Source organism: Mercenaria mercenaria, chromosome 4, assembly GCF_021730395.1.
Source record: "Mercenaria mercenaria strain notata chromosome 4, MADL_Memer_1, whole genome shotgun sequence".
NCBI classification, from domain to species: domain Eukaryota; kingdom Metazoa; phylum Mollusca; class Bivalvia; order Venerida; family Veneridae; genus Mercenaria; species Mercenaria mercenaria.
In genome coordinates this window covers 65,768,651-65,903,112 of record NC_069364.1, presented here as the reverse complement: position 1 = coordinate 65,903,112, position 134,462 = coordinate 65,768,651, and the positions used below count along the sequence as shown (strand labels likewise).

Sequence of the window (134,462 nt, the reverse complement as noted above, 5' to 3'; positions counted from 1 at the left end):
CGTTTGTCTGTCCGTCCGTCAAATGTCCGACAGTTTTTGTTGCTATTACAACAAATTGCTTAAGATATTACAAAATTTTGAATCATTTCATTGCAAGCTGATGCTCTGTTAAACAACATGTATACGTAAATCGTCCACTGATACTGATCTTTCCTGCTTGAGAGAGTGAATATGAAAACAACCAATGATTACAAAAAATTCGTGTTGTAATCAAAACATGATTATGATCCAATTTTAGTTCAACTGATACGACATCAAAATTTGTTCGAATTTTATTTGACATCAGTTGTTTATTTGGAAATATCTCGTCTTGTCTGGACTAAGTATATGCTGGTTCTTTGGAATCAAAGAGTCGATACAGTAGAATTCCTTTACAACACAGATGTTTGGTGACACATAGGATCGTTACCTCCCAATAAGAATATCAGAAAAAATATAAGTGCTTTTAGCCAAATTTCCTACTAGTATTCCATCATGTTTAGCATGCCTAAAAATACCTCTTTTCTGATCAGTCTTTTTAATCTCCATGTTTATCCAGGGCTGATATATTTTTCTCTGATACGTTTAATTGGAATTTACATGTTGATCAAAGGAAGAAGATAAACCTGGATCGGCCATGTTAATAGAATGGAAGGTCGCCATACAATGGACACCAGCAGGTAATAGAAGCAGAGGGCTACCAAAAGGAGACCAGGACCTGGAGATATCAGATGAAAAGAAGATGGAAGATCTTGAGATGGACTTGGACGGACTTGGGGTCAGATAAAACAAAATGTCAGCCGACAGACAGAGATGGCTTTCCTCGGCGAATGCCTTAAGTGTTCCCCAGCACGAGGATGAAAAAAGGGGTTTTGTTGGGATAAATTTTGATATACCTTTTTCAAGAAAAAAATTAAAACATACCCGAATTTCTCCACAGTTTTTAAGTCATGATCATAAATGTACTACTTGCACTGAATATGATGCGATATTCATCACAAGAAGGCAAGTACATATACATTTCCTAGCACCGGACACTAACTAGTCTGAAGCACTTGCCTTCTTTGGACACTATTTCCTCAATTAGCCAAGTAATTCACTTTAAGAGGATTTTTTATTCTTATATTCAGTTTACAGCAATACAAAGGGAATTTACAAATTGTCCATCATATGATTATTTTGAAATTATATCGACACATCACTGAAATATAAGAATTTACTAGTATAAGGTACAAGTACGTTTTTATAGTTCATCTGTTAATTCATAAAGCCGGTTACGCTTCTATCGCATTTACATGTATCTGTGCACAAGAGCCCAACCTTTCACCATTCACTTCTTGGCGTCCTACATCTATGTGAACACTGACAGGCAATAAACGTAATACAAGCTTGATGAATGGGGTTTAGAGTAGCATGAACTGTCTTAATTGTGTCATCTGCCACCTTTTGTCCCGTCACGGCAGCTGCAGCAAGTCAGGAATAGGAAGAGAACGGTAGTTTGATTCCAAACCATAGTTTGATAACTGGCTTTTCTGATGTCGAAAGACCAGGCATCTCTGGTTTCGACATGTAATCAGGACCCGTAGACCTGCCAAAAATAACAATTTGAGCTTTGTCAGCAGTAATTATACTTTGACTAGCGTTTTACAAATAAAACATTCACAGTTTTGTTTTAAATATTTCATCATACAGTTGTCAATATGAAATACATTCTCTAAGTTTTTCGTAAAAATGAATATTAAGATTTTTAGAAATCCCACAGACATATGCTATTGTGTCGCTGCCAGTGAGTGCATGAAAGGCAAGTAAATTTCTACGCAGATCTTCAGATATGTTTAATAATCTATCTTACACTGCGCTAACATGACCGTATTTTCATTTTCTTTTTGATCTTTCAGCAATAATCCACTCAGTTGTATTTCTTTCCTGTAAGATAAAAAACTACAGTGTTACAGTTTTTATCGTTTACTGCAGTTAACAGCATGGACAATTATTCTCGTGTTTAGGCTTTTAATGTATCAAAAAATTTTGATGTGTCAATTTTATTTGTAGGAAGTGATCAGAAGTTAAGCAAGTTTTTGCACATCCTTCTGTCAATCAGCAGATGTTAACGAATAGTATGGTTAATAAATTGTATGTCAAAGGAAAACGAGTTTAACATTCATTGTGAAACATGGTCTATTACCTAAATCTATTTTCTTTCAAATATCTGACTGTAAAATTTGTCCCTAGTTATTGTTTGGATTAGAGGTACTGGGCTTAGGCGAATTTGAAGACTTGAACATGTTCAGTATTATGCATTTAAAAGGTTTATGCGTGCCAAACAATAGGCATCAAATTCTGCAATCTTGGATGACTGTGCAAGATATCCATTGTATATAAAACATAAACTTATAGTAAACTAAAAATTTCGAAAATGCCTGACGAAAGACTTGTTATATAAATGTTATAACATGGTGATAAATGATGGCAGGTATTGGTATGTAAATTGGGCTACATCTGTTAAAACATGTTAACAGACCTTCGGGTTTGGTTATATATGGTATGATCAAAATATACAACATGAAAACTCTTTGTAGAATATGTTCGAAAACAGACTTGAAGATGTTAGTACACAGGAGTGGTGTGAAACTGTTAGCGTTAATTCGAAACTTATATGTTATAAATTGTACAAAAGTGATTTTGTTTTTGAAACTTACCTAGATGTTTTAGATCTCAGAAAATGCAGATATATCTATGTCAAGTTTAGAATAGGTAGTCATGATCTTGGAATTGAAAAAGGAAGGTATGCAAATATTCCAAAACAAAACAGACTATGTAAACTGTGTGATACTAATAGTATTGAAGATGAATACCACGTTTTGTTAAAATGTACTTGCTACTCAGATTTACGTGTTTCGTTTTTACGACAAAAGTATTATATTCAACCAAATGTAAACAAATTTAATATGCTAATGTCAGCTAAAATTGTAGAATTGATCAAGTCAATTGTTGTATTCTTATACCATACCTTTCAAAAAAGAAAAAAACTTTGTATGCAGGAGTTATGCGCACATATTATTAACCAGTACTTGAAACATATTGCCTGTTATAGATGTATTTTATCTAATTGATTGAATTTACACATGCTTTAATTTGTACACATTGTAACTGTATATATATATTGATTGAGCCGGAGACCTTAAAGCGAATAAAACTTTGTCATTATCATTGTCATTGCAATCACTCGTTTCACTGTTTAATATGTGCTTGTTTGATATTTTCTGGTGTTTGATTTGATCTAGTGATGTATTTACCTATCAAAAATGACAGCGATTCTTTATATTTCTGTCCTTTAAAACTTTAAAAATGCAACAATTTATTAATTAGCATACTGAACAGAGATTTGTTTCTGCATTATGTTCAGACTTGGTACTAATGCATCATGTACCATCTACAAGAAATTCAGACTTTCAGGTATATCAATTTGATCAATAATCTCAATGACATTGGCAAGTCTAGTTGTAATTATAGGTTATTTGATCAGTATAGTAGAAGTATGCACGAGTTCTGCTGGTTAAATATTCCGCGAAAGAACGATTACATAATTATTTCTCGATGCAAATCTAAGAATATTTTTATGACAAACGCATCTACTTTACAACTATATAAATGATGCAAATTTGTTATTAAGCCTAAGTGAAACTGAAAATACTGTATCGTCTTTAAAGAATTTTTAAACTCGACGACGATGAAAATGACGTCAATAATGACACCCGATATGAAGTTTGAACGTCAATTTGAAACTATATTGACGTTTCAGGTTCTACTGAAACTTTTGTTTTAAATTTTGTTTTATAATTATTATTTATTTTTTCAATATCCTCCATAAGATTGCATATAGATTAAGTATACGGACAAGGCAAAGAAACAGTACAGAATACAAACTTCAAGTCATGTCAACACATATAAGTCAAATACATTATTAAACGATCGTTTGCAAACAAAATGTAGATATAAATATACATATTATAAAAGAGAGTCCGTATAAGAGAATAAAAATGACTTATACTGTCATAAACCTAAACCTAAACATTAACAAATATGCGATTTAGAATGCGAGTATTCCAATAAAAGTATGTTAGGAGCCATCAAAAGACATACAGTCATGTACACCCAAAAGTATATCAAGATAATTATTTTTCCATTATAACTCCTTTCTGATTATCTTACGACACATTTATATGTTACTTAACTGCGAAGCATACTTGAACTTAATTTAAAAGCAATTGTATGTAACACTACAATTTAACCACTTGCCGAAACGAAAAACAAGAGGCCAGAATGCCAAACAAGTTCTTCTCCTATCAATTCTATGGCCTTTATTTGAAATCCTCTAAAACCTTATGCAAGACTTTCAGAATTTTTATACTTTTAGAAGATATCCTGTATTCGTATTCAACGTAAGTATTAATAAAATCAAACAGAATTATTTTAACTTATTTTGACGGGGTTTGTAAGACAAAATATTGGAAAAAGCCCAACCCATAATCGTCTACTATAAAATTCCATAATTTCATAGAATAGAAAAAGTGGAAACTCCACAGGTCGCTCAACACAACAAAAACGAAAATGTTGCAGGCTCGGTTTGATTGAGCCTGTTCATGGACGGTAGTGGAAATGCATGCTACCGTCCACGCCCTCTAGCCCCGGGCTGAGCAGAGCTCAACATTTACACATGCTAAAAGTACAAAAAACAATTGAGAGACATCCGCAGATGTGTTCATACGGCGGTGCACATGGAACCTTCAATGCTACACTAGTGTTTAATTCCATGAAAAGCGGCGTATGGTCCCCAGTTAAAATAATGGGTTTGCCCTAAACGAGAAAACAATGAGCAGAACTAAACAAACTGGTATTTAGAAAGGGGATCTGAGGTTATGGAGCCTGCATATCACAGGAACTGCCAAAAGACAAATTTAAAAAGCAGGCACCATATCCAAGGGGTGATTAAACAATATCCAAAGCTATGAAAGCGGGAGTATTGGAACCACACAGGCCGAAATGTTCATGCTGAGAAACTAAACAGTACCAGTAACACGAAATAAAAATCGTGCTGAACGATCTGAGAAGATCGAAATATAACAGCCGCATAGAGTCGCATGTTTCCCTGACAGTGGCAAAGCAAATCAGTCAAAAGATCATTTACTAAGCAATTGCATTTCAAGCAAGTCTAAGGGAATGTTCGTGAATAGAACCTTCCTATGGCTTTAACAGCGGAAGCACAATAAATATACATACTCGGTATCATTTTCTTTATTTTCCTTAAAGCACATTGCTCGTTCACCTTAAGAAGATAGCCGGCTCGATGCTCTTCTTCTTCGTTACACAATCTGTTTGTAGTCTCAAATCCTGATCGCAGAATAATATTCTGTTTAAGCATTTGTTTCCACTTTAGTTTCGACGGAAATAATCCAAGAGAAACATACTCAAACGTGGAATAGATTATATTTCTGTACAGACTATAAATATCTGGTACATACCCCTGTGTCTGTGTATCATAGTTAAGAAAGCGAATTAGCCTGTTAGTAAACACTACTTTCGCAAGGTAATGTATGGGTAGTCTGTACAGCTGGCAAAAAAACTGCAATTTCTTATTATCAATTTCACTTTGAATTGACGTTGAACCGATAGCGCTTAAAGTAAAGTCTGTGCTGGTGCTGTTTGGTAACCGCTGAATAAACTTTAAGCAAAATCTAATCGAAGTAAATATGCAGACGACAGATTATTCCACAGCTCACATCCATATAAACCTTTTGGTAAAACCACCGCTCTGTAAATTTTATACAATGTGATACAGTTCAATCCCTCAGGGTGCAATCAACTATTAGAAATTCCTTTTAGTGTACCTCTCAAATTTACAGCAGCGTTTAGTGCTTAAATTTCTGTCTGTCTTAATGCCTAAATGAGTATAATCTAGAATTATTTTTATTTCGCTTCCGCTTATGGACCATACTTCCGGTTTCGAGTAGAAACTTTGATTCGCATTGAATACCACAACTGCACATTTACTGGCATTATATTCGTAGCGCAACTGACGGGAATATGTATAACAGATGTTAAACATAATGCTTAATGCCTTACTTGAATAGGATATGAGCGTCTTGTCATCTGCCACGTTTGGTCATGATATATTCATGTCATACATGCACATTCCGCAACTACTTTCTTGCAGCTTTTTGATCAAACCATTTATGAAAAGAAGATAGAGTGATGGCGAACTTTAGCACTAATCCTCCCCCCCCCACCCCACGCAAAGTGTTGATTATTTTATTACACAACTGGTCTTATTTGTGTACAGTTCAGAAAATGCTAAAAATGTTGTAAAGTCTAGTCCACTTCGGGTGAGTTTGTAGAGGAGTGAAGAGTGGCACACACGATCAAATGCTTGTTTTGCGTCTAGAAATCAGATATGAAGTTTGCTAGAATTTTCTTTGATAAACCAAATGGATTCTCTTTACACAAAATATGTCATTAAGCAGCCAAGCTTTTCCTGAAAGCCACCTTGTTGTGGACTTAAGCTTTGTAAGATAAAAGGTTTTGTTCTTTCTACGAGGACCATTTCAAATAATTTAAGAACAGTTGATGTAAGTGTTATTGCACGATAGTTGTTAGGATCGTCCCTGCGCTTATTTCCACCCTTGTGTATTGTCACAATTGTTCCACGTTTCATTACGTCAGGTATATGAATTTACATATCCATTTCGAAGCATACCGGTAAACAAGGAAGCCAGTACAGTTAATACAAACGCACCACCGTATATTAGATGTTCATATGCAATGTCATCAGCTCCAGATGCTTTTTCCCAACTGGCATGTTTGCAAAATAATTCTAATCGATTCAGGCACCACTGTGACATTTTGATCCAGGACTGATCTGTTTAATGTTTCGCGTACCTACTCTTCGACAGTGTTCTTCCAACTGGAGTCGTACATGTAGTCAGCAGTAGGTGTGTATAGATTCTTAAAGTAGTTTGCTCTGTATTTTCCGGTTGGTCCCTAAATATCGTGTTATTAAATTTCATACTCTTTCATTCTTTCATTCCCTGCTTAGTTCTGTCATGTATTGTGCCGTGCAATGCTAAATTCGCGTTTGGCCGATTTGTATTCAATATAATGTTCATTACCTTGTTCATTCGGCATCCATATTGGCACATGTTCTTCCTGTTCTCAATATTGTCATGCAATTCAGTCAATCGGGAATTCCAATAGGATTTTAAAAATGGTCTAAAGCGCTTCTTTGGAAAACTACATCCTGCACATTTATTCAGGGACGAAGATATTAACTCTTATAACTTGTCTATATCTTGATTGTGAAGTTGTTTATGAGCATTATATTTGAGAGAAGAGATATCTTCTAGCCTGCGTTGGTATTCCGTCACTTGGACATCACTTACTCTTTTTCAATTAATTTTCATTGTTTTCATCAATAAGTAACACAATCATACATCTCAACTGGTAAACAAATAAAGTCTATTATACTGTTATCATATATGACAAACGTTGGCATGAACTAAATCTGTACATTGTATAGAATGAAAATACAGGTTTTCACTGATTTCCTGACCTCTGTATCATACGAACCATTGAAATCTCCAATGAACCATGTCATACCATTGTCTGCATACATATTATGAAGATTGTATAGTTTATTAATATAATCATGATAAACAGTGATGGTGTGATTTTTACAGGGTAAATACACTTGAAAAAATGTATACAAATTGCTGTGGTGCTATCTGTAGTTGAATACCAACAATATGGTCATCGTCTATAGTTAATGGCGTAACATATCTATCGAGCTTTTTATGCCAGAATAATGCAATCCCACCTCTTACTTGTTATATCAAGATCATAGTCCGATACAACGTGATAGTTATTATAGGGACTAACAGATTTAAGGAAAAACATGTAATATTCTTACAATCAGTGTTCAGCAATGCCGCAAATCAATATTGTTTTTATGCAAAAACTTAATTAGTTAGCACTTGACATAGTACCTCACGCAGTCCATATAAACAGATTAAGCTCCTTTTTTCCTGGCATTAAAAACCTTTATTATAAACGGTTGAAGTGTTATGTTTTCTTTATTGCATAGTGTAAAAATCTTAAAATAACTAAGGCCCCACTAATTGACTCAATAATACTTTGTTACTGCAGGAAATTAGTTTGTGCATTATATTTTAATATGAAATTGTTAAACGACAGTTCGTTACTATTTCTATCCAAAAAGTCATTAACTAAGATAACTCCATCTGTCACAAATTGACATACGGGCCTTATTTTATCTGTATTGTAAATGCAGGTATTGCATTATCTTTTTGTAAATTTTTGAGTTATTGAGATAAATGTCAGATTTCACGCATGAAATACCTCTCATGTTTTTCTGTATTTCATTACTTAAATTTCCATGTAAATTTCATTGAATTCTGTTCAGTAATAAGAAAGTTGATATTTTATAAACTTCAGTAATTCGTGTTTTTATCCCCAAAACCACTATATTGGGCCTCAAATTGTCAATTTAAATTCGCGCCAAAGTAGTTAGATTCCCCGGCTATATCGTGAATCCCGTGAAAATGACAATAGTCGGAGTCCACGGCTTAGCCGTGAATCCTATGAAATTAAGTATTTGGCGGGACATTACCCTTTAAATAGACTGGACTAGATATGCCTTGCGCACACCACCTTACGACTTTATAGACGAATCTATGTCTGAATTATTTTCTTGCTAGAAATTTATGCTCGATCGAGCTTCTTCCGCCAGACGATTTTTCCTGTTGATGTCATAACCCGGAAGTACAATGCCCGAGGTTCACTTGTCTTCACTCGCCTGGATGTGATATTCCCAGCGCAGAGCTTTCGTCCCATGGTTGTGCCGTAAACCGCAAAGACAATGATTTTTGTTATCCTCTGAAGTCAGCTCAGGGATGCAATCACCTACCACCATAGGGAGCCAACACGGAATCAACGTATTCACGGTTTAAAGGGACTGTATTTCGAATTTAGAAGCTATGTTTTGTTTGTGCTACTTAAAGTTCACAATAACATTAAAGACCTGTGTCACGTCAGATTAGAATGGACTATAAGAACTTTTGTATCTAGAGATACTGAACTTTCTTTTTTTTCTTTCTTATAATCAGTTTTTTTTTTCTTCATATCATCTATTCATTGTAAATAATCATCTTTTGTAAATAAATTTGTAAATATTGTAAAGGGTGTTGATTTGTTCTGATGGTTACTGTCGCCGGTACGGCCTTTCCTGTCACACCATCTTTTAAAAATCTTAGGGAAATAAAATTTTTTCCACCAATTTTAAAGAAATTATGAAGCCACACTGGTGATGCACAAAATTCCACCATCGTTTAAGAGAAACTGATAATTCTCCTGTGTCAAAAACACAATTTATTGACCTGACAAAGAAATGACCTATGTCTGATCATGTCTGAAGTTGAAAAACAGCTGCAATGAAACCACTACTGCCTGGTGAAGAATGATTGGGCACTTTTTTCAAAATTACTAACATCTCTCCATAAGTTAGGTTGCCTTCTAATAATTGTTTTTCTGCATCGTTCAATTTAGGAACTTCATCCTCCTTAAGTATAAATGCTTTTACAATGTTCAACCTATTTGGTTTGTTAATAAATTTCAATGTTGAGAGAATGAAGAGTTCATGAAGTTGGATACATAGTTCCTATTTTTAAGCTGCAGAACTATCTTGATGGTTTTCTTCCCTTCAGTCACCTATTTGGCTCTAGACCCTATAAAAAGCCCTTTCTTATCTTTAGTTCTCAGTTTTGACAGGTCTAACTGTTTTGCTTCTAACTGAGCATAGTCAATATCACACTGTTTTTCAATATACAAAATCTCTTTCAATACGCTGTCCTGTCTTTTTCTTTTTGTTCCTTTTTATTTGGTGAGTACGCTAGTTTTCCCCCGTTTTCCGTTAATAACGTCTCAAAATATAATTGTCATTTATACAAAATTTATAGGTTCGCTATAAAGGCGTTGTTATACTGTATTTCTGAAGAATATTGAAATTTAACCTGTCCTATTTGAGTTTTTATTTGCTCTACCTATTGAACATCCTTTAACAAAGAGTTATTAAATTCGTTTAGAAATTTGCCGAATTCAATACATAATAATATCATTTAAAGATCTGTCCTATAGTCTGCCTCTATTGAAACCTTCTGTACGGTCTTGAAATTAGAACAAAATCGAGCCTAGACATTTCAATGGGGTTTCTCTTAAACCATGTTTATTGATTTTTTCAATATTTTGCTCTTTCTAGCTATCAATTGAATTAAATTATATAAATTTTGATATTATTTGTATAACTATTCCGCGTGCTCTGGGACGATTTAAATTTGTATAATTGAAACATTCTACACAGGATCACTAAAAGATACATGCTATTTAGTATTATCTTGATATTTTGCCCTTTTCAAGCTTTATCGAAGAAGCATACTGATGTAGATGTACTGCTCTTTTTATTGCGTCACGTAGCTGAACTACGCACAGCTGTGGAAACGTAATATTTTTCCGCAAAAGAATGAGTGCATATTTCCCGATGTAGATCTTATAATCTTTTTATAACATACACATACTACACTAAGTCCTGAAATTATTATATATAAATGATATGATTTGTTCATTAGCCTGAGTAAAATTGAAACTATTGCTGTTAAAGAACTTTTGAACGTAATGAACGTAATGACGTCACGCACCCAATGTGGAATTTGAACGTCTATATGGGAAAAAATATTTACGTTCCAGGTTCCACTGTCATTTAACGGAGTTTATAAATAAGTATTTGATAAAAAAAATAGTGCCATTGGCAATGTGATTACTTACTACATTCAACAAACTGACACCTTGCGTATCGACGCCCCAGACTTAGAAGGGCATAAGTGGAAAATCATAGTTTTCAGCAACAGGAAAAAGAACTGTGTATATTTTGTCGATGGGACTACCTAAAAATCAGATCCATCTTGGATCGATTTTAAGGCAAAGACAATTGCCACCTCATGTGTTATATAAAAGAAAATATTTAGATACATATTTAGATACATGTATTCATACATTACGCCCTTTTATTATGAAACACTTTACTGTTGTTAATCTAAGACAGTCGTAACTGTAAAATATGCCCTTTCAGTATAAATTTTATAAGTATTTATAAAGGTTCAGTTTACGAAGGTCAGTTATGCCCTTTCAGTATTTGTAAGTCGTTACATAAGCTAAGTCTATGCAGGTCGTATCTGTCAGTTACGCCCTTTAGAAGAAGTGTTATTCTGTTAGTAAACATGAATAAAGAACAAGTTTGCGACGCTCTGTTTAATAATTCTATATAAAACAATGAAAAGGCCAAAGAATGTTGTACATATATTGTGCATTGTATTTATATGTAGCTTATTATCATTGTTTTTTCGGTGAAATTTCTTAATCAAATTCACCGAGTAATTGCATAATCAAAAGACTTTTGATTAGGAAATATGTTTTAATTAGCATAACATTATTAAAATTATCAATGCATAAGAATTTAAACCATAACAATGAATTCATATAAAACATTTATTATCAACTATAATTACTTTATTATTAACTATTATAACTTGATAACCTGGAACAAGAAAGTATCTTATTATAACAAATGGGTCACATATTTAAAAACTATGGAAGTATAATCTGGCTGAATTGAGCAATGTAAAGGCCCTTACAGTATTGTAAACATCTGTCAGGATTTCGAGAAAATAAATAAAGATTTGTTCCAAGTTTAAAAGTACTTTTACTATAGGTTATAGATCTAGTAAGATTCTCATAAATTATAGTAACCAACAGTGTTCCTTCATACAGTTGGATTACAAATACTACAACAGGAGTTGGTTGAATAAGTTAGATTGAAAGTTGGCGGTTGTTGCACTTTTGATGTGACGCTTTTGAAGGGCAAGACCGAAGTGCTAGCCAGGATTTCTTACGGCTTTTATAAACATTTTGGATCTGAAATCCACCAATCAAAACAGTAAAATCCAGAATCCCAAGATCCACCAATCAAATGATAGAAGGATTTCCGAGGCTGAAATCCAGCATTTCAGCAGCCGCCATATTGAAATGCAGCACGAAAAATAAATAAGAAAATGATCGATAAATTGCATATAACAATGGTAGTTGATGGATTTCTGGTGTTTAACAATCGTAAATTACAATTAAATACAGATCATGAATTGTTCCTAGGTAGAAACTTTGACTATAATGGAAATCTTATAAGAAAATATTGAAGTGGGCGGATTCAAATATTTCCGCAGTGAAACTTTGGTAACAATGAAATCTGAGAAGACTGACAAATTTCTGTCAATAAGGTAATATTTCACAATGTTATTGTGGTTTTTATATATAAAATGTTCATTTCTAACCAGTTCACACAATATGGCAAGTTTATAAAGGGTAAGAAGTAACTATACTTGTAAAGATCAGTTCATGAACACAGGATTTCACAATGTCACCAGGATTTCCAGTAAAGTCCATTGTAAGTAAGTCTTTCCTCAATTATTCATCAAACGTTCATGTATTAAAGGTGTTACAGTAACTTAGAAAAATATAACAGACCCTTACAGTATATATGCTTTTATTGTTATTCTATATTTATAGTCCTTTCCATTGGTCTAAGTGAAGTCACATGATCAATGATAAAAAGTCGTATTGACTCAAAGGCAGAGCCAAAAATACGTATTGACCTCAAGCTGTTACGTCATCACGGTTAACGTCAAAACAATGCGATGTTGTGTGTGTGTGTGTGTGTGTATGTGTTCGGGTTTAACGTCTTTTTCAACAATTTTTCAGTCATATAAACGACGGTGTCTACTTGTAGCAGTGAGCACAATGCCCAACTTTATAGTGCTGCCTCACTGGAATATCACGCCGCAGACACGTGGCATGATACCCCACCCAGTCACATTATACTGACACCGGGATGACCAGTCCTAGCACTATCTTCTTAATGCTGAGCGCCAAGCGAGGAAGCTACTAGTACCATTTTTTACGTCTTTGGTATGACGCGGCCGGGGATCAATTTACTACGAAAAATGACTACAGGCTGCAGATATTTGTATTTAACTTTTATACTTATAAGTAGGCTGGATTTAATAATAAAACAATTTTCGCCTTTTAGGTTCGGTAGGTATGTGAATTGATAGACCTGATAAAAGTGATATCGACCGAAGGCGCATTGCAACTGGTATCTTAGCAAAAGATAAACGGTAAGAGTGGATTACCCGGAAGCACCGAGCACCCCAAACACAACTATAGAGCCACGCAATTTACACTTAGTAATTTTCATTTACGTAATTAGAAACTTTTGATTAGGAAATAATGTTTTAATAAGGACAAAATTGCTAAAACACTCAATACATCACAACAATGAACTCATATAAGACAAACTAACTGTAATAACCTGAAAACCTGGAACAAGAACAGAACAGAACAGATATTTCATTATAGACTTGTACGAAGTACATCGTCTCATTACATAAATACAAGTATAAACATCACGTCGTGAAATACATAAATAAATAGACAATTAGACAAAAACAAGAAAAACAGCTTGGTACAACAGCTTACATATAGGAGGTTAGACAGTTAAACAACGTTGTTAATTATGGAATTTCTTACAGTAAGAGTTTCTTTTACAAACAATGATAGTTTCACAAGAATATTTTTATCAGTTGATCTTAACAATTGTAAATACTTATAAACAGACGGACGGATGGAGTTTAAGTTACTTATATATTTTCTTCTAATATCAGTATATGCAGGACAAATACATACGAAGTGGTATTCATCTTCTATATCAACACTATTGCAAGTTAAACAATATCTCTCTTCACGTGGTACTCTATTTTTTTTATCGAATCTTCCAGTTAGTATTCTAAGCGGATGCACAGATAATCTAAGCCTACAAAAGTATAATCGCAAGAAACACTGTTATTGTAACAAATGGGTCACAAATTTCAAACATAAAGATTGCAGTCTGGCCGAATTGAGAAATGTAAAGACCCTTACAGTATGTATACGCATATTTTATTTTATCAACAATTTTTGCGATGTAATTTAAAGTTTGGTGCACTAGTATTTTAGTACTTTTGTGCTACTTAAAACAATACTTCTGAATCAAAAGTCACAATGTAATTGCAAATTACTTAGTGACTTTATGCAATTAAAATTGCTTAAATACTCAATGCATTTGCTTGAAAATAAAAACCAAAAATAGTCTATAAATTCATATACGCCCACCTCAACATATAACCTTCAATCGTGTATAAATAGTGTTAAAACACCGTTTTGTTATAAATTATTTCTTAAGGTATTAGGCCCATAATAGAGTACCTCCTTTTTGAAGAGTATTCAATTCTTACCATAAACCTACTTTGACTGCAATTTTCAGGGGGCCGTAGGTTCAAGCCCCACTGAGACCAAAATTCTTTTTCGTTGTTTTCCTTTTTTTCTAGTAAGTTTTTACTTCTTTCAAGACTTGTTATTGATTTATTGTACAAAAGTGGGAAAAAAATCATTTGATACGCGATTTGTTGATGTTCAAAGTGAATTTACCTCAGAAGGGGTAGAGTTAGACATCTTTTAAAATAATGAGTGACATGCGGTAAAAGTTCTCTATTTTGGCTTCATTCTTTTTATTAAATATTGTGGAAGAAATGTAGGTAGGTTTTACTTCTGCCCCAAGGTTATTTTTGAATGAAGTAAGCAAAATTCAAAACAGACCCGCAGGATGCGGCCTTAATTTTTCAATATTGGAGTTGGAATTCTGTCTGATTAAATCCGTTTACTCGAGGTACCCTAGAAAAAATGATATAGAAAGTTTTTATTTTAAGTTTTATGATTGTTTACCGATAGTTTGATGTTTCTTACATAAACAATAATGGAATAATGAATTCTCTGCAAACGTTTTGGATAAAGGCCACCACTTCGAAATTTGTCTCTACTTGAGTTTTAGGAACTACCATTAATTACACAAAATTTATAAAAAACGGCACGGTAAAAGTTGTTTAAAATTTGCAACACAGTGCGAAACATAATCAACTTTAAGAATATACCAAACAAATGCCATCTTTAAACATTACTATTAGGGGTCCAATACCTTTATAGATGGTAGGTTATTTGAAGAGCATACATGTTCTTCTATAAGATTTCGATATTAAAATGTGGTTTCTATGGCAGCAAATATGACAAATGACCAACTGCCAGGGGCTTTTATTGCTGGGCAATAGTCTGGTTTTTAAAATTTTGCATATAAGTGCCAAACACGGTCAACTGTAAGAATATACCAAGCAAATGCCAATTTTTAAACATTGCTATTAGGGGCCTAATACCTTAATTACAAGAATATTATTCATCATGTGAACTTATGCACCTGAAGTTTTATTAAGAGACTTTACTGAGCCAGACCAAAGTTCAGGGCCTTGAATTAATAAAACACAAGCATAAAAAGGGCATTAACATTTGTGACGCATGCAGTGTTTGACCTAGGATTACGAAACACTACAGGAATATCATTCAGCATGTGAAGTTGTGTATCTGGGATTATGAAGTCCTGAAATGATGTAGGAATATCAAACAGCCTGTGCATCTGTGCATTTTTTTTTAATTTCACTCTTTATGACTAGAGTTACGGTCCATTGTTTAGTCAAAATATGCATAAAATATTGTTTCCCATGTATATCAAAAAGTGCTTGATCTAGAGTAATAAAACATTAAAGGATTGTTACATAGCAAGTGAAATAGAACACCTGGTGTTCTGTTCTGAATTGTACGCAACCACACAAGAGTTATGGTCCTTGACAAAATTTAATGCTTAGAATTTTGATAACACAGATAAAACAAATGAAATACATTTTCTTTGTGTTAAAATGAATATAACAGTTTCTTACGATGTTGCAAAATTATCACAACTCTGCTCTTAATGTTCATGGTAAGCTCTTTATGAAAATTAACAATCTGATTTTGGAAAAATGAATTGTTTTTTCAAGCATATTGAAAATTATAAATTCATGAGCTGTTCTTTTGTATTTTAACTTTGTTTATTTAACGTACTGTATTCCTTGGTTTCCAGTATAATTCAGTTTCTTTCCATTCTTCGTATTCTTTTGGATTCAGTGGTACATCATTTAAAAAGCTGAAAGGTTCAAAGTTGCGTTTCGTCAACATTTTCACCATCTGATCTATATTTTCTCGTGGACAAGGGGTACCAATGTCATTTTCATACTTCTTCATCACGACCCATTCCATAGATATGAATAAAACATTGAATTTATTAAATATTTCGTTCGACGTCTCTAGTGCTCTGCATTCGTTTCCTTCTGAAATGGAAATCAAAAATTGAAATTCACAAATAGCATACTAGTACGCTATTTCTTCAACAGTTTGCATTCATTTCCATAATTTGGTGCTGATTAGGAAATAAAACATTAAAGTTCACAATTACCACACCCTATTTTTCATACTCTGCATTAATTTCCTTCTGAAACAGAATTCAAGAGTACCGTATCCTATTTCTCTAACTGTTTACATTCACTTCCTGCTGAAATGGAAATAAGACAGTACCACACCCTATTTCTCTAAGAGTTTAAAACATACATTACATCATGTTTGATGAAATTTAAATAGAACATAGAAATTTGTAAGAACTGCGCACTCTTTCTCTCGGTTTGTTTTCATTTTTTTCTACGGAAATGGAAATAAGACATTAAAATTTCACAAATACCACATCCTATTTCAGTACCAGTTTGCATTCATGTCCAGCTGAGAGGAAAAAAACAGAAAATTACAAGTATCACAACCTATAAAACAAGAGCTGTCACTATTAGTGACAAATGCCCCCGACTTGACTGATCCAAAAGACCCGGGTCTTTAATGTGACACACCCTTGGGATAAGAAGAACATATTTGCAAAATTATTTCAAAATCCCTCCATGTGCTTAAAAGATATGGACCGGACACGACAAAATGCAGACATCAAATTGTGACATTGCAGAAAACCGATATGTCAAATTGTAAACTTGTCCTTCAAGAGATCCAGGTCAATGACACGACACACCCTTGGGATTGGATGAACAATTGTGTAAACTTATTTCAAAATCCCTCTTGTGTCAAAAAGATATGGACTGGATGAACACTTGTGTAAACTTATTTCAAAATTCCTCCATGTCCCAAAAAGATATGGACTGGATAAGCTAGGTTTCTCGATTGAACTATGAATTTCGGTCGTTATCCTTAGTTCACAAGCGTAAACCTATGTTTACGGGCGTTAACCTGGGTTCACAAGCGTAAATCATAGTTTATGAACGTAACCTAAGTTAACGACAGCGAACATGGTTTTACTACCGTGAACATGGGTTCACGACCGTAAATATAGGTTCAGGCCGGTGAACAGGCCGGTGAACATTGGATAACAACGAAAAATCATAGTTTTGTTCGAGAAATCGTAGGTTCACGCCCGAATTTCATAGCTGATTTTATAATCCTAATATATCGACCGTAAACCATGTTTTACGTTTGATAAAAACTAGGTTTCACTATTGAACTACGAATTTCGGTCGTTATCTTATCTTTACGGCTGTTATCCTATGTTTACGCTCGTGAACCCCGGTTCACGCTCGTTAACCAAAGTTTACAAGCATGAACTTAGGTTTACGAGCGTGAAATATGGTTTTTGGCGTTAGTCTATGGTTTATATTCGAATAACCTTGCTTTACGTTTGGAAAACATGGTTTAGCGATCGGAATCCTAGTTTGTCGACCGCGAACCTGAGTTCAAATACTTATTGGACAATTTGCGTTCCGTAACCTTCTTTTCTGGACGTCCTAGTGCTTGATATAACCTTCATTTTGTTCAGTTCTGAAACGGAAAAAAGTATAAAGTTCACAATGCCTATAACAATTGTTCTTACCTATGTCTATTTTAATGACGATGTCTTTAGTATGAATGTAGTTCGCTAAATCGTTTACGGTAATTGTTGCAGCTGAGAAAACGTTGGGACCTGTCACTGTCGCATCAGACAACAACCTTGTAGCACCTGGGTTATCTTTATATGGTCTATTAATATGTATCACTCGCCGATCATTTGAAACAGCGTTATTCAAAATAGTAATCTTGTCTTCAAATTTGTTCTTTCGAATGGAATTCCGTAACTTTTCTATATTCTGGTCCCAAGGCTCCACTGATACCACAGCTTTCCCTACTGAGGCAGCAAGTAAACTATAATAACCAATGTTAGCACCGATATCAATAAATGTTATATTTCTATCTTGTTTTAGAACATTGTAAAGTGTTTGTGTCATGAGCGGCTCCCATTGTCCTGTTCTGTGTATTATCCCGGAAATGACATTGTCTTTCTTTAACTCCCACGTACATATGGTATACACAGCTTGAGGACTTGTTCTTGTACAAAGATCCTTAAGTGGCGTTTGCGTCGTTTGCTTAAAATGCATCATCGTATAGGTACCTGAAATTCACTGAAGAAAGTTTAAAATTGCCTCCTGAATAATAGTTATGATGGAATATTTTGACTATACTTTAAAGCGTCAGTTAAAACATCAATGTTCAAAGGTAAGATAGATCGAATTTTTATCTCTTCAGACATGAACAATTACTTCATATGTTTAGTTTAACTTGAAATTAACAGGTTTATGTACGGTGGCTGATTTATGCCATTTCGTTATTTCGTACTGTCACAGCGACAAAATGACGAACCCCGCCGAACGTCGCTCTGCCGAATGTAATTAGATATCTATGGCGACCCGCCAAACGTGGCCCCACCGAATGCCACGCCGTCGAACTCGATAACGTCGCCCCGCCGAACGCGACCCTGTCGAATGCCACCCGATTGAACGTCTCCCCGCCGAACATCGCCCCGCCTGATATTGTCTTTTCGCCTTCCATAATGACATGTTTCTATTAATTGGATTGGAGATAAAAGGTGGTGGTAGTAGTTATGAATGGTTATGATATATTTGTCAGTCCCTCCATCTCGCCCCGCGAAAAAACATACACTTTTATCCAATTAATAAATTATGACTCGCACTCGAAAACTCATTGTAAGGTCCTTTATAAAGGTTAAAGGTCACAGGGTATATATACTGACAAAAAAATCTAACCGCCATTGGCCAATTTTCCAATATCTTTGCAATTTCCTTAAATGCATTTCTGAAATTTATAAAGTTTTGCTATTAACATAATAAGATTTCAAAAATAAAAATGAAGCAAACGTATGATTTTTTTTTTCAATTTACAACCTCACCCCATTTGTAAAAAGTCATAAAAATACACAAAAAGTGGTGTTTTAGATAACGAGCGAATACCATTTGTAAGAATACCAGTGTGTTCATGCTAATATTTTTAATGGTTAAATATGACAAGAATAATAAATACTCTTTTTATAAAAGGCAGCACAACGAAGTAATTCATTCTCATCCAACAATACGTTTTCGTTTTAAGTATGTACATGTAAATTGTAAACATTTTTTGTGACGTTAACAATGGGTTGAAATCGTAAAATGAATGAATTTATCTGAAGCCGCGCTTTGATTTTGTTGAAAGCTCGGCTTGATATTCATCATTCAATACTGTGTTTAACGGTGTTATCATACAGATGCTTCTCAGGTTAAATATCACTATTAGATGTCATAGGTCACAGTAAATGGTATAAAGTATGAATAAACGTTGTCTTATTGCCTATTGAAAAGATACATAATCTTGCATATAAAAGGACATCATTTATTAACTATAACAATGCTTACTGTTATTGATAAACCATTCATGCACGTTCATATTTAAAAAATAAGAAAAACAGAAATGAATTAAATTATTCTTTTCTCTTTTCAGTATGTGTTTTGATATATTATTCCATTCTATGATTAAAATCATTGTGTATCCGAAATAAGGCTTTAACACAACTAAACGCATATTCTTTAAAAAGATTCAGGATATACACGTATTTAGTTATGCAAGCTCACAGGCACCAGTATCGAACCTGGGACAAAATATGGCCAGACTGATAAAAACCCTTATATTCATCCAAAATGAAAAATATGTAGTGAATTATTGGCCCCCTTTAAAAGATGAAGGCCAGAATCCCAAGATTCGAGCCTGCGAGCAATGGGTTCACTTCCCGGACCGTTGTGAAATAAATTCTCCGGACAAATAAATAAACTATGTATCACTATTTCACACGTATATTTAGCTCAAGTCTCTAGCCCTTCCCGTTCATGAAATATCTATCAGGAAACGAGCGCATTCCTGCTGCGAGTCCCAGGTAGACAGAAATGCGGCACAACGAATCTGTACGTAAACATTGACTAACACACGTTTGTCAGCCGAGTTCGGGTCAAATTCACTAGAAATTATTAAGAAATATAACTAAATACATAAAATGGGGACACTCACAACCGTCAGTAGCAACTCCTACACGCCAGATTGGCGTTTCAGTTTTCTCCACGGTCTTTCGATTCAATGCTACGCCATTGAGAACAGATTTCCTTCGGTATTTTTAAACACAAGTTCTGATTGGCCAATAGCAACACACCTCCAACAGAACCGCAAAGTTTCGCACAAAATTTCTTGGATATTATCATATCGCTTTCAGTGGCTGAGAATGCATTTGAAAGACCGACGGAAAATAAAAAAGTAAATATCGCGTGTAGCAGATGCTGCTTACGGTGGTGAGTTGCCATACTTTACATATTTAGTATTATTTGTTATTAATAGCAAGCGAATTTGTCCCGTGCTAGGCTGACAAACATATTTTAGTCCGTGATTTCGTACCGTTTCGTTGTGCCACATTTCTGTCTACCTGGAACTTGAAGCAGAAAGGCACTCGTTTTCTGATAGATATATCATGAATGCGAAGGGCTGGAGACTTGTGGTTGGTCTCATTTTGTATCTAAAGGTACACATAAAAAAGTGATAGAAGGTTTATTTAATTGCCTAGAGAATTTATTCACAAAGACCCGGGAAGTGAACCCATCGCTCGCTGGCTCGAATCTCGAGATTCTGACCTTCAGTAGACATATGTATCTTTCAAAAGGGGCCAATATTTCATTACATATTTTTCATTTTGGACTCATTTAGGATGAAAACAAGGGTTTTTATCAGTCTGGACATATGTTGGCCCAGGTCCGATACTGGTGCCTGTGATGCAAGCTATGTAAACTTGAATACCAGTACCCCGCCGAATAGAAACAGTTCAAATGTACAATTTGTTGTCTAAACGCCATTTGCATTTAACACGAGATTTTATTTTTTGGTTGTCTAAAAGTGGTACGTAACAAAATGTTCATTAAGAGCTTAACAAAAAGGGTATAAACCGATATAGATAGTCGAAAGAGTTATGTTTTCTGTACAGTGCAGCTCCTCTAAATATCTTTTTATTTTTATTTTTTTATATTTTTATTTCTTTTTTTACTTTTATTTATAATTTTCAACAGAAGCCATTTAGTAAATGATATAATTCAGTGTTTGTTGTAGCCGTTTTAGGTATTGCGGACTAACCTAGTTATGAATTAGGAAGTATATATAGAGAATAATTCTCTACTTTAATAATTATTGTATAGATTAGACCAAACTTGGTGTACAAATCAAATGTCTGCTTGGTATGTATAAAAATTGTATAATGTCAATGTCATATAGTTGTTAAAGGTTGATGTACAATTAAATGACTGCTGTCAGATAATAGTAATAATAATAGTTCATTTCTTTCCCTCAGAGACTCTTGCAGATTAATAAAAGTATAATGTATGTGGATATTTTATAATGTAAGAATGGGAACTATTCACGCGCTGATTGATGAATATTTTTTGTAGGTCATATAAAACCATAAAACCATTTGAAATGGTCACCAGTTTGATGTTCGAAGAGATAATCTTGAATACCTATCTTACAGCGCCATCTAACAGGCCCTACGTAAATATTTGATGTTTTAATTTTTGTCCCTGTATGTTTGTTTTATATTATATAGCCTCTCATATTTCTTACAGCGCGGCCCTACGTAAATATTTGATGTTTTATTTTTCTGTCCCTGTATGTTTGTTTTATATTATATAGCCTCTCATATTTCTTTTAGAAAGGTTTTCAGTGTCATGAAAAATGAGACTCAAATGAAATATTGTATTGAAGACGTGTATTGTATTGTATCTTAATGTTCTCTACCATTGTGCGAAATCAAACGTCAACTTGAAAAAAATAATTTTTTAATAATGTGGAGGACAAGTTTTATATGATGAAAGAATAATTAAGGCCTATGGTTCGTTGACGTAGATCCATAATCCCTATGACTGTCTCTTATGAACCAACAGCTTTAATGATTTATTGAAAAATCTTTTAAAATGTAGAATCTATAAAAACTGTAGATGACAAGGTGACTGGGGTTAATCTATATGTGTGTGTGTTGGAGGGAGGAGGCGTGGGGGGGGGCAAGGTCAAATTTTTACTTCATTTGTTGGTGACCAGGTATAGGTTGTATGCTGATTCAGAAATCAATATCAGGGAATCATCCAACTGATTTTGCAGGATAAAAGATAGGAGAGCTTTTTAAAAGATTGTACAAAGTGCTTGCTTGGTTTTCTTATTAAGTTGAAATGTAGGTCTACAGGTAGAGAGGTTGTAAGTTTGATCACATGTTAGACAATGTTCCCTTTGATAGGGATTATGGATCTACGTCAACGAACCATAGGCCTTAATTATTCTTTCATCATATAAAACTTGTCCTCCACATTATTAAAAAATTATTTTTTTCAAGTTGACGTTTGATTTCGCACAATGGTAGAGAACATTAAGATACAATACAATACACGTCTTCAATACAATAATTTATGCTAACTGACGAAATACTGTATTTTATCACTGAGATATAATCCATAGCCTATCACTCACTGCATATCACTCACTGTAAATGCCGATTTACTTGTTGATTGTATATTTTAAATTAATTGCTTAAAACAGGATGAAAACTGTAGTCGCACTTTGTTCTTTATAGATGTAGTATATTTCTTGATTTAAATTATTTTACTTAATGAGAATTTCATAATTTATGCAGCAAAAAATAAAATAAAATGGACTTTTATGTTGTGTGAGTCTTTCTTACGTCACAACACGTCTGACATCATGTCTTCTTACGCGCGTCTGTTTCCAGTGCTGAGATTAAAATTTGTTGCAAAATGCAAATCTGAACGTTATTACGCATAAAATAAAAAGAAAATTTGTTTGTTTTTCGTAAAGATGGAATGCATCTCACCTCGAAGTGAGAAAATATTTGAAATTTTCTCACTTCTCAGTGAGATATAGATCTAGATATAATAATCTATTCCATATTCACTCAAAACAAACAAATATCCCCTATATCACATAATTCAAGAAGAGGTGTGTGATTTAAAAAAGTCTGGAAATTTTATAATTATTTAATGCTTTTGGGCCCATAATGTCGATAGCCGGATCTCAGCATCACACATTATAAAGGGAACCAGATATTTGATAGAGCAAGTACTCGTTCTAAAATACTATGTATAAATTTGGACCAATCAGAACACGTTCTATGAATAGCACCATTCAAAGCTCACGTCTGCTACAGGATAAATAGGTAGATGGATGACAGATAGATCATTCTGTATCCAGCGATCGAAGAAGACACATCGAGGATTCAACTAATAATTTACCCCAGTACCTTGATAAGGAAGTTATTGCAACTACACTGTCAGGGCGGATAAACTATTAAAAAAGAAGACGTTTGGAGTTCATAGACTAAAGAACAGTTGCAGAATTTCAACAAAGTTTCCAGCTATAGGGCCAGCGCATCTATAGGCGCTTTACCTTAACGGTAGTTGAATGCTATAGACGACAGCAAATATAGGCAGAGCATCGGAAAGCTGAGACAGAGACCCAGAGTTTGGTAATCTACTGAGATAGTAGGAGAGTTCCTGCTTTTAGACGGTTCAGCGTTATTGGCGAAGTACAGCCAAAGCATCGGGGATATACATATATGGTAGTTGAATGCTACATGTGATAGCATATAGGCGCTGAGCATTCCAGAATTCAGGGCAATAATAATACAGAGTTGCAACTTCATTTCAGAGGACAGGCCGAGCATCTAGCCTATGCGATAGGACTCGAAAGGCATTTTCTGACGGGAAATTAAACAGACCCCCCCCCCCAAAAAAAAAAAAACAACAAAAAAACATACAGTCAAGCATAGAGTCTCCAGCCTATTGTAGATTGAGCTAATTGTTAATTGAAGATTGTTAGTTTGAAACAATGTGTATATTTGGATTAGGGGTGGGGGGCACTTATATAGAAGTGAATCTAGGCCTTTAAAGGCCTAGATACACTACTATATAAGTGTCCCCCCCCCCACCCTAATCCAATATACAACTCCCATCTTATCTGTTGCTTATCAGCGATTATGTAATAGTAACTGATAAGAGGGCAATAAGCACAGCAGGGACCCCAACTAGACCATGAAGATGTGTGCAATGGAGTTGAAAGAAATTAATTTTTCTTCAGTGAATGTGGAATGATAATAATAATAATTATTATCTTGATATTATATACATGTAGATGATAATAACTATTACTTTAATGTTATGATAATAATAATAATAATGATCATTATCATAATCATTATTATTATTATTATATTACGTATAGGATGATAAAATATACAGTACATGTAATAATATTGAAAATAATAATGATAATAAATCACAAGTATAGTGAAAACTTCATGAGTTCTTTGTGCTGACAAACAATATTTTTCGAATTGGGAACTGATTTTCTTGTACTCATGTAATCAACATTATTTGAATATAAAATTATTGTGTTCCATCTATACTCAATTTTCATTTTCAGTATGTTGCCAAATGTAACATTTTTCATGCTTTGCTTTGTAACTTTGAAATGCACATTCTGTTTTCAATTTTAGACAAATGTTATTTATAGTATTCTTCAAGCTTAAGATGAGTGAAAGTCACATTTTTTCTGAAATATCACAATTCTCCATACAGAATTTGAAAAAATAAAAACTTGCATATTTCTTTAAGTAAGTTTCTCATTATTTCATTATTGTGGAAATAAGTTTCTGATGATTTTATTACTGTGTTTGATCAACAAATATTTTTTTTCTTTACATAGAAATGCCAAAAAAACTAGTATAACTTTATAAGTTATCAATTATTCATTAATTCAAAATAAATTACATTGTTTCCACTTCTCACTAATTAATACACTTGTAAGGTAGACTGACTCTCCAATAAACAATGCCCCTTGTTTATTGGAAACATACGGTGATGGTCATTAGCCCCCAACTGTGCTGGTGAAGACAGAAATCCCTTGGCCCACTGCCAAAATCTAGGCCTGTAAAGGCCTAGATTCACTACTATATAAGTGTCCCTCCCCCAATCCAATATACAACTCCTCTATCTACTGCTTATCAGCGATTATGTAATAGTAACTGATTAGAGGGCAATAAGTACAGCAGGGACCCCAACTAGACCACGAAGATGTGTGCAATGGAGCTGAAAGAAATTAATTTTTCTTCAGTGAATGTGGAATGATGATAATAATAATTATTATTTTGATATTATGTAGATAATAATAACTATTACTTTAATGTTATAATAATAATAATAATAATAATAATAATAATAATAATAATAATAATCGTAATCGTAATCATAATCATAATCATAATCATAATCATAATCATTATCATTATCATTATTGTTATTATTATATTACATATAGGATGATGAAATATACAGTAATAATATTGAAAATAATAATGATAATAAAACACAAGTATAGTGAAAACTTCATGAGTTCTTTGTGCTGACAAACAACATTTTTCGAATTGGAAATTGTTTTTTTGATTTTCTTGTATTCCTGTAACCAAGATTATTTGAATATAAAATTATTGTGTTCCATCTATACTCAATTTTCATTTTCAGTATGTTGTCTAAAGTGACTTTTTTCATGCTTTGCTTTGTAACTTGAAATGCACATTCTGTTTTCAATTTAAACAAATGTTATTTACAGTATTCTTCAAGCTTTAGATGAGTGAAAGTCACATTTTTCAGAAATATCACAATTGTCCAGACAGAATTTGAAAAAAATAAAAACTTGCATGTTTCTTTAAGTAAGTTTCTCATTATTTCATTATTGTGAAAATAAGTTTCTGATTATTTTATTTTGTGTTTGATCAACAAATATTTTTCTTTACATAGAAATGCTAGAAAAAAAACTAGTATAACTTTAAAACTTATCAATTATTCATTGATTTATAAATAAATTACATTGTTTCCCCTTCTCACTAATAGATACACTTGAAAGGTAGACTGACTCTCCAATAAACAATTACCCTTGTTTATTGGAGCCATACTGTGATAGTCATTAGCCCCCAACTGTGCTGGTGAAGACAAAAATCCCCTGGTCCACTGCCAAAATCTAGGCCATAGTCACCCTAACGATTAGATCCATTTCATTGTTCAAGATACTAAAGGCGTAGGCACTTTCCTGGGTCATATAATTCGTATCATGACAAATAGACTATATTTCAAAGCAAACTTTCTGTGCATTCTATAAACGAATTTATAACGTAAAAAGATATCTCTTTGCGTTAAGGAAATATCCGTTATAAATATCTTGTTATGATCGGAAAAGATACTTCCAGTGTGGAAGTCATTATTTGTCTGTCGAAGTCAGACCCCACCCACCCACCTGTCGCAAATCATTGTCAAACAGTGGTAAACTTCCGTTGACAGTTCCCTGTCCAACATATAGATGATCTCGTATTCCTCGCGGAAGTTGTCAGTTTGAGTCTGGACTCGGCAAAAAAGCTCTTGTGAAATTATTTTATAGAAGCTATCCTACAAGCCTGCGATATTTTATGGTTCTTTCCAGTGTGTTTCTCTTCTACAAACAGACGATCTATGACGTTTACCTTAAATTTAACTAAGGCCTCACCAAATTAAAAAGTTGTTCATCGGATTTGCCGCTCGTATATTTTCAGAAACACAAAAAAAATATTTTTTTTTGTTTTTGGCTTGAGCTCGCCTCATTGAAAAAAGTCAATCCAAATTTTTTTGGTGCGCTACTTTTTACGGACGTAAAAGTGTATAAATGCTTATAATTCCAGTCCCAGATTGTTCTCAAATGGATTTTAATCAAAATAAATACATACTACGCACACATCGTCTATAATAAATCATAACACTTATATTTAGTTGCATTAAAGTTATTTCCCCTTTATGCAGTTACGCCATTTTCTTCAAATGTTTACCAAATTACATGCTACAAAATCGATTTATTTCATTGAAAACTGGATGAGGAAAAACTTATTAATTTATTTGATAACATCAATCTACATTATTTTGGTAAGGGTAAATACTTATTGATGCATGTCACTTATCTGTTTTCTGTTTTTTCCTGTCCAAATGATCAGCATTTGCATACGAAAGTTGGTGGGGTAAGGAATTTACATCACGAGTTGTTTTCAACAAATTTAATATGTCATGAAAGTTTAAAGTTAAAAAAAGAGCTGTACATAAGACATCATGCTCGACTTTTTTTAATCAGAGCATTGCCAGTAAAAGGGGCATAATAGTCAGAAGCTATTAAAGTACAGAGCTATTGGTCATTATATAAAACTTAATTAAAAATATTCTATGTTAAAAAGGGGCATAACTCTGTCTAGATTCAGACTTAAGAGTATTGTTTCTCCTGGTGTAGTAAATAACTGTTCTAAGTTTCAAATCAGAAGCTTTAATAGATCTAGTAACACTCGCATAGATATTTGATGTATCAAAAACTTTGTAAAGTCAGCTAAGAATGCTATATTTTCATAGCAGTAAATAATCAAGTTACATCTGTATGTGATAAGTATGGTGTAAGGTTATGCATTGTTGTTAATTACATATTTTCTAACAGCATTTTCAAAAGCATGCATTATTTGATTACAGTGTACTGTATGACAATGTTATTACCTTTTTTTCACGAGTTCGCTTTGTTGTGCGTCTGCAGGTCAGATTTTCTCAATCCCCGGGGACTTACTTTTTAATTTAAAAGGGCTATACATTCTATTTTAAGGTTTTTATTAGTCAGTCGAGAGCCAAATGAAGACAAATATATTTCTTCGCCCTTCGCTCGCTCCTGATTTTCTCAAAAACCAAAAAAAAATATTTAAATTATTTTTTCGCTCGCCGCCTCAAATTTTTCAGAAAAAAATCCGATGAACAACTTATCAATTTGGTGTGGCCTAACCGTTAAAAAATTACTCCACGACCGACTCATCAGTTTTCAAAAACCTTCTAATCAAAATTTAATGTTGAAATGTTGGCGGGGTCAACTCCCAACGTTGAAAAAGGACCCGTAGGATAATTTTTCAGCGGGGTCAATATTCAATGTTACACCGGCCCTAAATGAATGATTTCAAGGGCACTTTTAAAACCACATGACAATTAGTATCATCTTTATAATTTGCAAAGAGGATGACAAATCTTAAATGGTAGCTTTAGTATAAAAGCTGAATGCAAAATATAAAGAACTAACGAAAGTAGGACAAATGTTATAAAGTAAACTTTTGTTTCTAATTTACTAATTATAGGAGAAACTAAGTTAAACAGAAACTATATAAAAATCAAGATGACCGTAGTACACCGAGATTGCCCGCCTTAGGGCATATGTACACCAAACACTTGTATCTCCAAGTCAGAAAGAAAAAAATCATAACGGATTCTATCATAAAAATGCATTCACAATGTTACTGCAGATGGATAGGGTACTTGATAACATCAGTATTTGCTCGAAATTCACATTTTCTCTGAAAATTAAAAGCTAGTGTCTTAGAAATGCATAGATCCGAGTTTTCCGATAAGGATCGGCCCCTTTGGATACTGTTGCTATGTCTCATAAGCTATCTCCTAAACGACGGATACGCATGATATTCTCTTTTATTAAGAATCTAAATCTCGTTAACATTATTGTAATCAAAACCTGTCAGATCATGTGCTAAATAAATCATTAAAAATTAATATGTTGATTTTTAGGCCACAGATAATGATTCAGAATTTCATTCCTTTCTATACTTGCGAATAAGTACCAGTATATAATTTAAATGAGTGTCATTGTATGTTGTATTCATCTGGAGACTCAACTGATACTGTTCGCTACAACATCATTATGTGCGGAAATACCTCAATATTTGTGAAAGCTGCAGCAGAGGCCTATATTGATTGAATGTCCCGCAGTTTGTAAAAGTTATACCAAACTAGACTAGTGTCAGTAGGTATTGTGGTTGTTAGCCGCTTTGAACGACTGACTGTCACACCAGTGCTCATCACAAGTACGGGGTGTCTGTTAAGTTGTAATTGATGATAAATGTTTATATTGAAAAGAAGGAGTAACAAATCGGCAGGTGTTAAGGGTTTTCAATATGAGACATTTATTTATGTCATTAATTAGATTATCTTATAATTTAATCAGTCAGTGCTACTGCATGTTGATTCTATTAACAGCTGAAACATGAAAGACAGTTTAGAAATATTTGTCTATAATGTCTATACACGGAATGTGTCTGCTTATTTCGTTATTGAAACACGCACACATAAATCCAGAATATGTACACAACAGTTTTGAAAAAATATGCATTCTCCTCAATGTCAATCTGACTAAAGTACTTGATCTTCTAAACGAAGATCTGAGAACGACCCATTCACATACGTCTTCTGTATATTTTGGATTTCCAGTATTGCTATTTTTATTTTAACCAATCAGACGACTTGTAAGTAAGTAAGAAAAATGTACAGTCATTCAAGGGCTCGAACCCGGGAGCCCTCGCTTACAAAGCAAGTAGCCTACCGACTGAGCTAACCGGCTGTCTGACACATTACGACATAAGAATTGTAAATATCAAAAGTCAAGGCTACAGGTAGATTTGCAAAATGTTGTAAGTTAAGCTCTGATTGGCTAGCGAAAGGTTCGTCAGAACGAGGTTATGAATAGGTCGTTCTCAGATCCTATGCGTAGCGTAATGGGAGATGTACTTTAGTCAGATTGCCTGAATGTATGCTGATTGTCTTAAAAACAGATATCTATAACTATAAAAATAGATAATTCATGTATCAGAAACAGAACATCAATGAGTTAGGTTAGTTAGGCGTAAAAGAACCGCTACCATAGCACCGCTTGTGGCTGGCTATATTTTTATTTATGTTAACGCGACCGGCATCATTTTCTTCTCTTAAAACATGGCAGCATTTCAGTTGGTTCACCCAATTAAATCTGACGAATGAACATTTTACATGAGACAACAATGAAGGTTGTTCTCTACATGAGTATTCGCAATTATTTTTCACATGTATTCACTTCTTTTCTTATCTTTCAATGTTAAATTTACATTCTATATTTAAAGCATCTCTTTTTAAACATAGGGCCGTGAAGAGAACAAAGTCAAAGTCAAGTCAAAAGTGTATTATTAAGGTAATTCCTCCGTTTAGCCTACACAAAGCGACTGTGAATATAGCCAGCTTCACAAATACATGAAATATAATCCTGAACATATCATTTAGTTCACATAAAAGAAATTTTTACGCATAAGAAACAGCGGCTGTAAATAAACATTATAAACTATTTAGGAAACAACCCATTAACATTTAATGGTATAATCTAAATTCATAGAAGTCAATGATAATAAAAGCTGGTTAATAGATTTTACTGACTCTTCCTAAGATTAATGAAATAAGTTTGTAAAACCCATACAAACTATTGTAGATTGTATTGCGTGAACCAGCTGAAATGCTACCATTTCTTTAAGAGAAGAAAATGATGCCGGTTGCGCTACCATAAAGAAAAATATGTCCAGTCACAAGCGGAGCTAATTAGGTAGCGGTTTTTTCACGCCTAACAAACTAAGTAATTGATTTACTGTTTCTGTTATGTGAATTATCTATTTCTATAGTAATAAATATCTATTTTTTTCATGACAATCAGCATACATTCAGGAGAAGGCATATTTTTTTCAAAACTGTTGTGTATATATTCTGTGTGTGTGTGTGTGTGTGTGTGTGTGTGTGTGTGTGTGTGTGTTTTAATACAGAAATAAGCAGACACATTCCGTGACGATGTATAGGCATTATAGACAAATATTTCTAAACTGTCTTTCTTATTCTTAATCAACTGTTTATAGAATCAACATGCGATATAGCTTTTGCATTTGATAACCACTTACAAGTCCATAAATATCATTTTGTACAGCTTGTTAGAATTATGTTAGTTTGTAGCATGGACTGATTAAATAATAAGATAAATTAATAAATGACGTAAATAAATGTCTCAAATTAAAAACCTTTAACATCTACCGATTTGTTACTCCTCTTTTTCAATATAAACATGTGACAACAATTACAACTTAACAGGCACCCCCCTACTTGTGATCAGCACTGGTGTGACAATGAGTTTATTAATAGTCAGTCTGCTTCTTTTTTGTCGTTCGAAGCGGCTGACAACCATGATACCTACTGACACTAGTATAGAGAGTGAGTGAGTTGGGTTTTACGGCGAATCGACACAAAATGGTCATATATCGCCGAGGACACTAGTATAACCTTTACAAACGGATTACAAACTGCGTGAGATTTCATCAATGTAGGACGCTGTTGCAGCTTTCTTCAGCTGGTACACACAAATATTGCGGTATTTCCACACATAATGATGTTATGTTGTAGCGAACAGTATCAGTTGAGTATCCAGCAGAATACAACATACAATGATACTCATACTTGTACTTATGCGCAAATATAGAAAGGTATGGAATTTTAAACCATAATCGGTGGCCTAAAAACTAACATATCACGCACGAACATACAAAATACAACCCGCAGGTATCATTAAGTTGATTTAAGAGAACAGAAAATGTATTTCAACACGCATCCATCTTTGTCGTGATTTTCTTTGATGAAAGAAATATATCTGATACCATATGACTGTGTACACTGTGCGATCCCTAACTAACGTATCTATAAAGACCTTATTAGCATCGCCACTTAACAGCTTTGTTTCATCAAGTAATATAACTTTTAATATAATGTTTTTATGATTTATTTTGCGCATAATCTAACAGGTTTTGATTTTTTACAATAATGTTAACGAGATTTAGATTCTTTATGAAAGAGAATCTATCATAGCAGCATTATGCGTATCCGCCGTTTTGGAGAAAGTTTGTGAGACATAGCAACAGTATCCAAAGGCAGCGTTTCTTAGCGGAAAAGTCGGATCTATGCATTGTTCTCCCTCAAAAGTGAAACAAATGCAGGTGCAGCAACATCTCTTGCTCCTGTAAAATCGTACGGTCGGAATTAGAAAGGGCGTTCGCTTGGCTTACAGAACTATCACATGGTTTCAGGAAGTCGAGGACCAGAATAAGACCCTTTAAAGAATAACGATACATTTGTCTACAGAAAAAAAATGTTATGTTTGGTCATGGCTTTATCTTACATGCCATGTAAATGATTAAATAAGTTGATATTATGTTTAACTTAACAAAAAATGGAGACTGACAGTTTTAAAATTATACATTTGAGTCGCACGTTACATTTATAAAAACAACTAACCTAGAATTAGAATCAATACCAATATAGCAAAGATATTCCGTTTTTGAAATAATCCACGATTTATTTGAAGATTTGCGAACATTTTACACTAGCGTGTTTAACAACCGTAGAAAATAAAGCCGTACTACTTTATCCCATCCAGTGTCCGTTTGTGCACTCATGCGCATGAAAAAAGTCCACTACCTTACTCTCCCACTCAAGCTTCCAATGAACGTGATCAAGCTTTTCACACTGGATAACCGGCTATCCTGACGCCCGCTGGAAATGTAACCCAGCTGGAAATGTAACCCAGCTGTAAATCGGTAGGTAAAGTTTTTCATTTATTTCTATTAAAACGAAGCCAGTTCTTGCAAATCAACTTGACAGTTTTGTCAAGGAATGATCATGGCTTACATTTACAATTTCTGGGCCAAATACGATCGTTATGTTTTGAGATATTCGCTAACAATTTCTTCAGTTTGAAAAATCGAGCAAAAATCCAAAGTTTTGCGCAAATTGTTTTGCTTATGAACAACCTTTTATCATCTGGTTTAACAGATATGTCCCTTCGGAACACCTGTGTGAAGTTTCCGGGTTCTTCGTTATTCTTGAAAAAGTATATTAGACGTTAAATAGGCATGGTCCAGAAAAAAAGACTGTCAAGTAAGTTAGAATTCATGTGAACAAGTCGATTTTGCCAGAAGGTTAGTATGGACAAGTAATCAATTGGTCTGGTACCAATCATCCGTGACTGTGGAAGAGCCAGTAATCAATGATCATGCTGTAAAGCTGGAACAAAACTTTAATCAATATTCTCACTCATTACTGCAAGAAAGAAATTGTCATTTCATGAAGAACAGCATTCATATACTCATGGCATCATGTAACATTTCATCATTTCTTTTTAGACTAAGTCTAAAGACAAGTTCACAATTATATGCTAAAACATGGTCATAAAGTTCAGTCACACCACTTTAACAAGGCATCACTGCATGCAGACAATTTCTTGAAAAAATACAACAAACCGTTTGTTTTCTACTAGTATTTACTGAAAATGAACCCCACCCATTATAGTCTTTAATAAAACACATTTAAGCGATTTATGAATTTCCCCAAGGCTTTCATCCAACAAAATACAACAAAATAGGTGCAATACTTATCTACAAAAAACTGAATTGTTCAGTTACCGTGCAATTCCTTATTTACCCTCAGATTTCAAACAAACACTTGCCGTGTTGACATTTTTTCTTCCATTCGGATGAATTCTTGCATTATTGTAAGGAATACAAGATTTTTGCGAGATATGGCAAAATACCTCTGAAAAAGAACGTTGTCCAAAATTGTGCTTAATAACATATGTTGTCACCCTATTACTGTTGTATTTTGCATTTCTATCAAATGTTTATGTATTATTGAACTAATTTATCTAGGTTTCATCACCTTAATGTGCGTTAGGCTAATTTTTCTGAAAGTACTTTTCAAACTTTCCTCATTTCTTTCCTGTGAGACCCGGAAACGAAATTCAAACAATTACACATGCGCTAATGTTTCTATTAAACAGTTATGAAGTTTTCCTTGCCCAATGAAATAGTTTTATTTCAGAAAAAAAGTAAAATAAGGAAGGGCAGCACGGCTTTCCTGGGGTTACCGTTTTACACCAGTGCGCATCGCGCTGCACAGCGCTACCCAGCGAGCGCAGCAATAACCACCTTAGGGCCTACTTGTATTCATTTTTTGACACAAATAATTTCCAAAAAGTCTCACTAAATAATAAAATAAAAAAAAAATGTTGGAAACATCTTTGTCGTTGGAGGCAAAAGTGTTTGCCGCTTGTTTACATGTCACCAGTTCACCATTCTCTTCCAAAGTTGTTGAGCCTCTCCATGTGTCTTCAGCGTTTAGCTGTCTCGTCATCGTCCATATTTTTTGAACATCTCGCTCTAGGAGCCTTTTTTCAGCTGTTTCTCTGTGCTTCCAATTTGTGCCTGGGGAATTTGGCATTGGCTTGCTGTAGAGAAAGGTTGCTTTCGTGTGAGGGATTGTTTTTTTTTCTTTTGTCTGTCGTTTGTCTGTCCGTCTGTAAACAACTGCTTTAATAATGTCTCATTTGAAACCCACTAAGCCAATCTTCATTAAATTCCACCATCATCAGCATCGCTATTTGATAATATTATAGTTTCTTTCTATAAATGTATAAACGATTTTGATTTTGCATAAAACGCCACAGGAATACAAAGAGCAGAAGTTTAAACAATCCCGTCACTAAATCCTGTTTTTAATGCAGGAGTTTTGAGTCCGCTCTTTTTAAAAGTCTTCATAATTTTATTGTTCACTTCATTTTAGGAGTCACACACCAGTATAAATCCATACCGAATCACGCCATTCGGTGCACATCTGGATTTTCTAGAACCACATGGAACAGAAACCGTAGGAAAGTTACTAGTGTATGTGACATCACAACTCTAATTGACTCTTACCAACTACAGTGGTTTGTGACATGGCAACTGGAATTGACACTTCATAGCTAGTGAGTGTGTGACATGACAACTGTAACTGACTCTTAGCAACTAGACTATTGTATGTGACATTTCAGCTGTAAACGACATTGTAACTGTAATTGATACTGAGTGACATAAAACTAAAAAGCTATCAAATGACATTTTCGTCTGAATAAAATGATTATTTAACAAGTCTGTTGGTTATCGTTTTAAATTTTCTATAGTAGTACAATGTTACTGACTTAGAACTACGTACAGCTTCAAGCCATTATATTAGTTTGCATCCCCGTATGTAGTTTAAGGTAATAGGAGAAGAATGGAAACAAATTCCAAGCAAGGAGGAAAATAATAAGGCTACATTATTAAGTCATCTAGCCGAAAAAGGAAGTTTGATACAAAACAACAGATGTTGACTCTCCATCCATTAAATATGATGTGATATTCACCAGAAGGAGACAATGTCGAACGAAGTGATGAAGTCTGCAAAATGGGTATCGTGGAGGACTTTTTGCCGCAAATTTATGTAGCGGCTGATCCCATTTGTGTGTAAAGAGATAGTGTTAATTAACATACAAAAATCTTTATACAGCTTGAGCAAAAAAGTTACAAAAAGTTGTATTTTCGGGATATCGTACACATATACTACATTTTCAAGCACCTGACACTCACTAGCCTGAAATTATTGCCTTCTCTGGACTCAACTAGCCAAGCCATTCCCTTTAAGAAGGATGTTTTATTTTGCAGTCAGTTTACAATACAGAAACTTACTCCAAGAACTGTCCATCATATGATTATTTTGAAATTATATCTACACGTCACTAAAATATAAGAACTTATAAGGTACATCTTTATAGTTCCGGTCCATCTGTTTATTTACTGCTTTGTGTTCATACAGCTTTTATCACATTTACAGTAGTACAAGCTTGATGGACGGGGATGTGAGGGAATGAGAGGAATAAAAACGGTCTTATCTGTGTAATCTGCCACATTCCGTTCGTCCCGGTAGCTGCAGCAACTCAGGAATTGATAGGAAACGGTTGTTTATATTCCAAACCAGAGTTTGATATTGAGCTCTTCTAATGTGGAAAGAACAAGCGTCACTGGCTGGGGCAAGTATTCAGGACCCGTAGGCCTGCCAAACATAACATTTCGAGCTCTGTCAGCAGTAATTATATTTTGACCACATATTTTACAAACAAAATATTCAATAGAGATTTTACGGAAATAAGGTCTTGTGTCAATGCCATAGAGTTAATGAAAAACAAGTAAATTTCTAAGCAACTTTTCAGATATTAATGACCTATCTAACACTTGTTAACATGAATGTAACTTCGTTTGTTTTTTTTCGATGTTTAAGCCATTATCCATACTGTTGGTTTTTATTCCCTGCATGTCACACAGTAAGAAAACATTAGTTTTGTTTGTTTTGGGTTTCTTATTTCAGTTATATAACGGTGGGTAGATAACCTAACCATTGTTCCTGGATTTTGTACCACTTCAGAACTATTCTCTACAAATAACTGCAAATTTCTCCACAAATATCAGTTAGAGGACAAATTCTTTCAGACACAATATCTTTTATCAAATCCTCACCGGGCACTTAAGCCCCACCGGAGGTTCGAACTCACGACCCCACGATTCGTAGATCTGCGTTCTCCCTACTGAGCTAGACGGGCGGGATCAGAAACATAAGTGTCTTTTTTAGACACTACAAATGTTTTAGTCTGATCGTTTTCTGCAGTGAACAGTATGGACAATTATTCTCGTGTTTAGCCTTTATTGCATCAAGATTAAGTTGAGTGTTATTACTTTTAAGGATTTCGTCTTCAGTTATGTATAGAAATGCTTCTGTTGTGGTTTCCAGTTATGTAGGATCTAGTATAAAACGTTGACACACGTATGCAAATCTTAATGTTTTCTTCGTATATTACTACAAATGAAAAATCAGCGAATGCTATTCGATGTTATTCTTATACTTTTATACTGTGTCAGTATAATTATTGCACGCACTTAATAATTGTAAAATCACATACAAAAGAACCCCTATGCGCGACTTTGGCGAAAAAGAAAACATTGGCGTGACAAATATTTAAGTAAGTGTGTAGACTAAAGATAATTACAACTTTACTGAAATAGCAATGAGTTCCGTTGTAGCAGTGGAAGCGGTACTACTGCAACAACAGCATCAGGTTATGTTTCAAAATGACAGGAACTACAACAATAGTAGCAATAAGTAATCACAGGTGGGATCAAAGTATGTGTAGCAATGCACACAAGTTTTAGTCTGCAATTTGCAATGACAGGACATGGCTGTACCGACAGCAGCAACACAAATATAAGAAAGGTAGTAGTAGGTCTATCAACTAGCGTGTAGCAATAGCAACATATTTCGCTTAACAACGGCAACACAACAAATACAGCAAAGACAGTGTGGGAATATAGTTGGAGCAGAAAACCCCATCGGCAGTGTTGCTTGGTAGTATTAAATGATTGTACAAAAGGGTAAGTAACTACAGTAATAATGTACATAATCCTTGCTTCGAAAATTTTATTTAGCTTATAGTTTTTCTTTCTGCAATCTAACACATTATTTTAATAATACTGATAACACTAATGTAATACATATTTTTTATGTTAAAATGAATCCAATAGTTTCTTAAGGTTTCATCCAGCTGATAAATTCCTTATGAATTTTACAATCTGATTTTTGAAAATGAAATTGTTTTTATGCATATTTAAAAGTATAAATTATTGAGCTGGGTCTTTCAGAAAGCAGAATATCCAGTTGGCATCGAATATGATTCTATCTTCAATATCGAAAGTCAATTATTTAGGGTTAAATTTGAGTCAATGTTGAAATGCATTCGAGCACTGGCACCAGATCAGAAAGAAAATGCCTCCTTACGTGTTACACCCTACCCCTAGGTATTCTATAAGAACCATGGTCGTGAACGGGAAAATATACTAACCCATTTCAATCGCGTATTTCATATCTAAAACACGCAGTTCAGTAAATGTGTACTATTGATATTAAACAAGTGGTAATTTATCTTCCGTTGTGTACCGGTCACATTTCATCAGTAGTTCTTATCTTAGAAAAACAACGTGTAGTTTATATTTTTTTCACAGGTACTCAAAAAACTTGCTTGAACTTCCCTGGTGAAGTTCCGTTCTAGTTTATAGACACACTCTGATTGGCTGATGTGAAAATGTATGTCAGTCGTCATTTTACTACACGTGTACGCTAAAATGTTTATATGCAGCATAAATGTGCAAAATGAATTAAATAAACAGCATAGATGTATAACTATGTATGATTTCAAATTCAAAACCATATACAAGATGAATTTCATTCATCATTTCGAGTCTTATCGTAAAACTGTGAATATATTGCATTCTGTTTTTGTTTGTTTACATTTCGCTTAACATGTGCACACTGTCGTGACCTCTAGACCGGATGTTCATTAGGGAAGTTCACGCAAGTTTTTTCTGTAACGTTGACTAAAGCATAAAATATACGGAGCATCTCTGCAATATGGAATATTGAGACAAGGTGACTGGTGCACGATTGAAGATAAATTATCGCTTGTTTAATATCAGTAGTACACATTTACTGACCTGCGTGTTTTAGGTATGAAATACGCGATTGAAATGGGTTAGTATATTTTCCCGTTCATGACCATGGTTCTTATAGAATACCTAGGGGTAGGGTATAACATGTACAGAGGCATTTCTTTCTGATCTGGCGCCAGTGCATTCGAGCTTGAATTTAATTTCGAGTATCTTATGTGACCGAAATAGATTTTTTTAAAAAAAAGCTGAATTTTAAGACGACATGAAATTTTTGGCCATTTAGTTGACAAAAAATCAAATGTTCAAAAGGACAAATATGTAGCTGACATTTCGAGCAAACTCGGAGACTGAAATTAAAAGAAAGAATACCGACTTTCGGGCTTGACTTGAAATTAGCGCCAGCTGGAAGATCGAAATTTAAATTTTCAGAAACAGAAATTTCGATTTGGCATCGAAAATGATTCTAGCTTCAATATTGAAAGTAAATTATTCAGCGTTAAATCCAATCTATTAGTGAACCGAATTAGAGCTTGAATTAAATTTCAAGCCTGTTTGAATATCGGAATTGAAAATGTCATAAAAGCTGAATTTCGAGGTTTCACAAACTATTTGGCCTTTTAAATTTTCAAAAGCAATGTATTTCAACTTTGTTTTTCACGTCCTTCGTGTCTTGGTTTCCAGTATACGTCGACTTCTGTCCATTTTTTAATTTCTTTTGGATTTAGTGGTAAATTGTTGGAAAAGCCGTAGGGCACAAAGTTACGTTTTGTCAACATTTCCACCATCTGTTTTATACTTTCCGGTGGACAAGCTGTGCCAATGTCATTTTCAAACTTCTTCATTACGTCCCATTCCATAGATATGAATACAACATTGAATTTATTAAATAGTTCGTCCGACTTCTCTAGTGCTCTGCATTCATTTCCTTCTGAAATGGAAGTAAGAAATTGAAATTAACATATAGTACACCCGATTTCTCCAAATGATTTCGTTCATTTTCAACATTTCTTGCTGAAATGTAACGTTGAAATTCAAAAGTGCAAAACCCTATTTCTCTAACACCTTGCATTTATTTTCTGCTGATACATATATGGAAATATACCATAAATTTATTTAATATAATCTTGCATCATTTTTTTTTGCTGAAATAAACAAGTGAATTTATAGAATATGTCGTATGATATAACTAGTTCTCTACATTCTACAGTCAATTCTCTGAAACGCAGTAATAATTAAAACAATCAATGATTCATGTAGGCTACATGTGCTCTCATTTCCTTTAAAACCGGAAATAGATAGTTCATTTAACTAAACTGTACGTACTATAATTCCCCACTTAGTTGATTTTATCCAGTATCCCCTCGTTTCCTCGAATACTTAAACATTTCCTTTATAACACTGAATATATATCAGCATGCTTTTCATTTCTTCTAATGTTTAATGGTTATATTTAAGCAAAACGAAAACAGCTCTATTAGTCTAAAATGTTATCAAATATTTCGTTTGAATTAATAAATTCTTAAATATAGAACCGTCCTTCTTACCGCCCTCATGTTCAATTTTGAAACCGGAAATGTGTTTACAAAGTTCACAATGCCAGTTCTTACCTATGTCTATCTTAATGATGGTATCTTTAGTATGAATGTAGTTCGCTAAATCGTTTAAGGTAATTGTTGCAGCTGAGAAAACGTTGGAACCAGTCACTTTCGCATCAGATAACAACCTTGTAGCACCTGGGTTATCTTTGTGTGGTGCATGAATATGTATCACTCCCCGATCATTTGAAACAGCGTTATTTAAAATAGTAATTTTGCCTTCAAATTTGTTTTTTCGAATGGAATTCCGTAACTTTTCTATATTCTTGGTCCAGGGCTCCACTGAAACCACTGCCTGCCCGACGGAAGCAGCGAGTAAACTAAAATAGCCAATGTTAGCACCAATATCAATAAATGTTATATTTCTATCTTGTTTTAGAACAGTGTAAAGTTTTCGTGTTATGTGCGGCTCCCATTGTCCTGTTCTATGTATTTCCCCGGAAATTACATTGTCTTTCTTTAACTCCCACGTACATATGGTATACACAGCAGGGAGACTCGTTTTTGTACAAACCTCCTTTAGTGGCGTTTGCGTCGGTGGCGGTTCTTGCGTCGTTTGTAGCGTTTGCGTCGTTTGCTTAAAATGTATCATCGCATAGGTACCTGAAATTCACTGAAAAAAGTTAACAAGAGCTCGACTTTTCTCAGTGCTTGACTCTGAATTAGAGCTTTGCTAGTAAAAAAGATTCCAAGTTAAAAAGGGACATAATTCTGTCAAAATTCAAATCAGAGTTATGGGAATTGTGTCTCCTGGTGTAGACTTTGATAGACAATAACTATTTTGAGTTTCAAGTCAAAGGCTTTAATAGTAACAGAGATATTTGACTTTATCAAAAAAATTAACAAAAAATTCTAAGTTAAAAAGGGGCATAATTCTGCCAAAATTCAAACCAGAGTTATGGGGATTGTTTCTCCTGGTGTAGACTTTGATGGTAAATAAGCATTTTAAGTTTCAAGTCAAAAGCTTTAATAGTAACAGAGATATTTGACTTTATCAAAAAAAAAAAAATTAAAAAGTTAAAAAGGGGCATAATTCTGTCAAAATTCAATCAGAGTTGTGGGGATTGTTTCTTCTGGTGTAGAGTTTGATGGTAAATAAGTATTTTAAGTTTCAAGTCAATAGCTTTAACAGTAACAGAGATATTTGACTTTATCAAAAACTTTAACCAAAAATTCTAAGTTAAAAAGGGGCATAATTCTGTCAAAATTCAATCAGAGTTATGGGGATTGTTTCTCCTGGTGTAGACTTTGATAGTAAATACCTATTTTAAGTTTCAAGTCGATAGCTTTGATAGTAACAGAGATATTTGACTTTATCAAAAACATTAACCAACGGCGACGCCGACGCCGACGCCGACACCGACGCCGATGCCGGGGCGAGTGTAATAGCTCTACATTTTCTTCGAAAAGTCGAGCTAAAAATGGCCTCCTGAATATTACTTATGATGGAGTATTTTGACCATACTTTGAAGCGTCGGTTAAAATATCAATGCTTAAATGTATGCTAGACCCAGATTTCATATTTAAATAAAAAACCTGAATAATTACTTCATATAGTTTATGTTAACATAAAATTAACAAGTTTATATGTATAACAGTATTATGCAATGGGTTGTAAATATTAAGCCTTCACACTTCATGTGTATAGATAAACAATAAAAAAGGTATACTACCACTAAAAATCTGGCTTTTTAAAAAAGTTATATGTTACTACATAACATTTAATTATGAAAATTGAAATTTTGTACGCTTGTTCAATTTTATTAAAAATGTATCTGACAGTTTTTAAAACGTGGGCGTCTTTACGCAAAATGTTGGGTGAAGCTCGACGTCATTTTGCGCTCTGCTCATGTTTGAAGATTTACAGCTTCAAAATGGAGAATAGCAGAACACTGAAAAAATACCACTCTGTCGAAAATATTGTCAACTATAAATAGTGAAAATGTTATATCAGTCCGTTGAAAATAAGTAACTGGCCAATATAACGACAGGAATACCAACGCTCCAAGAACATGGTCTCCACAGTACGGTCGGTGCAAAAAAGAAAAACAACACTAGGAAGCAGCTTAAAACGATGTACTACTCTCTTAGTATCCATACTATGCTCCAGAGCTACAGGACAGTGCAGATGAAACTTATTCCAGTTAGGTGAATCCCTTATATGCGTTTTGTCAACTGAAGGCACACTATGTAAAACAAAAACTTGCTCGTGAACTGGTTTACCTCAGATTCCGGCTATCTCGAAGACATTTCAAGTCTTATCTCGAAAATGCGTGCACAAAATATATTTTTGAGTCGAATTTCGGTTGTCGCGAAGTAAAACGCTCCATCCCTTGGAATTCGAGAAACAGTGTTTAATTTGTGCCATATTTTTCACGAGCAGGTTTTTGTTTTACATATTATTCCGTTGAGCTTCGTTTAATGAAGGCTGTATTTGATCCAGTAAGATACGACTACAAATGCGTCCACCTCGTGGTATAAGGACATATTGAAAGAAACTTAAAATAAACTTATATATACATATTTCTAAAACAAACTCGCCGGCACGGAAGTTAAAAGTGATTGATTACCAAACATGTGTATCTCAAAGTCAGAAACATATAACAAAGCATTCATAGCGGATTCTTAAACAAAATATATCTACTAGTTACTGCAGATGGGTGGGGTACTTGATAAGGGGGCTAGGGGCAGTAAATTTGAAAATTCCACAAATCTGCGCCGATACTAGTACGAAAAAAAATAATAAAAACTCCAATTTTGAGACATTCCAGGGAAGTGTTGAGCGGCTGAATTGCATATACTTAGTATTTCATCATGTGACATTTTTAGCTTGCTGATTCCGTTGTTTCTATGATAAAAAACGAGAAAATTTCAGGACACTAAATTTTGAGGCAAACAATGGCCAAAAAACACACTTTGCGCGACCTGTACCGTATTATCTGCAAATTACTGACATAAAGCATATGTATATTTTTAAAGCATGTGACCAGACGAAAATAATGGTGGGAAGAAAAGTGTTCCGTAATTGTTCACTTTTTCCGCAAATAAGCTAAATCTGGATAGATGGATAACGTTTCTATTTCGTCTGACTTCCGTTACCTCAGGTAAGATTTTAGACATAAACATAATAAATAACCATTTTAATATATATGCCTTTAAAATACATCTACCTATTTAATTAATAAAACGTACCCGAGCCAAATACGAAACTGTCCCCTGCCACTTAACATCAATATTTGCTCGCAATTCATATTTTCTCTGAAAATTAAAGGCTAGTGCCTTAGACATAGCACGGTAGTCTTTTTAAACGTTTTTGAAGCAGAGGTCTTAGTTTTATATAGGCCTGCTTTCTTTCTTCATATTTAGATTCAACCAGTAATGGCACTGTCCGTGGCTTGCCAGTAGCGGCTTGCTGGCACAGTTTTACAGGGAACATTATTCCGTCTATAATGATCAGCTGTTTATTTGTTACCATTGTTGAATAACAAATTATAACGAATGTCATCGAACCGCATTAGACTGAAAAGGTACCACATCATTTTCTAAAGTGACAATCATGTTAACACTTACGACGGACAAGGTAGAACTGCCGAATGACAATAAATTATCGAAGTTGTGCTTGGCGTTCCACAGGTATTGTACTTTCTTTTTTTCCTTTGCTCTAGAAATAGCCAATAAGAAAATACTAGTTATTAAATTTTGATAGTGAATAAAAGCCGTTTCAGTTACTATAATTCTTTCTATTAAACAAATGCCAAAATAAAATATTCACAAAAGTTGGATGTTCTCGGCACGAATCAGTAAAAATTGTTTTCTCTCAACAGTGAAAAAAATGTACATTCTTGCTCCTGTAAAATCGTACGGTCGGACTTTGGGAAGGGCGTTCGCTTGACTCGAAGAAAAGAATAAGACCCTTTAAAGAATAACGATAAATGTGTCAACAGCAAAAATGTTATATATCTAGCAAGTGATAAAAATAATTTAATAAGTTGGTATTGCGTTAAACTTATCAAAAATGACGTCTGATGGCTTCAAATTTATACACTTTAGTAGCACGTATCATTTATAGAAATAACTAACCTATTACAATCAATACGAATATAGCAAAGATATTCCATTTTTGAAATCCACGATTTATTTGAAGATTTGCGAACATTTTACACGTTCAAGTTCAACAACAGGAAGATAACATACTTGAAACTGAGTAGATCATCTCTTGTAAACATGCGCATGCGCAATAGGAGTGTGGTGGTTTATAAAAATAGAAAACCTATTTCACATTTATTTTCGAATGATATTTATGTGATATAAGAGTGTATATTTCAGATTTATTTTTGACCATTTGTATGTCTGTAATAGAAATTTGATGCATAATAAAATATACATTAATGGTATCTGACTATCCGTCCGTCTTTACACCCGCGACTTAGATATTATCAATGATTTTGTCAGACAATTTTTCTTAACACAAGCTGATTGGTTTCAGTAGCAATATATAGTTGTAAATCATGTAAAAACCTCAATCATGCGTATAAGTCACTTCACTTAAGTGCATGTCTTCATAAAAGGGGATATCAAGTATTTGGATTTTTGTGTGCCATAAATCTAAGCTATTTCAAGCTCGTTAATTGCATTGTGAAGGCCGTAAAAGTTGCACCATAGTTGGACTCATCGTGCGTTTTAGGGTTGTTGTTTGTCCGTCGTCCGTCCGTCATTCACAGGAATATATTCCCCTAAATTACTAAGCCAACTTCAACAAAACTGCACAGAAATGTTTCTTAAATTGTCCCTTTTCAGTTTCCTTCAAATACAGGTCATCTATGGCAACCAAAGCAACATTCTCCTCAGAAACTGCTGATGCGATTTCAAATTAATTTCACAGAAAACCATCTACCAAATTCATTCTAATCATCCTGTTTCGTTAAAATACACAACCACAATGGGGCGGGACTATTTTTCCTTGACTTAATGAAAATGTTTGAAAAATGAACTTTAAATGTTCTCCTCTACAAAAACTGGCCCGATTTTAAAATAATTTACCATATTACTGGAAATAAAGTCAGAACCTTAAACCAATTCAAACATAAAATTTTATTGATGATTTATAATCTTTAGGTATACAAGAAAAAAGCAAGCCAATTTATGAAAAATTGGGTGATATTTAACCTTTACTGTGCTCAAATTCTAAAATGCACTGGTTTCAATTTGGGCATTCAAAGGAGTGTTTACTGAAAAATTACAGACTGAGTACCGAATAGTGCAGACCATGATCAACTTGCACGGACGTGTAAGCTGATCTTGGTCTTTATTTACATGCATGCTTTACATTAAACAGCAGTTCAAGAAGCATTTTATAAATGATTGCCATAACTATTTATGAATTTCGAGCAAATATTGATGCTATCAAGTACCCCACCCATCTGCAGGAACATTGTGATACAATTTTGTTGAATGTTTTGTTTCTTATTTCCGACTTTGAGAAACACATGTTTAGTGTTCAATCCCTTTTAACTTCTAACTACAATGCCGGCGAGTTTGTTTAAGAAATATGTAAAATATAAATTTGGTTAGAAATTCTGTGTTCTGAATTTTGACATCTATGTTCTGACAAGTTGATAAGTGCGGGAGGTCGTGGGTTCGATCCCCGGCCGCGTCATACCGTGAAAAAGGTACCAGTAGCTCTCTTGCTTGGCGCTCAGCATTAAAAGGGAAACTGGTCTCTTCTCTCATACCCTCGTGGCGATGGATTCCATTAGGAATGAGGTGTCGAGAGTGATTAATATAAGTTGTAGAACTTCCTTCGACCTAAAATTTATTATGTATAAACTAAAAACAAAAACAAAAAGATTGCTATCTGTTCTATTAAATCTTCTTAATCCAGGACTGAAATAGTGCGTACATTTTTTTTAGTATTTCAAACTGTATGAAGTTATTCAACGTTGTGTCTAAATAAATCTTACTTGAATGATTCTTATATCAATTTCAAAAAGATTCAAAGCAATGCATGACGTGAGAAAAATTAACTTTGATTAGCTAGCATTTTTTTCAAGAAAGTCATGACATCATTTTCCGATATAAAATTTCTTTGCTTTTCAAACAACTTTAGTCCTCAACGTATGACTGATGGTAAAATAGTTCAGTGCTATTGGACCAAACTCGACAGTTCATTTTTTTTTTGTTGGATTTAACGTCGCACCGACACATGATAGGTCATATGGCGCCTTTCCAGCTTTTTAATGGTGGAGGAAGACCCCAGGTGGCCCTCTGTGCATTATATCATCACGAGCGGGCACCTGAGTAGAACCACCGACCTTCCGTAAGCCAACTGGATGGCTTCCTCATATGAAGAATTCAACGCCCTGAGTGAGGCTTGAACCCACATCGATGAGGGGCAAGTGATTTGAAGTCAGCGACCTTAACCACTCGGTCACGGATGCCCCCTCGACAGTTCATATGATAAAAATATCTACTTTATGTAGTTTAACTTTAAATCTTCCAAACGGACAAAGAAACTGAGTAAGACCATGTGCCATACATGTTAATACACGTTGTACAATATCGACATCTTGGAAACGTTTTGTAATTTCACTGAAATTATTTGTCAAGTACTATCTTCTAAATAAAATACGCAGACTTTAATTAATTATGAACGGCTTTAATAATTTTAAAAGTATAAATGTACATTAAAATCAAGATTCGGGTCAAATTTAGATCTCCTGCATCATGTTTGCAGGGGTTTTCTAAGAAAAAACATGAAGCTAGTATAAACACATTCCAAGAATTAGGACCAGCAAATGTAATTTTGTCACTACCTTCACTTCTAAATAACTTCTATAAATCACTTTGAAACAAAACCATTTGTCAGGCATACCAGATTCGCATTTCCGTTGATTTTACTCATGCATTAAAATTCATTGGTTACCCCATGCCAGATAGCTATCGTGCGTTATCGAAGACAAAGATTCTTGCATTGATTATACATATATTGTTTTAAGTAAATATCTGCCCAATAAAAATCAAATTCCTTCTTGATTCAGAAGTTATTTTACGGAATATACATAATGTGCATTAAAGTGTAGATATGTGGAAAAAAAACTGCATTTAGACTTTAAAGCAATGATTGCATTATATGTTTCATGACCCTCCTTGAAAATTAATGTTAGCCCCTTTCTAATTACTATTTCATCCTAATATTTTTTTTATAAAATTAGAAAAGTTTTAACTGCTGGTGAATTTATCTAGTCTAGTGATACAAATGCTACACCAGGTTACAGATTGTCGTGGAAAACTATTTATATATTTACAAGCTTGGAACATATATACAAGTTTTATATGAAACGTACAACAGTTGTTTAAATTTGAGCAAAGTTTTACACAAACCACCAAGACACTATTCAATAAATAAACTTGAACCTCTGTTGAATCTATTTAGTATACAGGTAAATTAAAGGTAATTTATTAAATTCAAAAATGTCTTTTATATCTTAAAGGAAGCCAAAATATTAAACACGTTAGTGGCTTTGTTTCATAAATTTACAAAACATTACCGAATGCTAAAAACGAAGAGTCATGCAGTTGCTTTCTTAATTACTGTTATTCCTTATAACAATAGCTGCCACAGCAGGACAAAAATAAATAGAATGTATGGTACAACGCTATTTACACGTGCTTAAGAAGTTTGCTTATAAATGTCAAAAATAAAAAAATGCATATCACAGTTAAAAGCGTTAAAAGTGGAATTTAACCTTGAAACTTCATGGTATCACAAAATGTCGTGCACCGCTACTGTTCAATTACCAAGTACTGTAGTACATGAAAACCTATCAAAAGACAACGTAAAAAATGCGTGTTGCATCGGTACTGGTCCCATGACAAACATACCGAGAATGAAATTAATAAACTTTGCAATAACGAAACTAGAACTGAATATACAACTAAGTATCCTCTCGCACTAGTGAATAATATTATATGAGATTAAAGCAAAAGGAAAAAATCACGAAAATTAATAAAAAATAAACCACTTCAAGAATATTAAAAATCATCAGTTTGGCTTTGAATAAAAACGAATTTGAAAGCAGTTCTAGCCACCTTCAATTTTACAACAGATTCTGAGATCTTTAGAGTTTTATGACTCGTAAAAATATGGAAAAGTTTATGGCATAAACTTTGTGTTATTTGAAGTATAACACCAAGTATTTCTGAACTATTGTGAGACAGATTCAAATGAATAAAACTTTTGGACGCACAGAAGTTGAATTGTTTATCCGCCAGTCAGACGCACCAACTCTTATACACTGGCACAATTTATTACATAATTATAGTGTACAACATGAGTCCCTGTTACAGCTTCAGGAGTATAGATCCCTTTATTTCATTTCCGTATGTAAGATACACTACTCATCACATCAACTGAACCGCCTGGTAGAGTCAGTGTCGTACATTACAAAATCTGACCAATTCAACGACATACAATCTAAACATCGTCCGTTTGCATGGTAATATCTTGAGCTTTCATGATTGTCTCCAACATATCCTCTAGCCTGGAGATATCATTCTTCAGTGACTTCACCGTATTTTTTACTTTGTCTACCTTCTTCAACACCTTCTGCTGACTCTTGTGCATTTGATCTTCAAACTGTGGTAAAGAATTAAAGATATCCATGCCTTTCATACATTCATATATGTGCGTAAGTATTTACACTTGTATTAAGGTTAATGTTTGCATACTGTATCCGGAAACTTCAATGTTCCTGTCCCTTTTTTTGAATAAGCAGTAAATGATATGGGGTAAATAAATTCGATATGGTGCAATAGTTTCCTTAAACCTTTACTTCACATTCTTTTACATGTATTATCAAAATAAAAATATGCCTTTTAACCTTTAGCCTGCTAAATTTCTATAATGGACTGGTCCATCATTCAATTTGGGCAGTACCATTTATCATTTGAAGGGGTGTTTACTGCAATTTACTGACTGAATAGCGAACAGTGCAGACCATGATCAGACTGCACGAATATGCAGGCTGATCCTGGTCTGCACTGGTCGCAAAGGCAGAATCACTTGCCGACAGCAGGCTAAAGGTTAAAGTTATTTGTGAATCTCGGATAATAACTCTTAAAAGCTGTTATTCATTTATGCATTCCTCTTACAGTAAATCAAAACACAACTGAATCCCGTTATGTTTACAGATTACATTGCTATTTCTGGTGGTTCTGCCGAGGTATCCCCGTGTCTGAAATCATGCCTCGAGAGTCATCTGAGGCTTCCCACCAGACCACCACCAATAACATCTGGAAAGTTGCCATAATGACACGGATTGTTGCTTCACGGCTTAAAACTCAAAAAAGTAAACAAACCCATTTTAATTACTTCTTTTAAAACTTAATTTTTTTACCAATACTACCGATATTAAATTTGTGTTTCAGATGTATATACCTCTTTAGAATGGCGGATCGCTGTCTGCATTTCCTCGGAATCGTCGTAGTACTCCATCAAACAACGTTCGTAATACCGGCTTGTAAACTTCAGGTTAATCCTCTCTATGTCCAGTACCAGTTTTACCTAGAAGACAGGACACACCAGGTAAACCTTAACTGCGCAGACAAAATGTTTGGGCATATTACGGTCTCGACCCACGACAATTAAATATTTAATTTCTCCTATCATAGTTCTTTTTGTATACATGGTTTAGACCAAGGTTGCAGTCATCGTGTACATGTGATCAAGTATGGGGAATAGTTTTAAGAACTACATGAACACAACAAGCAAACAATTTCAGGATCAGATATTCTATTTTACGTATCGTTATTTCAACAAATATCGCTGCAAATAAATTAGCAATAAAACATTGTAATATCTCTAAAATGAGGAAGTCATCCAGCTGGCTTACAGAAGGTCGGTGGTTCTACACAGGTGCCCGCCAAAGCTGGAGATCCACCATATGACCTATAATTGTGTCGGTGCGCCGTTAAACCCAGCAAACTAAAATTACAAACATCAAAAAAGTTTTAAAAATGCCAACTGTGATTAACATTAAGCAAATGTATATTGAATAATAGTTATAAGAAACTATATACCTTCATTGCTATTCTTTTTAATGCTGCCTGATCTTGAACGCCTTTGATATCGTCAACTGCTAGACCAACCTACACAATAACACAAACAGCTGTTTTATTTTCAAATGAAACCAGACTAATGCCCAGCGATAAAAGTTCCCTGATCGTTTGCCATTTGTCATATTTGCTGCCATAGGAACCTCATTTTAATATAGAAATCTTATAGAAGAACATGCATGCTCTTCAAATAACCTACCATCTATTAAGTCAGGTTTCATGAAATAATTTCTTGTAATTTTTGATGTTAACACAGAATCTACTTTTTCCTTAAGAGTTTTTTTTTGGACTATTCCACAACAACATTTGTTGTCGAAGCAAGAAAGTAAAAGAATGTGCATATCCTCCATATTGCCATGTATCTATGTATAAAGTTTCCTTAAAGATATCTTGTACTTTTAAAGTCACAAATTGTTGGACTATATTTGCATAGCAACAGCATATGTATACTGGCGCCTATCCATGTATTAAGTTTCATGAAAAAAATATCTTGCACTTTTTAAGTTATAACAGGATCCCACTTTGCCTCTTTTTGTCATATTTTGGAGTATTTGTTGCTGCAGAAAGCATACTTTTTTACCATATCAAAAAGTAAAAGAACATACATATTCTCCATATTGCCACCAATCCATGTACCAAGTTTCATGTAAAAATATCTTATACTTTTAAAATCATCGCGGAATCCCACTTTGTGTGGCAGATGGAGAGATGGGAGCAAACAGGAAGTCCCATCCGATGATACGACGGTTAGGGTCTAACAAAGGTAACTGACAAATCTGTAAGAACTCGATTCTCCGATAGGAATAATGTTATACATGTGTTAAGGGAGAAATCAGCAGTCTCAGAAAAACACAAATTTGTCAAATTCATAAAAGTTCAAGATTCTGGTCAATTTACTCAACTCAAGTTGCTAGTTCTGAAAACATGACACGTTAAGAATATTTACCAACAAGTTCATGATGATGATGGTCATGACAATGAGGAAAGCACAGAACAACACGTATGTCAGCCAATAATGCATGTCATCCTCGCCATGAAATATATCGTTATAATCAAACTCTCCTATCATCATAACAGAGGTCCGTATAATTGCATTCCAGGCCGTGGAATAGGGAGTCTGCAACAAAATAACACCCGGTATACACTTTTGTCACATATCTAATAATGTTGTGGGTATTTTCCTGTCAAATAAAATCTAGAAGATTGTTTGGAACCACAGAACCCAACCAAGCAAAAACAGAGTAGACTCGGTTTGTCTGTTCATGATAGGCACTGAAATGTGCAGCACCCCTCACACCATCTTCACCAAGCTTAAATGGAATTCTATTTCAGTAAAGATTAATGTGCTCAACAATGCAATTTATAGAAATTGTAACATCACTTCAATTCAACATTTCATGTCTCTTACAAGGTAGTTATTTAAAAAATGGACATTTCTTCAAGCTACCATGTCAGTGTACTATACACGCTGACCGTATAAAATACACGTTACGCGCATGAATTTACACGCTCAACGCGCAAATTTACACGCTCGGCGTGCGTAAATTTACACAGTAAGCGAGTATTTTTGTTGACCCGTTTCCAAAATTAGAAGTTGAGCAGAAGGACCAATTAAAATTGAGGTTACAATCTAAAACAAGAGGGTCATTAACCCTAAAGCGCCCACCTGTGTACAAGGCTTCATGTGTGTTTGTGTAAGTACAGAGTTAGGTTTCTTCTATGTTAGCCTATATAATATACATGTCACACACACTTTTGAACCTAGGGCAATAATTTGAACAATTATGGACATTACAAATCTGATATCACACGCCAAATATCAAGGCTCTAGCTATTATTGATTAAGAGAAGAAAAGTGACAACGCCCCTTGGCAGCCATGTTTTTGAGGAATCGGAATAATTTAAACAATCTTGGTAGAGGGTCACACAAGAACCATTTGTGTAAAATTATTGTAAAATTGGGCTTGCAGTTTCTAGCAAGTAGATTTTTAAAGTTTCCACTATACAGATATAGAGAAAAGTGACCACGCCCTCTGGTGGCCATGCTTTTTGACAAATCAAAATAATTTAAACATTCTTGGTAGAGGTCATACAAGGACGATTTGTGTAAAATTATTCTAAAATCGGGCTAGCCGTTTCACACAAGATTTTTTTTTAAGTTTCCACCATACATATAGGGAAAAGTGACCATGCCCTCTGGCGGCCATGTTTTTTGACGAATCAAAATAATTTGAACAATCTTCGCAGAGGGTCACACCTTGACCATTTGTTTAAAATCATTTTAAAATCGGGCCAGCAGTTTCACACAAGAAGATTTTTAAATTTTCCACTATATACATATTGGGAAAAGTGACCACGCCATCTAGTGGATGAATCAAAATAATTTGAACAATCTTGGTAGAGGGTCACACAAGGACCATTTATGTAAAATTATTCTAAAATCTTGCCAGCAGTTTCACACAAGAAGATTTTTATATTTTCCACTATATACATAAAGGGAAAAGTGACCACGCCCTCTGGCTGCCATGTTTTTTGACAAATCAAAATAATTTGAACAGTCTTGGTAGAGGGCCACACAAGGACCTTTTGTGTAAAATTATTCTAAAATCGGGCAAGCAGTTTCATACAAGATTTTTAAAATTTCCACTATATACATATAGGCAAAAGTGACCACGCCCTCTGGCTGCCATGTTTTTTGACAGGTCGGTATGATTTGAATAATCTTTGTAGAGGGTGACATAAGGACCATTTGTGTGAAATTATTTTAAAATCGGACCATCGGTTTAGAAGGAAATGTCGTTTGAAGTTGTTTTTTTTCTATTTTTAGCTCTGGCAGCTCCTATGTGCAACCAAGTGAAACCGTTTGAACAACTTTGGTAGAGGACCACCCAAAGTACATCATGGCCAAGTTTCATCAAAATCCATTCATTGGTTTTGGAGGAGATGTCGTTTAAACACAAATGTTGACGACGGACGGACGACTTGACGCACGCACGCACGACGGACGCCGGACACAGCGTGATCACAATAGCTCACCATAAGCAATGCTCAGGTGAGCTTAAAAGATATTATATTTTTTTCACAGACGCTCTTGTTAGCCGTGCCACACAAGCTGTGATCGATAAGAAATAATCATATTTGAAATATAAAGAGGAATTTGCCTTTAATTCAAACAAATGTAAAATGATTGCTAAAGTTACAGACGTTCTGTGCTGTTAACAAAGAATGGGCAATTTCTCGTTGAATATTTTTTAAAGATCACACGTCTTTCCCAGTCTTTAAATAGCGTTTACCTACCTGATTTTGTATAAGACAGAAAAATCCCAAACCAAATGCAATAATGAACAACAGAAAGACGAGGAAGAATTTGAAGAATGTGTACAGAATGTATCTGAACATGACGACATAAATTCCAAGTTTAGGGAACTTCTGAATAAACAGCACAAGCATTATCCACGCCAATACAATAGATATACTGCCGAAATTCCATTGCCAGTCCTGAAAGAAAAGAAAAACGTTTAGGTTATTTCATTGAACTATAAGTAGTTATGCAGTATATAAAAGTGAATCATATCAGCCATGCATTGTCTTGGATTACTTTAGGCTTTCCTTTTTCAACCTACAGTCACTATATATTGCATAAATGTTTAAATCTGTAAATTACAGTGCTATGTACGTACAAATACCGTCTTTTACAATTAAATTAATTTCTTTAATTGGTTTTATGACTCCTGCTTTTTTATAATTTTATATCATATACATGTATTCATTACAGTCACTGTTGAAAGTAGGTTGTATGACCATCTGCAAATACATTTAAATGTAAAGATTAAAAAGTTATATAGGTGAGTTACCATTCTATATCCCGTTTCGGCTTGACATGATTCGATGTCAAGGACCAGCAGAAAACTTGAAATGAACACTGACAATTCTAAAATATTTTCTATGTTTATATAACTCAGTCTTCCGTGGAATGCTTGAATACACTGAAATAGAAATTAGTGTTATGGTTTAGTCACGTTTTTGAAATTAAGTACTTTTATTTTTGTCTTTAACATACCTGACACTATCTAAAATTACTTTGGTTTCTAAGTTATATTGTCAAGATCTAGGAGTAACACGAGAGATAAAGATGGTTAACTGGATGTTAGTTAGTTTTCGGATAACTTTAAGACTAAAGTTAAAGATATTTCATCAATAGTTCTAGCATAGTAGATGCACGACTGCATAATTTAAGTCGTAAATAAATTGAAACAACTAAACGCATGATATACCATTTCAGAGGCCAATTTTGCAACAAAAACATAATCCGTATTAACATCTGACTCATTCAAACACAATCCATGAAATATGAACTGAAAATCTCAAAATTTCTTAAACAAGTTTTAGTAGCAATATTTACCTCCTTTATGATATAGATGACATCAAGTACAAGTATGACATATTTTGCAATGCTTGCAAACAGATTTTGTTTTACTCCACTGTTTTGATACTTTTCACAATCTGTATCTCCAGCAACATTCGCAAAGTTGCTCTTGTCGCTGTCAATATGAAATTTAATTTATATAAAACAATTTAGTATGCTGTTATATATGAAATATAAATATCTTGGTGTTATTATTGTTAAGCTTTTTCTACCTAAGGTATTTACAGGTGAATTTCAACATTAAATTACATAGCTCTAGTTGTCAGTTCGCTATATTAATAAGTACTATGGCACCACAACCTGTTCCGTTAAGAACATGAGATATACTTAATTGATAGGTATAAATTGAAAAACAACAATTATAAATCTTACATAGCATATGGTGGTTTCGTCACCAGAATGTATCCTGTCAGGAACGCGAGGAAAATGAGGTATGAAACAAAGCTGACATAATAGAACACACGTCCAAAACTGACCCACTTGTGACGTCGTAATGCAGTCACCAAAGGATGGTCTAGAAGCTCTTCACGTGAAGATTCAACCTGTATTGGAAAAGAACGTCTGATAACTTCAGTACTTCTAGGCGAGATAAACACGTACTACAGTATACTCTTTCAACATAACAGTAAGTCCAAATGTTAAACGGTCATTTTCTTTTGACCTAAATCATCTTTTCCGTATTTGACAATCAAATATATATTTTATGAAAAGTACATTTTTCTTTTGGTAAAAGCATGTGAATGTTATGTGTGTTGTTCTTATTCACACTGGCCAAAGCATTATCAGATCAAGTGGTCCCAACGTTGTTTGAGCGGTGAATTTTACGCAGATCAGATGGTGAAATTTTGCCGATACTATAAATTTCCTGTCCTGTAAGTATGATTTAAAGGAATTTCTACTCGTTAAATAACGAATCAAATGAAAACGATGGGTGCAACTGAAGCGCAAATGTGTCCATTTTTAGCACATGTGTCCATTTAGCTGAACTTTGTGCCGTTTATTCAAACACTTCTGTACAGTCCGGCGGGAGGAGGAAATTTTGTTACAGTTTTTCACAATATCGAATCAAATATAGTGTTTATAGGGAACAAATAGTTATTAAAACACTTTTTATGTAAAGGGTTACCTCTTAAAACAAAGCTTGTGTATTTTCAAGGAAATATTAGGGTTTGTTTCTGAAAAATCGGCCGAAAACCTAATGCAACGCAGTTTCGAGTGGGTCGCCATGCAACGCAATCAAGTGGATACCGTTCTGTGTCTTACTTGCGAAGTCTTATCCGTCTTAAAAAGTCAGTAGAGCCTCACAATGATAAACTTAGACCGTTCTATATCATTAAAATGATCCCGCCATTTCTAATATATTGTACTTTTACACTGTTATTGCCGCTAACATTTAACATATTTTTGCGGACAACAACATAAAAACATAAAGCGAGGATGCAGTTCTGTGTCTTACTTTTCGGGCTCTATTTCTCATACAAGAAGTCGTCCATGATGTACGTTAACACCATCTTTACCAGTAATACACGCTTAATTTCCTGTAAATGCAATAATAGTTGTTTTTCCTTCTTAAATCAAGTTTTCCGTTCAACTAGCATAGAGTATCGAATTATCTGGAACATTTCCGTGTTTCTGGCTGTTGCTTTCTTTCTGATGTTAATGCACTGTCTTTCCCGAAAGTGAGAAATTTTAGCCCAGGACACGATGAAGATTGTTCGATTTATATTTACTGAGTTGAGCTATCAAAGAAAGGTCAAATGTATACTATACAGCCGTCTGCAAAAACGATGTATGTACTGAACACATGTTACTTTTATATTTACCTTTTTGTTCTTAACCTGAGGTAAACATATATTAAACAAAGGAATATCTGAAGTGATTGTTCTTTTATATATACGGTAAATGTTTTATGGAAGACAATGATAAAATGACACGTTTGATTAATAAAACAAGACTTTACCAAATGAATAAAGGTCGGCAATAAATCTATCTCCCGCATTCAGTCTACGCACGAATTGAATGTATGCTATTAAACCTGTGTAACACCTAACCATAACCTTTATATCCAATAGGGACGATTCAATGTTGGCGCTAAATAACAAGGCAGACAATTAAAGAGCGAAGTACTGTGAATGCCTAACAGTGGTTGCTAACATCCAGGAGCTCAAGGAGGCCTCGAATCGCCTCCAGGACCTTCAGGCCCACCGGGGAAGAACCCAGCAGCCCCAGGCCTCCTGCCTGAAAAGTTTGATCCTACGCCTGTTCTGTTCGCATGACCTATAATGACGTTGCCAATTTGATATATAATATGACGTAATTATTTCAACCTGTTCGTTCTGAAATCATTTCTCTATGAAATTAATTCAAGATATATTTCCTGTCGAGATGCAGTAATGGCCGCACCACATTTCCTGAAGCAAATTTCACATAGACACTTAACATCATCAACTCTGAGGAAATATACCCAAGTTCATGAAGAGAAAAGGAAGTGCGACAGATGTTCCAAAAGATAATAGGTAAGGGTAGAATTCTCGGAAGCATAGAGCATCAAAAACACAACTTCAGAGCCACGCATTTGCAAAGTAGGCCCACAAAAAAGATGTAATGGAAAAATATTACAGACGGGTTGCTTCAAGACTCTAACAAGTACATATAATTTTGTGCCAAATATAGATAGAAGGGGGAGTGGTAAGTGGTAAATGGGGGTCGGGGGTTGAAGGGGAAAGTAGAACAATGATGAATATACACAGTGTATTAACTGTATACATCTTTAGAAACGAACACATCAAGTCATGCAGACTGTACATTCATTGTGAATGTGAAGTTCGTGGTAAAGATTCAAACAGAAACGATATTTGAATGAACACATGCGGTGTGTGCACAACTTGAACATTATGAGTGCAAAAATGTGGAAATAAATATAACCACAGAGCATCACTTCATTATCACAAGAAAAAACTGTTCTTGAGCCAGTCATCTCCATTAGGAAGGTATCTACTTACTTACGTTTCCAATCTTGTTCATTCTGAATGATGTTAAAACTAGATATCAATTCTTTAATCGTTGTTAGGAAGATAAGCTATAGTGCACATGATTATCCATAACTTTTTACTGCTTTTACTGTTATTTAAACTGCTATACATCAATAGTTTGAGTATAGAGTTAAATCAACGTTACGGATAAATACCTGGTGCGTTTAAATAACGTAATACAGGCATTAGCTTTTTATCTTTAGGCTCTAATGACTTTTTAAGACGGATAAAACTTCGAAAGTAAGACACAGAACGGTATCCATTTGATTGCGTTGCATTAGGGTTTCAGCCGATCTTTCAGAAACAAACCCGAATAATTCTGTGAAAATACACATGCTTTGTTTTAAGAGGTAGCCCTTTACATAAAAAGTGTTTTAAATATTACTTGTTCCCTATAAACACTATATTTGTTTCCATATTGTCAAAAACTGTAAAACATTTCCTTTCCCCACCGGACTGTACAGAAGTGTTTGAATAAACGGCACAAATATCAGCTAATTGGACACATGTGCTAAAAATGGACACATTTGCGCTTCAGGTGCACCAATCGCTTTTATTTGATTCGTTATTTAACGGGTAGAAATTCCTTTAAATCATACTTACACGACCGGAAAATTATAGTATCGGCCATATTTCGCCAACTGATCTGCGTAAAATTCACCGCTCAAACAACGTTGGAACCACGTGATCTGATAAAACTATGGCCAGTGTGTTATTGGCTTTAACATCATCCCGACACACCTGTGGCTCGTGACTTTTCAGCTTTTTATGGTGGAGGAAGATTCTAGGTGTCCTTCAGAGTTTTATTTCTACCATGAGTATGCACCCGGCTAGAAGCATCGACCGTCTAGTTGGATGACTTCCTCACATGAAGAAAGTCTTTATCCTAAGCGAGTTTCAAACTCAAGATCGTGAGAGGCTAGTGTTTGTTACAGCAACGAATATTTAACGTATCAGCTGACAATGTGTCTGCATTTACTGGCAATTAATTTTGTTATTATATTCGTTTGTTCATTCTAATTCTGTTAGAAATAAAACGCGCGACGCGTAATTTGATTAACACAACAATTACAGTTTCGGCTGAAATAGTTAAAGATGACAAGGCATTATAACATTACGCATGGCGGACTATTTTACACATGCTATTATTCAGTTCTTTATACTTACCATTATGTTCATAGGATGGTTTTGCAGAAAGACATTTGATTCAGTAGTGTATGGGACAAGTTCTTTATCTGAAGACATATGTAACATTTTGTCATTAAACGAAATATTCTGTAATTATAGCCAAATACTGACAAACTTCGCTTACTTTGCAGCGCAGTGTATGCGAGCCATATTACTCTAATATGGTATCGGTTCTGTTCTAACTTGAAAAGACTATTTTTTGTCTTCTTAAATAAATTGATAAAATATGTATGAAGATGTTTGCCTGACAAACAATGTTATAAATAAATGATGACTAAGACATCTAATAAACAGTAAACAAGAGGGCCATGATGACTACATATATAAAACGAAACATTATATACTGCTCACCACAGGTTTACAGTTTATACATATATAAAAGTCAAATAACTTTTTCCATAGTGTCATAAAAAGAATAAAAGACCCAACCCATATAGCAATGTTTTTGTTAAATCAAGAGGACAATTAACTTTAGCAGAAGGCCACCCAGGGAACTATGTCTGTGAAATATTGAAATAGGAACTGTAGTTAAGGAGGTGTCATTTGATTTTTTTTTCTATTTTTGACTTGGGTGGCCTCTATGTGTATCCAAGTGGAACCATTTCAAAACCTTTACAAGAAGACCGTCTAAAGAATATCCAGGGATAGTTTCATCGATTTCCAACAATTTGCTTAAACGGAGATGACGTTCGAAGAGAATATTCATTGACAGACGGACGGCAGACGACAGACGGCGATTGATCACAATAGCTCACCTTGAACACGTTGTCATCTGGTGAGCTGATAAAGGGGCGACATTAATTAGTCAATATACCGCCAAAATGAAATGCACAAGAAAAACTTATACAATATTAAACATGTGCTAAAAATAAAATAACAAGACTGCATAACGTGGTTGGTGCATTTTAAACGTGTTAAATAAACAGTGAGGTTAAAGTGTGTGTTAAATTAAACTTTTACTAATATATTCATTGATCTTAGCATACCTCCTACATTATTAAACAGTTTAAAAAAGTTTTTATAAAGTATTTAACATATGAAAGGATTGTATTTTGTTTCAATTGCAGAAATCACCTTCTGCTTCTTTAGTTGCATATTTTTTTCTACTAATTTTACGAGTGGACTATATACTTTAATACAAAACGTATAAAATTCACTGCATCGCATTTCTTTTACAATTACTAACACATGAGCATTCTGCTTGAAGCATGTTGCTGAAAGTTACCTTTACAATTCTTTGTTTACAATGGTATGAAAACCTTAAAACGCTGCATTTCCACAGTATCTGATGTAAACACAAGTTAAACAACATTGAAATATACGCATGTATTAAATATCTGTAAAAGCACACATGGGATATTAGAAGAAATAAATGAATTTATACCAAAGATAACATCTGTCACTTTTGATAAAGACTCCATTACTAAAACAAAAAATGTGAACATCGCTTTTACAAGAAATATGTTTTTGCTGATGTACCGACCCATGTCATTCAAGTGAGGTAACAAACGATGGATTAATGGACGGATTGATTGGTGGGTGGATGAATGGATAAGTAGATCAATGGATTGGAAGATTGATAGATGGGTCGGTACTTCCTGTTTGGATGGACATATTGGTTTTGAACATAACATCGTACTGAAAGCGATCATAATAAGCACAACATACATGCAGAACAGATAAAAATATAACTGGTAAATAACAGATTACCATGCTTACTTGCTGTAAAATGTAAGTAAATACATGTACATTAACATTTATAGTGTCAAATTAAAGAATGTTTTAAGTTTTGAAACAATGAATGGAAACCAATTTCGCTCTAAAATATAGGTAGTTTGAATTCAACACAATTTTATAATAGTTTTTCAGAATGTGTAAATATCCTATTCACAAGAAGACGTAAACACTTAAAAAGATTTATAAGACCAGATTCTTTTTGTTTAGTTACCTCTAGGTTTGAAAGGTTTTAGCTTATCCCAGTCAAAGCCGTCAACTGGAGCTTTCTCAGGTTCGACAATAGATTCTGTAAGGTAATGTGCATATAAACATGAAACAATAAGTTTGTATTAATCCTGTATGTGCATCAGATTGCCACAAGTTTGAGCAATATGCCAGCTGCCAGTTAGAAGTTACTGCATTCTAATCAAAAGCCAAGCAAGCGATATCATGCATGTGATACCATGCGGACTAATACAGAATTTACATCAATAGCTCAAACTAATATAATAGCAATTTGACTTTAACATAATGAAAAAGAATGATAAAAATGATGTTTTCAGACCACACGAAGAGATATTGTGTTTGAATTTTAAGGTAGTGGACCTGGAAAGACAATCAGTATTTTCCATGTTAAGGTAGTGGACCTGGAAAGACAATCAGTATTTTCCACTGGATTACGTATTCTCGGTATACGATTTCGGCATTCTTCGGTTGTTGAGAAAAACAATTGAGCTGCGCCATGAGAAAACCAACATAGCGCATTTGCGACCTGCATGGATCCAGACCAGCCTGCATATCCGTGCAGTCTGGTCAGGATTCATGCTGTTCGCTAACGGTTTCTCTAATTGCAATAGGCTTTGAAAGTGAACAGCATGGATCCTGACCAGACTGCGCGGATGCGCAAGCTGGTCTGGGTCGATGCTGGTCGAAAATGCACTATGTTGGTTTTCTCAGGGTGCGGCTCAATTTTCTGTTATGTCCGAAGGATGCCGAAATAGCAAACGAAATCACGTAATCGCACGGATATTGCCGATTGTCAGTACGGATCCATTTCCTTAATGATTTGAGGTACGGCCCCATACAGACTTTACAACTACAATCGTATGATAAAGCAATAATGTTTACCATATATGTTGATTCGCAAAAGGCATATGCAAGCATGTAAGGTATAATCCCTGAACCTTCATTATAGCAGTAGGAACTTTTAAAGGAATAGCTTTGTGTATTCCTGATTATATATATTTGCCATGCGTAAAATACGTTGGAATATCTTACTATCTTTCAATTTCATCTTTTCCCTTCGTCTGGTTGTTCTTTTTTCTCTCCATTCATGCATACTGTACAGATCGTCTAGGAATTCGAAGTTAAACTTCACCTGGTGTTTGTGGTTAAGTTTTGTCTGGCTGCCTTCCTCGGGTTTAGTAACTTGGATGCACTTATCAAATACCATTTCTGCGACCTCTGAAATACATAACACACTGCACCTGTTACAATGCACTAATACCACTTTGCAGGTAAATAATCAGAAGGCCGTCGGATAGACAGATACAGAGAGGACCATGTTTACCAAGAAATTATTCAAATTCAATACGTTATAACAGTGTTGAGAATAGCAAAAAATCTCTAAACCAAAGTGATATTTTGAAGAACATAAATAAAGTTCCTACCAGTCAAATAAAAATTGAAATATAGCCTAACATATGGCTAATGAAAGTTGTTAAATGATTATGTAGTTTTAACTGACGATAGATTTCTGGTTATTACGAACACTAACGAAAATAAGAAGTCACAGTTCCTTGAAGTGTTCCAAATAATCGGAAGGTGATTGCAATTAAATCTATGTAGTTTTAGAATACATCGATGTTCCCATAAGCTATATTTTAGATTTAGAGAAAACCTTGCTTCAATATTGTCCCACATTATTCGTAAATTTACTTTGGTTTAGAGATTTTTTGATCATGTGAATCCCCACAGTGTTATAAATGCTGTTGGCATACAGACACTAAATAGCCTGAGCACCTATGAAAAAATGGTAGTCGCATAATGGCGGATTCAAATAGTTCTCAGTTCTTTTTGCTGTAAGAAGGATTTTTCCTTGAAATCATTGCTATATATTGGTTGAAATCATATTGCAAGGGGCATCCGTGGCCGAGTGGTTAAAGTCGCTGACTTCAAATCACTTGCCCCTCATCGATGTGGGTTCGAGCCTCACTCGGGGCGTTGAATTCTTCATGTGAGGAAGCCATTCAGCTGGCTTACGGAAGGTCGGTGGTTCTACCCAGGTGCCCGCTAGTGATGAAATAATGCACGGAGGGGCACCTGGGGTCTTCCTCCACCATCAAAGCTGGAAAGTCGCCATATGACCTATAATTGTGTCGGTGCGACGTTAAACCCAACAAAATAAATAAACATATTGCATGCCTATACTTGACATACTGGTAGCATTTGCATGTTGAAAAAAGACTCCAAACTAATTTAAGATGTGAAATTTATTCATACACCCCTACCCTAAATTGTGTAAAAATTACGGTGTGTCCGTTTGACCAGAAATATTTTTCTTGCATCAAACATGACCCCTACTTTTCTTTGGATATTTTTACAGTATAAATGTTGCTCTACAAGAAACTGTAAGTTAAAGAAATTTAAAATGGGTCTAGGTGTGTATTGCAGCATTGTGAAAACTTGTCATTTTATATAGAATATATAGTGCTGGCTATTTAGTGTGTTATAACCTATAAGAATTGTTACCCGGTAGAATTACTAAAATTTTCTGTCGTCTGCAAATAAAAAAAATTGTAAACATAGCACATCAACCCAGACAATTGATTTTTGAAAGAATTAAGCAAAAAATAAATGATAATTCTATACCTGTGGGGGAAAAAGGGTGTCGGAAATGGCTTAGTTGTACGACAGTAAATAAAAATCCTAGCTATGGAAAAATAACCACAAAACTGCCTGGAGAAACTGTCAGAAAACAATATTATGTGCACAGACTTATGTGTCAGGTCACTAGAAATATTTTTAAGATACCCGAAGGCCTACACGTGTCGCATATATGCCACTTTTCTCTATGTGTGAACCCGGAACATTTGAGCATTGAACCCCAGTTCATAAATAATGAAAGGCAGAAATGTGGGGACCAATGCTTAGGCCATAAGTTTAGGGAGTTTTCTTTCAAGGACTGTATTCTATGGTATACAGTAGTTTACTATTTTTGTATAATATTTTTGATAAATATAGCACTATTATATACACAACTTATACAAGGCTTATTTACATTTGTGCAGTTAATATAACTTGTTATATGTGTGCAGTGCCAACTCAGCTGGCCACAAGGCAGCACAATAATTTTACTTATAACCATCTTTATTTCATCCTAATATCACACTCTCCAGTATGCATAAGCATGATCTTTTAGGTGTGGGGTGCTAGAAAAGTCAGGCTTGGGGTCAGTGAGACCATTTGAATAGTGTAAATCTGTATGTAATTTGTACCTATACTGGCGTGATGCAAAACGACTGCGTCTTGCTCGCGATATGTACCTAGTAGTTTTACGCAACTTGTCGTAGTACTCTGTTCTTAAAAGGTGTCTGATAACAGAAGAGCCATGTGACAGTTTTACACCATTTACCCTAGCTTTAAGGATAACAGTGTCAGCAAGCCCATGATTTAGTCTTAGAATCTGGCCATGGATACGGCCATGGCAGTTGCGGAGAAATGTAACATTTTTGGGCAAGCATGCATTATAGGATCTGTTCACTGCTTCACATTTCTGTGTAGATGTTAAAAATTTAGTTTTTTCTATGCTTTCTGGACCAAGGAGAATTTCAATACATTTCCTGAGTAAAGTCTCATCATCATCAGTCATTTTAAAGCCGACATTGTCTGGCATATAGTTTTTTGCTTTTCTGTAGTTGCCAGAACAAACCAAACTGTATTTAGAACATGAGGTACCACAGTAACCTTTGAAACATAGTACTATTGCTGAAATTATATTAGGCATTTTGTGTTTTATTACTTTCAAATTGCTTTTTTACTTCTTATGTGCACTTGATAGCTCTGAAACACATCTAGATTTAATAGATAGAGCAAATCTGTTTTTTAAATTAGACTTCTGTTTACCATGGAACATTTTGTCACTAAATGGTGCCCGGTTAATTTGCCTTTTTAGAGAATTTGCTAGGTGCCTCACATCTTTCAAGTGCACAGTTTTAGTTCCTTGATCTTTGTCTACACCAGAATGACCTTTAGAATCTCCATCACCTGTGTGGTGTGAAATCTGAAGATCTTTAGTAATATCCTTAGATACCATTTCATTCCATTTGAGCAGAGACCAGGTGTGCAGTATCAACACTTTTTTAGTTACATTTTGACATGAATAGTTGGAGAGAACTTGAATACCATGGCCATGAGATATGACTTTAGCTATAGAATGCAAAAATATGCAGTATTGTTGCATTTGAGATGAAAAAAAAAGACAATTTTCCCATTTTTACTGAAAAATAAGCTTTTTTTAACAAAAAAAAATTCACTAAACACTAATTTTGTTCTATATTTTATCACAGTTGCATAATTATAAATTTTTTTCAGTGTGGTTGTCTATTCCGCACTTGCTGGTGGTATATTTGATGTAATATCTTACGTTTTTTTTGAAAAAAAAACAGCGTTTAATGACTATATGTGATTCAGCCAAATTTAACGGCTTAAACCGCAGTCTTTGGACAAAATGATAGCTGTACAAAAATAGTGATTTTGAGAAAACTACTGGTTTGTTTGGGCTGAAACTTGTTTTATAAGCTGAAACTTCACATAGACAGCAAAAAAGCTGAAAAAAAAATTCCTTATAGGCATACAGACACTAAATAGCCTGAGCACCTATGAATAAATGGTAGTCGCATAATGGATTCAAATAGTTCTCAGTTCTTTTTGCTGTAAGAAGGATTTTTCCGTGAAATCATTGCTATATATTGGTTGAAATCATATTGCATGCCTATACTTGACATACTGGTAGCATTTGCATGTTGAAAAAAGACTCCAAACTAATTTAACATGTGAAATTTATTCATACACTCCTACCCTAAATTGTGATTGTCATTTCAGTGTAAAAATTACGGTGTGTCCGTTTGACCAGAAATATTTTTCTTGCATCAAACATGACCCCTACTTTTCTTTGGATATTTTTACAGTATAAATGTTGCTCTACAAGAAAATGTAAGTTAAAGAAATTTAAAATGGGTCTAGGTGTGTATTGCAGCATTGTGAAAACTTGTCATTTTATATAGAATATATAGTGCTGGCTATTTAGTGTGTTATAACCTATTGCTCTTTCTTATATGTTGTCGCTTATATTCATAAAAAAGATCATTTTACCTGGCATTTTTCTGATAAGCCTTCTTAAAGGGGTGTTCATCATTCCCTTCTCTCTCACAGTATTCCTTAGCGCATACTTCCACGAACAAGATTTAATTATTTCTGTCGCCACATCCCTTTAAAACAAATGGTAAAACCTGTCAAATACTTAATCTGAACACAGATTTTTGGTGTTATCGTCTTAGTGCTGATTTACGTTCAACACAAGAGTGTGTTATCGAATATCAACTATTTTTGACATAAAAATCCCACAAACTAGTCTATCACTGAACAGCCCATTTTCTTGTTTCCTTAATAATCGAAGGACTACTTTCTCAAAGTTTGAAAAATAACCAACACATTTTCAGTAAAGTGTACGAAATTAGTTGGGAGTTGGAATACGTACTGATGATCCTCGATTACTGACAGATCGAGACAATTATGGCCGTCATTATTACGTAACGTGACGTCAGCATTCATGTCCTCAATAAGATAATCGACAACATTAGCATGGCCATTGTTTGCAGCCAACAACAGTGGCGTCATCTGAAAACAAGTAATTTTATATAGCTTTTGCATTGCCAATGCTCATCTGTAAGTGCTTGACATAAGAATGCAAGAAAAGAGTTAAGGCTTTTGGCCTTCTTACTCATCTACAGAAAATGAAAAATGTATAAAGTTTTCAAAGCTACAGTTACCAAGAAACAAAACAATAAGCAAGAAATACCAAGTTCCTACGTTACAATTTGCCATGACACAACGCAAGAGATAGTATTACTCCTTTGTCTACTTCTTAATCTGATTTACTCAGTTTAAAAGCTATAGCTCATATAGTGTTCAAGGCCAGTGGACCTAAAACATCTGACCAGTAACTTCCAACTTTCTAAGTACATGAAAAACCGTAATTCTGAATGAAATAATGCAAGCGTGCAAAGTTTCAAAGCTACAGCTCTAAGTTTTTGCAAAATAATGGATACCCAAGGTTAACGCAGACGATCAAGTGACGACAATGTCTCATAAACTGTTTCCAAAAAATAAGATGAGCTAAAAAGGTAAATGTCCCTACACCGTGACCACGCCGGTACAGGTCGTTTGAATTCAGCTGACCACCAGAATGTAGGAACGGCTTGATTGGACTACTACCATGTGAGCATGGATGTAAAGAAAGATGTCCCTCTTTCAAATGCGAATCATATACGTGTTAGACAAAGCACAGTTACTAATTTCTGTGCGTACGGAATATCTACTAGTCGAAGAAATACTGCTTTATTTTTTCATACCACATCGCATACTTAATTAAGACACCTTCTTGCCTCATTTCACACGTACAGAAATGTTTATTTCTCTAGAATAATAATACTTGTTATGTGCTTACGAATCAGAGGGAAATATCGGTCCCGACGGCACATGCACATTGGGCGGTGACAAGGCAGGGTGGGTGCCAGATGGGTTTTGCCGGCATGGGTAAAGTCACCGGAAACGCCAGTCCAGTGTGCAAGAAAAAGTTAACCATCACCAAACTTAACTAAAATAATGTCATCAAAATCTCAACACTTATGATACCTACATTTAGTTTGTCTGTGGCATCAATACTTGCATCCGATTCTGCCAAAATCTTTACTGTTTTCAAATGCCCTTGAGCGGCTGCACAGCCCAGTGGTGTCCTTAAGGCGCTGTTTCTGTAAGTACAGAATTCCAGTGAAAATGTATCTCTTTATCCGAAGCGGCCAACATCACAAAATAAACACAATGCTTTCATCTGCAGTTTTCCTATTTGATATGAATAACACACCTAGCCTAACATTATCTAAATCAATTAAACAGCTGCAATGATGTAGGTGTTTTGAGGTAATTCCGCGACGTATAAGTACACACATCAAACTTTGGTATCTATTTCAGATTTGTTGAAACGAAACTCCGACTAGAATGAATTTATTAAGACTTCAATCGAACAATTATTACTTTTTTAGTTACTTTTGCGTAAATTGACAGTTTATATGACTCTACCTGACTTCCGCTTCAGCGCCTAGATTGAGCAATGCTTCAACAAGTTTGATATGACCTCCCATGGCGGCAAGGTGTAGTGCAGTGTTTGAATCCTCGTCCCCGTCACTCATTGTGTTCTTTTCCTTGTTCACAATCGCACGGACAACACTGAGGAGTTTATATCAAAATAAGATGTGATGCTGTTTTTAGATTAAAAGTATGCATATGTATACATTACAATGTTCTCAATCTAAATGAATTACCAGGAGATAAAACAGAAGATACTGATGTGCAGAAGCTCATTATCATAAAAAATGAAACTTCCGTTAAGTAGTAGTTTGAATGTACGTCTGAATACAAATGACATTTTTTGTATCGAGTAAATAGCGTCTTTACATATGGCGTTTTCAGAGAAAATAAAGCCTAATGCAGAACAGTTTTATACTTTGTCCATCCGTTTACAGCTGCCATATGTATAGGTGTCTGCTCCATATCATTTTTGCAAAACAAATCCGCGCCATTGTTTAGCAAACACTGAAATGAACAAATGTAAATTTAAGTTCTCAGTGTCGTACATTCTGTCAAAAAACGTTCGATTTAACAGCTGTCATTATAAAAAAAACAGCATATGATCGTATGCGGGTTGAGCGTCTATTATAAATACCTTCTAAAATCAAATGGCTCTTTGAACACCAATAATATTATTTCCTATCACAGTTAATATTATTACATGGACATGACAGTCTTATATTTTTGCCAAGAAGTAGTTCTGATAACAGACAGATTATGTTTCTGAAAATCTCTATTTGAGCCGTACCATGACAAAACCAACATAGTGGGTGTGCGACCAGCATGGATCCAGACCAGCCTGCGCATCCGCGCAGTCCGGTCAGGATCCATGCTGTTCGCTAATAGTTTCTTCAATTCCAATAGGCTTCAAAAGCGAACAGCATGGAGCCTGACCAGACTGCGCGGATGCGCAGGCTGGTCTGGATCCATGCTGGTCGCATACCCACTATGTTGGTTTTCTCATGGCACGGCTCATTTGTCTTATTCCGGGACCAATCATTACATCACGAAAACAATGCATACTATATATTTCTTTTCCATTTTAAACACCAGCTTGTATTATAGTAAATCAGAAAAAGCACCGTATGGGTGTCACTAACTTTAACAATCCTGAGATGGCCAAGCTTTGCTGCTATATGTAGGGGGTTATTACTGCATTCGTCTCTGTGATTTACCATGTACTTCTCACGGTTATGCCTTAACAAAACCTGTAATATAAAACAGTGTAATTCAAAGATATGCAAAAAAAGGTTTATACGAGACAGTTAACAATCTTGAAAATACAATTTTGAAAAATGTCGAATCAGGATAAATGGACGAATTAATACTGGTAATATGCCTACCCCGTTGAAGCAATTCAATTATTCAGACGGTTTGTGATTTTCAAGTCTTTGGTTTCAGATTAGATTTTCAGGAAATGAAAAAAATCATTTTCTCCTACCACAACACTTGGAAGTACAAAGTGCAAATGATTTTCCAAAAGAAATATAAAAGGTTTTTGTTGTCAAAAGAAAACTTAAGTATGCTCAGCATAATGTATAAAACTTATTTTCATTACTGTTACGTGTTTACTTTTGAAAGAAGAGAATATTCTAATTGCGAAAAGTTTGTTTTCTAAAGAACAAAAATGTTCTGGTTGACGAAAAAGAAATCAATGAATATAATTCAAGCTGAAAATCGCCATACTTCTAAAACTTCTAGCTGATTTTCCTCTGCTGCCAAATATACTGCAGTCCTGTCGTTTTTGTCCTCTACAGACAGATCAGCACCTCTGTCTATCAACAGCTGTACTGATTTTGCATGACCGTAACATGCCGCCAGCAACAACGCCGTGAAATTGTCTTTGTCTTTTGCTTCTAACGTCGCGCCACTAAAACGTTGAAATATAAACAGTTGTAATGGAACGTTATAAAAAATACTTCTATTTTGAAAGACGCGCCATTTAAAAGGGATTTTATCGACATTTCATGACATATACACGTAATTAGATATCAAATAAAAGCAAAAAAGTAATAAAACCTGACAATAAAAGTAATATCAGCCATTTGTTTGGTATGCTGGCCGTCGAGATCGTTACTTTATAAAGTAAATTTATAACACTGTATTTAGAATCAACTCTTTTTTCATGAAAGTGTATTTCATAGATATAGATATATAACTATTAAAGTAAACCTACTTATCTAGAAGGCAGGTGATACATTCGATGTTGTTGAACAATGCTGCTTTATGTAATGGTGTTTGATGTTCGTGATTTAAAGCATTTATTTTGGCACCCTTCTCTATCAACAACTGGGCAATCCGGAGGTCGCCTTTGATAGCTGCAAGATGTAGCGGGGTCATGTGCCATTTGTTTATCGTATTTATGGCTGCACCTGGAAACAGTGAAAAATAAACCATCTGTGGGAGTTTTCAGATCAGATTTGTTTTCGTAAATGTTGTTTTGAAACATTTTTTTGAATAAGCAAAATTCATGTAAAGAACTAAAAACATGCAGTCGCTGATCAATGGCACATGGTAACTGTAAGACGCTCTTTTTGACAAGATACGATACTTTTATCTATGAATTTACACCTAATATAATAAAAAGCTATAGACAGATACTGATTGGTAGACATCTGAAATTACATATTTTTCATTCAAGTAAGTTTAGAAAACCTTATTTCGTTGTGTAAGGCTACTAACATAATATTCAAAATTAAAGTGTGTGGTGATTACTAAGAATATAGGAAATTGGTCGCATTTTATGTTTAAAATGTGGAGACCACCTTCATGAGAACTTTTTAAAACCCATTCAATGCATTTCATACCCAAACGAAAACGTTCAGCTTCCCGCCCGAATCAGGTTTTAATTGACGCATTGCTGCACAAAATTTGACAATCTGTCGTGTTTAAAACAGAGTACGTTCAATACATGCTTTCCGGTGATTATATTACACACGTCTTCGATTTTGTTAAATGTGTTTGTTTTCCTTAAGGCCAGTCACATGATATATGTTTTCATTTTATGATGACACATCTATTTAATCTATTGAAATACTAATACCTTTATTGATACAGTTAATTGCAAATTTGTATCTCCCTGACTCTACAGCCAACATTAACGGCGCGTTTCCGTCCTCGTCTTTGTCCGATAATAACTCCGACTGAAATGTAAATAAAAAGGTCCTAGTTAGAATTTTAATTACGTTGGTTTTTTTCTCTTGATGAGCACCATTTATGGATTTCTTCATCAATGGAATCGGTCGATCCAGTTGTTTTTTTTTTCCTTTCACGCACCAGAATTCTACTTCGTCTGTTGAAAACCAGACCCTGGTATCTGACTTTTTTGAAATTTTTCAGGAACTTGAAAAAACTTCCTCAAACGTATAAAAATGTTTATTTTTGTACCATTTCTAGTACTTTGGTGACAAATCACATTCTTTAGAAATTAGGAAATGTTTCTACTCATTTGCTCTTAAACTGAGGACAAATTTGGACAATTTTGTTTTGGCATTATAACTTTGGAGTTTTATCAGCATTTTCTTACAGGCAAAACACCTCATTTTCAGATAATATGTTTTGGCTTTAAGCAGATATAACTTTCCTTCTGCGCCTCTCCAGCCAAAACATTTCAGCTAAAGATGCGTGTTTTTGGCATTCATGATTTCTGAAAATCTGATAAAGAATAATATGCCAGAACCTAGTATATGGCCATAACATACTATAGCTTTACATTTTTTGGGAATATTGTTTGCAAACTGCGGGCCAGCCTATTGCATATACCAAAGCCATAGTTTGGTTTTAATAAAAAGATTACATAACACGCATTTCCATTGTGCTATATTATAGTATTTATGTATACACTGATATGGCAATGCAGTTTGTTTTAAAAAATCACAGATTATCGGACAGAACAGAGTAACTTGGCGTGCGGTATTTTGGTTGTAATACATATTTATTTTGATTCAAAAAAGTTTGATCTAAAACATAGTAACTTGAAAAAAAAAGACTTTGATGATACTTTATTTTGATCCTTCAAACAAATCTGTAAATATTTCACGATTGATTTCAGACCATTATACTTGAAATCATCATATTAGGTAAATATGCATTTTTACATTTTATTACGTGTCACAGAACTTAAATCTAACATAAAGTAACATACACGAGTAGTTTACGCCTATGGTATATACTGAAAATCTTATGGTATTCACCCAGTAAGTAGTAATTTAAAAGATATTATCGCATTAGTACATGATGCAGTCAGTAGTCATTATAAATTTCATTTATATCATACTTCTTGCACTCTGTAGTCATTACACAGAAATATCTTTTATCATATTTGGTGCCATTACTAGTAATAATAAACACGTAGGTCTCGTCAAAAAGTAATATGAGTTACATAATAAATGGTAAGTAATATGATTTACATAATAAATGGCATATATTGAATACCTTATTATTCACCCAGTATGTAGTCATTTAAAAGACACTATTGCATTCGTACATTATGCAGTCAGTAGTCATTATAAATTTATATTATATCATACTTCTTGCAAATCGTAGTCATTACACAAAAATATCTTTTATCATACTTGTTGCTATCGCCCGTTATTAAAAATGTAGAAAAACTGTAACATATACATCTCCTCAAAAGTAATACATGCTTCCTTTTCATAGTTCATTAAAACACGGATGGCTCTGCACCCACAAAAATACTTCTGCTATAAAATATTTCTGTTATAAAAAGAGTTTGTAGCCGTTAATAGAACAAGGTAATTATCTACAACACAAGAGCTATTGCTGTTTTGTAAATATTTTAAGACTGCACTGACATGAAGTACTGTGAAGTACCTTAGTGTATAAAGGTACTTGTGAAAGTATATTGTACTTGGTTCCAGTCATAGTATAAGCATATACTGTTCTTAATCCATGTCAGTATCATCATCCGTTTCCTGTCTATCTGGTTCATGCAGACGTTCCTTAACACCCTGGCTAGCAGATAATCCTTTGTAGTAATCATGGAATTCCATAGGAATTACACTTTGCTTGCACAAAGACATTAAGTCCTTTTTCTTTGCACTTGATATTGGGAGCTTCCCTTTATATAAAGGTTGAATGGTCTCATTTGGACGCTTCCTTCCAAGAAGATTTACTTTCTCGAATTCTTCAGCTTCATCAAAATGGTACTTGAAATAGTATTTAACTGGATATATATTCTTCACCACTGAGTCTAAGTCTTTTCCTAACATTTTTCTTCCAGTTCTCCGGTGTCGATTTTCTCTTTCTGAACAGTTTCTTTTTCATTGGGGATACAAATTTTGCAGCCTTTTTCGGGATTTGATGCACAGACGCACTGCTAACGCTAGAATCAGGTATGTCAGTACTTGCACTTGGTAATGGTGTGGCTACAAACTGTTCAGAGTCACCATGAGCAAGACTTATGCAGGCATCATAATGTTTTAGAATGTCTGGGATTGAAATATATGCTAATTTTATTTCATTATGATCGTCATTTGCCTTTAAAGTTGGTTCAACAATAATCTTTTGTTCATCTGGTTTGCCTGTGTATATCTTTGCTTGACCAATATCCATCATTCTTAATATTTTCTATTTCAGAGAGATATTCAGCAACAAATTCCTCCTCTTTTTCGGGACCATACGTGTCTATTAAGGACGTATGCTAGAATTTGGTGCGAAAATTTTCCCAATAACAGAATTTCTTCAAACTTTGGATATTGAAGGACAATCATCTAAGAAACAAAAAAAATGCAATAAAAATCATAGGTCACCGGTATCAAAAAAGAGTTATCTGCCCTTGAAAACGGCATTTCCCCAAAAATGACGTTTTCAAGGGCATATAACTCTTTTTCGAATCCGGTGACCTATGATTTTTATTGCATTTTTTTTTGTTTCTTAGATGATTGTCCTTCAATATCCAAAGTTTAAAGAAATTCTGTTATTGGGAAAATTTTCGCCCATCTCATATACAGGGAATTCTAGCATACGCCTTTAAGAACCCCATATATTCCACTGCATTTTCTTCTAAGTGGGTACACACTGAGTTTCTTAGTTGAAAATGTGATTCTGATATAAGGTCTGAATAGCATGCTGCTTGGAAAAAACAGTTCCCATCGGCAGGAACCTTATCCCGTTTAAGTCCTTCATCATTTAAGAATCGGTCTAAATGCCCTTCGTTTGCTGCTAATAACGTCTGTCTCATTATTTCTTCATTATAGCTCAATGTCTTCAAGCGCTCTACATCTGCCTCTCTATCAGAATGAGCATGAATGCTTGATACTGCCTTGCGCTGTTTTCTGGTTGTGTGTGGCATTTTCTTTGAAGTTAATTTCTGAACAGTTTCATTCCATGATTTCTTCAACAGTTTTTCCTTTTTGTAACGTTTTTTGCTTGAATCTTACAACTCGGAATAATTTTGTTCCCTTATTAATCACAAAATGACTAAAAAATGTCATTCTTGAAAACAAAACATACACTCCTGAAATCTGATATACCATGTTATCAACACCAATTAGCCCTTTTAGAGTTCAAAAGAGAGCTGTTAAAATGTATCATTGATAACTGAGACAATCTGGCATTTGAAAATTGCAGATACTGTCCTTAATCTCCCAAAACCAAAAACAATTAGCCGTATGTATCACAGTCTGGCAGATAAAATATGGCAATATTTGACTAGTAAACATTTCGCATTTCCAGATGCTAGGTTGTGGCATATTGAGAAAATAATTATAATTCATTCTGATGAATGCCATAGGATACTACTACCAAATGATATGTTCTGGTTTAAATGTATGTTTCATATACTCATATGTTAATGAAAACCAAACCCTTGTATGGGTGAATGATACAATCTGGCATGATAGTTTGCCACATAAGTTGAAAAAAATCATAGTATCTATGTATGCTTGGTTCTGGCTGAAGAAAAGATCGATATTATGAGATACGACATTTGATCTCTGATCAATAACTCGAAAACGAATAAAGATCTAGAGCTCAAATTTTCACACAATACGTATTTTCGATGTAAAAAAAAGAAAATACGAAAACCCAAATTTCAGAAAATTTGCTAGATACCACCCTCTGGTTTTTAACGGACGACTTGTATTTGACCGTTGACAGCGGTAAGATTGTAACTCATCCAAAAAGTCAACCCAATGACATCTTTTCTTACTCTTTTCCGGGAATATTAGATTATAACAAATTAATAGCACAATAACAATGATTTACACCGAGACAGACTTTTTTTTGAAACTTGAAAAGTTGTTATATACCAATTTATCAGTGTCCCACTTGTTCCCGTTTTTGCAAGAGTCAAAAATAACTCTTAATATCTTGGTGTCTCCGACTGTTGCGGCTTCATGCAGCGGGGTAGACTGTTCGTCATCCACACACCTGACGTCAGCTCCAGCCAAGATAAGCTGCCTTGCTATATCAGACTCGCATTGACAGGCTGCCGTGTGCAATGGGGTCATCTTCTGGATGTCTTTGGCCTTTTGATAACAAAATGAAAGTTTTTCTTCAAATCTATGATTTAGCAATAAAGAAAATAATCTTAATAGGCCAAGTTACAGTTTTACTCTCTCTTTTTTTTTGTAACCAAGCAGCAGTAAAAAAGAAATAATGGATGCTGTTGCATTTTCATTCATGAAACTGTTTCACGTGATAAAACGTAAAACTTGGCAAATGAAATTGCAGAAAGCAACTGTTTAGACCCCAACAAAGACGTCATTGTAACAGACGCATTTATGGTGCTTCTATTATGCTATTTCGTTGTTCTGTTTGGTATTTAATTCCGGACACTAATCCATAGTATATATGCATTTAACACAATCAAGATAGATTTTTGGATACATAACAATGACCAACATGTATTTTCACTATTGTACTTTCATTATTATTAATTAAAATGAAACAAACAAAAAAAAACTGTAAATCAGCACTCACATTTACAAGTGGCATTTCTTCTGTAGCATACATGAGAAGCTGTTGGCATGCAACTTCGTCACCACGTAGAGCAGCATGGTGGAGCGCTGTAAGACCATAGTCATCCTGATGTGTGACGTCAGCACCGTGATCTATCAGATAATGTATCGCGGTGGCGTCTGGATCTATTTGCCTTCCCCCAAGTAATGCCTGTAAAAAATATATAGGGAGATTACTTTTATGTTTAGGAATGTTCATTAGTTTGTGGAAAGTAGAATGCCAGCATTATAATGAAATATATAATGGCCACTGCAGGCAAATAAACAAGTAGGCCTGCAATATTACGTGTAATTTTCGTTAGACCTCGTGAGGTATTCACATGTGCATTTTTTTTACTTCAATACAGTCACAGCGGAAGTTTAAGCAAGTAACACCATATACACTTGCTTCATGTTCATACAAATGGCGGAGGGTATGTCGTTCGGCGAACAGTGCTGATCTATATCGTGTAATAAAGAAAGAAGAAGGCTTACCCGGTTCTACACCAGGTACGTATGGTTTTTATTTTTGGAAAGGATATAATTTCGTGACAGAAAGAGTACAAGGATTATATATGTACTATTTTTAAGCAGAAAGATCATAATATCAATGCGATTTCCGCATCCTCCGTGTTTTACGGATAATCATTGGCGCGTTAACCTATACGTCCGAAGGATGCCAAACTGCCTAACGGAAATACGTAACAAGAGCTGTCCGTAAGACAGCCAATGCTCGACTATTCAAAATATTGTCCCAGAAGCAGAAAAATATTACCGAAAATGTTAAAATATCAAGAGTTTCAAGTTCAAAAGGGGGCATAATTTGACCAAAATGCATGTCAGAGTTGTGGAACTTGATGCTATCAACTAGTTTTATAACCCCGAAGGCACATATGAAGTTTCAACTTAATATCTGTATTTGTTCTGCAGATAGTAACTTGCATGCAAAACTTTAACCAGAATTTTCTTAGTTCAAAACGGGGCATAATTTGCCCAAAATACATGTCAGAGTTATGGGACTTGATCCAGTGAGGTTGGTAATTGATCTAGAAAACAAAAAAATAAGTTTCAAATCTATATGCCTTTAAGTAATAGCTGTATGTACTTACACGCAAAACTTTAACCAGGATTTTCTAAGTCCAAAGGGGCATAATTTGGCCAAAATGCAGGTCAGAGTTATGGGACTTGATGCTATCAACTAGTTTTATAACCCCGAACACACATGTGAAGTTTCAATTCAATATCTGCAACAGTTTTGGAAATAGTAACTTGCACGTAAAACTTTAACCAGAATTTTCTATTTGCAAAAGTGGGCATAATTTGCCCAAAATACATGTCAGAGTTATGGGACTTGACCCAGTGATGTTGGTAATTGATATAGAAAACGAAAAAATAAGTTTCAAATCTATAATTATGCCTTTTAGTAATAGCTGTTTGTACTTGCACGCAAAACTTTAACCAGGATTTTCTAAGTGCAAAAGGGGGCATAATTTGGCCAAAATGCAAGTCAGAGTTATGGGACTTGATGCTATCAACTAGTTTTATAACTCCGAAGACACATGTGAAGTTTCAATTCAATATCTGCATTAGTTTTGGAGATAGTAACTTGCATGTAAAACTTTAACAAGGATTTTCTAAGTTCAAAAGGGGGCATAATTTGCTCAAAATACATGTCAGAGTTATGGAAAAAGACCTAGAAAAAGATAGTTATATGCCTTTAAATGATAGCTGTATGTACTTGCATGCAAAACTTTAACCAAGGTGTGACACCGACGCCGACGCCAGGTTGAGTAGAATATGTTCTTCGAATAGTCGAGCTAATTAAATGATAATTGCCCAGTGTCATTATACGTCTACTACCTTAAGAAATGAACTGAACAACAACAGGACGACTGATAGGTTAATGTAACAGGATAATGTTACAGTGTGGATTATGATAATAAATATATGCTATAAAGAAAGACAATACTAGTTATTGTCCGCAGTAATATGTAGATACTGCACGCCAAATCCTTTACAGTATACATTTCACAATATACGAGAATAAATATATCACACAATAGGCAGTCACATTTCACAATATTTATGTATTACCACTTGTCCATCTTCTGACTGCTGATCCTGATGCATAAAAAAGATGTAAAAAGAACATTTTGTAAAAAGGATCTTTTTTTAGTGTTTTCTAAATGTCTCAGCTGTATGACGTACAGTGCCCTACATTTGGAACTCAAGCTAAACCAATCTTACATGCATTATATCTACGGTAAATCTCAGACTATATTAAGTCCGTATAAGTCTGCTTCGATAAATAACTGCATTTGTTAAAAAATGTTATTCTTATGTGATAAATTAATATGTGAGTACGTGTTTAAATACAAGCATAACAGCAATAATTTTAATGAAAATGATATCGCCTGATTTTACTATTAGCATATCAAAACTACTGCTATGAAGCGTTACCAAAAAAAAACAATACGTAAAAGAGACCACGAGAAACTCATGCTAATGATACTGAAGAATTACTACCAAAAACGCAGTAAGATAAAAAAAAATATTTATCAGTTATGACAAAACAAATATATTTCATCTATAAATAACTGTAAGATTTAAGAAAATTGTTGAAAAATACATTAAATAGCACGCGCCGGCAATGAAGTATCTATTAACATATAGACTAAGAAACTAAAAACGCGCAAAGAAGCTTAAATAGAAGTGTGTGGCAACGTTAAATGTCGCAACGCCGCTAAATGTCGCAACCACCGTTAAATGTCGCAAGGTTGACGTTAAATGTCGCAACCACCGCTAAATGTCGCAAAATCGTCTGCCGTTAAATGTCGCACCTTTAACGTTAAATGTCGCAAAAATTTGCCCACCTTTATATGTCGCAACACCAACGCTAAATGTCGCACAGCATAATAAGGTAAGTTAAACAGTCTTCACAATTTAGAGATAAGACTGGGTAATGCATGCTTGATTTGGGAAGGGCTGAATTGACCTTTCACTCTAATCTGCACGTTTGCTTTTCAGTGGTTCCGCACCATACATACGTTATATATTTCATATCTAAAGGTTTAAGCACTAACGTGGTACTTGCCACAGTACTAGTCTATTTCAGGTCTAAACTATGTAATTCTATGGAGTCCTGTTTAGCTCATGAGACATTCAGCTCGCGCTCCGTATTGTCGCGCGTTGTATGGCATGTCTTTAGTCGACCTGAATTTCGTTACACAACAGGCAGGGGGCCAGAAATTGTTGATGGAGGATGGGAGTGGGGGTGGGGGATGGGGGGGGGGGGGCACCAGTTTTAAACAAAAGCGTCAACGGCGACGTGCGGTAGGTATGGGGTTCCTCTGTCCGTATTTGTGGGAAAGTTTTTATAATTATACAGGTATGAAATGTTTGCCTGTGGTGCATTTTTGTCTATTTTTTAGGTACGTACTAGAGGGGCACTCCCCTTATTTTAGGTGGTTAGGGTCTTTTCCCATTGACAATTTTGAAAAACAAGTATGGAATGCTGGACTTTAATTGCTGTTTTTGTTCAAAATTTCGATGTATGGGAGGGGTTATCCCTGTCATTTTCGAGGGTTCGGGGTCTCTCCCCGGGAAAGTTTGAAAAATATGTATAAAATGGTTGCCTCTGGTGCATTTTTCTTCTTCTTAATTTTAAGGTACTGGAGGGGTATTCACCTTCCCCCCCCCCACCCCCACACAAGGGGGTCAACGGTTCTTCCCCCTGGTGAATTTTGAAATATAAGTATAAACGCCTCAGATGAATATAAGTCAATAGTAAGCCAACAAGGGTGGGGTTTGGGTGGGGGGGGGGGATCGGCTCGGGCAACAATCCAGGCCTGTTACACAACAGGATGTTCAACTACGCGACACGAAGTCTGTGTTTTGTACCAGCTATAGAAAACGAAGATTTTCTATTAATCAGCCATGGGTTCTATTTCTTTGTTTGGAGGTTTACATTTAAAGTCATAAGGTAACTATCAAGCTTCAATGGCCGAGAAAGATCCTATGTGGCCCTCTGTACATTCTTTCAGGTAAAGCGGGAATTTTGATATTATTTTACTTTAGTCTCTTAAAATTGTTTGGTTTAGTCTCATTCCCCTCATTATCTTACTTTTCCGCCTACCCACACATACAACCCCACCCCCACCCACCCCCACCCCTTCAAAAATGTAAATATTTATATTTTCTATTAATTATCTTGGTGATGTGTGTCACACACAACTTTTTATTCTTAGGCGTCTTATCAAGCCATCCGCAGCGGGGTGCGAGAACAGCCGCCGCAAGGACAGACCTATGATTTACATTGAAATATAGAAGGATAAAATTTTGTTTCGACCATTCTTATTTTCAGTTTATATATCTAATTTTATCACTGTTCCCACCATAAAATTCATTTTCTTATCTTTCCACTGGTGTATTTTTATTAATGTAACACTATTTCTTCTTGCTTCCAATTTCATTTGAAATCAGCCATAGTATTTCCCTATGTAACCTAGTATATGAAATGCAAGCAAAAAACGTTTTTCGCTAAACTTTAAAGGACATTTAATACTGTTTCTCCTCTGAAACAAATTTTATCACTGTTACCACGTGAAATTATAACAACAAAAAAATGATGATACAAAAATATTTAAAGTAATTCAATGGCATCTTGCTTCCATTTGCATTTAAAAACGGCAAAAACTGCATTTTAGCCATTCTGTCCATAATGTTGTGTCTTCGATTTCTGTGTCGTTATTCACCCCGTTCCCCACCCATACCCAACCCCCACAAACAAACAACACTATATTTGTATTACATGAACCTGTTAATTTTTCTTCCCTCAAAAAAGTAAATATACACAAAGAATTGATAATCATAGTGTCAAATTGGAAGTGCGACATTTAGAGTTGGTGTTGCGACATATAACGGTGGGCAAATTTTTGCGACATTTAACGTTAAAGGTGCGACATTTAGCGGCAAACGATTTTGCGACATTTAGCGGTGGTTGCGACATTTAACGTCAACCCTGCGACATTTAACGGTGGTTGCGACATTTAGCGGCGTTGCGACATTTAACGTTGCCACAAAGTGAATTACCGACACATCCCCGTCAAATGGGCTCTGCTTTTTGGAAAAAAAAGTACAAAGAAAAGTGATTTTTATTATTTTGAAACAAAATTTAATTATTAACTGCCATTGCATATTTTATGTTGAAATAGATATATATCTTGTACCACAGAAGGTAAAGGTAGATCAGTGATATGTCTTTGGCTAAGATCTGTCTGGGTAACACTGTAAATGTTAGCACGGACATCGACAAGGTTATAGGAAGATCTAAACATTTGTCTTAAATCTAAATCTTACAATGCAATACAATGATTGTATTGTTAAAACGTTTTCCAGTCAATCCTAAGGCCAGTTGTTTAAAGTAGTACAGATTTGTTCCGGATTTGTCAGTGCGACTGACGTATTTCACATTGATTTTATTTCCGGTATACGAGTTAGTGGCCTCCGCGGCCAAGTGGTTAATGTTGATGACTTCGAATCAACTTTGAAACGAAAAAGAAAAAGAAAACAAAGGTACATTAGCTTCAAAATACTAAACTTCATATCTGCTAATCTAGCTCTCGCTTCCACTGTTACACCGATTTTGATTATGTTACCACAGTTCACTTCCAACACAGATAAAAAAAAATCAGAGAAATATACGAGTACAAACGTATGTAACTAAGAAATTCTAAGAATGTTATACCATTCCTCTCGCCGGCGAGTTTTCTATAGTTTCTGTTAAGGATAGATTCAGCATTGTCTGTTTAGACTTCTTCCGCTTCCGTTTGATTCTGCATGCATAATGTAACGGTGTTAATCCCTCGCGGTCCTCGCTGTTCACATCTGTATAATATGGACAAATAAAAAATTACAATTTATTAAAATGAAAATAATGGTAAATTCGGGACGAAGACAGTTTCGAAAGAAAACCCATCGCTAACATCTTTTATCTGCAAGAAGTCGGTTAATTTTGACACAGTCATTTTACAACTTGTCATATTATCCCTGAAGCTCTTGATTTTTTTCAGTCTAGTTCCATGTCAAAGATGGATATTATGTCTGATATAAAGTAGTATAAGATACGCCATGTTGATCTATTTTCTCTCCCATGGGCATTGACTAGTCTTACAGCAAACAACTGCAGTGTAGATTAACCCGCCATTCGAACTTAGTTCATGTTTTGTCCTAACTTAATTTTGGTGCTAGCATTCTGTTATGCAACTTTGAATTATACAGATCGAAAAATTTGTACACATTTACAACACATAGCATCGGATACTGTTATTCTTGTAACTACATTCTGTGAAATATCTGTGTTACGTAGCGCATGAATTTGTTTATATTAATTAGTCTAAAACGGAACTTATAATATTTCACATTTCAATAATTGATAAAGTAGATGTAGTGGTCCATGAATAAACTGCAAAATCAATTTTATTGTCAGCATTGAAATTTTATGCTTTTGTACAATTATGTACATCATGTAATATTTACGTACCGCTCCTAAAGGTTCATGATATGTATTCGTTTAAAATGTGCTGCAAACATGTGGCATGATTAAAAAAATCTATGGACAGAAACTTATTTGTGATAATGGATTGTGATAATTTTAGAACAGATTTAAAGTAACAAATACCAACATAGTGTTACACCCCTTTGTCGGTTGTCTGACAATAATATCCCTGCGTGAAGGTTGATGAATAACGTTCATCAGGCTAAACATTGAAAAGCAACCTGTAGCCTTGAAAGAAATGCTTTTCTGAAAAGTCTTTGGTTTTCAGTCTAAAATAAGGTTTCTCCAGAAACGCTTTGGGACTTTAAAATCAATGAAAAAAAACAGGTCATGAATTGTTAATAAAGATACGCTGACATTCACTTACTTAAAATAAAAAGGTAGTTCTGTTTATATAATATGCAGTATAATTGTTTTGTCAATATCTCTGGTCAATAACTTACACATGTTTCTATCTAAATGTTCTTGCTTGTGGTAAATACAATGAACTGTCATCCATGTCTCTAAATTCCGCAGCAGAGCTTAATTGTAAAATGCAGATCATTTTGCAGTTCATTTCCTCAGATGAATCAGAGGTGGAGGGTGAACTGGGAAAATGTCAGACGACCGTTACCTGGTCCTGGGATCAAAACCTCAACCTTCCTAGTGGTAGTACTATGTTCTACCCACAATGCTTACCAGGGACCTGTTTCACAAAACCTACTTAGGACCATGTTAGAACTTGGGAGTCTGGTGTTTCACCAATATCATTTAAACAGATTCAATTTTAGTGTACGACTACTTTTTGAAACTACGCCGAACGAAAAGAAGATAGATTTGTCCTAAAACTGAATTATCGACACCTGTTTTAATTGATAAATATAATACCTTATGAAAGAAATATGTTTTCATAGTCCATGCTTAGGACGAAACGTATAAACTTTTGTTAACCTTTACCCTGCTAAGTTCCTATAATGAACTTGTTCGTCTTTCAGTTTGGGCAGGTCCGTTAACTGTTAAAAGGGGTGCTTACCAAAATGATACTGACTGAATGCAGAGCAATGCAGATCATGATCAGACTGCACGGATGTTCAGGCTGATCATGATCTAAACTGTCCGCAAACGCAGAATCAGTCGTGTCCAGCATGATAAAAATTAGACGAGTCCCAGAACGACTTTCACAAAGCTTAAAACTCAAGTCTAGTTTTACTGTGTGTTTATTCTTTGTTATTGAACTGTATTAAACACATTAACATTTGGTATACATTGTACAATATATAAAATACCATTGAATTTAAAATCGATTTTTGACAAGTTTAATACAAGCGACCTATATATTCATTACCTTGTTTTTGGTTAAATATCATATAGCGACTGACCTCGGGGTTTTAATCGGGTTTCACTTTAAAGTACTTAATTTACTTATCTATATTAAACAAACATTTGTGTAATCATACTGGGTGTAATATACAGTTTCGAACACCGTTTCCATTTCTTTTGTTCATTAAAATTATGTTCAAGTATAAATACTTCAGATTTTTTTTGTTTTGAAAATTTAAGTGTTTTCTTCTACGTGTAGTGTACATCATATTTTGAAATCTAGCCGTATGAACAGACTTCTAATAACAAATTTATAATCTTTTTTTATATATATAAGGCACCGAAAAATCTACAAGTTGTTGAGCATTTAAAAAGAGCTATGTATAATATCATTAATTGTTGTTTTATGCTGTAAATTTTATTTTGAAAGTGCTTCACCGATAATATACAAGTAGTGAAGCAAATAAATAGACACCAAAAGCAAACAGCAAATGCTGATGACTAAGGATTAGTTACGTAACTTTTATTATGTACAGTTTAGTTGTATAACAGGACTGACGCCCACACTAAATCAGCTCCTTACAGAATACAACCCGCCTATCTTAAATATGTACAACAAAAATAGCAGTTATTTATAGTGTTGTAAATGGCTTCCATTTAAAAAAAGAAATGAAATGATTTTTTAAATGGAGACTGACCCGCTGTCCACTCAGACCTTTTCTTCTCAAGGCGCCGATGATACTGAAGCTAGAGCTTAACTGTTTCCGGCATAGGGCCTGTCATAATTCACTGTGTGCACAGAGTTTGCATTTGGAGCTCTCTTGCCTTGATTAAATACTCTAAGAAATAATGCCGCCAATGTATGTGCATATCAATATGAGCCGTGCCATGGGAAAACCAACATAGTGGGTATGCGACCAGCATGGATCCAGACCAGCCTGCGCATCCGCGCAGTCTGGTCAGGATCCATGCTGTTCGCTAATAGTTTCTCCAATTCCAATAGGCTTTAAAGCGAACAGCATGGAGCCTGACCAGACTGCGCGGATGCGCAGGCTGGTCTGGATCCATGCTGGTCGCAAAGCCACTATGTTGGTTTTCCCATGGCATGGCTCATATGTTTTACCTGCTCCATTTTCAACGAGCAGCTTTACTATCTCCATGTGGTTATATCTAGCAGCGTAATGTAATGGACATAGTCCGTCTTCATCATCATTGTTGATTTCTTTCTGGCTTTTCTCGTCCTGCAGCAGCCGAGTAGCAGCCTCCACATACCCGTTTCTGGCACACTGAAACAAACAAGATATTTCACTACTAAAACACGCGGCATGAACGTAAATGTTTCTGGAAATAACACAGACGAGTTTATTTCACTTGAAAACTGACGTAAACAAAATAGCTCCTGACACACTGAAAGAAACAATTTTTTATTTTTTTTTTTTTATTTTTTTTTTTTTAGAAAATCGGAGTCACACTGAAACAGACACAAATGTTCGGCGTCAGCATGTCAGTACTCTCCGGCGTCACAATGAAACAAAACAAGATTGCATTTACTAGGAACTCATCGTAAGCTTAATAATTTCGGGCAAAAACGACTGTATCACTAGAAACTCGACATCAACATAAGTATCCTATACACTAAAATAACAAGACCGTTTCACTAGAAACTCGATTGTTAGCATAACCGTTTTTGGTGCATCCTGAAACAAACAAGATTGTTCCCGAGAAACTCGGCGTCAACATAACCGTATCGTGCACCCTGAAAAAAATATTGTTCCCGAGAAACTAAGCGTCAGCATAACCGTTTCTGGCACCCTGAAACAAGTTCCCGAGAAACTCGGCGTCTGCATAACCGTTTCTGGCACCCTTAATCAAACAATATTGCCATGAAACCTTAATGATATTCTATCAGATACAGAATACAATAATGATGATGACCTGTAACATCTGGTACTTCAGTCAGTTGTACAGAGATCACTTACCTTACTGTAGGACGGTGGTACTTCTATTTAGCATGTTATTTTCAAGAAAATATACAATTATCTGTGTTGAATACAATTCAGATACAGAATGTATTGCTGAACATCTGCTCATGTATTGTTCACAAAAATGTCGTATAAGATATAGTTAATGGCTAGCTTTACACAAATATTTAGGAAACGTAAATTACTCACGTTTCTGTGCAAAGAACCCACGGAACCAGATCATTGAAATAATGTCAGGACACACTTAGTTCGAAATGAACGATACTCAGAAAGTAAAATGTTTTAAGTCCACCTTAAGGCAGTTACGGATTCTGTTCCGTTTTGTCGTTGATCATAAATTACACATATAATTGACGGAGGTTGTAGCGACTGTTGAATACTTTAATGCATACCAATAAATGCATGAAACAATTCTATTAACTGATCAAATATGTTCTGTATATGTATATCACGGTATGTTGATTACATCCGAAAGGAAGTGTTAAGTGTCAAATGTTATCAATCATATTTGCATAAAGTGCATTGGAGTATATTGTAATTACCATTTACATCATAATATCCTGCTGTTGATCTTGTATTTGATTTTGCAAGATCATAAAATTATCTAACGGGAATTACTATACATTTAAAATTCGATTAAATACACTCAGTTTTCTTAGATTTTCCTTGTTTCCCACTTGTCTATCTTGTTTACTTTCGTTTCGACCAAAATATACCTCTTTTGGACAAAACATGCATTTATTCGGAATTAAACTCATCTCACATCTAATTTTCATCATTTACATTGAACTATATTTGCTTTCACCAAAATGATCATGAATACTTATTACTCTTGTTTTGACAATACAAAATTATGCTGGTTTACTATATTTGTTCATGGACAGGTTTTATTATATCAACCAATCTTTGATATATTTTTTTGTTTTTGTATATATCATGCAAAGTTATAACTATTAGTTTTGAAATATGTTAGGTTCACCATTAATGTGAATATTTCGTCTTGTAATTGTAAACGAACGAATTATAACGTGTCTGATTGTGATATTGTTTGTCTATCAATCGATTGCTCTCTCGCTCTCTCTCTTTCTCTCCCTCTCTCTCTCTCTCTATTTTTTTTAAATGGTATACTTTTTATTTTTTAATCGGTTGAGAACATTGTCTTTTTTTAACAAAAATTTGAGTATTTATTTCACTTTTTGAAATCTGTACACATCTAATTAAAAGCAAAACTAACCTGATATATGCTAGATTTTACATGGTCATCTTCAGTATCATTCTGTTTCGGCTCTGGGTGGATCCTACACTCGGCAGCCATATCATATATTAGTTCGCGCTTTTATAACTTCAACTGAGCTGAGGAACTATTGTCTGAATAATTTCCTTCACTGTTTTAAAATGATAACTTGTATGTACATTTATACATATCTTTAAACATATTCTCGTAAATTTCTTCTTAAGTATAGCTAGAGAGCTGAAATAAATATCTCTTTTTTTTTCTACATAACGAACATTGTAAATCTTCAATGTAGCATGTTTACTGCATTCTGTACAACCGTATCATATTGAACTTTTCATATTTAAAACTTAACCATTCAACCTATCAAATTAAGATTATGACAATAAGTTTAATACTACAATTATGTTAAATATCATTGTATACTAGTTTATTTTCTACTGCATTATTAAATCGAAAGGTCACATTATTAGGTAAAGAAAATAGAGCGGATCATTGGCAATACTAGCATATCACTGTTCTTATTGTCGAAAATTTGCGAAGTCTTTTCTTTTTTTTTTCTGCCTTCGTCGGTGAAAAATGACACTTAATTAGAAGTACAAAACAAAAACCTCGAAGTAAATCATCCTTACGAGAGAATATGATTCGCAAGTCAAATATTTATACATAATATTTCTGACAAGTGTAAGCTGACAATTTTTACACACAAAAAATATATCATTTGTAAGCAATTATTTTCACAGATCATTTGTAATCCGTATATTGAAAAAATATGCACATGAATATAAACTTTTCAATATCTTCTGAATAAATGAAAAGGAAAATATTTTGTTATATCCATGTATTGGCGTTTAGAATACTGTGAATGATATTAAAAAGTAAATGGAATGAAAAGTTTAATGAAACCGTATAAAATATATGGATAACAAATACTTGTCAGTTCAAATATGTTTGAGGACCACATCGTTTCAGGTTCGGCGAATAAATTAACTTTTTTTCTCCATGTGGAGGAGATATTCTTAGTGAAAACTGACTAAAGTCGAGATGTATTTACGACAAAAGTAACGCGACATTAAAAATTTGAATACAACTGCCTATTCTCTTTTCCCATTGAACTATAAAAAGATGCAGATGAGAAACAATAGGCACGTGTTTCTTGACATCCGCCATATTCTAATAGCCTATCCTAATGAATCGGAATCTGAACTCATCAGATGAATTTCTCCATTAATCGTGTGTATTCTGTCAACTCTGGTTAAGTCACAGGCATCTTGGATTATGTATCTTTGTAAATTTTGTTAACTGAGCGTACCAGTCTATGTAATGGGCATCTTGGACTAATTGTCTTGGTAAATTTTGATAATCCAGCGTACCAATCTACGTGATGGGTATCTTTGACTATGTGTCTTGGTAAATTTTGATAATTGTGCGTACCAGTCTATGTGATGGACATCTTGGATACTACTTGTAATTGATATTGAACTGATGGCATTAGATATGTGTTGGTAAATTTGAAATAGCGTACCAGTCTATGTGATGGCATTTGATGTGTGTCTTGAATTGATAATACGTACCATCTATGTGGCATCTGACTATTATGGTAAATTTTGATAATTTAGCGTACCAGTCTATGTGATGGGCATCTTGACTTGTGTCTTGGTAAATTTTGCTAATTGAGCGTACCAGTCTATGTGATGGGCATCTTGGATTACGAGTCTTGGTAAATTTTGATAATTGAGCGTACCAGTCTATGTGATGGGCATCTTGGACTATGTGTCTTGGTAAATTTTGATAATTGAGCGTACCAGTCTATGTGATGGGCATCTTGGATTATGTGTCTTGGTAAATTTTGATAATTGAGCGTACCAGTCTATGTGATGGGCATCTTGGATTACGTGTCTTGGTAAGTTTTGATAATTGAGCGTACCAGTCTATGTGATGGGCATCTTGGATTATGTGTCTTGGTAAATTTTGATAATTGAGTGTACCAGTCTATGTGATGGGCATCTTGGACTATGTCTTGGTAAATTTTGTTAATTGAGCGTTCCATTCCATGTGATGGGCATCTTGGACTGTGTCTTGGTAAATTTTGCTAATTGAGCGTCAGTCCATGTGAGCATTGGACTGTGTGTTTGAAATTGCTAATGACGACAGTGTGAGGAATCTGGTATGACTGTAAATTGATAATGATACCATCTATGTGATGGCATCTTGGCTAGTCTTGGTAAATTTTGATAATTGAGCGTTCCAGTCCATGTGATGGGCATCTTGGATTATGTGTCTTGGTAAATTTTGATAATTGAGCGTTCCAGTCGATGGGCATCTTGGATTATATGTCTTGGTAAATTTTGATAATGAGTTACGTCTAGTGATGGCTCTGACAGTCTTGGTAAATTTGATAATGAGCGTTCATCCATGTGAGTATCTTGAGTGTGTCTTGGCAAATTTTGCTAATTGAGCGTTCCAGTCATGTGATAGGCATCTTGGACTGTGTCTTGGTAAACTTTGATAATTGAGCGTTCCGGTCCATGTGATGGGTATCTTGGACTGTGTGTCTTGGTAAATTTTGCTAATTGAGCGTTCCAGTCTATGTGATGGGCATCTTGGACTGTGTGTCTTGGTAAATTTTGCTAATTGAGCGTACCAGTCTATGTGATGGCATCTTGGACTGTGTTGTAAATTGCTATTGAGTTCGTCTATTGATGGCATCTTGGACGTGTGCTTGGTAAATTTGATATTGGCGTTCCAGTCTATGTGATGGGCATCTTGGACTGTGTGTCTTGGTAAATTGTGCTAATTGCAGCGTACCAGTCTATGTGATCTTGGACTGTGTGTCTTGGTAAATTTTGCTAATTGAGCGTACCAGTCTATGTGATGGGCATCTTGGATATGTATCTGACTGAGCTTACATTTTTAGGTCAAACCAATATGAAACTTTATTACCTGCAAAAGATTAAATGAAAGACGGATGCTCTCAATGTCCTCTTCTGCACTGCGGTAAGAAGCGGGATTTATAACTCCATCCGGGAGCATGTCGTCTGCGTCTTCAGCCCCACTATCCGCTCCCTGAAATATTCGTTAAACTATATAAACAAAACAATTTTATTAGATTCCTCCCCACCTCTGTGGTATTGTATGTACTTGCAAAAGTAATTATTCATGATTATACAAGAAGGGTCCGTCCGATTGGCTCTGTAGGTAGCATAGGACTCCCACACAAGAGGTCATGAGTTCGAGCTGATTTTTATCATTATTTTATTGAAGACAATAAATTTTATACAAGTTAAAAGCTAAATTCGTTAGGTAATCGTTTATATATTATCAGTACGTCGGGAGGAAGCAGCTTTCTTCTGATATTATTTCTGAAAGTCTGGTTGATGTTTTATAAACAAAAGTTATGTGTTTCATTACAACTTACCGTTATCGGAACTTCGTCTAGAGGAGCAACGGAATTCATCTTGTAATGTTTGGTACTTTCTTCTACAATGGTTTATGCATACAGATGGCTGTGCATACGATTGTCAATGCATGCATACGATTGTCCATGCATACATATGTCTATGCATACAGATGTCTGAGCTCTGGAGTAACATAAAATATATTTTTGAATATCTTATGAAAAGTAAGGATATAATATAGGTCCAGTGTACAACTCTTGTTCTCTGGGATACAAACGGTCACACAACCGATCAGGGCCGCCAGGAGCTCATTGCCAGTGGCTGGAAAGGGGCTTACTCACCAGCTCCCCTCTGCCAGCGTATTTTTCTGAAAGTGACCCATAACCACAAGGCACCATTCATATTTGTATTTCAAGCGGATGATCAATCCCTCCTAAAAATTTAGACCCAGAAACGCACCAGAGGCCACCATTTCATATCTGTATTTCAAAATTTTCCAGGGGGAGAGTCCCAAGTAACCCCTCCATTACCCGAAAATTTAGACCTAAAAATGCACCAGAGGCCACTATTTCATACCTGTATTTCAAAAATTTACAGGGGTGACCCCCCCCCTGACCCCACTAACATGGACAGAGTCCCCTCCAATACAGACCCGCTATCAGCGCTATTCGCCTCGTGGTGACGACTTCGTTCTAGACTGGTCCCCCCCCCCCCCCATCCACAGTCAAATATTTCTGGATCCGAGCCTGTACACTGTTGAGGGCTATACCTTAAAGAACAACTGTTATCGTTCGTTTCGAGTTTCAACTGCGAACAAAGTAGAAAAAAGGGGTGTTTTGTTCCGTTTTGAATTACCTGGTATAATGGTGTGATATTCCATTTAACATTTCTACCTATTATTCCAGCAAGTTGAAAAACTAACAAATCATATATAATTTTAATTTACAGACACAGACAAGTTTGGCTGAAGTAGATCGTCCACCACTCACGGTTATTTAGACACGGTTGTAGTATGTTGCAAATCCAAGATACAACACCAGGTATTTTTACTTACCGTACTTAAAACAAATACGGCAAAGAAACTAATACATATCAATATATTCCCTGGTTACAATAGAAATTCTATAGAACAGTTACTTGTTGTCGTGAAAATCTGTTTGTAAAGCCTTGCAGAGTCTGTAGATCAATATACATTACAGATGATATCTCCTTGTAGATACAGTTTTAATGTCATATAAAGCAAGTTTACAAGATGCCGACAATCACTATTTAATTTAGTAAAACAAAAACATACAATAATCATGAAATACAGATAAACAATTACTTACGTGGAAATACTGCTATGATTTCACCTCAGATATGCTTAACTAACTGATATGATCATACCTTTAAACCACCACTGTAAATGATGTACTATATAATTATGGTAACTTTACCATGGGCATATTGATTATTGATAGTCAACTTGTAACCGTCACCGTTACAGACCATTTAGCCATGAATAAATAAAATAATTTTATCATTTACATCGAATAATGGGATCAATGTATTTTATTAATTTCAAAACGAAATTTAAAGATACTCGCCCGCAGTTTGGGTGAAAAATTTTAACCTGTTCATTTCCACCAAGTTTGGCACTGAATGTATCTATGACACTGAAAAAATAATGAAGACATTAAAAGTATGCCTTCGGCACAGGTAATGTTGATTTTCTCCTTTAGTACGAAACCGTTTCAGTAGTTTACTCCTTTCTGAACTACTGTTTTGATTATAAGTTAGGACACCTTCCAAAGATAGTGCGTCAATAAGTTTGTACCGCTGATCATTTTCACAATTTCAACATTTTATTGATTTTTGAATGAGAAAAAAGCGTCTAAAATATTTATTTCATCACATGTTTGACGCCGTTGGAGCGAAAACAAATTGGTATAATTATCTCTGGTGTCGTTTCAAGTATGAGAAGTTGGTCGAGTTGACTTGGTGTATAGTAAGTAAAGAAAGAAGAAATTTCGATGTTTTAGCAAGAAAAGTTAACATGTGATAAAAGAATATTATAACTGTGTCTTTCCACATAGAATTTTCAGACAGTATGGTGTTTTTCTCCGTCCGTTTCTTGTATTGTTTCTATATAGTATTCTATTCTCATACCCGCCGCAGATACAGTATCGATCGGTATAAAAAAAAAACCGTACTATTTACGACGCATATATATTGACCCAGATATGGATGTAAACACACAAACAATCATAAAGGTTCACTTACCTGTGGCTGAATATAGATATAAATTTATCGAATTCCACTAATGCATTTTCTCCTAGTGTTACTATCACTACATATTTGAAATAAAGAGAAAATAATCCATTTTTCTGTCTTCCTTTTATCTCTTTCTTTGCTTAATATCACCACAAAACATTTATGTGTGTCCTATTAAATGTACTTTGATATGGTATTGAAGGTGCAATCAAGCGGACCCGTTGATTTTGAATTTCCAATATTTTGTCAGTTCTTGTTCGATCTTGATAATTTTATTGACAACATATGGCACAGAATTGAACTGCCGACACGCAACGCTCGTTTGAAAAGTGTACCGTATTTATTATGATTATGGATTATCAAGTTTAGTAAATTCTTATAGCGCAGTATATTTTATAAATTTTGCGATTAGACTGAAAATTTGAATTTTTTAAAACACATTTTTCATTATTTTGTAAGATTTGAGATGGTCGTCGAATGGTTTTTGCATTGGTAATTTAAACGCTCGGTTATGATCTCTGTATGATTTTAGGGACCGATCAACATGACTTAAAAGTTGTGAAGGGGTAAAAAATTAAACTTGTTTAGATGTGGCTGTAAACAGGCTAGTTTGGCCAGATTTTGATAGAAGATGACAATTTCAGTGCAATTTAGCAGAGAAAAAGAAGAAGAAATAAAAATATTTCAAAATCACTGTTTTGGGTGTATTTTTTTCAAAAAATGCATATTTACTGACTAAATATTGGTATGTTTTAGGTGTCAGGGGTGAGTTTGGGTATATTTTACAGTAACAGTGTGTGATTTGAGTGCACTTTATGGTAAAACTTGATAAAATATGGCAAAAATAAGCTCAAGCAAGGAAAAGTGGTCAAAAATGATGTCACGACAGTTTTTTTACTGAAAAAGCCATAAAACCTTGAAAATTGATTGTATCAAACTGAAACTGGTATTTTTTTTCATGCATTTAGGTTACTGGTACAATTTAAGTGAAAATAACACATTTTGAGTATGAAAAGTGTTTCTTTAAGTACGGATTACACCAAACCGGAAGTGACTACTCAGTGTTACATGTGAAGTAGTCCAAAATGTAGTTCCATGCTATGGATGAAATCTGGTATAATGAGTGACATGAGGAGGTGACAGTTAAATTTTTGGCTTATGTTTATTGCTTATAGTATTGAGAATAGATCTAGACCATTTTCATTGTAAATTTCTTGGAATACGTTTTATTCTTTGCGAAAAATGTCTACCTACACGTAACTGCTAAACGGCTGTTTTCATGGGGGCATTTTTAGAGGGTGATGTTTCTCAGAACAGATTATTTTTCTTATATTCAACATAACATGTCAATATTTTTCTATTCTTGATAAGAAGACATGTTATACTAAATGACCATATATGGTTTTCATATCATTGAAATGCTCTAAAGTGCTGAAAATGAGGTCTGAATATTTTATTGTTAATATGAAATAAATAAGGAATTGAACTGGTAGAATGTAACCTTAATAATCATCGGGTATTAGTGGTAGTTGGCCACGATGTTTGGACGCTACTGGTTAGGGTATAAAGACACTAAATAACATATATAAATTTGAGAAGCTTGCAATGGCTGCAGTACAAATCAGAACCCGTTTCGAATCTCTGTAACTTACATTTTCTTGAAGAAGATTGTGAGCAGAAAAAAAATGGAGATCATGTCTGAGGCAAGAGAACTATTTTCAATCAGTAAACACACTGTAAAACTAGCCCACAAGAAGACCTCAAATTGTAGTGATGGTATATTATTTAAGTTTCCGTAACAGATTCTGTAATTCAGTCATTTTAAATCAAGTCATTCAAGTGCATCATTCTAAATTTACAGTGAGATATTGAAACAATAAAAATAAACTGAAAAAGAGGCAATCAAATTTCTTGTAGAGCTCATCAAAACGGATGCGTCCAAGAAATTGAAAGATAAAATATTTGTAAAATGTAAATTATCTAAAAAAAAAAGTAATGCTATTATATTTTCAATATATTTATGTATCTTCGCATTTTTAACACTAGAAATTATAAAACAGCGATTGTTCACACGTACAAGTGATTTAATGTCATTTCAGATAATTAAAAAGAAATATGTTTATATTTTCAGCTCTAAAGTTAGACATCATAGTACTAAATTAATACTTTATCTAAGCAAGTTATTTTGAAGAATAATAAAATCAACGACTCCCTTTTCAAACTGGCCGTCTCATTTTCTGTCATTTTTCGAAATTTCTCATGATTACGTGGTTCGCTTTTAAACATTCTTTTAATGTTTATAGGACATCGTTAACGTTGCTGGATTCAAAAGCTCGCTTGTGAGGAAGCCATTCAGCTTGATTATGGAAGATCGATGGTTGTCCCTTGGTTCACGCCCATGACTGGAGGGGCACACGGGTTTCTTCTCCGACGTTACAAGCTGGTAAAGTCGCGAGATAACCATGACTCTATCCCCCGCCCACAAACACACAAAATAAATAAATAGATAAATAAATAAATGAATAAATAAATAAAAGTTTTACTCTTAAACGGAGATTGTCCGATGAAACGAGATGACTTGGCAGCCTTCATTTACCCGCCAATGAAAATCTGTGGGTTGGGTTTGTTATGCAGTAAAACTGACTTTGTACGGATAGATAAGTGGACTGCAGTTCCGCGATCGTAAAGCAAGTAAAAATTGTAAAACATGGCATTTTCGTGTTAATGTAATTTCAGCCAGTTTTATAATATTTCAAACCACGCCACAAAACAAGTAAAGAAGGTATAACTTTTTTGAATAGTTCAGATATAAATGTAGAAACGTATGTAATAATATTTTAAAGATATATTTAATGTAAATGCCACTTTATTATACTGATTTCAGAAAAAAATATAGACAAAGGAAAAAGTTTTATTCTAAAGCGGAGCTTCGTCAAAAATGATAGGTTAGGGCAATACTGCACAGTTACATTCCTTGTGAGTCAGAAAGTATAGATACAATACATACACAAAATTTCTTCATCAAAGTTATTAGAATACAATTCGCATTGTTTTCAAGGTAACATTTATGGAACAATTAATGAAATATGCTAATTTATGAAGTTAGTTGTGGAACTACTTTGACAGAAGAGGAGTTCAAGCGTACATAGCTCTTACTTTGTACCCAATCACCAATCTACATACGTTGTTGTAGGTCTCTCATTCATGCCAACGAAATGTGACAGGAACGAATGACAACTCTGTAAAAAGAGGCGGTGTCCCGTCTTTTATTCTTACAAAATAACTCCTATTATGGGAAGCTGGCATTACTTTGATAAATGCATTTGAACTGTACATATATACGTGTCTTTAGCATCAATGCAACGTATTTTGTTTTTGTTGGGTTTAACGTTGCACCGGAAAATTATATATATAGGTCGTATCACATATGGCAATTTTCTAGCTTTGATGGTGGAGGAAGACCTCAGGTGCTCATGCGTGCAGTATAATTACCAGGGTAGAAGCACCGACCTTCCGTAAGCCAGCTGGATGGCTTCCTCACATGAACAGTTCAGCGCCTAAAGTCAGGCTCGAACCTTCAACGGTAAAGAGCAAGCGACCTTACGGAGGCTCCTCATCAATACAACGTACCAAGACACTAACAAGCATAATCGTTCGAAGAGTACAGTGGGTGAAAATATAACTTTACCCAGTCAAAAAGAAATAGCGAAAGTCAGCCCGTAGATATATATATGTACAGTTGTGGTATTAAGTTTGTTTGATTTCATTTCTTCTCAGGAACCCCACTGATATGTTTTTGCTTTTACTAAGGGTATGTTAAGCCAAATTAAGTACATATCAAAATTGACGAAGCCATTTAAAAAAATACAAAGAAACAGTCAAGAAAGTTATAGTCGTTTCGGATTTCGTAAGCGAGTGTCAATGGTGTTTTTTCAGCTAGTATTTCATAGGGTCGTTGACTATTTTGCCTCTTTGCGTAGTTGGAAGATGCCATGTGGGGAAAGGCAACTCATAAATCAGCTTTTTGCATTCAAACACACACATTGTGTTCCCCTGGGTCTTGAATCTGAGGTAACCACGTTCAGTCAGAAGGATTAACTCAATGTGTTTGTCAGCGATGCAGAGTGTTGTTGCATTTATATGTCCCGGAAAAAAAGGTAAGTTCTCTTGCAACTCGAACCAGAATTAACTGACAGCATAGGTTCACCAGTTACAGTATAAACTTTTACCTGACCGGTTGATCATTGCCCTCGTCCTCCACTTCCTTCCACGGGGAATATAGATCCCTCTTATACCACGCTTACTGCAAAAGATTTCTCTACAGTTCTCATCAATAATGAAAAACCTTTCTCATATTATTTCTGTTTCATAAAAACGGTCTGAACCTGCTGCAGTTCACTTAAAATCACAGCAACTTTCGTTCGTACGGTTTGACAAAAACCAACTGGTCTGCTTGAGAAGTCACTAGCTTGAAGTCGCACGTATCACTGATATGATAATCACGGTCTGATGTTGCCCGTCCGCTATTAGAAAGTAATCGTCATCTAAGTAGCAGGCATGGATGACCGAGCACGTTACAGTATCTCCATATGCCTTCACATCAAAACTAGGAACAGTGTTCCTTATCATGCCAAACGATTTTAAACCATTCAGAAAAAAATATCCATTGGGACAATCTATCATTGTCAAAAAGTATTGTCCTAAGGGAGTTCTCTCCCCTGTTTTATATGAACGAGTAAGACAAGTTATTTCCAGTTTCGATGCGGCATTTTCATTCTTGTCGTGTTTGGCAACCTGTGGAGTTCCCACTTTTTCGGCGACGCCGTCTAAATTCGTTTTCGTTACCTATGCCACGTGACTTCAGTTTGCAAATCAAACTACTTGATAACGCATTATAGATAATTTATCAAAATGAAAGATTTATGCAACACTCTGCCTGATTGGACGAGAGTGTCAATTTCTTTCACTCTGTTGATTGTGCTACGCTGAGTGAAATGTAGACAAAGCGTTTATCCTAAACGACGCTGTTCACAGTTTTAAAGCTAACTTTGGCTCTGTATATTTAGCAAGAATATTGATATATCTCAAAATGATAAGTAAGTTTAATAAATATGATAAAAACCTGTTCAATACAAACATATATCAAATTAAAGAAAGAGCTGAATACGGTCTGCGTATCACATGAATAAGGGTGTGATAAGAGTCTTTTATGTAGAGAGTGTGCTTTTTTAAAATATTTCCTTGTTACAATGCGTGAATATTGATAACAGGTTTTTGACTTTGTGACATATATCGTGTTATTTAATCAATGACTACTTGTTTTGCTTTGGTTTATTTGTTCGAAAATTATTAATGATTATCATATATGCAATTTTTGCTTTGATGGTAGAAATGAACCAGTGTAATCTGCGTTATAATTAGCAGTAAAGACTGACCTTCCGAACTACTTCCTCACATGAACGTCACGCCTAAGTCAGCAGTTTAATCTAAAGAGCAAGACTTACACGCACGGGTCCCTCTCTCAGCTTATAAACTACAGCAAAGTTCAAATAATTAAAATATAACTTTTTAGTCTTGACAACCCAGCCGTAGATACATTTTTTATTAGTTTGTTGATTCATTTCTTTCATGAATCAGCGATATGTTTTTGTTTATAGCGGTATGTTGCCATTATATATCAAAATTAAATTAAAAATAATAATAAAAAAATCCACTTATGTGTTTGTTTCTCTCATGTTTTTTCACATATTTCATAGTTTGTAGCCTCTTTTATTAGGCCGCAGGCAACTTTAAATCAGCTTTTGCTTTTACACCACATTGTGGGGTTTGATCTAGAGCACTCAAAGATTAACAATGCTTTGTCAGCGTGCAAAATGTTGTTGCATTTTATGTCCAAATGGTTTCTTGAACCGAACAGAATTAATAAGTGGTTCCCTTCCAAAACTTTTATAAGGAACTTGGCGCCTCACTTTCAGGGAATATAATGCTAACAGTTATGCAAAAGATTTCTCACAGTTCTCATCAACTAAAAATTTTAATATTTTTTCATAAACTCGATGTGGTACAAAATCACGTAAGGTTCGTTTTTGGTTGACAAAATGGGCTGATGAGAACCAATTGATCGCCTAATCACATATATAACACGTTTATGTTCCCTTCCCATGAAATACGTCTTCAAGAATCTTACCAACACTGCTGTAATTATCTCCATATGCTTAACAACAAAACTGAACAGTTTCCTTATTGCGAAAAATTAAAATTAGAAAATTAAATTGTGAAATCTTTATCATTTAAAAAAGTATTGTCTGAAGGGAGAATGTTGGATAAAATCATAAACATTTTTCCTATTTCGATGCGGCATTTCATTCTTTTTCAATGTAGTTCTTTTTAACCTTTGCTGTATTACTAAATAAATTTCTTATCACTTGGTTTCCTCTTGTTCCTTTTACTTGGATAAACACTATCTACCCAAATGGATTGTCTTTTATGATAATATAGGAAATAATTCTAAACATTTGCCTTATTAAAAAAATAATGAAAATAGTAATTGTAGCATTGTCGTTCATAAAGAATACAAAGTTAGGGACCATTTTCATAGCGGATAGGTAGTTAAAATTTCTTTGCAATAAACGTTTGCACTTTTCTTATTCATTTCTTCAAATATTTTGAAGAATACATATAGAAACTGTCATAATACGTTATTTAAATAGTTATTTGTTTAATTGCTGTTCTAAAATTTTCACATCAGACGGAGTCCTCCAATACCGAGTGTGTAAGGTTGCTTACCTCGAATCATTTGCCCCTCATCGATGCGGTTTCGAGTTTCATTCGGGGCGTTAAATTCTTCATGTGAGGAAGCTATCTAGCTTACTTACGGAAGGTCTGTATACTCGACGTTAAATCGAGGGGGCGGGTCAGTGAAACTGACAAAATCTATAATTCGTGTGACTAACTCACAAAACTATTACACATGATATATAAGAATAAGACTAAATATCAAAAGTTCAACTTTCAACGTTTTACATCAGAAGCTATCTGGTTCGGCCACACGTTCACAAATACCAATATTTTTTTTCAATCACTCAATCGTCGTTATTCACGTTAAACTTACAACTATTATCTTTGTTATTTTTATCATTTTACATACATTATATTCCAGAATATCATATTCAATGGCGTTCCGACCGTAAGAAATAATCATTAGTGCAACTAAACATCGTCTGGTAGTTTCTGTCTCAAGTATTTAACTGAGTCTATTCCACGAATCATGTCTGCTGCCTTTTCTGCCAACATAACTGTTGGGGCGTTAGTATTTCCGACAGTCACATTAGGAAACGCTGATAAGTCAACGACACGCAGTCCTTTTATTCCCTTTACACGTAAAGACGGATCTAAAACGGCAGTGGGATCGTCTAAAGCACCCATTTTACACGTGCAACAGATATGATACGATGTCACTGCTAAATGCCGTATCATACATTCCCAGTAAGCATCGGACCGGAACTTATGTTGCATACAATACGATTTCCTCATACCATCGGCACTGCAGCCAAGTTCTTTCATTGTAGGTGTCTCAATGAACTTTTCCCATATTCTTATTCCAGCTATTAAGTCATCTACATCCTTTTGTTCTTGTAGATAACGAGGATCTAAAACAGGATAATCGAAAGGGTCATTACTACGAAGTCTCAGAGTTCCGCGACTTTTCGGATGAGTATTTATCACGGAAAACGAAATTCCATCAACGTTCTCACCCCAAGCTTTATATTCTTCTTTGATTTCATTTTTCAAATATAAATGACTTAGGTTGAATATCACACTGAACATTGCAATTTGAAGATCAGGATACGTGTTACATTGTCTAGTATCGTTAGTGTTAATGAAAGCCGCAGCTTCGGTACCGGGACTGGTAAGTGGACCAGTGCCAAATATCTGATACTGCATGAACGTCCAAAAGTTTGTCAACAGTGACGGTGTTAAACCTATTGACTTATTTATTTTAGACAAAAGCGCATATATTTGGTGATCTTGAAGATTATCCCCAACGGGCAGGTCTGCAACTACGGGGATATTCATTTCTTGAAGATGTTCTTTTGGTCCTATACCCGAAAGCATAAGTAATTGTGGTGAATTTATCGACCCTGCAGACACTATCACTTCCTTCCTGGCCTTGACAAAATATTTTCTATTGTTACGGATATAGTAAACACCAGCAGCTGTATTCCCTTTAAAACCAACCTTTGTTACAAATGAGTTTATTGCAATATCGAGGTTATCCTTTTTACCCGGGCGTCCTAGGTAAGCGGCAGCTGAAGATTCCCTCACACCTTTTCGGGTATTAAGCTGAATTTTGCTGAACCCTACCTGTTCACCTCCGTTGTAATCTGTGATGTTATATCCAAGCTCTTGGCCAGCTTTCATATACATGTCTGAAAGCTGAGTCACACTACCCCCAGATACCGCCATTGGGCCACCAATGTTATGATATGTTGAGGATTTCAACTCTTCAATCTGAATATCTTCCGCTTTCAGAAAGTACGGAAGAACATCCTTGTAACTCCAACCTTCACAACCATTTACAGCCCATTCGTCAAAGTCGTAACGACTACCACGTGTGTATTGTGCAACATTTATCATACCTGAACCTCCAAGAACCCGACCACGTGGCCAGTATGCCCGATTTCCTTTCAATCCGAAGTGTGAATACTTTTGAGGTTCTGTGTAATATTCCCAGTCATATTGTGTTCTTTGAAGTTCTGGCCAGAGCGTCAAGATATGAAACTTCCAGCTTTCGTCGTAAAAACCACCAGCCTCTAGTAAAAGAACTCTGCTTGTCTTGTCTTCTGCAAGTCGTGCTGCTACGACTGATCCGGCTGTTCCCCCACCAACAATGACGTAATCATATTCGTCATCAATGGCGTCAGAGACTAGCACTCTATGGTCAGAAAATAGGCTGTTGTTAAACATTCGGAAGTATAAAATGGCCACAGACAAGATGATTATTGCGATAACTGTGTAATTCATTTTCCGAAGTGTTGTATATGTCTGAAATGATAGTAAAATAGCAATTAGATCTAGTCTGTTTGAGTGACAAAATATTTTATCTTCATGCCACATCTATATCGAAGAACTTGCAAGTCTTTCACGGGACCTCCTGGTTAGCTTAAAGTGTAAATAAAGACTCCTAAACATGATGTCGTAGTTTTAGAAACCCGAGGCATGTTGATCTAATGTCATTTGTTCTATTCTGTGACACAAATAAAATCAACGATATAGATCTGGATTTTTTAAAAAAAGGGTGGGTACAATGTTGCAACACTTCTTACTGCAGTTTTTAGAATGATAGCTATTCACACAAAAGAAATAGAAGAAGTGAAATATATAAAACGTCGACTAGACTAAGTACAGTAGGACATCGCTTTGGAATATACATGTATCTAGAAAATTGGCACCGAACCTTACCCCAGGACAGTTTAAATAAAAGTTACTTCTCTACACATGCAATGGTAGCAAACACATAATGGTAGCAAACACATAATGGTAGCAAAGATAAACAATAAACATACATGTACTCAGTGCTTTCTTCAAATGCATTGTATCGTTTTATCTTCAAATTTCAATGGAAATGAAACCAAATACACCATACACGCAACTAAGTATGTAGAAAAACAAAAACCACTAGGTGTATAGTAAAATTACACAAAAACACAAAGAAAAGCTTTGTGTCAATAAAGATCATCATCAGTTTCCACGGGAAAATAAGTCTGTTGTGCAAAGTTAACATAATCAAGTGAAATATGTTAAACATGCAGGGTAGGCATTTAAGCAGATTCTAATTGTTAAATGATAGAAGTAAGTAATACCATTGTTAATTGCAAAGAAAAATAAAACATTGAGCACAATTTGGATCATACCAAACAAACGTAACAGAAGGTTTAAACGAAATGTACGGTCTACGTACCTGATTTCAATAAAGACACTATCCAGAACATACTTTTAAATTTTGTTTCATTCATAAAAACCTTATATGACACTTGTTTACCGAAATATAATGCGATAACGATACATGTATAGCACATAATAAAATGTCTGTTATATGGGACACAGTTGTAATATTATCTATAACGTGTACAGGGGCGTAGCTGGGAATTTTGAAGTTGTAGGCTTGCTGAGAAAATTTCGCTATGGGGCATGCCTTCCCGTATCCATTTTTAAATGGTTTCGGATTATAATTTCTCTGATTTATTTTCGACTTGATGTTAACTAGCCAATGACTGTTTGTATTACAAGTTTGCCGCTCAGCCTCTTTATTTCTAAATGGACTATTCGTTCGCATGACGCTAACGTGACGAGCATTGACAACGATGTATTCTATTAGTGTTTATGTGCCAATACTTGAAATTGTGCGGTTGTTTTGTTAAGATAACTGTTTCTAGATTATCAATAGGAAACTTTTATTATCATTATTCTACAGCTTCTGAACCTGAATAACGTGTTTTTGCAGCAAGCCTGAGTCCAGAAGCGAATTGAGACGCCAGGGTGGGATAGGTACGGGAAGGCTATAATTAATTTTGAATCCTAGTAGTAGATTGGTGTATTTTAGGCTATTTAAGGCATTATATAGCCCAAAACTGAAACATACACGGCATTTAGACATTATATGCGAGCTGACGTGGAGAAAATGTTCCTTCGAACCGCTGTAAACCCGGGCTTGATGCAAGGACCATTTTCGAGAAGTTCCCGCGATGCAAATATTATCAACATCTTAAGATACGTGCAATACTTATTATGTGTATAATTATGTAATGCTTATATAACGGCCTAAAATACTTGAAATTGCTCGGTTCTTTTGTTAAGAATTGCTTAATTTTAAAATATCTTTTACGGCATTATTCAGATGTTGGTTTATATCATTTAGGTGATAATGCCTATTAATTAAGTCTCTCAGATCACACCCCTTATGCTTTAATTGCATTTTTACGTATATATATTTTTTTCATTTTTGCTGGAAAAGTGTAGGCCCTGGTCTGTAGTGCCTACAGGGCGCTATGCCTTTGGTGTTTATCAATCAGCCGAGAGGTCTTAGTGGATATAAATGAAGAAGCATTCACCCCTCTATCTGCTCGTTTATTCGTTGACACGAGTAAAAACATACTTTTTGTGTGCTTTGGGAGTGTCTAACAAATTCACCTGTACGGAAAAGGCAAAAATGTATATCTTTATTCCAGGGTTGGGAAATCTACAGGTTCGGAAGATCAGGAGAAAAGTGAATTACATTTTTTTCTTTATTAAATATCCAGTGGTGGAAAGATACAACAAACGCTATAACAAACAAGATTCTTCTGAACTTTTAAAACTGATTGTTAATAGAGAAATTATATTGTTTTCGGAGTCACGGCTCAGTGACAAATTTGACTGTCATATGGACGACCGTATTCATTACAACCTAGACCGTGCACCAGGGAGGGACGCGGGATGATTCAGATATTGTATGTTGCTTATGTTGCAATGTACCAGACTTGAATTAAAAATATCTGTCATGATGATGTCACACAAGGTGCCCTATATCGCTGTCTGTCCAGAAACTTTTCAATGACTTGCCATACTAAATGGTGATTGACCTTGTGGTGTAATAGATTTTTGAGATACGCCTACTTTTGACAATCAAAGTACTGAAAGTACAGAAAGGCTGGCTACCACAAAACGCTGGATGAAATCTGTGCGGGAAAGATGTTTGCAAAATCTTAGATATTATGTATGTGTGTGTGTGTGTGTGTGTGTGTGTGTGTGTTCGGGTTAAACGACTTTTTCAACAATTTTTCAGTCATATAAACGACGGAAGATATTATGGGTTTTCCATATCAAACTATAGCTAAGGCGAGCATAGGGTATTGATGTGATGAACCATCTTGATTAACTTGTAAAGGCAGTGTAAGGATATTACAGACTACAGATGGTGAAAAAATACATTGTGTTTTCATGGGGGATAACATAATTAGTGAGACAAACGGCACAAAATGCTCACTTGGGAATCTGAAACCACAAAAATTAATATCTTACAAAAAAGTCAGGTTCCGAGAACGTAATTCAATCAAACCACATAGGATAATGAACGAAATTCATAGTTTATTCGAGAAACGTAGTTTATCAAATGTAAACCATGGTTTAACGGTCGATATATTAGGATTAAAAAATCAACCATGAATTTCGGGTGTGAACCTGCGTTTACGAATCTTGAACCCCTGTATATGAATGTGAGCCTAGGTCTATGTTCTTGAATCATAGTTTACAGACGTACGTGGAAATCGTCGTCCAATAATTACATGAACCCATTACCAACTTTTAGTAACATCTCGAAACCGATAAAGCGGGGCAGATCTACCTATCATAAAAATCAATAAAACAAATAATCCGATATCATCGCTACCGGACGAATTCGTTGATTTCCGTACTAATGTTGTTGTTGTAGTAACACGGGGGAAACTCGATAATTAACAGCTTTAGTCATTATCTGATGCATTTGCAGGCGGGAGGTTTACTAAACGATATACTTGAATAGAATGAAGTTTAGATAATTATCAAAGTGAAAATCGGAACAAGTCGAAAATTTATATAATACTTTATTAATACATGAAACATCATGTTAACGTATATCTATGTACAGAAAAGAAATATTTACGCACAAGAAACTGTCTGTAAATAAAATAAATATTCAAGAATATGAATGCTTTATCTAAAATATTTAGAAAGCGTATATACTTCCTCTATAGGCGCTTTCTTTCACATATTATGAGCATTAGAATATGAGCTTTTGTTTCTAAAATATTTTCAAAATTCTGAATCACTAATGTTTTTCGATTTTCATCGTAAAAGGTAGTAAAACAGCAAATTCTCATGTATTTCCATAACATAAAGTTTGTCAGTAATTAGTTTTGAAGCCTTCATAAGAAATATAGCTTTTTTTTCAAGATATCTAAAAAGTATTTTTGTTGAACGATCCGGAGGCCGGTCGCTTTAAAGAAAAAGAAGTATAGAAATAAAACTTATACTTTTAAAAGGAAATACTTACCCCTTACCATGCTGGACACGATTGGTTCTTCCTTTACAATCAGTGTAGATCATGATCAGCCTGCACATCCGTGCAGACTGATCATGATCTGCACTGTCTGCCATTCAGCCAGTATTGTTTTTGGTATGCACCCCTTTTCATAATTAATAGTACTGTCCAAATTGAAAGATAGACAAGTTCATTATTGTAATTTAGCATGGTAAGGATTAAGTTTCTTATATCGTGCCTAAATAGAAATATCATATTTGCGTGACTTGGATAAGTACTGCTGACAAATACTACTACCATAGTATACTTTAACTATAAATATATTGTTACAGAAAAAAAATTAAATAACAATAACTTCATCAATATCTCAATTTTAGAATAGCAGACTTAACTAAGTAATAACTTAAAACTTTTCGTGAAATTTGGGCCAGGATCTTTACTCAGTAAATATGTACGGAACAACTTTATTAACGATGTGAATTCTAAATTTGTACTGATTCTTCTTACTGTCATACGATTCATGAAATAAGGGTAAAATCGTAAAAAAAAATCCTGAAAGAAAGGGAAAAGACTATATAAAGACAGAAGAAAGTGAAAGACATATATTACAACGCTAAAACCATAAAACCATAAAAATACCTATCGCTTATAGTAAGTGGGGAAACATATCTTTTATGACCCGCCTTGAAACAACACTGACCGGATATTGTTTACCCCTAGGCAATATTGTAATACACAATAAAAGACAAAGGGTAATTTAAAGATATTTGTTACAATTAAATCATTTTATGCTTAATGTGATTGTGTGCAATCTTGAGACTAAAACAATTAATAGATATCGCAGTTTTTTAAAACGAATGATTAAAGAATGTACCAAAAACACGCATTAATTTAAGAATACAGAAAAACATATACAAAGAAGGTTCGGAAAGAAGCAGAATTATCAGTTCCTTAAGGCTATCTTTCAAATTAAAGTTTGGTCATATCATGAATAATAGACATTGATTTTTTTTTGGTTTCAAAATTATTAAAAAAATCCTATATGAAGAAAAAAAGATGACCGCGTCGGAGATCGGACCCGGACCGCCGCGGCAATAAAAAAAGTCTCCAGATCGATCGGCAAAAAATAATATAGGTATCTGGAAATTAATCATCGCTATATTTCTTAAGAATACTTTGAAACTCAATTACTGACAGACTATATTTTATGGAAACACGTGAGAATTAGTTGCTTTAAGTATTTTTTTGCGATGAAAATTAAAAGCATTTGTATATTAAATGCGAATTGAACACTAAGTCCTCCACAGCGTTATTTTAAACGGCAGCGGATCTAGGTTTCGGCGTTTCTGAGTTCAACAATTAATTTGTTTTAATTTGTCTAATTACAATCTCAGATTGTTTTTTTTTTTTTTTTCGTTTTTTTTTTCCAATGTGAAGTTGCCTACAATTCAAAGGCTTTGAGCTATAACAATTTGTACCGACAAAGTCAGACTAGCAGACGACAATATTTTCCGTAACAGCTTCCGAGTACTTACGGATAACGGCGGAAGAAGCCGGAATTTTTTAAGAAATGTTCACTGTACACACTAAAATGCAAAAAGGACCAAACAAACCATTATAAAATTTAAAACAAATTACACATAACGAAAATTGAATAATTTTTCTACATTTTTAGGGGTATCGATTTTTTGATTATTTGCGGAAAATATCTCATTTTATCTGTTATATTTGAAAATGTCAGTTTTTTTTACCCGTTTCCTACAGACTCTATATGAACTGAGGTGGGTCTGTTTAAAGTCAAAAAGGACCAACCAAATATCAAAATATTTTTAAAAAAAAATATTCATAATATCCGGAATAAATTAAACTTTAATTTGTGGGGTATCGAATTTTTGATTTCCAAATTGAACTTTTTCTATTTAAGTTTAAGTATTTTTTTCCTTCTTTGTTTATATGGGCAAATTTATCGATTTTCCGATAGATCGATGTTACTAAAAGTTGGTAATGCAGGTTCACAGTCGAAAAACTAGGATTATCGATGGATAAACTAGGTTTTTCAAACTTAAAAGCATGTAAACCTATTATTTCGAGCGAAAACCAAAAATAACGTCGTAAACCATAGTTCACACTCGTAAACATAGGTCCACGTTTGTAAACCCAAGTTAAAGTTCAATCGAGAAACCTAGTTTATTGAACTTAAACATGGGTTCAAGAGCGTAAACTATGGTTTACGCCTGTTTTCCTATGTTTTCGCTCGAAAATATTATGTTAGTATTCGAAAATCCTAGTTTTTCGACCAAAAATGTAATTATTGGATTATTGGATTGCCGCGAACCATTGTTTACGGGCGTGCACCTATGTTTACGACCATGAACTTGGGTTTACGAGATGAACCATAGTTTACGAATGTGAACCTAGGTTTAAATTCAGAAAAATTGGTTTCTCGAACAAAACTATGATTTTTGGTCGTAATCCTATGTTCACGAGCGTGAATCTATGTTTACGGTCGTAAACCCATTTTCACGGTCGTAAACTTAAGTTCTCGATCGTTAATAGCGAGCTCGAAGAGCAGGCCCGAAGGGCCTGCTCGAGAATCGAGCTTTACGGTAACGCAAGTATACTTTCACACTTGGTGATGGATTTGAAAAGTTTCGTCGGAAGTTTTAAAAAAGCGCACCCTAGCGGACTGGTGCTCACAGGAAGTACTTCTTTCCGGAGTGAATACAGAACTTCATTCAATTGCTAAAAATTATTCATCACTCAACAATAATGAAAGAATGATTTCCAGTTGTTTGAAAAAAAAATTATTTGCATTTAAAAGATCAAGCATCGGCCAGAAAATGGAAAAAAATGTCATTTATAAGCAGAAAGAAACAGGAACGCGGTAATGACGTCACCGTGACACCGGCTTCCCATAAATTTTGCAACGTGTGATATTCACTGTTATAGGCATGGTGACACTAAATGTAGACTTCTGGATCTCCTGAATATCGTGTGTCTAGTGAATAGTTTCTTTGTGACAAATAAATGATGCATAATATTTTTAGATAAATCCTTTTTCTTTGAGCTTGCTTTGAGGCTTTGCCTTAGTTCATATTATATGTTCGCGTTCGTAAACTATGGTTTACATTCGTGAACCCTGGATTACGCCCGTAAACATAGGTTCACACTCGTGAACTTAGATTAACGACCGAAATTCATAGCAAGCTCGAGAATCGAGCTTTACGGTAACGCAAGTATACTTTCACACTTGGTGATGGATTTGAAAAGTTTCGTCGGAAGTTCTTAAAAAGCGCACCCTAGCGGTCAGGTGCTCACAGGAAATACTTATTTCCGGAGTGAATACAGAACTTAAAATTTAATTTAAATGTGTTTAATTAACAATAATGCCGCATAAGTATTTGAAAGTGATGCTTCAGAAATGAAGAAATCGGACTTATAAAAAATATTTCATTTCTTCAGTCTTGTACGCAATGATCTCCCTTACCTATAAGTAGAGATTTCTGAGGTTGAAGGGAAGCAACTCCTGCAAGCAGTTTGACTTTTCTTAAAAAGACTGCTTCATTCAAAATAAGAAAAGTCATATTTAAAAAGTTATTATTTCCTAATGGTAACAGGAAGAGTTTGGTATACTGGGTTAAAAACTATAATTTCCTCCACCATTTTTACACACATATCTATTTGTGCTGTATTTTTACTTGAAAAATGCGTATAATTCCACTTTAAAAGATCAAGCATCGGCCAGAAAAACGGAAAAAATGTCATTAATAAGTAGAAAGAAACGGGAACGCGGTAATGACGTCACCGTGTCACCGGCTTCCCATAAATTTTGCTAAGTATGATATTTACTATTATAGGTATGGTGACACTAAATGTAGACGTTCTCCTGAATTCTTGTGAGTAGTGAATAGTTTCTTTGTGACAAATAAATGATGCATAATAGTTTTAGCTAAATCCGATTTCTTTGAGCTCGCTTTGAGGCTTTGCCTTATTTCATATTAATTCATAAAAAAACTAGTTTAAACCTGGGTTCACGGACGTAAACTATGGTCAACGTCCATTACCTTATGTTTCGCTCGAAAATAATTTATGGGTAAGTATTCGAAAAACTTGGTTTTACGTTCGAAAAACCTACTTTATCGGTTGTTAATTCTAGTTTTTCGATCATGAACCTGGGTTCACGTTATTATTGGGCAATTGGCGTGCCATAAAAGTTTATTTAACAAATAATCTAGGCCTTCGACTGGTTTATCGCCTGCTTTACCACGGTTCAGAGTTCAGATGTGTAGGAATTGAACCACGAGGGCGTTAGCTCGAGTGGTTAAATACTGAAGCATCTGAACGATGAACCGTGGTAAATTAGACGATAAATCACAAGAAGGCCTAGATTGTTTTCATTCTGACATGCTCATTGATATCTTTGAATAAATATTATGCTGGACTTCATTTACGTGAGGAGTAATGTATCAGACGTCATGCGGCAATTTGACGTCATAATTGACGTCATAATGCTCTCGCGCGTCAACCGTTGTTTATCGCAGAATATGCAGAGCTTGATTTTCTTCTTTGTTTAACTGGAAATCAAACCGAGTCATGTCAGAATTATGTTTATAAAGAAGCAATAATGAACATTGAGGGACATAATATCAGATAAAGTATAAAGGTAACAAACACAACATCTATACTTCGATATGCAAAAGCCCCCCCCCCCCCCCCACCCCCACAACCACCACCACCACACACACAAACACATCATGTATGAATGTATGAACACTGATCAGATGGGTTTGTCGGTATGAGGGAAACCCGCTACAAACCTTTTTTGAAGAGTATTCCATTCCTACCATAAGATACTTTCACTATTTTTTCAGGAAGGCGTAGGTTCAAGCCCCACTAGGACAGAACTTTGTTCATTATATTTCTTTTTTCAATTAAGATAAACTGGTGTTTTTTTTTCAGTACTTATTATCATTGATTTTGTCGTACAAAAGCGGAAATTTTTCATTTGATTAGCCATTTCTTGCAGTTTAAAATGAATTTAACCTGAAGGGTGAATGTTTAGACATCTTTGAAAATACTTTGTTACATTTTGTAAAAGTTCTTGGTTTTGCATTTATTCTTTAGTTTACAAAGTTTGGAAGAAATGTATGTAGGTTTTACTTCTGCCCTTTGGGTCTTTTTGAATGCAGACAGCAAGGCTATAATTCTTAAGATTTGGAGCTTAATTTCTGTCCGAATAAATTCTCTTACTCGAGGCTACTAAGAAAAACTGTTATCGACAATTTTATTTTGTCTTTTACAATTGTTACGTAATACTTTGAGGTTTCATTTAGAAAAAAATATGAGGTAAAATGACTTCTCTGCGATCATTTTGCGCAATGGCTATCACTTTGAAATTTGTCTCTGTTTCAGCTGGAGGAAAAAACATAATTTATACAAGATTAACAAATAAAAAAAACAATCAAACAACAACGACACGGTAAAAGTCATTTAAAGATGTAACACTGTGCCAAACAATGTTAACCTCAGGACTTTATCAATTAATGCATTTGTTAAACATTACCGTTACGGGTCCACTATCTTAACAAAAATCGCTTACATCTACGCCCCCACCCTTTAAACAAAATGGTGACAAAGCACTTTTTACAATATATCTTTCAGCATTCGCCAGAATGTTTCTAAAATGGATTTAGTATAGAAATATAAGCCTATATATAGCATGTACGCTCTTTAGGTACACAACTTGTAGAAAGTGGTCATTTGTTTCTTTTCACGTTACTGTGGCAATTCCACGCAGCGATTACGTCCCGTAGTACCTATAGCAAATGATCTGAAAGAATAGATTCTTATAACTTTAGCCCTAAATATAAGACCCGACATAACTCGTATCACTGTAAGTTCATTTTGATTGTTATGTCATATTTCTTATTTTCCATATTATGTCAGGTCGTCGAATAATGCGCAGTATAACTCATGTCAACAATTGTTTCTCGGAACCAGCGTTTGTTTAATTAGCGATTTACAGACCGTGGTCATAAACTATAACGAAACGGTCAACAGTGTTGAGTTACGAAAAAGTTCCATTCATACGGACATTTCATTCATAGGGGCGAATTAATTTACCATCATTATGTAATATTTTCTAATATTATCTTTCAAGTATTTACCGTTAGAAAAATAAAACATTATTATAACATGTTAAAGCAAAATGATTTATTGAAACGGGTAAGTTTAACAATCTTTATACAACTCTATGGCAAAACTGATAAACGTGGCGAACTATTTGAATTGCGCATGGAATTATATTTTGTGTTGTCAGTTTCAGCACCTTTGAACTTTTGTTGAACTTTGTGGAATCTCGATTTATGGTTATAATAGTCTGGCGAATAAATCTCCAGCCTAAAAATTCATGTCAGTCACCATTTTGATTTTAATAGTCAGATACTTTTCAAGGAAGAGTGGTTTGTGAGTTTCTAATTGACCTGTATTAACATATCATATTTGTAAATTTATTATGACATGAATTACAGCATGAAGTCCCCATGCATTCGTGTATCACAAAAGAACCGCCATATTACATAAGATTTTAAAAAATGAATATCGTAAGATTTTCATACAATTTGCATAAATGAAATATCTGAATTTTGTGGGGTTTTTTGTTGCTTGTGTGTGTGTAATTTTATTCCTATTTGGGAAAATACAATTTCCATTAGAATAAATAAAGTATATTTGTGACTTTTCGCACCCTTAAAACAGACATTATTTAAAATTCATTGGAGAAACTATATTAAACTTAAGATCGTGGAGTTTGGAATTCATACAACGAAGGGGCTTGGGCTGGAAACTTTATACTTTTTCCCATTTCAAAGAGCCAAAGGAAAGGTTAAGTATTTTGCTAATGTTACTGTTTTTTACAGTTTTATTGTCATCGCCAATAAGTGCGTAGATTTTCGTATGCTCATGGTTTAGTAAGACAATTAGATAGCTAAATCAGACAGTTATATCATATGTTTTCAATAAGCATATATATAAGTATATATAAGGTTTCTATATGCGGGATCACGTTAAGCATGCACAAGATGGATTAACCTCCGACATGTCGTAAATATTACTAAAGTTTGAATACTTCAAATGTACAAAATTAATGTGTTTACCTCTGCAAATATTTCTGTTGCCGTCGTCGATGCATGAAGTTATTGAATAATATTTAAGTTCTAACATTTCCACGTTGGTCTAGAAATATGTTTGAATATAATATATAGCGACGTGAATTAATAATGTAATCTTGCCTACTGCATACATTTATTATATATGCATAATAAGTAAGGGTTTCGTGGTTATTTTTCTGCGCTACATGGAACGTAAATACTTTCATAAAGTTCGTCTGTTTCCAAATGGAAAATGCTTTCGTAGGCGACTGAGTCACACAGTGAACTTAAGATCGCAGTCTGTCTATCATAAATGGATGGGTGTGATCGTGTCGCCTTAGCACATCAGTTAACGATTTTAAGATACGCGTTCTTTTGACACGAAATAAGCGTGCATAAAGATGTTAGTTATAGACGTTAGATTTAAGAAAAATCGGGCGGTTTCAAAGAAATGTCTGTTGGTGTGTTGATGTGGACTTAAAAAATAAGGATCGTTTAATTTTGAAAATGTACACTGTAAATTTTGTGTGACATGAATTACAGCGCGAGCTGAACGTACTCAGGATTCCAACGGTCAAGCTTTAAGAAGCATAAAAGAAATCACTATATTATATCGTCATAAATGAACATGAAAATATTTGGATGCAAATTACAAAATGAAGCATGTATTTCACATATATGGACGCTGCATTTTGAATCCACGTCAGTGTATAGATCTTGTCAATACAGTGTTTAAACTAACCCAAGATTTCAAGCAGAGCATTAAAATAATTAACAAAAAGGCTGTTATTTTTCAAGTGTCTTAAACTCGCCTATTTCTAGCTTACCAGTCTATTTCTTCTCTGTCCAAAAACATAGCATATTGTTTTATCTCTACCAAAGGATTGATGACCAGATAAACCCATAATACAACTAAACATCATCTGGTAGTTTCTTTCTGAAACGTTTGACCGAGTCTATCCCACGAATCATGTCTGCTGCCTTTTCTGCCAACATTACTGTTGGAGTATTAGTATTTCCGACAGTCACATTAGGAAACGCTGATAAGTCAACGACACGCAGTCCTTTTATTCCCTTTACACGTAAAGACGGATCTAAGACGGCAGTGGGATCATCTAAAGCACCCATTTTACACGTGCAAGATATGTGGTACCCTGTAACTGCCATATGTCGTATCATGCATTCCCAGTATGCATCGGACCGGAACTCGTTTTGCGAACAAAATGATTTCCTCATATCATCGACATTAACTCCAAGACCTTTCATCGTTGGCGTTTCAATGTATTTTTCCCATATTCTAATGCCATCGATTAAGTCATCTACATCTTTTTGTTCTTGTAGGTAACGAGGATCTAAAATAGGATAATCGAAAGGGTCATTACTCCGAAGTCTCAAAGTACCACGGCTCTTTGGATGAGTCTGTATTACGGCGAACATAAATCCGTCAACATTTTCATCCCAAGTTTCATAATCCTTTTTAATTTCATCTATCAAATTTAGCTTGCTAAAAGGTATTATTACACTGAAAATTGCCATCTGAAGATCGGGGTATGTTTTACTACGCATTCTACTGTCAACATTAACAAAGGCCGAGCCTTCAGCACCCGCAGTAGAAAGTGGTCCTGAACCGAATATCTTATACTGGAAAATGGACCAGAAACTTGTCATCTTTGTCGGTGTTAAATTTATGGACCTGTTTATTTTAGAATGAAGTAATAACAATAAGTGATCTTGAAGATTGTCTCCAACGGGTAGGTCTGCAACTACGGGGATATTCATTTCTTGAAGGTGTTCTTTTGGTCCTATACCCGACAACATAAGTAACTGTGGTGAATTAATCGATCCTGCAGATAATATCACTTCCTTCCTCGCCCTGACAAAATATTTTCTATTGTTACGGATATAGTAAACGCCAGTCGCTGTCTTTCCTTTAACACCAAGCTTTGTTACAAATGAGTTAATTGCAATGTCGAGGTTATCTTTTTTACCTGGGCGTCCTAGGTAAGCAATAGCTGACGACTCTCTCAAGCCTTTACGGGTGTTAATTTGGATTCTGTTAAACCCTACTTGTTCACCACCATTGTAATCTGTGATGTTATATCCAAGTTCTTTGCCAGCTTTCATATACATGTCTACAAGTTGTGTCGCACTACTTTCAGATACCGCCATTGGTCCACCTATGTTATGGTATTTTGAAGACTTCAGATCTTCAATCTGAATGTCTTCCGCTTTTAAAAAGTATGGAAGTACATCCTTGTAACTCCAACCTTCACAACCATTTGTAGCCCATTCGTCAAAGTCGTAACGACTACCACGTGTGTATTGTGCACCATTTATCATACCTGAACCTCCAAGAACCCGACCACGTGGCCAGTACGCCCGATTTCCTTCAAATCCGAAGTGTGAATACTTTTGAGGTTCTGTGTAATATTCCCAGTCATATTGTGTTCTTTGAAGTTCTGGCCAGAGGGTCAAGATATGAAACTTCCAGTTTTCGTCGTAAAATCCACCAGCTTCTAATAAGAGAACTTTATTCGCCCCGTCTTCAGCAAGTCTTGCCGCTACGACTGATCCTGCCGTTCCGCCGCCAATAATGACGTAATCATATTCGTCATCAATGACGTCAGATACTATCACTCTGTGTTTTAAATATAAAGTGGTGTTGAATACGTTAGAGTATAAAATTGCCACAGAGAGGACGATGACCGCGATGATTGTGTAATTCATATTTCTTTCCCACAATAGATCTCTAAAAAGAAACAAAAACAAGTTAACCATCACACGAAGTAACCTAGGTAAAACTTAGATCGCATTCTATATATCCTCGAAAAGGAAATACTAAAATTATTACACAAATATAATCTACAGAATGAAATGTTTTATAGCACCGAAAAATTGTACATTGAAAAAAGACACAAACAGCATAAGAAAAGAAAAACAAAAGAGAACAACAATATAACGAATATCGCCTTACCTGCGTCCTTCAGTCACTTTTGATTAGAATGCACTCGTTCGTGTACTTTTATCGGATTGCATGACGAGAGAGTAAACTTAACTTATCTAAAGGCACATACCTGCTCATAAAAGAAATATGAAAAATAAACAGGCACAATTGAAATAAAGGTAGAAAATTGGACCTAATGTAGAATATGAATTCGACCTTTAACGTAAAATTCTAGATTTTTTTCAATATACCATACGTTGGTTTACTACCCTGATATCAAAAGAAATGTAAAAATTGATATAGGTTATTACTAAGTCAAGTATTACACCTGTTTTGTAATGCACGCGATGATATTATGATAAAGATATAAACAACTGAAATATGAATATAGGACACTTTGCAAATACAAGTAAATATGTTTGTAATAGGGCCTATAGTAAAGGTGTCTTCTTACAAATCCGTAAGAGAACGAACAATTTGTTCGATGCAAAGACGAGGTAATATGTGCTGTTCCTCCGCCCGAAATAGTTTTATTGCGGCTGTTAGAGGACACTTTAAGTAAGAACTACATAAAAACTTTCATAATTACCGGAACCGAATATAAAGATTATATATATGCAAATTGATCGGCAGAGTAGACAAGAAGATAAATTCAGCTTACAAGACTCTGATCACAAGAAGTAAGTAATGTGTTTGATTAATCTTTTCACTTGTTTATCATTCCTAATTCACTGCTCGTACTATGTAAATACAGTCAACTGAATAAATCGGTTTTTTTCAAATTTCCTCATGAGCCAGTTTACTTAATAAGTACATGTAGCACTAAAAAGACTATCTTCATTTTACAAAACAATCCACAAAGGTAAATTCTCTATTCACGATAGTTTTTCTTGTTTGTAAACACACCTATTGCAGATATGAAAATATCTTTATCATGACTGATTGCTGCTCCATGTTGCCCACGAAATACGGCTGTAACTGCTCTTTATGGAAATTTAACATCTAGCGACAAAAGCAAAACAAAAATATCGGAGCATAAGACGCGGTAAATACCTTTAAGTACTTAGAATCAGTTTCATGAACATTCATTTCAGTGATTTAATGAAAATGTGCGGTAATTTCAGACTTCAGATCATACGACAATAAAAAGGAAACTCAGATTCAAGATATTATTGCTATATTTCTTCAGAAGGCTTTGAAACTTAGTTACTGGAAGATTATATGAGCCGTGCCATGAGAAAACCAACATAGTGGGTTTGCGACCAGCATGGATCCAGACCAGCCTGCCCATCCGTGCAGTCTGGTCAGGATCCATGCTGTTCGCTTTCAAATCCTATTGGAATTAGAGAAACTGTTAGCGAACAGCATGGATCCTGACCATATTGCACGGATGCGCAGGCTGGGTTGGATCCATGCAGGTCGCAAACCCACTATGTTGGTTTTCTCATGGCGCGGCTCAATTATGTTATGTATGAAAACACATGAATATTAGTTGTTTTTTTTACTAATTATTCCATTCAAAATTTGAAAAGCGTTTGTAAACTGCCATAATTGTAATTTGCTTATATTCAACCTTCGATAAGTACGAATACCTGCGTGGTGTATTAGTTTAGAAGGTAAAAATGTTTTTATTGCCGAGGCCAAGGCGGTCCAGGTCCGAGTCCCGACTAGAAAATGTTTTTGTTTTCTTGACTTTGCATTTTTTAAGATAATTTAGAAACAAACTCATGTTCTAATGTTGAAATGACCAAATATGTTTCACGTTCTGTCATACTAGTAAAGCTTTCACCCGGAAAATGTTCTTTGTATATAATTTGCTACCTAACTGAATCAATGCAGCTAAAATCACTTCTAGGTATGTTTGAACTAGATTCTATCCTATCATAGTATAGTATTCTAGCTGCATTAGTGAGTAGAATTTAACATCTTTCTTAATGTGGCCTTCACCAAAATTAATAATCAAATTCCCACTCATGAACGTATCCAAATAATTTGCAACATCATTGAAGTAGGTGAGCAGTTCTAGATACTTGTTGTTCATGTCTACAATAGAAACATTCTTGTCCTCTAACACCGAACAAAGTGCACAAGTAAGTTCTAGGGCTTTAAGTCAAGTTAAACCTCTTGTGTTTTCAAATCTCTAAGAGAACTGATCTCAAAAGTTCATTTTCAGTTCCATTCTTTCTAAGAATCCAATCATTTTCCCATAAAGGAAAAAGTTTGCGCATAAATTGAAAACAGAACGTTGAACCTTGATCGTCTGTATGTTTGTAATGGAACAGACCTTAGTTTTCTATCAAGAAAACAAAAGTTTGATAAAAAAAACTACCCTGGCAGCAACTTTTTGATTCCCGTGACTACCTCCTCCAAAATCTTTTGAGGCAGTCTCTTTAAGATGGCAAGTTCCTGGTTCTGCATGTTAGGCAAAACCCTTATCATATGTTGGGGTCTTTCCATCAAATATTGTATGTTTCAGTTCGCTGCAACACTTCGGTGTAGTTTCAGCGGAGTTAGCTAACGCATGCAAGCCACAGCAAACAATATATAGTTTCCCACGTGGTGCTTTTTCTTCCTCAATGAACTGGTCATACTGATGATATATGAGATGAAGAGTATCCTGTCTAAACTGTTCTAGAAGTGTATTGAATTTCGTCTCTGTTTCTGCCCTATCTGACATGGTTGCAGCTATGTGGGATAGAATGTCTATTAATGTATGGTTGTGAGCATGAGCACTTTTTCATCTAAATCAAAAGATATTCTTTATTTCTTTAAAGAATTTCAGAGTGCTGTCAGCAGATTTAGTCTCAATTTCTCGCAAACCAAAAACCCTTAACTTGCCATCATCCCATATATTTTGTTCCAAAATTATAGGTTTCGTCTGCTAGTAACGTTTTATTTTGTTTGGTGAAAAAACAACTTCAATTAAATGCGCTCGAATGTTGGCAAACTGCAACACTGATGCACCGCAGATGAAACCTTAGAGGCATTTACACTGTGTTGCAGTAGTTCATAGACACATCGCTGAAATGCTGGTGTATACCATTTAGTGTTTTCATCAAATACATCTATATTTCTGTTGGCTGTTATTATTTATCATTTCTTGAAGGTAGTCACAGCACTCTCTGAGACCAGCAATCTCTATGTCTCTGTTTCTTATCTGCTGTTCTAAATATTTACACGACCACTTGTTGGTTTCAATTTTAAACGCACATATTGTAAAACAAATGTTTTAGATTCTAATTCTGACTAAACTTTTTTAGCTTTTTCTGAAAGCTGTAAAACTTTTGTGCTCCGTATTCTTTTTATTTTTCATGTCTGGTATTTGCTTCTGTTCATGCACATGTGAAAATTGAAATGAATCTCCTAGGAAACTGTAATATTATTCCTTTGATGTAGGTCTGCTTTTAGTTTTGTTGTTTTGTTTTTCAAATTGATAATTGTTTTACCTAATTTATTGAGCTGATGTTCACGTGCCTGGCCTGTAGGTTCTTTTAGCTATGCTACCATTTTCATGTAAATATTCCACACATTTTTTACCATTCATTTTCAAAAAGTTGTACAGCTTCCCATTTGTTAATGCCATTACAACCCGTACAATGATTAAGACTAACTGAAATGTTAAATTATCTTCCTTCTTTCATTTAGATTGGCCACATTGCACTGCCGAAACTTCTGAACAAGCTCTTTATTTTCTCTTTGCAACTTTTCAATTTTTGATTTCAATGATTAATTTGAATTTCTCTAAGGTGACTGCAGATACTTTTCTGTGATGACTGGACATTATGAAGACCCTTATAGGGGTCAGCATACAACTCCTATAACATATTATCAGCAGAATCACTTGAAGATGCAAAAAGGTATTTCAGTGTATCTGTTAGTAACAGAGAGAGAGAGAGAGAGAGAGAGACAGACAGACAGACAGAGAGAGAGAGCACTTGCCCCTCATCGATGTAGGTTCGAGCCTCACTCGGGGCGTTGAATTCTTCATGTGAGGAAGCCATCCAACTGGATTACGGAAGGTCGGTGGTTCTACCCGGGTGCCCGCTCGTGATGAAATAATGCACGGAGGGGCACCTGGGGTTTTCCTCCACCATTAAAGCTGGAAAGTCGCCATGTGTTCATCACATAGGAAAACGGTCTCTGTGTTCTTTGTGTAGGTTGAATGTATCATGTTTATCTTAACTGAGTCTTAATAAGTCTTCTCGCACTTTGATTCAGTGTTGTATATTTTATGGTCCTTTGTGATCATGTAGTCCTCTCAATACTCGTATCTATGTAAACGTGTTCTAGTGGGCGTGAAGGGCGTTGCACTTTCCATTACTTTTATGAACAGACTCAATCAAACCAAGTCTGCTATTATTTTGCTTGGTGTCTTTCTATTTTTATAAGAGAGTGCAGAAATGTTGATAATGTAGACTTCTATCTTTTAAATGGATATCACCTACTGTACAACAACAGTAAAAGATGAAATTTTCAGCCATATTTTCTTGTTTTGAGAACAGGGGAGGGGTGGGCCTCCATGGCCGAGTAGTTAAGGTCGCTGACTTCAAATCACTTGCCCCTCATCGATATGGGTTCGAGCCTCACTTTGAGCGTTGAACTCTTCATGTGAGAAAGCCATGCAGCCATCCATAAAAGGTGGAAAGTCGCCATATGGTCTATAATTGTGTCGGTGCAACGTTAAAACCCAACAAAATAAATAATTTGTTCTGAGAATTTGTTTTGACCTTTAAAACTGTGGCTTCCCAGAACTGTGGCATAAATAAAAAAGAATGGACAGGAGAATGATGTAGCTGCCATCTCATCTACCGGACATCTCATGAGATACAGCGAATAATGAACAGTTTTAATCGGGGCATAGACCATATCACCGTCTACATACGCAGGAAGTTGATAAGGAGAGATTATTTTGCCACATTTTGAGTCTTAATTTTTGGGTCATCTAAATTATGCGCACAATATAATTTATCATCAAACATCGGTTGGGCTAAATTGCCTTTTCCAGGCGAATGACTTCTGTTGGCAAATAGTATTTATCCCAACAGATAAGATTTTATCGCCCCCATTAACCACCCCATAGATAAACAGACGCAACAGAATAGAGCAAAGGAAGCGGAGTACGTATATTTGAATGTTGAATCCGAAGCTGATAAGTAAAACAAAATATGTAAATATGTGTTAGTTATCAAATAATAAGACAGAAGATAATCTGAAAACAGAATTATCATCTTTTCTTGTGATTTTTATTTATAAGGGTAGAGTGGCTCCTTTGTTGTTTGAAATATACGTCCCAAGCAACATATAAAATTGGTAGAGTCCAGCTCCTGCAAAGTTAGAACAGAAAATACAATTAAAGCCTTCTTGCCAAGCAGTGGTTTATGTGTTTGCTAGTCAGAACACCCTGCATAGCCTGGTGTATGGTAACCATTTTTACGTGTGAACAATGCCAAACACTGCCAAAAGCGATTAATATTTTGAGAACTACAGCAAGAAGAAAATAGTTAAAAGAAGTATAATCATTTTGTAACATTTCATTCATGCGTTTGAAGTATATTCAAGTGAAAAACATAATGTTTGACAAATCAGTCAATTTTTTGTAAGTGTTCATGTTATTGGTTAACAGAAATGTATTACTTAGACTTATAAAATCGATGTAATGAATTTCAAATTACTTTTCACTCAGTTTTACGATGCTTTTAATGCACATTGATTAATAATTTTCTCTACTTCAGTGTCAGTTACGAGATATTCATCATAAATCGTTACATTCCCATAAAGAGAAATGTCAGTTTTAATTACAGTTATCAGTACAACTATATGGAACTGGTGATACAGAGGTTCTACGGTAAGGAAGCTTATGCACATCAGGCAGATGTTTGCATTGGGAAGAAGAACGAAGACAGACTAACCTTGTTGTTTGACTTCTGTGTAATTCAAAATATTTATTAAAAATAAAGTATTTGATACATCAAGCAGACATGAAATGCATTTTGTTCTTTTGCATTCAAAGGTGCCGCTTTGATTCTACTTCATTTTCGCAAGGTAAAACGTGTTTTAAGCGGCAGTACCTCAAAATGTATGGTAACGAATGATCCTCAAGTTTAAATTAATAAATGCTCGAAGGTGTAATGATGTCGTTACTAAAACTGTTACCAATTTTACTATCACTTCAGCACTATTAACTCTACTATCGCCTTAGGTTCCATCAACATACCGTATCTACCGCCGTCATTGTCAGCGTCAACTCTGCTGTCGCAACTACCATCGACACCATCAAATTTACTGTTGCCGTCGTCACTGAGATACTATCATCTCAGTGATCAACATTAGACACACAACGGCATCTACTTTTTCTTCATCCATAGCAGCTTTTTCGTCACATGTATCATCGACGTTTTTTTTTCTTTCGCAATTACATATACAACCTTCTGATTCTCTGGAGTACGTAGTGTTATATCCGTGCTGTAGTGGGATTGACATCCATGTTCTCTGCATGTATATACACTAGGATTATAATGGATCGTATCTTCAACCATCTTGAGTGGATTTTGCTTCTTGGGTTGATCCGTGTTTTAAGTTGTCCTGAAATTTCTGTACAACTGAATGGATGTCAGTTGATTGCTTAATTTTAAGATTTACTTGGTTTATTTTATTTGCAATTTGTAAAAGCTTAGAATCGCTGACATGCAGTACAGTATCCAAGGTAAATTAGGTTCACAACGGTTGAATGTAAAATGGAAATGTGAAGTAAACTATTAGTGTACCAGTGTTGTTAAAATATTCCATTCTTATAATCATTATGATTAGATACATGTATTCATGTACGAAATATGAAATTACCAGAAATACATGGTATTTATGTTCCTACTTCATTTCATTTGTTTACTTCATTTTATTTGTTTAACAACAGTTTTCCTGTTTTGAACAAAACAATGAAACTGTAGCGAATAAGATATGGAACAAAAATGGCAAAGATGTTCCCGTTTGTGAAGAAAGCACCAAATTTTGCATGAAATTACTTTAAGGGATCCAAAGTCCTACAAGAGAAGGAGACACGCTGTATCTACACTGGATACTCCTTTTAATTCAATTTAAAAAAGGGAGGTAAAAATGTCTTGAAAAAAAGTTTTTCCTTTAAACTGAAATTATCTATAAAGTAATGTTTCATATTATCTAAACATGGTTAACATATTACTGACATAGACCGACAGCCATTTGGTATTGACAAATATACAATGTTTACCCCAAACTACTCCTATTTCTCAAGATACAAACTAAAAACGGACGTAATCAGATATTTACTGTATGTTGAATTTTGAAACTGCGTGTGAAAAAGAGGTTTTTTATGAAGAAAGCATGAAAATTCGTATTTAACTATCTTAAAGTATACTGAATCAGGAAAGAATAACAAATACGATTTGTTGGTTTGAATCAACCAAACAACTATGTTTTATTTATTTAAATCAAATATATATAGACTTATTTCCAAACGGTTAATTCATGACCTTGATCAAATATAACCCTTGACACAAAATCTATTCAATTACATTTTATAGACATGCAAAATACATGGCCCAGGAAAAATGATGAGGTCATTAAAGCGGAAATAGTTTTAAAAAAATCTCATTCAACGGGCAATAATCGTTAAAATATCATATTACTTAACTTAACCTAAACAAATTAACTGAATTCATGTATATCATGTATAAAATATCAAAAGGTAAAAGATCTTATATAACATACTTTAATGTACCTATATTTACATGAATAGTCCGCTTCAAACTTTTGAATATTCAATTTTCAATCCTGTTCTGTACTGGCTTCATTCTAACATCCATTTAAAAACTGAAACTAAAACTGAATAATTTGATTAAACGCCTATTTTTAGCTCATCTGATTTTTTGAAAAAAAATGATGAGTTATTGTCATCACTTGAGCGGTTGTCGGCGTCGGCGTCGGCGTCTGCGTCGGCGTTGCCTGGTTAAGTTTTATGTTTAGGTCGGCTTTTCTCCTAAACTATCAAAGCTATTGCTTTGAAACTTGGAATACTTGTTCACCATCATAAGCTGACCCTGTATAGCAAGAAACATAACTCCATCTTGCTTTTTGAAAGATTTATGGCCCCTTTTGTACTTAGAAAATATCAGATTTCTTGGTTAAGTTTTATGTTTAGGTCAACTTTTCTCCTAAACTATCAAAGCTATTGCTTTGAAACTTGGAATACTTATTCACCATCATAAGCTGACCCTGTACATCAAGAAACATAACTCCATCTTGCTTTTTGCAAGATTTATTGCCCCTTTTGGACTTAGAAAATCAGTTTTCTTGGTTAAGTTTTATGTTTAGGTCAGCTTTAATCCTAAACTATCAAAGCTATTGCTTTAAAACTTGCAACACTTGTTCACCATCATAAGTTGACCCTGTACAGCAAGAAACATAACTCCGTCCTGCTTTTTGCAAGATTTATGGCCCCTTTTGGACTTAGAAAATATCAGATTTCTTGGTTAAGTTTTATGTTTAGGTCAACTTTTTCTCTTAAACTATCAAAGCTATTGCTTTGAAACTTGCAACACTTGTTCACCATCATAAGCTGACCCTGTACAGCAAGCAACATAACTCCATCCTGCTTTTTGCAATAATTATTGCCCCTTTTGGACTTAGAAAATCATTTTCTTGGTTGAGTATTATGTTTAAGTCAACTTTTCTCATAAACTATCAAAGCTATTGCTTTAAAACTTGCAACAGTTTTTCACCATCATAAGTGGACACTGTACATCAAGAAACATAACTCTATCCTGCTTTTTGCAAGAATGATGGCCCTTTTTAGACTTAGAAAATCATGGGTAGGACAATATTTCTATTACACTAAAAAAAATCAGATGAGCGTCAGCACCCGCAAGGCGGTGCTCTTGTTATACAATGATATATTCAATGGCGTTGTACATAATAATAATAATAATAATAATAGTTATTTTAACAATATTAATAATGCCAATAATAATAATAATAGCCTTATTGTAACAAACAGTTATGACCGCACCCCTCCCCTTGAGGTCATTTTACCCCTGTTGCGAATACAATTGCTTAAAGCATCTGGTACGCCCAGACGAGCTGCATATAGAGGTTCAAACCCCACAGTTAATGGTGCCATCATATACTATTTAAGAAAGAAATACACTATCCTGCCCATAGAGCCTTACCAACAAGTGCGTTTATTAAATAAACCTTGGAAATATAAATGTTGAAATGTAAAACCTTTTACAAAAATTTAAGAACTATCACCTGCTGTTTTCGCATGATAAAAGTTATCAAAAAATAAATAAATAATAATAATAAGATAAAATAAAATAGTACCGCGGCTGTATTTGGATTAATTCGAAGTAAATATTAACAGTTATACATGTAATTATGAGGGCAATAGATTTATATTAACAAAAGAAGCCCCTCAACGGATCTTTTTTGTATGTTTTTGTAGGGAACATCAAAATTAACTCCCTTAATCTTTCTTTTGTTACATTACAGTATATGATATAATCATGTTTTCAAATCAAATCACTCATCTAAAGACCCATAAAATAAAATAAACAAGAAATATCTTTAAAAAAGATGGTCGGCGAATTGTAATAAGGAAAGAAGTTTATGAATTTTTCATCTAACATTCATCTTTCATGTAACATTTTTCAAATTGCAAAACTAAACACCGCACTTTAACAATTTAAATGGTTCTCTTTTAATTTTCGCAAAGGTTTCGTAGGGTTGCAATTTTGTTTCGTTTATCCTTAGACGAATAATTACAGCAGTAGTTTGATGAAGATTCATCAAGCGGTTCATGAGAAGAGGTGTTTATATTTTTAGCTAAACTGGTCCCTATCCCCATTTGTAACAAAATAGCAGGAGACCTTACGATATTGTTACACATCGAGTTTGATAAAAATTCATTACATTTTAGCGGTTAATGCGAAGAAAGGCATATCTACTTTTAGCTATAATGGTTCCTAATAGGGCCCAAGTTCCTATATAAATAAATTTGGAAGAGGACCTTATAATGATGCTACAGACCAAGTATGACAAAGATCCACCAAGCTGTTCATGAGACGCTGTATAAAGGCATTTCTAGTTTTAGCTCTAGCAGCCCCTAAAAGGGGTCAAATGTCCCAGCTGAACAAAGTTGGCTGCGGGCCTAATAAAGATGCTACAAATGAAGTTTGATTAGAATACATGAGAAAAAAACAATTAAAGGATTTTTTTTATTTATTATTTTTATTTATTTCTAAAATAGGCCAACTGATCCCGCTTTAACAAATGCATACTCGCTATTCATGAATCTTTGGACAATGACGTCACACCTATAAAAAAAGTGTCAAGCAAAACATACAACTGTAATTATTTCAACATTTATGTTTCATAAGCAAAGTTTGACCGTAGTCATATCACATAGATAAACTGTATGCAGCGTACCTTCATTTCAGTGTAATGAGATTCGGTCATTATATAGCATATACATTCATAGCGGCCCAGTTTCTATTCTGAGAGGTGCAACACCTAGTCTAAATTTACAAAATGCTGATCTATGTGAAGGCGGTAAAATCATTGAACAGTATTTTTCTACAACATATTCTGATTTAAAAGTGCAATAAGTACGAAGTTTGTTACCACCATTTCCAGAAGGACCAGTATTATTATTTATTTTTGTTAACCAATCTTGTTTAAATTATAAAACAGATTTCAACTGAGTTCAATATTTGCATACCATACTAAAGAAAAATATTCATATATAATAAATCAGTTAAATAATTTATAACAAATATATCGAAGCAAACAAGTACTCATTTTAATATGCAATCTGAATAAGTCACAAAAGCAAGAACCTTTTTCATATACAGACGACAATTGTAACAAAGAAAATCTTTTAAAAAGCACTACTCTTATCACACCCTTATGCATGTGATACGCAGACCGTATTCAGCTCCTTCTTTAATTTGATATATGTTGGTATTTGAACAGGTTTTTATCATATTTATTAAACTTACTTATCATTTTGAGATATATCAATATTCTTGCTAAATATACTGAGCCAAAGTTAGCTTTAAAACTGCGAACAGCGTCGTTTAGGATAAACGCTTTGTCTACAATTCACTCAGCGTAGCACAATCAACAGAGTGAAAGAAATTGACACTCTCGTCCAATCAGGCAGAGTGTTGCATAAATCTTTCATTTTGATAAATTATCTATAATGCGTTATCAAGTAGTTTGATTTGCAAACTGAAGTCACGTGGCATAGGTCACGAATTCATTCTTAGACGGCGTTCGCCGAAAAACTGATATTTGCACCGCTTTAATAGATATACAAGTCAAATGGTTTATCGCGGCCAGAAATTTGTACAAACCGGACAGAAGCTGCGAAATCGTCATTTGTGCAGGAATGAAGCGTTTACCATAATGTCCAGTACTGGACAGGTATAGTGACCATGATTTGATTTAAACATATTTTATTCCTTCCTTTTTATGACAACGTATACAATGTACATATACAGAAAATATACAAAACATTCTAAGAAAGGTAAAAGGGTTGGACCACAAGTTCATATAACATTAGTAATTCGGTCCGTCCCCGAAGGTATATTTAAAGGAAAATTTTATATTATAGATTGCATTGTATTCTTATAAAAATGACAAAATGTAATTGGAAGAGAACAAAGTTAAGCGAAATGAATAACAGCAATGTTGGAGAATAAGTAGAATGATTTAACTGTAAAAATTAAAAGAAAGCTAGATAGATGGTAATATAAGAAGAGAGAGAGTCCAGAGTGTTCCAAGGGTCGTAACTTGATGTGTGGGGTACAACTGCGTTAAGTTTATATACTAAAGTAATACGGCAGCAATCAGATTTCTTAATGAAAACGATTTGTATGTTTGATATATTTTTGTACTTCTAAAAATATTAGTGAATTTTCTTCTTCAGTATAATTTTCATCTCCAAACAAAAGAGTACGCGTATTCAGTGGATGAAAGATATGTGTGGCGTTAAAAAGTTGTATTCTTTGTAAAGCATAATGTCTACATTTAAAGAGAAAATGTTCGGCATCTTCAGTATCGTGACCACAATCACATGCAGCATTGTCTCTCAAATGATTTTTATATAAATCAGCATTTAAATTACTGCATTTATTACGCATTTGAGCATGGTAAACCGAGTACAGCCTTTCGCCAATACAAAAATATGTAGGTACAGATGAAGGTTTGTATTTTAGTTTAAGTTTTGAATTATGCACGGACACAGCCAATTTTCTCAGAGAGGGTCCGATCCCCTGCTCCCACCCCCCACCCGCCCTGGAAATTTTGCAATTTGGCACTTCATTTTTTGCATTCTGGGACAGTTTTATGGACTAACCTGTTAAATTTGCGAAAATGATAAAATCAAGCTTTCTTGAAGGTAAAATTCTTAGTTTCTTTTAGATAAATAATATGAATTATGTCGGGGTCGTATGTAGCAGCAGCCGCATATACTTTACATGCAGTCCTAATGTTGCCTTTTTCGAAAAACATTTTCTTTCCTTCTTGTCTTCTTTCCTTTTTTAAAGATTTTCCAGAGGGGGTCCGGACCCCCGGTCCCCACCCCACATCTGGATCCGCGCATGGTGACATATCATGCTTTCTGTTTATGCAGGTAAACTTGTGTTTGGTTAAATTTCAACAGAGCACAATTGTCTTAACAGTGTACAAACTCATTACTGTTTTTTCAGGCAAGGGTGGAAAAAAAGTGGTAGACAATGAAAGCAGTAACATTTCTATTAAAAAAAATAAACAATGAGACAAACATTTCCAACATCTTTGGACGGTTCAAAAATCCCATGTTAAACATACGATAAAGCCCGAAACGCGTGAAAATGTTCCGAATGTAAATCGGGTGAAGTAAACGCTCTATGTAGATTATCATTATGCGTCTAGATTGATTAAACTGGGCGAGTCTACTTACTTATTACTTGAGGATGAAAAAAAAACGTGTTTTTTTTAAATGTTGCTCTTAAACAAGGGTGGCGGTTGAACTACTAAAAGGACAACAAAAGTTGATTCACAACAAATCGTACGGTATGTTTTATAATCAGTAGAAGCTAGTCGTATTTACGCTTATGAGACATGTTTCACCCATAAGTAAAGAATTGACAGGTCCGTCATGAAATATTTTCCCCATCGTGCAAATACTTGTCCAATTCAATATGATCTCGAGTATTCCTCTAATAAATTTGTTTGAAAAATTTACTTTCCCTATACATAACTGTGTTACTGCGCTGGCATTTAATTGGTTCTATGAAGTGTTTACGATAATGGAACTCAAGTGTTTTACTGAGTCCATCCAGAGTCAACAAGATTAAGCAATACAAGGGTCACAATTAATGTATACAGAGACTAAACAGGAAACTGGCGCGAAAAAAATGGTACTCCTTTTCTTGGTCTGTAGAGCTATTTTCCTTTCTTTCTTTGCAATTCTTTGCTGAAATCACAAACAGATCTATCGTTGACATTTAGGAAGCAATTTTATAATGCACTGATAGCATGACATAATTTATCATGGAAACATAGGTCATACCATACACCACTACTACTATTTGGGGAATCATTTTAGCTGATTTTGCAGTGTGTGCGTGTTTGGCTTAAAAACATTACCCCCATTTTTCTTTTGATTTTGTTTCAGCTCTGACAATATTCTTCAAGAAAATGTAAGTTACATACATTTAAAATGGGTTCTGCTGTGTGCTGCAAGTCAACCATTTGAACTTTGTCAATTTTATATAGAAAAAAGAAGGCCAGCTATTTCTTATTTTCATGCCTTAATGTCTCTCCCCAAACATGACCTCGAATAGTGAGTATGGACATAACAACTAGTGTCGATAATAATATATTAATTATTTCAAATATCGTATATTTTAGATTGAACTTTTAAAGGTTTCTACAACCATGTCATATATGATCTTGGTTAAAGTTTTCTGTAGAATAAATTTCGCATAGATAAATGTACGTCTCAAAGGAACTTAAATGCCCAAGTGACAAACTTAAGCGGAAACATTCGAACAATGAAAGTAAAGCAAGTGTACTAATGCCATGGAAAATATGCAGGTAAACCATGAACCGTTTAGAAAGTTTAGTATAAGATGATCAATTAAAGTAATCTTGCAATATTTGTCTCAAAAGAAGTATCTAGCTTTTAAACCGTGTTTAATGTTGGGAGGAAGACCCCGGTGCCTCCTTCGGACATAACTTTAGCCATGAACTGGTACCTGGATAAAGCCATGAATTGTTCACAAAGCCATCTTGATGGCTTACTCTTATTAAAAAATAGACATCTCGTGTGGGGTTTCGAACATACAAAGATACGAGCGGATACAAGCTACATACCATATCTCAAAGGAATACTAGATCCGAATATTACATTAGAAATTATGAACAATTACCCAACAAATCTATTGTGCATGCAAGTTTTCTACGGCCACGACCAAGCGTTCGTCTTCTGCAAACATACCAAAATAACACTAAGTATGTCCATTGAACCTCGATGTACTCAATTTGGGCATGTCGGAAAATTTGATTGCATAAAAACAGAACACCCGTCTCACTCAGCAGTTTAAGTTTCAAATGACATGTATTTTATTGGTAAATCAAGAGAACAGCAGGAGAACAAAAATGATCAGCCAATGTCTCCAGTAATAAAAAGTCACTCTTGGCGTGATATTGAATATTTTTAATGGTTGCAATTCAAGTAAATCTATCAATCTATATCCAAATCTGGATACCGAATTACCATTTAGCATTTTACGCAGTTTAAATTTGCGTTGGCCAATATTAGATGTTTACGTTAGCTAGAAAACAGTTACAACTTGAAATATTTGCAATGTGTGGGTAGATACATTTATCAAAAACCTGTCAAAATGCAGATGCAGAAGTAATGCGTTAAATTAAATATTGACGAATATCTCAAAAACGATAACAACAAAAAACAAGTATATATTTAATATGTGAATTTTGCCTCTGCAACAAAAGGATATTGGGATCAGGTAAAAGTTTTATTATTTATCGTTGTATCGAAGTAATTAAAGGAAAAATTTGCGAAATAGATCTTAAACATTTTAAAATTATTAACGAATACTAGTACGGGCCAAGTATCGTGCCAGAGCAATCAAGCTATTGAAGCACACACTTTCCAGGGTAAAGTTACATAGGACTCTATACGAAAAATGGTTGTACTCCTCAAAATATCCGGGGCTGCTCCAGTTGCAATTTTAGACACTGTCACGATCCCTACCAGTAAGCATGAGCGTTGTGATAACCTATGAATTTAAATGATTATCTCTGTAATATGTAGTATAAATATGACAAACAAAATATATATAACGCTGGAATGTAGCAAGAGAACGCATCCCATGCCATTTGTTTTCAACATTTTCAATGGGAAGCCCCAAAACCCTAATACGCCGGGAGATGGAGACCGTCTCCCTCACCTAAACCACACTCGCAGCATCTCCGCTTGGTTCGTAGCTATCCTGCTCATATCTGGGGTACAGTTCAAATTCATCCAGATACGCCCCTGTCTGAAACATAACAAAGAATAAATATATATAAATATATAAAACATTTAATGTAAAAATGATTTTTCTGATGTTCTATAGAAAAGTAGAAAGCCTACCTATCTTTCAACTAATTGTTTGGGCGTTATCCTGAACAAGCAGTTATTCTAGGCCTTAAAATTGCGCTACTGAATGGTATTCCTAACACTATATTGAACAAAGATCACATATCAGCCATGATTATAACTAGAATGGTCTGCAGTTGAATGAGCTCCATCGGCTATATACAGCGAGGCAGAATGATCCACACGTACAATGCTCTGGATGATCATTTCTTATTAGAGACATGATATTAGTGTATAGACCGATTTGGAACCTAAGATAACAAGAAATATCTTTAAAAAAGATGGTCGGCGAATTGTAATAAGGAAAGAAATTTATGAAATTTTCATCTAACATTCATCTTTCAACTGACATTTTTCAAATTGCAAAACTAAACACCGCACTTTAACAATTCAAATGGTTCTCTTTTAATTTTTCACAAAGGTTTCGTAGGGTTGCAATTTTGTTTCGTTTATCCTTAGACGAATAATAACAGCAGTAGTTTAATGAAGATTCATCAAGCGGTTCATGAGAAGAGGTCATTAAAAGTGTTTATATTTTTACCTAAATTGGTCCCTATCCCCATTTGTAACAAAATAGCTGGAGACCTTACGATATTGTTACACACAAAGTTTGTAAAAATCCATTACATTTTAGTGGTTAATGCGAAGAAAGGCATATCTACTTTTAGCTATAGTAGTCCCTAATAGGGCCCAAGTTCCTATATAAATAAATTTGAAAGAGTACCTGATAATGATGCTCCAGACAAAGTATGACAAAGATCCATCAAGCTGTTCATGAGACGCTGTCTAAAGGCATTTCTAGTTTTAGCTCTAGCAGCCCCTAAAAGGGGTCAAATGTCCCAACTGAACAAAGTTGGCTGCGGGCCTAATAAAGATGCTACAAATCAAGTTTGATGAGAATACATGAGAAAAAAAATCAATTAAAGGATTTTTTATTTTTAGCTTTAGCAGCCCCTAAAATAGGCCAACTGATCCCGCTTTAACAAACGCATATTCGCTATACATGAATCTTTGGACAATGACGTCACACCTATAAAAAACGTGAAGGTCAATGGACACATACAACTGTAATTATTTCAATACTTCTGTTTCATAAGCAAAGTTTGACCGTAGTTATATCATGTAGATACTAGTAAACTGTATGCAGCGTACCTTCATTTCAATGTAATGAGATTCAGTCATTATATAGCATATACATAATAAAACAGATTTCAACTGAGTTCAATATTTGTATACCATACTAAAGAAAAATATTCATATATAATAAATCAGTTAAATAATTTGTAACAAATATATCAAAGCAAACAAGTACTCATTTTAATATGCAATCTGAATAAGTCACAAAGCAAGAAACCTTTTCATATACATACGACAATTGTAACAAAGAAAATCTTTTAAAAAGCACTTCTCTACATAGAAGACTCTTATCACACCCTTATTCATGTGATACGCAGACCGTATTCAGCTCATTCTTTTATTTGATATATGTTGGCATTTGAACAGGTTTTTATCATATTTATTAAACTTACTTATCATTTTGAGATATATCAATATTTTTGCTAAATATACTGAGCGAAAGTTAGCTTTAAAACTGTGAACAGCGTCGTTTAGGATAAACGCTTTGTCTACATTTCACTCAGCGTAGCACACTCATTAGAGTGAAACAAATTGACACTCTCGTCTAATCAGGCAGAGTGTTGCATAAATCTTTCATTTTGATAAATTACCTATAATGCGTTATCAAGTAGTTTGATTTGCAAACTGAAGTCACGTGGCATGGGTCGGTCAAGGTCACGAATTCGTTCTTATAACGGCATTCGCCGAAAAATACACTGTTCTCGTATTTGTCCAAAAGGCTTATGTAGGATAAGTGTAGCTCAGTTATTTTAAGAAGACATTGTTTATAAACTAATCGATTAATCTTTACTTTCAAAAGTCTATTTGACATGGCTTCCTTTTATGTCTGTATGATAATTGTATTCATCTATAGCAATTTTTATATGTAACTGTAGTTCTTGGGGCTCTATGGAGGGGTTCAGTGGGAGAGGCAATCTAGTGGTAAAGGTGTTTGCCAGCTCAATACGTAGGTCGTTGGTTCAAACCATACAAAAGTCAATCTCATACGACACCAGTGCGGTTTTCAAGAAAGCGGTATTTAGACTACGGGTATTTCTAAAACTTGGAATCTGAATCAAATTTAAATAACTATGTATCATTAAATGTGGTATAAACTAGCAATAATAAATACATTACTATATTTAGTACACATCCCGTTTTTTTTGTTATAAAAAAAGCATAAGGATCATGTTATACTTTAGCTTGAAGTCATTAATTGGGATTTATATCAAATGTTGCAATACAGCAAAAACACAAAAATACCCCTTATTTAGCCTCTCTTTTGAATGTAAATATAGTTGCCTAATAATTATATTCATAGGGAAATCTAACTATCCGTACCACATGTACAGTATTAATACTGTCAAATCGATGTGAGAATGAAAATTGTACGGAACAGGAATGCAGACTATTATATGAATTACAGTATGTATGGTTATGTGAACTCGTTTTACGAAATACCCTTAATGAACCTCAAAATGTTACGAATGTTTAAATAATGATTTGATATCATTAAATACCACAATTAGTTTTGTTTACGTAAGTGATATGATATTATTACTAAAAAATTAAAGCCATCCTGTAAATGAGATTTTTAAACATTTCCCCCTTTTAGGGCCTCATCTATGTC

General features: G+C 34.6%; 4 protein-coding genes across 8 annotated transcripts; all 4 read right to left on the bottom strand.

The window, feature by feature from the left end:
• Positions 1-12,911: 12,911 nt before the first annotated feature.
• Positions 12,912-32,861, bottom strand: LOC123552024 (uncharacterized). The gene is made up of 3 exons (XM_045341395.2): positions 32,673-32,861; positions 17,972-18,526; positions 12,912-16,382 (listed from the first exon to the last, which is right to left on the bottom strand). Exons 1-3 carry the CDS (start codon positions 32,752-32,754, stop codon positions 16,108-16,110), a joined length of 912 nt encoding a protein of 303 aa, XP_045197330.2. The 5' UTR covers positions 32,755-32,861; the 3' UTR covers positions 12,912-16,107.
• Positions 32,862-37,682: 4,821 nt separating this feature from the next.
• Positions 37,683-44,553, bottom strand: LOC123552023 (uncharacterized). Its single transcript, XM_045341394.2, has 3 exons — positions 44,398-44,553; positions 40,330-40,920; positions 37,683-39,650 (listed from the first exon to the last, which is right to left on the bottom strand). The coding sequence occupies exons 1-3, from the start codon at positions 44,471-44,473 to the stop codon at positions 39,364-39,366; spliced, it is 954 nt and encodes a 317-aa protein (XP_045197329.2). The 5' UTR covers positions 44,474-44,553; the 3' UTR covers positions 37,683-39,363.
• Positions 44,554-46,951: 2,398 nt separating this feature from the next.
• On the bottom strand, positions 46,952-93,181 carry LOC123552026 (transient receptor potential cation channel subfamily A member 1 homolog). Of its 4 annotated transcripts, XM_053541557.1 has the most exons (28): positions 92,892-93,181; positions 90,650-90,812; positions 90,175-90,297; positions 85,139-85,301; positions 81,907-82,046; positions 78,255-78,281; positions 76,144-76,332; positions 75,471-75,689; positions 71,243-71,342; positions 70,376-70,571; positions 69,886-70,069; positions 69,300-69,407; positions 68,576-68,664; positions 68,152-68,298; positions 67,712-67,823; positions 66,551-66,690; positions 66,166-66,281; positions 62,071-62,256; positions 61,025-61,099; positions 59,056-59,123; positions 55,229-55,398; positions 54,833-54,971; positions 54,285-54,416; positions 53,728-53,928; positions 51,377-51,547; positions 50,395-50,463; positions 49,754-49,879; positions 46,952-48,952 (listed from the first exon to the last, which is right to left on the bottom strand). In XM_053541557.1, exons 2-28 carry the CDS (start codon positions 90,686-90,688, stop codon positions 48,791-48,793), a joined length of 3,591 nt encoding a protein of 1,196 aa, XP_053397532.1. In that variant the 5' UTR covers positions 90,689-90,812; positions 92,892-93,181; the 3' UTR covers positions 46,952-48,790. The 4 variants fall into 4 exon arrangements, with proteins under 4 accessions (XP_053397532.1, XP_053397534.1, XP_053397533.1 ...); XM_053541559.1 differs by lacking the exon at positions 61,025-61,099; XM_053541558.1 differs by lacking the exon at positions 78,255-78,281 and having other exon boundaries at positions 92,892-93,178.
• Positions 93,182-99,885: 6,704 nt separating this feature from the next.
• On the bottom strand, positions 99,886-116,186 carry LOC123552028 (L-sorbose 1-dehydrogenase-like). 2 transcript variants are annotated; one of them, XR_008370639.1, is made up of 3 exons: positions 116,062-116,186; positions 113,915-115,836; positions 101,789-101,927 (listed from the first exon to the last, which is right to left on the bottom strand). XR_008370639.1 is itself a non-coding variant. In XM_053541556.1 (2 exons), the coding sequence occupies exon 2, from the start codon at positions 101,904-101,906 to the stop codon at positions 100,092-100,094; it is 1,815 nt and encodes a 604-aa protein (XP_053397531.1). In that variant the 5' UTR covers positions 101,907-101,927; positions 102,844-103,624; the 3' UTR covers positions 99,886-100,091. The 2 variants fall into 2 exon arrangements, 1 of the variants encoding a protein (XP_053397531.1); XM_053541556.1 differs by lacking the exons at positions 113,915-115,836; positions 116,062-116,186 and adding an exon at positions 102,844-103,624 and having other exon boundaries at positions 99,886-101,927.
• Between the last annotated feature and the right edge of the window lie 18,276 nt (positions 116,187-134,462).

Excerpts from the sequence above, each read along its gene's own strand:
- LOC123552028 (XM_053541556.1), bottom strand. The coding sequence starts at position 101,906 with ATGAATTACACAGTTATCGCAATAATCATCTTGTCTGTGGCCATTTTA.
- LOC123552024 (XM_045341395.2), bottom strand. The coding sequence starts at position 32,754 with ATGTTCGCAAATCTTCAAATAAATCGTGGATTATTTCAAAAACGGAAT. Across the intron at positions 18,527-32,672 it reads GGTATTGATTCTAATTCTAG|GTACCTATACGATGATGCAT; the intron begins GTTAGTTGTTTT and ends AGTGAATTTCAG. Across the intron at positions 16,383-17,971 it reads CGTCATTAAAATAGACATAG|AAGGAAACGAATGCAGAGCA; the intron begins GTAAGAACAATT and ends TTTCCATTTCAG.
- LOC123552026 (XM_053541557.1), bottom strand. The coding sequence starts at position 90,688 with ATGAATTCCGTTGCTCCTCTAGACGAAGTTCCGATAACG. Across the intron at positions 90,298-90,649 it reads TAGACGAAGTTCCGATAACG|GGAGCGGATAGTGGGGCTGA; the intron begins GTAAGTTGTAAT and ends CGAATATTTCAG. Across the intron at positions 85,302-90,174 it reads TTTCATTTAATCTTTTGCAG|TGTGCCAGAAACGGGTATGT; the intron begins GTAATAAAGTTT and ends TGTTTGTTTCAG.
- LOC123552023 (XM_045341394.2), bottom strand. The coding sequence starts at position 44,473 with ATGTTCGCAAATCTTCAAATAAATCGTGGATTTCAAAAATGGAATATC. Across the intron at positions 40,921-44,397 it reads ATTCGTATTGATTGTAATAG|GTACCTATGCGATGATACAT; the intron begins GTTAGTTATTTC and ends AGTGAATTTCAG. Across the intron at positions 39,651-40,329 it reads CATCATTAAGATAGACATAG|AAGGAAATGAATGCAGAGCA; the intron begins GTAAGAACTGGC and ends CTTCCATTTCAG.